The sequence below is a fragment of the Hakea prostrata genome, chromosome 11 (genome assembly GCF_041222555.1).
Source record: "Hakea prostrata isolate BN-2017 chromosome 11, UWA_Hpros_2, whole genome shotgun sequence".
NCBI classification, from domain to species: Eukaryota; Viridiplantae; Streptophyta; class Magnoliopsida; order Proteales; family Proteaceae; genus Hakea; species Hakea prostrata.
Genome location: NC_142610.1, coordinates 21,340,026 through 21,472,675, shown reverse-complemented (window position 1 = coordinate 21,472,675; position 132,650 = coordinate 21,340,026). Strand labels below are relative to the sequence as shown.

The following is a 132,650-nucleotide window of genomic DNA, read 5'->3' as shown; positions in this document are numbered from 1 at the left end:
TCGTATTGCTGGTCAATGTCAATGTGTCTCCGTCATGGTTGTCGTTTCTGCCCTGTGGCGTGTATTTCAGTCTATGTCCGCCTTTGTGGTGTGTCGCCTCTTATTTGTGATGGAGGATACGTATGGTCATATTTTTTATCCTTAAAATTATTGTTGTGGTTGTTACAACCATTATTCTAGAGGCTTATTGGGCTCAATCCATTCCTTAGTCAAGATGATCTTGTCTATTACATTTATGACATTTGGTCAATTGTCATTCTTAGATTCTAACAGAACCTTGTGTTTTCATGAATTTATCTTTTATATTTCTTTTATTTTCTTTACTGTATCTGTATTTCCTTTCAAATTTATGAATGAAGTTTTTCAACTTCATACCAAAAAAATTAAAAAAAAAAAAAAATTTGTTTTATTTCACTTAAGTTGGTTAAATGTGTACATGGTGGTTTGAATGAAAGAATTTAATGAAATTTACGTAATTTAATGGTGGGCACTACAAGCACCACCACGTCAAATGCACCACTGAAAAATGATCCCTCTTTTATGTTCAAAGTAGGCAGTTAATTGAGTTCGAATCCTCTATTTGTCACGGTATGTTCATCTTATACTTCTTCATTATACAATAAAAAGAGATTCATGTGGGCATCACTTGAGTTTCTATCTTTGATTCAATTTGTCAATATTCAAAGGTATGTATTATCCCTTATTGTGTAATGGAGAAATTTAAGAAGAACACGTATGTCTACCTTGTCGAGAGACATGGGTTGTGATCTTGAAACTCATATTACAATAGGTGGTTCACCAACCATTGCATTTAATAAAGATAATTTATCAGTGAAAGTGAGTATTGTGAGAATATTCACCTATTGGTGCTTCTACAACCATTCTCACTAGTCTTATCTGTTTGTGTAGGATTACATTACCTCCATAAAAAGGGATACTAATTAGGTGGAAAAAGTTCCTAACCATATGTCAATATGTCATGTGAAAGAATGGATGGATGCCCTAGAATCATCAAGAGGGGTCCACACATGCTTTTCCACTTAGAACAACTTAAATTCGAAACAAGAATACAAAAGATTGATGGAAAAGTGAATCTAAACTTTCAACTAATTACAAATTTCTACAAGAATAGCAAATATATAATGTTAAGAACTTTTAAATTCACGGTTGGCTCTTTCCCACTTTATTTTAGTTGAAAAAAATTTGGTCGGCAAGAGTGATTTGTGACACTTCACATGGACATTAGCAGTTGTTCAAAATTTCCAGCTGACAAAATATATGAATTTGTATGGTTTCATGATTTTAGTTTCCGATACGAGACAATATCCGCTAAAATACTAATTTTTTCTCGTATTAATTTTGAAGAGATTCTTACATGTACACCCTTAACTCTACCACGAAACTCCTGACACTCTCTTGATAATCAAAAAATTACAGATTAGTCCGAAAAAATACGGGATGAAAAAGATCTAATATCAGTCGTATCTAACTGAATTATTCCAACATATGTCGAAAGTGTGGAATTTTTTCAAAAAATCCCTCTTACAAGGACAAAAATGACCTTTCACTATTTATTGAGATTTGGGTTACATCACTCATCATACAAAGTACATTATCTCAATATTTTAATAACACTTTCTTTTGCTTCTAGTACTTTCAATTTTCAACAAAAATAATTACTATCGTGAAAAATATTGAATTGAACATCAGAGGATCTTAATCAGATCTACCTTTAGTATTCTCTTTATTCATGTCGTTGTCGTCGCACTTATAAGTGACTCTATGATATGATATAATTCTCTTTACGATAACATAAAAACAAATACAAGAAGAAACTTGTAATTTTTTTACAAATTAATCACATGATTAAACAGTGATTAAAAGCTTTATTACTACATGATGTATCGAGATGCATAACCATACAAAAAAAGAAATGTTACATCACTTTTCCACGTACAATATATAATAAAAAATATATTTTTTTTTTAATTGATATTTTCTCAGACTAACCTACGCACATCTTAATTTACTACATCTTTAAGGAGGTAACTATTACATATAACTTAAATTTAAGATAGAGCTTTGCGCTTTGCCTGGCTTCAAAGGTATTCGAACTCTGAAGATTTTGATGATTTTAATAAAAAAAAAAAAAAAAAGTAAGGTTTCTCTCAATGATTAATGAAAAAAATTTAGAATGGAAGCATGAAATAAGACTTTAATATGGGACCCGCCGCACTGTATCAGCTTGTGACTTGTGCAAGTCTCCTCCAAGTCTCCAGTAGAAAGTGAGCTTTTCTCGTGGGACCCATGCAGTGTATATTAGCCGTTCGATTCGTTTTGTTCTTATTTTTGTTTGCTTTTTCCGCGTTTTATAATTTTGATCTTTCATCAAAGACACGGAGGTTGGTGGAGTTGGCTGATCAGATCAGGATAATTTAACTTATCCGAATGTAAACTTTTCCCTTTTTTATTTTAGCAATGGAAGGTCAAGATGGAAAAATTCTTTAATGAACCTCAATTTTTGACCGTTAGATCACATACTCTTTCTACCAAAAAAAATAAACTCACAGATAACCATCCTGCTGGAATCCGCTGCACTGTATCAGCTTGGGACTTGCTGGAATAAAGGTGGGGCGTGAAAATTCTTGAAAAATGTGTAAATTTCTTACTTTTCCTTTAAATCCTAAAATGGTAGAGTGTTTGGTTGCTTGGGGTGGGAAAGTGGGAGAATCAAGGAACCTTGTCTGCTGATGTGGCAGTTCAACTTTTCCACCCCATGCTATTTTAAAACCCCACATATTTGGTGGGATTTTGTGGGAAAGTTGGGAAAAGTAAAAAGTAGGACCCACCCAATCACTTTTCCACAAAACCCTTTCCTTTCCTTTTCTTCTCCCTCACCCCACTACATGTAGGACCCACATGTTTTTTTTTCCCACCCCTTTTTTCCCACCCCACCTTTGCAAACAAACGCAGCCTGAAGTAGAGTTCTTGTTCTCTATAAATATTTATGTAAAGAAACGAAAATCAATAAATCTACCTTGCAATTAGAACTGAATAACGATAGTCGAGATCTGCCTCCGAATTCGTATTTGTATTTCTAATCAGATAATATCTAGACAGAGTAAAGTCTTCGACATTTTTTTCTCTCAAAATATAATTATATTTTGAAACCAGCAAGCGGTAATAATAAAAAATTATCCGATTAGAGTAAAATTAAACACTTTTCTTTAAAAAAAATGGCTAATAATCATATTCGAAAATCGATAATCAATCGAAAATTTTTAAAAAAAATGACAATAACAAATCAATAATCGGAATGCAGTAGCGGCGACCTAGCGCCCCCCACTACGAATGTTCGGACTTTTTATCGAGTGCGACCTATGCAAGCATTAGCCCTGTGCACTACCAGGGCAAGCACTGGCCCCGTCAGTAGAGCCCCACCGGAGGCCTAGTATAGTCCACAGAAGCCGGTAGCACTCATGCCCAGGCCAAAGAGCACACAACTGTCCAATGCAAGAAACAAAGGAGCAGAGAGGATTCGAACCTGGAACATAAGGTTTACCAAATCACTTGGGAGTGAGCTTGGGACCACTAGACCACCACCCCCTGTGGTTATCAGATTGTGGTTATCAGATCGGATTATTATCGGATATCTAACAAAGCAATAGATTCGAATTCGGATACCTTCTCTAAATTTCTATTGGCTGCAGATTTAGATTCGGATTCGACTAGCAGTTTTGCTAATTGGGTTCCGATTCAAAGACTTGTGTATCCAAACCAAATCCAAACCGCTACAAATCTACTAGCAATGAACTGGAGATTTTTTTTGTAATTGTCACCAAATCATTATCTAATGTTTCATTCTATGATGGGGTATTTGTACATATGAATATATTCTTTCTTGATTTGAAGTTCTATGCTCATCTCAACTGCATGCTCAAAGTAGTTTTTATACATGAATTAAATATAAAATCAAACTCTGATCTTTTTTACTAAGACGCGTTGGTCATTGTCAAGTTATTATCTGGTGAATCATTGTGATAGAGAATTCTTTTAACCACGAGATTGGGGATAAATTTCTTTACTCGTCATGCCTCTTATTGTTGAAAATCATGAAAATGCATGATTAGGTTAAAAATCCTTTTGAAAGCAAAATCTAATATAGCAACATTTTGTTCTATTGTTCCCTCCTTTTTTTTTTAGTAATTCAAAAGCATTCAACCAAAGAACAAACACCCAAGATACAAAGCTTTGATAACCAAGATGTGGACCTTGGCCAGTGAACTTTGCTCAGTACAGAGATAACCATCATTGCCAGAGAGTCAGCACAGCTATTAGTCTCCCTTGGAGAAAAAACAAACACACAATCTAAGAATTTAAAGACTAAAAAATTGATATCCTTAACCACATTGTGAATAAAGATAGGACCTCCACTATATTTACAACCCTCTTCATACATTTTTATAGCACAAATCTTATCAATCAATTAGGTGCAATTTTTTTAAGAAAATTTATAAATCTCATTCATTAGGTATTTCATTTGGATTTTTTTTTTTGGGTAGAGAAAACGAAAGATCTTATTAACTAAATCAAAAAATAAATCTCTTGCCCCATACAGAATTTGTATAACAGATAGGGAACAAATCCCACTGGTTTTAGATATCCTAAAATCTAAAGTTCCATTTGTTAAATTATTTTGTCTTGTCATATGTCCCTTGTTGTTTTCAAATATTATTTAAAGAAAAATCATTTAAGGATAATTAATTTGGACAGTTGAAGTAACAAGCAAGGAGAGAGCCTCTTACATGTGTGCCATACAACAAAAAATCTTTACCATGTTTAATTGCTAAAATAATTATCTTTTAAAAATAATTTAAAAAATAGCACACGTGGATGGCTCTCCATGTTTTTCGAGTAGTTTTAATTTTTTAAAAATATATTTTTTTAATGAAATATTCTGACAAATATTTATGTTTGATTTGCCTTGAAAACTTTCCCCTAAATCTATAATTAAAGGATGTAATGAGAAGATTATCCTCTACCTAATCTAGAATGAATTGTAACAAATTAATATTAAACATTAAAACTAGATGGAGTTTCACAGGTTTGGTTTTTAATCCTCTTCAAGAGAATATAATAATACGCAATTATATTAAATTAATAATTTTGATATTATGTGGCAAATATATATAGGTCTATTTGTCGAACTCTTTCAATTGTCAAGGTGTGCGAAAGCTGGTCTGAATGGACTTATTATTAATATTATTTTTAAAAATTAATAATTTTATTTATGATTATATTATTAAAACGAATTGTTGGAAAATATATTTTACATACTTGTTGAAGAGAAGGTTTACTTCATGCATGAACATTTCATTGCTACGTGGAGGGTTGAGCTGGTCAAACTAATTACTACACGGGTGCATGGTTTGCCATGCAGTGGATTTGTCACTTCTATTTGTCAACCTTAAAAAATAAAAAATAAAATTTGAATTAAAACTTTTGCCATTTCAAAGCTGAGATGGCTTTGTTCATGCATGGTTCTCCATTTTTAAGTTACGTGGAAGGTTTAGAAAAGCTTACTTAATTATTTTGACTAATTTTCAAAATTTTATAAATGCTACATGAGACATGCCTTTGGTTGATATTTATTTTGGTGTATAAATAGTGAAGTATTAAACACGTTAATTAAATTTTATTACTAATTAATGCAAAAATGTGACTGCAGGTATTTAAAGTTAGGTATGTTTGATTAAATTATTTTAAGTAAAGGATACATTGGATCAATAATACATGAGTGAAAGTTTTTCTTCACCTGTCATGTTATTTTTTATACGTTGCTTCTCTTTGTTATGAATCGAATACTTTAATAAGTTGGGCATGAATTGTTTCTAGACGACGGCTAAATAGATATAAACATGAGATGAATAGATATATTTTAAGTATATGTTTACATCTTTAACTAATCATGCTTAGAGTTAGATTAAAATATATTTCTTTTCAAGTGATTTATAGAATGTCTTATGCTTCTTTATAGGCTAGTATTGTATTAGGTACTTGAACAGTTCATCAAAGCTTTGAAACTGATGGAACAAATTGAATAAATCATTTAACTTATCTCATGCTCGATTGACCCAATTTAGTATTACTTCAAAGATAAGTTACTTATTTTTTTGCGGATGACACTATGATTTTATTCCTTGCATCCATTTTAAATGCTTCATAAATCAATGTTTCATTATAAGATTATGAACAAATCTCTGGCATCCACATTAGTACAAAAAAGTCTGTTGTTCTATTTAGTTTTAAAACTTCTCATGATCTCCGAAATGACCTAGTATCTACTATTGATATTAAATAAGTCAAACTTATTTTGGTCTCTCTTCTTCTATTGAAAAATCTAAAGTACAAATTTTTTCTTTCATTTTGGAGTGTCTAAATTTTAAATTATCAGGTTGGAAGGAAAAATTGCTATCCTAGGCCAAGGAGTTCGTAATTAAAGTAGTAGCATTTGTTCTCTATGTCTATGTTATTTCTTCTTTTCTAATACCCAATGATCTAAACAATCAGATGAACCAACAGATTAGCCGATTTTTGTGGAAAAATTATCAAAAAAGGGGTATTCATTAAGTCAAATGGAAAGTATTATATAATGATCAAAGAAATGGATGCCTGGGGTTTAAGGATGTACATTGTTTCAACAAAGTTTTTCGTACCAAACAATGTTGGAGACTCTTGACTAATTCAAATTCATTATGGGCCCAGATAATACATGCAAAATACATTAAGGACATTTATTTTTTTGAATTTCATGTCCCAGATAATTATTCTTTGGTGTTGGAGAAGTCTTATATTAAGGAGGGATGTACTTAGACAAAGTACTGCAAGGCAAGTGAAAATTTGTGCTAATATGAATATCTTTAAAGACCCTTGGATCCTCTCTCTACCTTTTCATTGCATTAGTAGTCCCTCTGGGACATAGCCTTACTTGTATTCAAGAGCTTATTGTTTGAAATACTTGTAGTTGGAAACCATCTTTACTTCATTCTCTATTTTCTTTAAATGAGATTCATACAATTTTAACTATTCATATATTGTCTTCTAATACTTTAGACTTTTGAATTTGGGACAAAACAAAAAATGGTAAGTTCCTTATTAAGTCTACATATCATCAATGTTTAGCCATTGTTCATCATCATCAGAGTGTTGGAAACAAATCTGGCAGATTCTTACTCTTCCTAAGATTAAATATTTTCTGTGACAATCCTTATATGAAGCTATTGCAATTGGGAGTTTTCTTTTCTAGAATGATATTTCACTTTCCCCACTTTGTCTTATTTGTGACCATTGTTTGGAGAACGTATGTCATGCTTTTTCTTTTGTCATCATGCAAAAGAGCGTTGGAAATTATCTCCCCTCCATATTAATTCATCTGACTTCCTAGGATCTAATTTATATGATTGAATGAAATTTACCAAAACAACATTCAATGGTTGTAATAATCTTACTTTGGTGAATCAGATGTGGAGTGCCCTAGTTTAGTATATATGGAATACTAAGAATGCAACTATTTTTTGAGGGGTGGATACTTCCATAATACATACATTTACTACTTTTTTCTATCTATGTGTTGATATACTACTTCACATCATGGAGTCTTAAAGAGCTTGTGGGGTCTCCATCCAAGGCCTAGCCATATCTTCTCTGAAGAACTTGCTCTCTTTCAAATTTTCATAGATGGTTATTGGGAAAGCACTACACACAAATGATAGAACTAGGTTGCATTATGTGGGATTACAATGTCAAGTTTGTGGTAGCTCAAAACAAAGTTGGACATAGTTCTTCAGCATCTTTAGTTGAACCTTTTTTTTTTTTGATAAAAAAAGAATAATAAAATTCATTGAATTACTTGAAAGCACTTACAAATATTAACTAAAGTTTAATTACAATCAATCATTAGATTAAATGTTGTTGTAGCTAACTTTTCAAACCAAAGTTGAAGCATTGGGGATGAGAAATTATCATACTTAATTGTCTATATTGTCTTAGCAACATTCATTAACATAGATATTTCACTTAGATGCCATATCTTTAGTTGAACTTGAAGTCATTAGAGATGACACTCTTCTGCTGTTGACTTACATAGTTACATATCCATTCGAATTATTTACCTATTATTAATGCCATCTATGGTCTCCAATCATTTTTAGATTGTATGTGTTGTAGTTTAGTTTTAGATATTTTGAATCTTTATTATCTCTTTAGTAGAGTCTCTTTTAGTTATATATTCTTAAGATTCGCAATGATTTTGCTGATTTTCTAACTAACGATGCTCGCAGGCTTTTCTTTAAATAGGTCTTGATGAGGAATTCCACCTTTGTTCATTTTGAATGCTTCTCATTTGTATAGCTCTTTTGACCTTAGCTATTTCATTTAATATACTGTTAATTTTATGTTTTGGCAAAAAAAAAAAAAAAAAAAAAAACCGTGAAAGGGAATATGCAACACTTTTCATGTCAAATTTCATATGTTTAATGAAGGGTATTAGTGGTAATAAAAAAAATAGAGGTAGGGTTAGATTTGACATTTTAGAGTACCATGGAGTCTCCAAGTGGATTTATCAAAAATAAATAAAAAAAATATAGAGTGTTGAAGTGGATGCCAACATACAAATTTGGGGAGAAGGAAATCTAATGCTATAAAATCCACTTGTTATTCTACCAAGAAAAAAATCCAGTTGTCAATATAGGAGTTGGAGTGTCAAATGTGGGACCTACCCATTTGTACAGATAAGATAATAATCTTAAATAATTTTTGTCTATTTTAATAAATTTTATTTTATTATTGTTATTATTTTTTGATAAAACATAAATTTAATCATAACTTAGTTATATGGAGGATCGCCAGGCTAGCGTTCCACTATTATTAAGTAATTTGTTAACTTAGAGAAAGGCATGGAATTAGTTTCAAAGCTGATTGCTTGCCTACCAGTCTACCACCACCTTCTTTCTTCTTATGGATCCCATCTGTGACACGTAGATGATGAAGTGATATATAAACTACTTTATAGATATGCTCTCCTAGATTCTCCAAGATTTACAATATTGGTAGTCAAAATCAATTGTTGACATATATGACTTCGGACCCTCTTTCCATCAACTACATTTTTTCTACCATACATTAAGATTCATAGGAGATCTTGTTACACTAGTGCCACTGACATAATAGTATCAGCGGCGAAATTGCTTCATGACCATCAAGCAAGATTTCGGTCTATCGGATCCGAAATCTCGGTCTAAGGTGTTTCACTTGACGGTCATGTGCATTTATTGAAGCAAGGTCCTATCTGTAGTGTCCGATGTTGGATGTTTGCTACCTAATCTTCATTAAATCACAGCCAGTCAAAAACACTAAGGCTGCATTTGTTTGTTAGAATAAAAGATGGGGTGAGAAAAAAAGTGGTCGAAAAATTCTTGAAAAAAATGTAGATTTCTTATTTTTCCTTTAAATCTGAAAATAATAGATTGTTTGGTTGCTTGGGGAGGGAAAGTGGGAGACAAGTTTCCTTGATGGCAGCCCAATTTTCTCACCCCATGCCATTTTAAAACCCCACATATTTGGTGGGATTTTGTGGAAAAATTAGAAAAAGTAAAAAGTGGGACCCACCCCTATCACTTTTCCACAAAATCCTTTCCTTTCATTTCCTTCTCTCTCACCCCACTATACATGGGACCCACATATTTTTTTTTCCCACCTATTTTTTTCAACCCCACCTTTGCAAACAAACGCAGCCTAAGTGCACATTTTAAAAATAAAAAATTGTTTTTTCTTCAAGACAAATCGAACTATGTTTTAAGCGGCTGACATTTAATGCAGACTGGTTGGCGACCATCCAACGTTAGGTACCATAAACATCACCTAGTCAGCATTACTAATCTAACAAAATCTCCTTAAAAAGTTTCACCTTTGATTCATTTTGTCAAAATTCAGATGTAGATCATTTTCTAATATGTGGTAGAGAAATAATAGAAAACGTCGTACTCGACATACATGAGTGTGCAATAAAATGTGATGTGACATTGATCTAACATTGTGTTTTGATGTCAGATCAAATTAGGAAATCTTAGCCCATGAGGCTGTCACTGTTCGAATAGATTGAAACAACTCTATATGCAAGTATATCACATTTGCAAACCCCAAAAGTGATATCAAATGTAGCACATTTTAAGAAAGCTTCTCCACCTAATGTCTTACAGAACTATGGTTACATAACTTCTAATACCTTTTCCATATCAACTTAAGAATCATAAATAAAAATTGGCGATGGTTTGCAAATTTCTATTATTGCCCAAACCAATCCTGGAAGCAAACACGCATTTTATGTGGTTCAAATGTAAACAACGTGGGTGGGGGTGGTTTGCCAATTATAGAATGTAACAGAAATCATATGGGCTGTGTTTGGCTCTTTCAGGGTTAAAGGAAACACTAACCCACTAATCCAATTGTTATTGTCTGATTCTTGAAGATTTCAGTTTTATGGGTAAAGACCATATGGTAATGGCAGAAATAACAATATCAGCAACACTAATTAACATAACCCATCTATACCGAGATATTCTCTCTTTACATTCCTGTTTTCCCAGTTGTGCTTTTTCTTTTATTGCCAGATGTGGTAACAGTGTAGCTGAGTAGCTGGCTCAGAAGGCCTCGTCTGTTTCAAGCAACATGTCTTGGCCACTTTCCACTTTCCGGCTTCTTGATCTGTGCGTGTCCGAGACTGGGTGTTTGACCTATGATGTTTGAAAGTTGACTTATGAAAGAAAAAAAAACCCATCTATGCCAAGTAGGGAGTGTAACTTCGGCTCCATCTATGCCGAGGGCTAGTTAAAGGTCAACTTGAACACAGCGCTACCGGAATCTACAACTCGTGGTGGTATTGGTCTTATTGGAACTTGGAAGAAATAACAAGGACATCATATTTGCAATCTCGGATGAAATGCTCATGTCTTCAAGCTTGATTGGTGAACTGAATGCGATCAAAGAAGGTCAGTCTCCTGTGTGCTTTGGAAGCTAGGTTTCATATAATCAAACAGTCTTGTGGCTATTTGAGCTCTTAATGATGGATATGTTGTTCTACTGGTCGCAGCTCTAGTGGTGGCTGACATATTGGCACTTGATGCTCCGCCAGTCATTGTCATGTTCTCTTATATTCTGCGCTCTACTAATATTGTAGCAAACTGTTTGGCCCTATGTGGCCTCTCTCTTGGTTACAGGTGTTGTTGGCATGTGAATTCCCCTTGGCTTCAAGATGTGCTTGTGCTTGAGCCAGGCTTTTGTTCTACAAGCCCAAATAGATCTGTGCTGGGCTTTTCAATCTTGAGTGCAAGTTAGCATTGGAAATTGTAGGCCTTGGGTTAGGTCTGGACTTTGCTATTGATGACTTTGGGCAACCCAAATCAGACCAAACCTGGAGTTCCCTTCTGAATTTTTCCTTGTTTTATTGCCTTTTTTATGTTTCTTGTACTCTTCCATCCACTCATTATGTTTGTTAATTTTTTCTTATCCAACTTATGAATGCATATAGGAAAACAAAAATGACAAATAGATTAGGCCAAACAGGGTCAATTGAGGTCCACCTTGGCCCGGCCCGGCCCAGCCCAATAAAGTTCAACCTAAACGTGAGTTGGGTTAGTCAATAGTGTTGGGCCTGGGTTGAAGTTCTCAAATTTTGAGTTGGACCAAGGTAGGGTAGGGGGGGGGGTTGATCTAAGGATCTCTAACTTCTGCTTCTTCTTTTTTTTGGTGGGGGTGGTAAACTAAGGATCTTAACCACTAAAATTTAAGTTTTCAAAAGAGAAATAATTATAAACTACATAATTGCTAAATGACACATCGATAATTGTGAAGTGTTGAATTTTTTTTTTTGTAAAGTGGATTAATAGGCACAAAAGTAGCATGGCTCAGGTATCAGTGATATAGTTGCATCTTGTCAATAGTGACACCATGTTGATAAAGTTTAAAGGGTTGGATTAATTAGTAGTGATTAATGTTTCATAATGTTTAGACTTCAAATCATTTTGAGGTTGGGAATATTGCCATACATTTAAATTATGTATAAAAATTACTTTAGGGCCTATTTGGTTACATGAATTCAGAGATTTCAAATCTCTGGATTCATGAATTTGAGAATTATATCTGTTTGGTTGTAAAAATCTCTAGATTCATGAAATCTAGAGATTCACATTTTTACACTAAAAACGTGAATCTGTAGATTTATGGGTAAGGGGTGAAATCTAGAGATTTCAAAAAAGCTATACATTTGCACATTCACAAAAATTATGTCGATTAAATAGTTTTTTAGGATGAATCCACAGATTTCATTCCACAATCAAACATCTAATTTTATAAATTATAACTTCATAGATTTGAAATCTCTAAATATTTGAAATCTCCAAACTCATGTAATCAAACAGGCCCTTAAGGTTGTAGTTTTTTTGGGTAAAAGAGAGAAGGGTTGTTAAGTTTCAAAATCATCGACACTGATTTGAGAAACACCCAAATCTCAGAGAGGGGCAACCACCCTCATAACCTCCATCTCCCTGAACGAGTCTCATGCTTTAAGGTTGTAGTTAAGGTGTATATAAGTTGGTCAGGTAAACCTCAAATCTAGTAAAAGGTATGAAGATATACATATTTACTTGTGTGGTATCCATATGTGATAATATAATTTAGAAACTCATTTATTGAGAAATATCTGGGGTAAATCTATCTGATACCATTGATAGTTACTGGTATTTATTAGTTTGTACTTCTACCATTACTGTACACCAAGGTCAATGGATGAGTTCTCATGTACTCTCGTTTTATCATTCCACCACATCTATTGTGTTTTTGAGATCATTCACGTGTGTTTAATACCATTAGTCACTAATAATTTTTTATTTATACTTGTTTCGGTATTGTATGGTAAAATCATGTTGTAGCTTAGTTCGACAAACACACTTTATAAAGGATTGTGTTCCCTTTATACTCTTTTTAATTCATGTTCATAAGGGACTCACTTCCGACAAGCAACACTTAGATGAAATATTATAATGACTCCAACTCAGCTGATTTGGGCTTGACTTGCCATAGATCTCGACTGTCCAATTTTAATAATTTTATTTTCACACTTTTGCGAAACAGACAGCCAAGATCGATCTCGGTCGAGACTCACCTGTGATATCGGGCATTAATTACCAAACACCCCAGCAAAATCCTCTAGATTTACAAAAAAAAAAAAAATAAAAAAAAAAAAAAAAAAGAGAGCTTGGCTGGATCTAGATTTTTTACCATAAAGTCGAAGTGACACCAAATTTGGCACGTAGCAATCTCTTTCACCATTTTTGGTTAATCGAACGGATACGATTGAGCCACGTTGCATTCACGTATACTACGGCAGAGCCGGAAAGCAGAATCTTTGAAAGTGGGACCCATTCCATATCACGAATGGAAGGACGTCTTTAATTATCCCCTCCTCGTCATCCGCCACGTGGCGTCCTCGAACGTTTGCGTAAAGGAGGCGCCATCACTTTCTCACATTCTGACAGAAAACGTAACTTATATACCGGAATATACTTTCCTTGCAACGGTTTTATTTCCAAAAGACCCAAAAGACTCGCAAAAACCATTTGCTAAATACTCGCTGTTTAGGAATTCCTCCTATTTCTCTCGCACATCGCACTCTCCGTTTTTCACTTCTCTTTCTCTGCTAGAATTCGAACTAGAACCTTCTTCTCTATCTCCAATGGCTACTGCTGTTCTGAATCCTCCCGAAGCTGAGAAGCTTTCCAAGCTTCAATCCGCACTTGCAGGCCTCAATCAGATCAGGTTCTTAGCTCTTTTTCAATCTTCATTTTCATTATCTGAATCAATCTGCTCTGGATTCAATGCATGATCATTGTTTAAAGTTCCGATTTGTTGTTTTTGGTCATCAATTGTGCTTAAGATCTTAGATCTGAGCTTTTATTTACTTTCGCTTTGTTACTGTTGGCAGTGAGAAGGAAAAGACTGGATTCATCAATCTTGTCGCTCGTTATCTAAGGTAGAGTAATTTGATTTGATTCGATTTGTTTGTATTTGTCATTTTCCTTTACTGATCCTTTTGGAATGAATTGTGCATTGAAGCGGCGAAGCTCAATATGTTGACTGGAACAAGATTCAGACTCCGACCGATGAAGTTGTTGTTCCATACGACACCCTAGCTCCTACACCTGATGGTAATGTTCTGGTTTTTTTTTTCTTTTCTTGATACATCTATTGGTTCCATAGATCTTTTGATAGGTTATAACTAGTCTTGTTTCCTGATTATTTATTTCATTTATTCGATAACTATCTCTGCTCATCAAGATCTGTATAACTGTATCAAGCAGATATCTCAGCAACGAAGAATCTCTTGGACAAACTTGTTGTATTGAAGCTCAATGGTGGTCTGGGGACGACTATGGGTTGTACTGGTCCCAAGTAATATATTCTGCCATCTTTTCGATTGTTGTTCATTTTGTCATGCTTATGTAGTTTACACTGTGTAGAAACTAGGTGCCATTACTGTAACTACCTCTATTGAAGAGGATTAAGCATAGCATATTTCAGCATTCCTCTGTTTCTGATGTGCCTAACATCATGGCAATTTTTTTCTGTTCTCATATGTTTTGCTTGCTGAGATCATGAATAGAAGAAATAAAAATACAGGAGCTATATAATGTTTATTTGGAAGTGGGACTCAGCTTGGCATCAATTTTGACGTTGACATAAATAAAATCCTAGATTTTGTACAATAATGCTCATTTTTTCAGTTTTTTGAAAAGAAATATCATGCAGGGAACTTGGTATTCCCCCCCTGGTTTCTTAGAGGCTTTTTGTCCTATGGCTATTATCTTGTTTTTCCTTAGCAGTTTCTCTTATACTTCTCCATTGTCTCTGTTCAAATGCATGATTACATATTGAACTTGGCAGAAGCATGAAAGTCTCATTTTTTTTCCTTAACTTATTCACTGTGTACTTATTTTGTGCATTTAGCAGGTATAAGCAGCTTTCTGGACAATGTTTAACATTAAAAACTCATTATTTCTTATTGAGTATTTCATTTATTTTAAAAGGAGATGAGTCTTGCTCAATGTTTCATGTAAAATATTGTGATAATTTCCATTTTCATTTAGTACTAAATGCAAGCAAATAGAATCAAATAAATTGAATAGAATGTTGGCATTGTTTAACTCTGTTGGATTGAGAACCATATTGCTGTATGATGGTTAAGCTTTCAAAAGTAGACATCCATCTTACTTCACTTTTAAATCTTATGTAGTTTTGACTCTTCTATCTTCTGCTTTATTACAGGTCTGTGATTGAAGTTCGTAATGGGTTGACATTTCTTGACTTAATTGTTATCCAAATTGAGGTCAGTTTGTGACAGTTTCATTCTAATCTCTACAGATTATGTGGTGGATTGCTCTTAACTTGCATTTTTTGATTTCTCGCAGTCACTAAATTCCAAATACGGGTGCAATGTTCCCCTGCTTCTAATGAACTCCTTCAACACACATGATGATACACTTAAGGCAAGCGTTCTTCTCCTACCAATTTTTTGCTTTGGACCTTCTATCTACATTCTACTTCAATCCTAATCACTGAAATTTCTCATTGCCAGATTGTTGAGAAATACTCAAAGTCAAGTGTTGAAATTCACACTTTTAATCAGGTCAGAACACCATCTTCCATTTTTTGTTTCAATTTTTTATTTGTTGAAATTTATTGTTCCCCCTAATTGAAATTTTTCTTTACTTTTCTAGACCAGCTATTTTGTTCACCATTTGTGATTCCCAGTTTCTGAAATTTTCATGACAACTCAGCATCATTACTTCTTCATCTACTGCCATCCATTCATTCCTTAGACATGCCATGTAGGTTGTCTAGATTTCCTATTTTGCTATTGGTTTCTCCTAATTTTTGGCAATATCCATTTCTTTAAATATTTGAACATACCAACCCAAGCCTTATATCATGTGTCCTATGTTTCACCAAACTTTTTTTATTTATTTTTTATTTCAAATAAACATTTGAAAAATGAAAAAATTTAAGTGAAAATATAGGTAGAAAAATATTAAGGGTAAAATAGAAAATTTAGACTGTCTTTGTTGCATGCATGTGGAATGAATGGATGAAGCGTATATCAAAGAATGTAAGAAGTTGAGTTGTTAAATGAAATCGCAATGGAAGTTCAGGACATCGGGGGATCTTAACAGTGAAAGAATAATCTGAACTGCATGATTTCTGAACCTGGGAAACAATTACCCCCCCCCCCCCTTCTATCTTTCTTTCCCCCCTTTATTGCCTCATGTTTGGTTGTAGACTCTTAATATCCATAAACTTTGACAGAGCCAATATCCTAGATTGGTTGTTGAAGATTTTTCGCCACTTCCATGCAAAGGACAAACTGGCAAGGATGGATGGTATGTGATTCTGGTGTTCATACTTCACTTTTACTGTTTGTTTTACCAAGCCTTTTTTCTCCCCTGAAATTCATGATTAATCTGCACTGTAAAAATAGTTGGTGGGACTGAGGTTTCTTTCTCACCACAAGGCCACCCTTTTTTTCCTGTTTTCCCCTTTCATGATTGATACTGAGTACACATCAGGATCAAAGTCAGTGTCTTTTTCTTTGTTGTAGAACTTTATATTGCTAATGATAATACAACTTATATTCATGAAGTGATCTATTTTAAATGTTTTTATTTTGCTTAATTGATACATTTTGTATGTCATGTATTTTTTTCCCCAATGATTTTAACCTAAACCAATATTTTCCTCAACATATGTTCAGACAGGCTGTGAGATCTAGGAGAGAAATAAGGTAGTCGTTTAGTAGATGAAAGAAAATAAAATATTTTAGTGAACAACTCATCTTCAGAAATATGAAAATGATGTATACTTGACCTCAAATAATAAATTGAATAACAGAAACTTTCCCCTAGCTGTCCATGGGACCTGTAGCATTCCACAATCTATCTCCTCCATGTAAGATGGCCATGCCCAATATAGTCTGATCTCTATCCTCCAAAATCTGTGAATTAACTTCGCTTACAACTTAGCAGGTGGATGTGGGCATATCTTGGTACCAATGGCTAACCTGGGTAGATATAAAAACTGGATCAATTGTTCCAAAATAAGGCCCAGCATTTGAAACCCAGTTGCCGGGCCTGCAGTGCATCAATAAGATCTCAGCAGTGAGATCTTGCTTTTATTTAGGTTTTATGGCCTACAGAAATGAGATTGATGTCAACACATAAAATACCATATCCTGATCGAGTTTCGATATCTCCATGAATTTTCCATGCTTGTTTCAATTATGTTTCATCTTGAATGAACCATGCCCGGTGAACTAAGTAATGAGTGCAAATCCTAGGGTTTTGTTCATCTATGCTGTAGACAACCAACCTAGGGTCCAAAATCGAAGTACCATCTCAATTTGAATTTGTAAAACCAGTATTTGTATTGTGTTTAGAAAACCAAAATAGTTAATGTCCAGCATCAGGAGCTATCTTGTCTGTAAGGTACCAAAACCCTTCCAGAAGAGTCTTGATGGGGGGAAAAAACATACCAACTTGCAAGATCTAGGCAGATGATTATGTGGCTGGGCAAAGCCAAGTTCTAAAACCTTGGTTTATATTCTTTGGTAAAGAACGGGAGAGATTCCCTTGGCTTTACAATTTATGAGGATATAGATGTACCTGCCGCTTCTGAGCAAATATAAAGAAATTTAATCTTATGTACTATTCTATTGGGATTTAACCATATATATGTTCAATTTTCTTCCTCTAGGTAGGCAAAATTTAACTGTTACCTAAGAGGTATGGGTGGGGTTGGATCTTCATGTCTGTTCTGGGGTAGTCTGCCAGTTTATACCATTTACAGTTGCCCACAATTTCTTGAGCAACTTATAGCTTATTTAGTTTTCATTCATGCAAAATTTTATCAAGCATACTTGGGAGACCTCTTTCCAGCTTTATAGAATATTTTGTGTTTTAGTGCTGGCTATACCTTTTTCTTTTCATATATTTAAGAACTGCATTGTTATGTTATCCCATTGCCTCATCCCTCCAATTTGAATGTGAAGGTATCCTCCTGGTCATGGCGATGTATTTTCCTCCTTGTTGAACAGTGGCAAGCTTGATGCATTATTGGCGAAGGTAAATCCTTGAATGTGTGATACATTTGTTTAGTGGGTAATACTTGTAACATCTTCTGGATTCTTATATTTTCTTATTCAAATCCTTGTCATATAGGGTAAGGAGTATGTCTTCATCGCCAACTCAGATAACTTGGGAGCTGTTGTTGACCTAAGTATCCTTGTTGGGTTGTTGTACTCTTCTTCTTGGATCAGTATTTCTGTATTTTGCTTTTTCTGCTGATGCTTTTTACTTCCATATTTTACTTTACCAGCACTGTAGAGTTTCTGACATTTAAGATACATGATTCGTGAACCTTTTTGATACTGGTACTTCTTGACTGGTTACTACAGAAATCTTAAATCATTTGGTTGAAAACAAAAATGAATACTGCATGGAGGTAAGTGTTCTCATGCACCTTTTTTCGGCATTTAAACCAATGTAATTTTCTAAAACTCCACGTTTCTGCAGGTCACTCCTAAAACCTTGGCAGATGTCAAAGGTGGTACCCTTATTTCCTATGAAGGGAGAGTTCAGGTACGCTGAGGAAGCATATGATACCGAAATAATCATGTCATCCAAATTTCGATATTCAGTAAACGCACCCTGTTATCTCCGCAAGTGGCTTACTTATAATCACTAATTCACTACACCAGAAAAAGAAACTGATTTCTTGTAGCGGTATAATTATATTCCTTTGGGTACAAATCGTTCTGAACATATATTTCTGAAAAGTAATATGATTTGGTTGGCCACGGTTTCTGAGGAGAAGCCTGGAGAATGATAAACCGGAGATTTTCTGCGAGCTACTGGGGCTTTAGATGATAATTCTTCTACCTAGAGATGGCATTTCATCTTCTCAATGGAGAAATAAGCAATAAAAATTTTAGGTTTAATTGAGTTTCAAATCCTGTTGGCAGATATAACCAAGTAGTTGTATGAGCTAAAGATTGGCTACCTATATTACTTATATACCATGTAAATAGTTTATTCATGAATAGAATGTATAGTCTTAATTATTAACAGTTTCATGCTCTGATAATGTTTGGAAAAATACTTGAAATTCAGGGTGTTTTAAATTTGAAATAACTTTTTTTTTTGGATGAATAAGTTGGATATAACTTATTTTAGTTGTTTTGGTCATATAGGACTTCTGAGACAATTATGTGCAGTTTAACATTACTAGTTCGTTACTTACATAAAGATTTCTAACCTTCTTATATTCTGTTATTGGATGTAGAATAACTGAACTGGGAGGGTAAAACCTCACAGTATGAGCAGTTGTACTGTGTGCATTGGAATTGTCTTTTCTACTCTCACTCCATGTTTCCTTTAGTCAGGGATTTAACAGTTCTTTCTAGAGTTTTGAGTTTTCCCTCATTTGTGAGAGAAACGTATCTTTTTTGGTCAGTCATCTTTAGACAATTAGAATGGCAAACTACTTTTTCAGGCCTTGGTTAGTTTAGTTGCTTAGCTCCTCAATTGATCAGTCAACTTTGTTATGTCATTTAATTATTCAAAAATAATAAGGAATAAAAAAGAAAAAACCTATCTTGCTTTCATAAATTGATTCATGTGCTTTATCTTGTAACCACTACCCTGTATTTGTACTTATTCTTCTATTATGCAATGCAGCTCCTGGAAATTGCTCAAGTTCCTGATGAGCATGTAAGTTACAAATTTCCTTTTATCTCTAATTCTTTGGCCAATTCTTTCTCTGATTACTATTCCAAGAGTTTGTATGGAAGAGAAAAAAGGATATCCACATAGTCCAAATCTTTGTCCAACTTCATGCTTGGGCTTTTTTCCCCCCCCCCCCCCTTCTTTTGGTTGAAATTTCTTGTTGGAACTTGAATGTGACATGTGATGTTAATCCCGTTTCATGCAGGTCAGTGAGTTCAAGTCTATTCAAAAGTTCAAGATTTTCAACACAAACAACTTGTAAGTGAACTAGTTGAGGTTGTTTGGTAGGGTGGGCGGTTAGTGTGTGTCAATAGGTGCTGGTCGATTGGCAGTCATGCACCAGTGTACTGTGGGATGTTTCCCATCTAATAGCTTAGTTAACTTTTTCTATTAGTTAATTGTCTTATCTTTTATTTAGATTGTTGTTTCTTCCTTTTGTAATTTGGTTAGCTGTAGGTTTAGAAAATTTTCTTTAGTGTTGTAAATAGACTTCCTCTCCTATCTCTTAGTAGAATTCTTACTCCGGGTGGGTTACCAGATAAATCTTAGTATTCTGGGGGCAATAGAAGAATATTTGTGCTTTGACGGATGGAGGTGGGTTTTCATGGTGCCACTTTGGTGTCCGGAAAAGTGCATCTATAGTTTGTTGATGTCTAGGTATATATTTATTGCAGGTGGGTGAATTTGAAGGCTATCAAAAGGCTAGTAGAAGCTGATGCAGTAAAAATGGAGATAATTCCAAACCCTAAGGTAGCCCATCAAAAGAGGCTTGTGGTAGATCTACCTTCTTTTTTTTCCCCCTCCCCATTAAGCGTTGAAATTACTGTTGTTCACAGGAAGTTGATGGTGTCAAAGTTCTTCAGCTGGAAACAGCAGCTGGTGCAGCAATTCGGGTATCCACCAGATGCACCAAACTTTTTTTTCTTTCTTCCTTCTTTTAATATGTTTACAGGTGGTAACTTCTGCAATGTCTTATTTAATGTTTGTGTTCTTTCTGTGAACTAGTTCTTCGATCATGCTATTGGAATCAATGTACCCCGATCTCGATTCCTTCCAGTGAAGGCAACATCTGATTTGCTTCTTGTCCAGGTTATCCTATGTTTCATTTCTGACATTATATTTAGGAGTCTATGTATACATTACTCCAGGATTGTTAACAGCATTTCCTCTGTGACTGCAGTCTGATCTCTATACCTTATCTGATGGCTTTGTTACCCGTAACAGCGCTAGAAGCAACCCTGCAAATCCCACTATTGAATTGGGGCCAGAGTTCAAGAAGGTAATATTTTTGTGGGGATTTTCTTCCATTACAATTATTTCCCCAGTATGAAATAGAAAATAGGATCTGCAAGGGTGCAGCCCCAGAAAAATTAAACTCACACATCCAGACACTCACCCCCAGGCATACACAAACCCACATGCACATGAACCATTAGTTTGAGACAGACATGCACCACTCCAACCTTGAAATCTTCCAGCTTATCTCAACAGGAACATTGTTCTAGTTGACCTCTTTTAGCTACCTATGTCCCTAGTCCAATTTAATCTCACACAGATGGTGTCCTCTTCATAAGATCAGCATGTGACTCATTTTACACTACTGCCCAATTCCATTTTTACACCAACAATGTGAATGTCCTTTTTAATTACATTACAAGCTACAGTGTGAATGGCTCTTTAATTACAAATCTTCTATATTATGCTTCCAGGTTGGCAACTTCCTAAGTCGCTTCAAAGCCATCCCTAGCATCATTGAGCTTGATAGTTTGAAGGTGGCTGGTGATGTCTGGTTTGGAGCTGATATAAAACTTAAGGTATGAGCAACATAAATATCTACTTCATAATAAAGTTTTCTTCTCTGTTTCTTACTTAAATGACCAGCTCTTAATCAATCATCCCTACATCTGCTGCATTCTCTTTGTTTTTAATGCATATCTCTTCATAGTTTATCATGGAAATTTACTATAAATGGAAGGGTTGTTGGGAGTTTACTATAAAATTTTAGTTATGTCATCTCGTCAAGTATAATCATTGGTTCACTTTTTACCCTTTGCTCATATATATCCCACCAGATGCCAAAAGTGCCTCCATCAAATTTACTTTTGGTTTCCAACCTCCTTACCAGAACAACTTGTCCTTGACTCACTGTTTTGCTTTTGTGAAGGGGACTGTGACCATTGCTGCAAAATCTGGAGAGCAACTGGAAATTCCTGATGGAGTTGTAATCCAGAACAAAGTAAGACCTTTAATTTCTGCAGCTTAACAAATTTGGTGTTTTTAACCCTTCCGTTTTTCCTTAAATTTTAAAGTGGTTTTTGGTTGGGAGGGTACAAGTACTCAATATTTTCATTCTAATTCCAGGTTATCAATGGTCCTGAAGACATCTGAGGTGAATAGCTTCTTATATTTGACATTTGTCGAGTGTACCTAACTAAATCATGAAAACAGTCAGGAATGCCTTGGTCTTTTTTTTTTTTTTCTACCTTATATAGGACAATTAAGTTGTCTAGTATTGAGGACCCATGATGAGTTTTAATGTTTTTTATTGTAATGGTTGCAACTTGCGAGAATTTTGGCCTCATAATCCCTTTCAGAATTCCACTATTCTATATCATGTGGGTGTGGCATGATTCATGTGGATTTCCCAGTTCGAAACCCAACACCCCCCTTGGTTTGATGATCCAGGCACTCTGATGTGGTCTCCATTAAAATTGATTTTGAGTTCTTGATTATGCTTTTGTACACCCCCCCTTGGTTTGATGATCCAGGCACTCTGACGTGGTCTCCATTAAAATTGATTCTGAATTCTTGATTATGCTTTTGTTATTTGAAAGTGAGATGTGTCAAGATTTGATCATGATGTTCCGTTTTCTTTTTTGGTCAAAATTCATGTTGTTTCATGATTTTGCTTGGATAGTGCATCTAATGTGGTGGTACTGCACACTACGTAAATTACATCAAATTTCAGCCATTCAAAACATGGTTTTCTTTTCGATATGACGATTTCCTCACACCTATTTAGTGGGGATGAAGTTGATCAGAGCAATTATCCATTAAAAAGTGATTGGAATCAAAACATAAAATGAACTATAAGGTTTAAAATATAAGATGTAGATCCAACCATGCATCCAACTACTCTAATAGCGACGTCATTTGTTCACATGGCACAATCAGAGTGGGTTTAGGGAAAACTTTTCTACTTCGAAACTTAAGAAGTTGATTGTTTGGTCCAACAGGGTGGGAAGGTGGATGGATAAAGCTGATGTGGTTTCTCACTTTTTTTCATTTCATTCTTTTTTTTATGGAACATTCCATTCTTTTTATGTCTCACCTATTTAGTGGGGACTTAGTGAGAAATTGAGAGATGTAATAAAAATGGGATTTACATGTGTAATTTTTTTCACAAAATGGATAATTCCTTCCTTGGGCATTCATAGAGAGATTTCCACAAAGTGAGTAGTCCCTTTCCTACTCATTGGGCATTCATAGAGAGATATTCTTCCAAGTAGCGTAGTCTAATACAATTAGAAATGCGGTAGAAATGTGGTTGTGAGGGTACAAGACTGTTCCTTTTAGCCTTTTACACCCCTCAATTCTCTTGTCGGTGTTTAGAGGTGGGTTTTCTTAAACACGTCGTGCATGAGTATGAGGGGAGCACAATCTTCTATTAAAACTCAAATAAATAAATGAATAAAATTGTGAAATTCACTTCGATTTGAAATAATTTTAATTTGATGGAAGTATTTAGGAGAGGATGTGTGTTCAAAACAAATTACAGCAATCAATACCTAATAAGTCATATATCTAGAGTTATTGCCATTTCTTTGTGGAGATATTTTTTTGATGAATAAAAAACATATAAATAAATATCCGGAGAAAAAAGAAAGAAAGTAGAAGGGAGATATTAACTTAAGACCTACTAGTCAATGCCGTATTCTGAACCAATACTATATTATACTATGATCCACTTGCTACATATCATAATATTGCTTACAAAATTTAATATGATGCACACAGAACAAGTGGTTGCATAAGCTAAGGCAGAGGATTGCAAAGGGAGTGAAATACACTCTTGATGCTACCATAAGAGTTCCCATTCATGTCAGACCAAGCTCTCCAGCCCATTGCATATATTTTTTCCCCTTTTCTTAAAGTGGTTTCTTATTATACTAAAAAAAAATACAATAATAAGATAAGAAATGAAGATGTTAAGATGGATGAATGGCATACTAGGAAGGATAAGATAAGAAATGATCATGTTAGAGTTGTTCTGGGAGTCGCTTCTATAAATAATAAAATATGAGAAAGGCGTTTGAGGAAGCATATCACGTTCAACGAAGGCCTTTAAATGCCTTTGTATGAAAAAAATAATATAATCCAAATTGAAGGAACTGGGAGAGCCAAGGGCAAACCTAAGATAACTTTAAGAGAAATTGTTGGAAATGATATGTATAGCTTTTAGCCTTGTATCTAACATGATCTCAAACAAAACTAATTGGAATGCAATAATCTATTAGTCGACCTCATTTAGATGGAAATAAAGGCTTATTATTGTTGTTGTTGACTTGTTGTACAATAATAACAAGAAGTGTTCTTCTAATTAAATGGGGTCAACTAAATTGTTTTTTGCCGTCCAATCAGTTTTATTTAGGTCAAACTAAGATAAAAAAAAAAAAAAACTTAAGTTATATATACCTTTTCTCATCAAATCTTAAGGTTATCTTATATTTATCTTTGGTTCTCTTAATTCAGGTTATCTTATATTTATCTTTGGTTCTCTTAATTTTTTCGATTTGGATTAAATCGTTCATTACATAAATACAAATATTTAACCAAGTGAATATAAAATTACATTCTTTAGAATATAATGTGAACAAGTGTTGGTTTATTTTGTTTGATCAGTTAGCTATCGGTTGTAATAGGGGTTTCTTCTTTTAGCCAATAAAATTTTATTCCACCAAAAAAAATTTGTGAAAAAATTTGTTGGCATTTCCAAATTCTTCTCTCTACTCGTTATTAATTATTGGAAACAAGTTTCTTTCGAATCTATAATCTAAATCAACTCTACGAACCACTAAAATTTCCTCAATTCACGGGTCGGCTTTTGAGTTTGACCAGTTCTTCGAGATGAATATCAATGGTGGCACACAACAATTCATGCATTATGCCTTCATACAGATTTGAAACAGATTTAAGTGCAAGATCGATATTCGAAACTGAATTTGGAATTAGCAAATATCATCATAAACACATGATAAACTGCTTAATTAGCAACAAAACAAGCATTACAGGTTGGTAAAGTTCACTAATACCTTGTTCTCCACAACATATTATTCTCAGGAACTGTTCTTATCAGAACCCCAACATGCCACGCACAACTAATCGACCAATGGTTGCAGCAGATGAAGAAATATTTCTACCACCAGCACCACCCTGTCCTTGATTTCTTGATGTGTTCTGGGTAGCCATTGTAGCTTGTACTACAGGACTAGTTGCACAATTCATATGGGCATCAAATCCACAAGCACCGCACCGGTAGATCCACTGGGTTGATCCATGATTGCTACATATATCACACTGAAATACTCTTGATGGGTAAGGAAAGAAGAAAGTGAGATTAAGAGTGTGAGGGTGAGCTTGGTGATTGATTGACATTGGCATGGAAGCACAAGGCATGTGTAAGCTGAGATTACAGGCTCTACAGTGGTAGCAGAAGCCATTTCCAGGTTCTCCACAAGCATTGCAATTGAAGAATCCATCTGGGTATAAAGCTAGAGAAGGGAGAAGACTGAGGGGGTGATTGGTATCAACTGGGTGGCTGATAAGCTGAGGCATCTGAGAACATGACATGTGAAGGATGAAGTTGCAGGTTTTGCAGGAGTAGATCAATCCTGAGGGTTGGAAATTGCATCCTGAACAAGGAGGAAGATTGAAAGCTGATGGTTGATCTGGGATATTGGAGAGCTCTAGTGGGTGAGGATGGCTGAAGTGTTGAATTATTGTTTCATAGTTCAACCTACCCATCTCTTGTTCTCTGGTCTCTTTCTCTACCTTGTTCTTATGAACAGAAGGTGATCAAGGATTTACTACTAAAAAGAAGAATGCTAACAACCAGGGAAGAAAAAACAGTATTTTAAATAACTTTACAATTTAGACAAAGCAAATTGCAGAGACCACCAATTCCTTGCCAAGAGAGACAGAGAGAGAAAATACCCAATCACCCAGATAAGCCCTTTATCTTCCATTTTTTTTTTTTTGGGCAAGAAGAACAAATGGATGGAGGATTATTGTTTCTGAATGTACAGATTGGAAAGAATCAAATTACCGTACACGGTAAAGACATGACCTTCTAACTAGGGAGTCAACTACGCAGCTTATCATTCTTTCTTTGGGGTTTACATAAAATTACAAGTACCAGAGTTGTATTTTTTTTAGTGCTTTATGGTGCTTATATTGTTGGTTTCATTGCTAACTATCTATCTTATTATCTGTTTTTCTTTTTCTAATTTTTTTTTATCCATTTGCTGGAATATTACTAGTATATGACTCCACAGTGATAAACAATAATCATAAACTAGGGTTGTACATCCACTTGACTCAATATTGTAATCTTATACTATATACGCCTGCCACTGACTTGTAGACGTTGACATTCATGTCCCTACTGGTGACTGTTCTTGATATGAGTTTGTTTGTTTGTTTTGTTTGTTTTGTTTGTTTTGTTTTTTGTTTTTTTGTTTTTTTTTTTGTTTGTTTTAATTGATTTATTTGATCTATCCATGTATTTAGGTTTCTGCATATTTAGTTGTTTTATTTCTGTATTAGATTGCACGCAGGGGACAACTGATGTATGCCTTCTTTTTAATTTTTTTTCTGAGAGGTCTCATACATCTGAAAAGTCTCCATAATCCTCTGGATTTCATTCATCTCTACACAAGAATTCCCTAATCTATCTCTGTTCCATTGCTTGATTTCTCCCTGAAAGAATTTGGGGTTAGTTTCAAAATCAATATAGTTCTCCTTGTCATCTTTGGCCCAAACGGGTTTTAAGGTATCCATAAAGCATAAACCTTGAAGCCCCCATCAACTCAAATCTGAAACAGAATATATGAAATTTGCTATATTTTTCTGCAATTTGTTTTAATAATAGATTTTCTTTGGTTGGCCTTCGTGAATTTTGGGTTTTCTAATTGGTTACATAATATAGTATCTAATTCCCAGGAGTGGTGACTCTGTACCAACCAAATTTTAAAGTATTGATGGGGCCAACAAAAAAGATGAAATAACCATGTAAGAAATATGGAAATCCACTTGTAACATCATTCAAGATCGTTCCTCCAAAAAATACATGAGCAGATGTTTCAGTAGAGAACATACATAGACACATCACCTCCAAGATTGAAAAACTGACAACACAGAACAGTGACAATACATTGTTACATGCATGTATACAGATGATAAAGAACAGTGATCATAAATTTGCTACATACATGTGTACATTCCAACACTTCATTTTCTCATCGACCGAAGCTCTTGAGTAGATGTATTCACTCGACTTAATCGTTTTTTCCTGTATCTCCAAGCTACTTGGATATGCATTGCAGCAATTGTCCTCCAATAAGGTGATTCATACCTATCAAGAGGAAAAGGCACTATTATGCTGACACTCAGATAAACAAAACATATACAGCAGCCTCATTGAAATTGAAGAAGGGAGGGTGGGGAACACAGGATTTTTCAATGCATAAGTTTTAAAACAATAAATGGCCCTATTATCATCAATAATGATGATTTCTTCTTTCTTCTCCTAAGACATGGCACCTCATTTTCGCTGCATAAGATGAATCAAGTTGCATTTACAAGCTCAAAGAGGGCCACAGTAAGTAATTTCCATATATGCCTGCTTGAAATCCATTTCAGCTTAGCCATACAAAGAAAGGTTTATGGAGCCAGTTTCTGCTGTATGCATATGTGACCAACAATGCAAATCACATTGGAAAGTGCATCAGCTGATGTCTTGATAGACAGGACATCCCATAGACAGCAATCATGGCATAGAAAATACAGATCAAAATACCAATTAACTAAAAATGTGTAATGGGAGTTTTCACCTCTGTTCCTATTATTAATGTAGTTACAATTGTAGCGATGCTGCAGCTTAATAACTATAGTGCCACTCAACTACTCATGGTGAAGTTCACCACATGTGGTGTTGTTAACTTTTAACAAGTGATCTTAACATTTGTCTTTTCTTTGTTATAGTTGTAATCAAGTAAATTGTATGAATCATTAATTATAATACACTGACTAGGCATATGGAGCTATCATTGCACAAAAAGTGAGGAAGGTTGCCCCTGTAATCTGTTCTTCTCTTCTTTTACCTTCATCTTTTTATATGCAGGTATTATACTAACCTCGTGATATATTGCTACATGATCTCTGAGCATTTTGAACAGTAACTCTGTTCCGGGAATACCTCTAGGACTCTTTTTTTGGGTGCACAGCTACCCATGCTGTATTCTTGCTATTAAACCCTAGTTGAAAGAACATGAAATTGATGAAACACTAGGATTTTGCATGCTGACTAATTGCTGCTGAGCACATGCACTTGTTGCTGGATTTATGTAAATGAAGTGGGCAAAGACATACCCCCTTCATCCACCGTCTTCATCCCCCCCCCCCCAACCCAAAAAAAAAAGAAGAAAAAGAAAGAAAACACTTGATTGAGTACTCTAAGACTGAACCCGATTGCATAATTTTTCATTCCATCTGTTGGTTGAATTCTATTGGGAGTTTTAGTTCATGTAATTTTCCTTTTCTTGTTACCAATGTAAGCGTATTTATGCAATTGTATTATTTCCACTTCATTATAAATAAGGGCTTGGGATCACACTGATCAACCTAAGCCATTCTACCAAAAGTCGATTAGGGAAGAACCCAAAAGGAAAGGAAAAAGAAAAAAGAAAAAAAGAAAAAAAAAAGGAAGAAGAAGACGAAGAGAGCGAGGAGAATTTGATTCTCTCGCTGCTCTTGCATCAACCACCACCAATGCCACTGCCACACCACCGTCGCACTAACCTGCACCACCATCGACTGCAAATTCCACTTGTGACTGCAATTATCCAAGCCATCCACCATTGACTTTGCTTACACCATTCTTCCTCTTCAGCCTTCTTCCATCGGCAACATACATTAAACCCCTTGGACTGCTTGAACCCATTGAACCATGGTTGATTTTGTATCTGTAATTTCTTTTTCAGAAGTCGATCTCTAGGTTCCTCTGTACCATGGCAAGAAAAAAAATTATATGCTTTAACCTATAAACCCTTTGAATCCCTAGATCTTTTGAGTGGTTAGGCTATTCAATTCTGCGACGTTTCAGTTGTTTAGAAAGGGTGAAGATTGGAGAAGGAGAACAACATAAAAGTTTTTTGCAAGCATGGCCACCACCGATGGTACTACTGCTCCCACTGGCTCCCAACATTATCCCACTCTTCCTCCTCTTTCAATCAGATTTGATGGAACAAAGTATTTGATTTGGACTCGATCTGCATATCTGACTATTGTTGGAACAGGACTTGTTGGACACACTACGAGCACCACTATCAAGCCTACCACTACAGGTGATTCTAAAGATAAATGGATCTCGAATGACTCTCTCATTATGTCAATCCTTTTGAATTCCATGAATCCAGATATTGCTCGTGGATACCTATTACTTGATACTACAACCCAAATTTGGAAGGCTACTACAGAAATATATGGACAGTTGGGGATGCACCTGTTTATGAGCTACGGAAGAAGCTTTATGAGAATACCCAAAAGGAATTGATTTGTGGCCCAGTATTATGCTGAGTTGCAATCTCTTTGGCACGAGTTGGATCATTATGGGCATTATCACGCCCACTAATCCAAATGATGTAACTACTTATAGGAAGCATGTTGATCAGATTCGGGTGTATGACTTCTTGGTTGGTTTAAATGTGGAGTATGATCAAATGATGGTACAAGTATTGAGTTGTTCTCCCTTTCCAACATTAGAACAGTCTTGTGCCCTTGTTCACTGTAAGGAAAGCTGTCAATTAGCCATGTTTCATGCTCCTATTGGAGAGAAATCAGCCCTATAGTCTGTTAACACCAAAACTGATTCAACTAAGGAGATTGTCAAGTGTGAGCATTGTCACAAACCATATCATACCGAGGCCAATTGTTAGAAACTCCATGGGAAGCCCACTGATTTTGAGAAGAGAAAGGCATAAAGAAGGGGAAAACTAAAGGCTAATCTTTCTAAGACTGTTCCTACAACACCCTCTACAGACATTGGTTTTCAAAGGAGGAATTAGCCACTCTGCAACGTATTATGCAGTCTTTTACTGTTGGTGCAGCCTCTATTACTGCTTTCTCCACTAGCCATACCAACTCCTACCTTGCTACTTCAAGTAAACCTTTTACAGGCTTCTATGTTTCTTCAATTTATACTCCTTGGACCATTGATACAGGAGCCACATATCATATGACAGGTTAATCGTCTTTTTCTTACATGATTCTCTAACTTTCAAAAAAGATAAAGTTCAAATTGCTGATGGCTCTTATTCTTCTGTTGCTAGAAAAGGGACCATTCAACATTCTCCATCTCTTTATTTATCTAAAGTTGTTGAGAAACACAATGTTGATAGAATGGCTTAATTGATCAATATGATCTTAAGCCCTCTATTTATAATAAAGTGGAAAGAACACTATTACATAAATACCCCTTACTTGGGTAACAAGAAAATAAAAAAATTCATGACCAAAAACTCTAATGGAGTTGGACTCCTAGTAGGACTCAACCAACTCTCCCCCTTAAGTTGAGGCATAGATGTTAGTCATGCCCAACTTGCCTACAATAGGAAGGAGATCTCCTTCTTTCAAATCCCAAGTGAAAAAAATCTGCCACTTGGTCTCCAGACCTCACAAAAGGCATGCAGATGAGCCCTTGTTCCAGCTTTCCTTTGACAAAAAACCTGTCAATTTCAATGTGCTTATTCAATCATGTTGTACAGGATTATTGGCAATACTAATGGCAGCCTTGTTGTCATAATATAACATCAGAGGGTTTGGAACTTGGACTCCAATATCTTCTAGCAAGCCTTTCAACCATAGTAGCTCACAAATTCCACGAACCATAGCTCTATATTCAGCTTCAGTACTGGATAAAGCTACCACATTTTGTATTTTTACTTATCCAAGTAATTAGATTACCTCCAACAAAGGTACAGTAACTTGAAATTGACTTCCTGTCTGGAGATCCAGCCCATGTCTGCATCAGTGTATGCTTCTACTCTTAGATTATTAGTGGGTGACAAAAGTATTCCTTTTCCAAGAGTTCCCTTCAAATATTGTAGTATTCTGGTAACAGCCTTCACATGAGCTAAATATGGATCATGCATTAATTGGCTTACTATCCCCACAACATAAGTGATGTCTGGTCTGATGTGGGACAAGTAAATAAGTTTCCCTACCAACCTTCGGTATCTTCCTTTGTCCACTAGTTCTCCCTCTTTTTCCTTAAGTTTAGCTCCAGCTACAATATGAGTATCAACTACTTTACACCCCAACATTCCCACTTCTGATAATAAATCTAGGACATACTTTCTTTGGGATAAGTATATACCCTTTTTTGATCGAGCCACCTCAATCCCTAAGAAGTACTATAACTTCCCTAGATCTTTAATCTCAAATTCTCTGCCAAGAAAGTCCTTTAACCTTTGACTTTCCTCACCATCATTTCCTTTGATGATAATGTCGTCCACATAAACAATGAGAAGTGTGATATTAGTACATGACTTCTTGATCAAACAGTGTATGATCAGCATTGCTTTGCTTGTACTCAATAGAAGTCATTGCCTTCAGGAGGCATCCAAACCAGCATCTAGGAGATTGTTTTAACCCATAAATTGATTTCTTCAACTGACAAACTTTCCTTGCAGTATTATCATTGGAGAAAATCCATGTGGGATTTTCATATAGATTTTTTCCTCTAACTCCCCATGTAAGAAGGCATTTTTTACGTCTAGTTGGTGCAAGTTCCAGTCTTTGTTCATAGCTACAAACAACAAAACTCTGATAGTGTTCAATTTCGCAACAGGGGCAAAAGTCTCCTGATAATCAATCCTATAGGTCTGGGTTTGCAACTAGTCTAGCCTATAACCTGTTAACTGATCCATCCCATTTTGTTTAATAACAAACACTCACTTGCAGCCCACGAGTTTTTTGAGGAAGTGTAACCAGCTCCCAAGTATCATTTTTCTTCATTGCCTGTATTTTGTCTACCATAGCTACCTTCCATCTCTTATCAGCATAGGCTTCCTGCCAACTTTTAGGAACAGATATAAATGATAGAGATGATATAAAAGTGTGGTAAGAATTAAACAAAGAGTCATAAAAAAACATATTTAGCTATGGGATGTTGAGTACAAGATCTGACTCATTTTCTAACAGCAATAGGAAGATCAAAAGAAGATACCTCAAGGGGAACAATAGAATTTGATTTTAGTGTAGGAGACTGAAGTGGTAACGTGTCACCTTTCTCCACCTACTTTGGCCGATTGTAATTCTTCCTTTGATAAGTCTGCACCTCCTTATTCTGGTCAATCTGGATTTGAAAGACCTCAATAATGTGCCTCACAGGAGTGGTCTCCCCCTAACCAGGTTATTCACATAGTTCAGAAAACGAGGGGCAAATTAGAGTCCTTAGGTATACTACTGGCCAAAGTCTCCCCCTAGTCAAGAAACTCTTCTTGAACTCTTAAGTTGTGTTGGTGTATTATAGGAAGGTCTAGAGTTGGAAAGAACACCTCTCCTCTAGGACTCTCCCCCTAGAGAGGTGTATATATATATATATAATTACAGATAGCTCCCTGAAAAATATAGAAAATTGCAGATAGACCAACCAACTAAAGTTTTACATGTTCCTTCCTTCTCCACTAATTTACCTTCTATCAATAGTCTTGCTCTTGCATACGACCTAAATTTTAAAGTGACATTTTTTGCATCCTACTGTGTCTTTTAGGATCTAGTAACAGGGAAGGAGATTGGAGGTGGTAAACTAGAAAATGGACTTAATATGCTAGAGCTCATTGGAGGATTTACTTTTGCTCTGGCTGCATCTTCTCATCAAGTCCATTCGGTAATGTCAAACCTTCATCAGTGGCATTGTAGTCTTGGTCACCCCCTTTAAGAACTATTAAGAAAGTATTTCCTAATTTAATTTCTTCTTGTAATAAGGAAAAAAAATCTTTTGTGAAGCTTACATTTTTGCGAAGTAGACTCGTGCTACTTACTTACCTTTTCTTCAGAATAGACAATATGTTCCTATTGTGTTAATTCATATTGATGTATGGGGGCCTTGCGGACATGTGTCCATAGATGCTTTGTTACTTTTATTAATTGTCACTCTCGTTCTACGTGGCTTTATCTTTTCTTTTCTTTTTAAAAAAAAAAAGGTTTTCCAATTTTTCGTGATTTTCATAATATGATTAAAACTCGATTCAATGCCGTTGTGAAGGTTATTCGTAGTGAGTCAACGACAATGGCACAGAGTATATATGGTGAATTTAGAGATATCTCTTTGACTTTGGCATAATACACCAAACCAGTTGTGTTGATACGATTGCCCGGAATAGTGTTGCCGAAAGGAAGAATCGACATCTATTAGAGATAGCTCGTTCTATTATGATTGCTATAAATGTCTTTGACCAATATTGGAGTGATGTCATACTCATTGCCTCTTACCTTATGAATGGGATGGCCAGTAGGATACTCAGTTTTAAATGTCCTAATGAGATTCTCTAAGGAGAATTTTCCTTTGTTATTACCCTAAAAGTTTTTGGTTGTGTGTTATACCAGAATCACAGCCCACAGAGTAAGCTGGCTCCCCACAGCCTACAATGCATATTTCTAGGGTATTTTGCTACTCAGAAGGGGTACAAATGTTATCATCCTCCTTCCAATAAACCATTGTATCCATAAATGTAATCTTTAATGAGTCGTACCCTTACTAGACACCTTTCCAGGGGAAGAGTCCTAGGAAGAGGTGTTCTTTCCAACTCTGGACCTTCCTATCACACATAGATTCCTACACGCCACCACAACATAACTTGGGATCTTAGGAAGAGTTTGACTAGCGTGAGACTTCGGCCAGTATATCGAAGGACTAATTCTCACCCTCCATTTTTAGAACCATGTGAAGAACCTAGTTAGGGGAGACCACTCTTGTAAGGCACACTATTGAGGTCTTTCAAAACAAGATTGACTAGAATAAGGAAGTGCAAACTTATCAAATGAAGAATTACAATCAACCAAAGCAGGTAAAGAAAGGTGACATGTAACCACTTCAGTCCCTTGCGCTAGAATCAAATTCTACTATTTCCCCTGAGGTACCTTCATCTGATTTTCCTATTGCTAATAGAAAAGGATTTTGTACTCAGCATCCCATAGCTAAATATGTTTCTTATGACTCTTTGTTTGACTCTTACCATGCTTTTATATCCTCTCTATCATTTGTTTATGTTTCTAAAAGTTGGCAGGAAGCATATGCTAATAAGAGATAGAAGGCAGCTATAGTAGAGGAAATGCAGGCAATGAAGAAAAATAACATTTGGGAGTTGACTACACTTCCTCAAAAAAAAAAACCCGTGGGTTGTAAATGTGTGTTTGTGGTTAAACAAAATATGGACGGATCAGTCAACAAGTTGAAGGCTAGACTAGTTGCAAAGGGGTTTACTCAGATCTATAGGATTGATTATCAAGAGACTTTTGCCCCTGTTGCAAAACTAAACATCGTAAAGTTCTGTTATCTGTGACTGTGAACAAAGACTGGAACTTACACCCAACTAGATGTAAAGGATGTCTTCTTATATGGGGAGTTGGAAGAGGAAGTCTATATAAAGATCCCAAATGATTTCTCTAATGAAAAAATTGCAAGGAAAGTTTGTCGGCTGAAGAGATCAATTTATGGGCTGAAACAATCTCCTAGATGTTGGGTTGGATATCTCCAAAAGGCAGTGACCTCTATTAGGACAAGCAAAGCAAGGCCGATCATATACTATTTGTCAAGAAGTCAGGTACCAATACCACACTTACTCATTGTTTATGTGGGCAATATTATCATTACAAGGAATGATGGTGAGGAAATACAAAGGTTGAAGGATTTTCTTAGCAAAGAGTCAAAGGTCCAGGGAAGTTTTAGTACTTCCTAGGAATGAGGTGGCTCGATCAAAGAAGGGTATATACCTATCCCCAAGGAATTATGTTTGAAATTTATTATCAAAAGTGGGAACGTTTGGGTGTAAAGCAATTGATACCCCTACTGAGGCTGGAACTAAACTTAAGGAGAAAGAGGGAGAATTAGTAGACAAATGAAGATATCAAAGGCTGGTATGGAAACTTATTTACTTATCCCAAACCAGGCCAGACATTGCTTATGTTATGAGAATAATAAGCCAATTCATACATGATCTACATTAAACTCATATGAAGGTTGTTACCACAATACTGCAGTACTTGAAGGAAACTCTTGGAAAAGGAATACTTTTGTCACTCACTGATAATCTAAGAGTAGAAGCTTACATTGATGTAGACTAGGCTGGGTCTCCTGACAGGAAGTCAATTTCAAGTTATTGTACCTTTGTTGAACGTAATCTAGTTACTTGCAGGAGTAAGAAACAAAATGTGCTAGCTTTATCCAATACATAAGCTGAATACAGAGATATGGTTCGTGAGTTTTTGAGCTACTATGGTTGAAAGGTCTGCTAGAAGAAATTGGAATTCAAGTTCCAAATGATGTTGTATTGTGACAACAAGGCTGCCATTAGTATTGCCAATAATCCTATGCAACATAACCGACCTAAGCACATTGAAATTGACAAACTTTTTGTTAGGGAAGTTGGAACAAGGGATGATCTGCATTCCCTTTGTCAGATTTGGAGACCAAGTGATAGATATTTTTACTAAAGGTTTGAAGGAAGGAGATTTCTTTCCTATTATAGGCAAGTAGGGCATGACTAACATCTATACCTCAACTTGAGGAGAAGAGTTGGTTGAGTTCTATTAGGAGTTTTAGTTCATGTAATTTTCTATTCTTGTTACCCAGGTAAGGGTATTTATGTAATTGTATTCTTTCCACTTCATTATAAATAAAGGGCTTAGGATCACACTGATCAACCTAAGCCATTCTGATAAGCCCCTGATATCAAGAGTCTATATTCGACAAGGAAAGCACTCCCAAGGAAACGATTGACAGTTTGAAGAGTGAAGAGAGTCCTGTCGTTTTCAGCAGAGTCCTAGTGCATTCAGGCGACTGGCAAATTTGAAGCATGAAGAGTCCTTCTGCGTTAAGGTTATTAGAATTAGATTTAGAGAGTCAAGAGTCATAATACATCTAGGTTAGAGTTACATTACAGTTAGGTTTCTTTTGAAGAGTCCTACTCGAAGTAGGCTGATTTTGTTAATTAATTCGATAGGAATGTAATTGCTATAAATAGGGGGGAGGATGAGTAGAAAGGATATAGAGAGAGAAGTTTATGTGAGAGCCATTGCTCTTGGGTAGCCGTAGGATTCACCTACTGCTAGTAGTGTGTTTTGTTTCTCGTTCAACTTTTATTCAAAGTCCGTTATTGCTATTATCTTCTTGAGTTATTCCACCTTGTTAAGTAGCCTCATTCAGGTACCTAACAAATTGGCATCAGAGCCATCGATTCTAGGGGAATGGTCAAGAGTCGAATGGAGCAGAGGGTAGAGGAATTGGAAAGTATCGTGAAAGAGATTCAAGGTCAAGTGGGACTCCTAGCACAAAACATAGAGAAAGGAGAAAAGGCCAATAATGAGTTCAGAGATGAATTAAGGTTCATGTTATCGCAAGGAAAATCAGCAGAGATGCATACCTTAATGCCGGAGGTGACTACAACCGATGGAGTTCCAGATTACAGCAAGCGTATGATCGAACCAGAGAAACCGAGAGACTTCCTTCCTAGACATCGTGAGATGCCAATCTTCACGGGGGAAGATCCGATGGGATGGATCGCACGAGCTGAAAGGTACTTTGATCTGTACAAACTCAGCGATGAAGAGAAACTCAGAACTGCAACCCTTTGTTTTGAAGGTGCAGCACTAGGATGGATACGCTTCCGAGAACTGCAGCAGCCATTGTCATCATGGAGAAACTTGAAAGAATCGATGATCTATCGATTTAACTCAGCACAGCTGAAGACTCCCCAAGAAGCATTGATTAATCACAAGCAAAGTGGAACGTTTGCAGCATATAGAGAAGGGTTTGAGAAATTAGCAGCAGCAGCCGGAGCGGTAGATGGAGAATGGTTGAAGGGGGTGTTTTTCGCTGGTTTAAATGAAGAAGTAAGGGCTGAAGTTCGATTATTTGGGCTCACCAATTTGGGCCAAATAATGGACCTGGCCCAAGCCGTGGAGGACAAAAATGGAGTGGGGAAAAATAAGAAACCTTTTTTGGCCCAGCCCACTCAATCAGCCCAAAATCTAACCTCACGTTTTATTAACTTTAGCCCACCCAACACCAATATTAAAGGAACCAATACGGTTCAGGGAACCGGAATGAACCAAAGCATTAACGGTTCGGTTCAGCCAAACCAAAGAAGTGAACCCGCGTCTTCCTCTTCACAATCTCGACCTGCAACTACAGCTGCGACGGGGAGCTCAGGACGCTCACGTTGGTTATCCCAGGAAGAAATCAAAGATAAAATGGACAAAGGGGTATGTTTCGGTGTGACGGCCCATACTCCAAAGGCCATCGATGCCCTCTCGAAGCAACTAAGGTTGCTGTTACTCCACGACGATAGTCCAGAAGTTGCAGCAGCGGAAGGAGTGATCAATGATGACGATATGGAGCCGGTGCTTGAGAGGGAACTCTCGCATACCTCTTTGGTGGGGATCGATTCACCACACACACTGAAACTAACGGGACAAATAAATGGCTATAAAGTCATCATTCTGATCGATTGTGGAGCAACGCACAATTTCGTCGCTCAAGAGTTGGTGGAGCCGTTGGGATTGGAAATCCAGAAAACAAAATTTCAGGTTGCTTTGGGCGATGGGACGATTAGCAAAGGTACGAGGATTTGTCGACAGATTCCGATTCAGCTGGGCGGCGAGGTCTTTGTGCAAAATTTTTACCCTTTCAATTTTGGTAGCATTGATATAATCTTGGGCGTAGAATGGCTGCAGACACTAGGGGAAGTACGCAGTAATTGGCGCTTGAGAACCATGAGCTTTGAGTGGCAGGGACGACCCGTGAAACTAAATGGGGATCCAACCTTGCTGAGATTAGAAACAACATTGAAGAGTGTGCTACAATCGGTTCAAGCAGGCAGTGATGGATACTGGCTACAACCTCAGCATCCCGTCGGAGACGATATAGAGGTACAAGAGAGTACAGCAGTGTCACATTTATTAACTGACTTTGCTCAATTATTTGCTGAACCAACTGAATTGCCGCCAAGAAGGAAGCAAGACCACCAGATACGGTTAGCCGAGAGGAGTAACCCACCTAATATTCGACCCTATCGTTACCCACATTCTCAAAAGAACGAGGTCGAAAGATTGGTACATGAAATGTTAACAGCAGGATTGGTACGACCTAGTTTGAGTCCTTACTCCGATCCAAGATTGTTGGTTCGAAAGAAGGATGGCGGATGGCATTTCAGCGTGGACTATCGTGCCCCTGAATAAACTCACGCTTCCGACAAGTTTCCCATTCCTGCAATTGACGAATTGTTGGATGAGCTAGGCGGAGCCACAGTGTTTACCAAGCTTGATCTGAGAGCAGGATACCACCAGATTAGAATGACGGAAGGTGATGAAGAAAAGACGGCTTTTCGTACACATAATGGGCATTACGAGTTCCTGGTGATGCCGTTTGGGCTCTCGAATGCTCCAACCACATTTCAATCACTAATGCATGAGGTATTTCGAGAACACTTGCGAAAATTTATTTTGGTGTTCTTTGACGATATTTTGGTGTATAGCAAGACCATGGAGGAACATGTGGCCCATTTGCGAACCACCTTTATACTTCTCACACAGCACCACCTCGTAGTCAACCGAAAAAAATGCATGTTTGGGGTTGCTACACTGGAGTATTTAGGACATATCATATCTAAAGACGGAGTCACGGCGGACCCACGGAAGATTAAGTGCATGGTGGAGTGGCCCCAACCTGCCAATCTTAAAGCCTTGCGAGGGTTTTTAGGATTAACCGGGTATTACCGCAGATTCGTCCGAAATTATGGTAAAATTGCCGCTCCACTCACAAACTTATTGAAGAAAGATGCATTTTAGTGGGGTAACGAGGCAACGACGGCGTTTAATGCCCTCAAGACAGCCATGACAACCGTTCCAGTATTGGTGACGCCAGATTTCACGAAAGAGATTTTGGTAGAGACTGATGCTTCAGGTTTTGGGCTGGGTGCGGTTTTGATGCAAGAGGGCCATCCCATTGCCTACTGGAGCCAAGTGTTGTCCCCTCGCGCACAAACCAAGTCTGTCTATGAGAAAGAACTAATGGCAATAGTACTTGCCATTCAAAAATGGCGTCATTACTTGATGGGGAGACATTTCAAAGTACGAACGGATCAGAAAAGTCTGAAATATTTGCTTTGAACAAGCACATTGTGGCTACTGATCAACAAAAGTGGGTCTTGAAACTTTTGGGATTTGATTTTGAGATATTGTATCGTCCGGGTAGCGAAAACAAAGCCGCCGATGCTCTCTCGCGAAGGTCGCAGGATGATAAGCAGCTTTATTCGATGACAACAGCAACTTGGCAGGAAAGTGAGGGACTAGATACAACGATACACGCCTCGGACCGTTACCAGAAGATCGTTCAAGCCTTGCTGAAGGGATCCCAGACTACCCCAGCTACCGGCTTCAAAAAGGGCACCTTACTCTATAAGAATCGGTTAGTCATCCCCGATGGGTCACCATTAATTCCCAAATTACTTTCAGAGTATCATTCTACCCCATTCGGTGGGCATTCAGGGTTTTTGAGGACTTACAGGCGATTAGCAGTTGTGGTATACTGGGTAGGAATAAAGGCTGCTGTCCTCGAATTTGTGGCTAGTTGTGATGCTTGTCAGCGTAGTAAATATCAAGCCATGAAACCCGCTGGACTCCTTCAACCACTACCAATTCCAGATCGCATTTGGGAAGACATTAGCATGGATTTTATTGGTGGGTTACCCAAGACTAAGAGTGGAGATACCGTGCTTGTTGTAGTTGACCGGCTATCCAAGTACGCGCATTTCATCGCTCTTTCACACCCTTATTCCGCCAAGGATGTGGCTATCTCGTTCAGCAAGGAGGTTATCCGCTTGCATGGGTTCCCTCGAACCATCGTCTCCGATCGAGATCGTGTCTTCCTTAGTAATTTTTGGATGGAGCTTTTCAAATTAGCGGGTACCAACCTCAAGTTCAGCAGTGCCTACCATCCTCAAACGGATGGTCAAACAGAGGTGGTAAATCGCAGCCTTGAAATTTACCTACGATGCTTTTGTGCTCGCCAACCGAAGGACTGGATTAATTGGTTACCGTGGGCCGAATATTGGTTCAATACGACGTTTCATTCAGCCACAAAAATGACTCCCTTTCAGGTTGTGTATGGACGAGACCCCCCCTCTCTTCTGTGTTGGGAGGATGGTCGATCTAAAGTGGATGAGGTTGATGTGTTCCTCCGAAAACGCAATCAGGTGTTGGAGGATCTCAAAACAAATCTGCGGGTGGCCCAAGATAGGATGTGCAATTCCGCGGATTCAAAGCGTAGGGAAGTGCATTATCAAGTGGGGGATGAAGTTTTTCTTAAGCTACAACCTTATCGCTTCCAGAAACTCGCCAAACGGCCCAATGAGAAACTCAGCCATCGCTACTATGGGCCGTACTAGATCATTGAGCCAGTGGGACCAGTCGCCTATCGTCTACGTTTACCTGATGATTCACGGATTCACCCGGTGTTTCACGTTTCACAGTTGAAGCAGGCACTGGGGCAGCACATTAAGCCGCAGCCGCTTCCAACTTGTTTGCAGGGAAATGGCGAGTTGCAGCTCACACCCGAAGCCTTGCTCAACATTCGTTTCTCTACTCAAGGGTTGCTGGAGGTTTTGATTCAATGGAAAGGACTGCCGCCTTGTGAAAATACTTGGGAATCTTATGCTGAAATACAGTCCCACTTTCCAGATTTTCACCTTGAGGACAAGGTGAAACTTTTGGAGGGGAGTATTGATAAGCCCCTGATATCAAGAGTCTATATTCGACAAGGAAAGCACTCCCAAGGAAACGATTGACAGTTTGAAGAGTGAAGAGAGTCCTGTCGTTTTCAGCAGAGTCCTAGTGCATTTAGGCGACTGGCAAATTTGAAGCATGAAGAGTCCTTCTGCGTTAAGGTTATTAGAATTAGATTTAGAGAGTCAAGAGTCATAATACATCTAGGTTAGAGTTACATTACAGTTAGGTTTCTTTTGAAGAGTCCTACTCGAAGTAGGCTGATTTTGTTAATTAATTCGATAGGAATGTAATTGCTATAAATAGGGGGGAGGATGAGTAGAAAGGATATAGAGAGAGAAGTTTATGTGAGAGCCATTGCTCTTGGGTAGCCGTAGGATTCACCTACTGCTAGTAGTGTGTTTTGTTTCTCGTTCAACTTTTATTCAAAGTCCGTTATTGCTATTATCTTCTTGAGTTATTCCACCTTGTTAAGTAGCCTCATTCAGGTACCTAACACATTCTACCGCAAACGACTTTCCCAACACCATCCAATGCTTCATTAATGTCCTTATTCAGTTTTGGTTCTCCATTATACATCTAAAAGCTTCATAGTTGAGCTCATCCAGCATTTTTGCATCATGAGCAACGCTTTTGAGCCTCTTCAGCCAGTATTTCACCACCACCCTCTCCACTCGTTAATTCTCTACATTCAACAGTAGACCTTAGATAGGAGGATCAAAGTAATCTAAAGCATTTCTAAACTCTCTGGGGAAAACCCATGCTACACGATTCCTTGAATAGAAAAAGAGAACAAACTTTTAGGTTTGGCTGTGCTATAAAGAGAATAATTAATTCCACAGGTATCATCTTCTCTACTATCAAAGATCAGCTATTGAGATTTGTTAGAAAAAACAAAGAAAAATACACAAGCACACAAGACAAAGAATTTAAGTGGTCACCCCAAGGCCATGTCCACGAGCGAGCAAATATGGTGTTTCATTATGAGGATGAAGATAATTGCAGCCTAGCCGATTTTTCTCTACCCACTCTCTACACCTCTCAACCTATGTTAAAAGACTATAAATAGTTACAAGAAAATGGACAATGACAGAAGTACCCCTGTACCCAAAAGGAATGTGCAAAATTAATATAGGAATTTCACCCATTGCAACAACTTCCTTGTGTGCACCGTTTATACATATAATCCAAAGTCAACACAACCTTTCCTATTGTGTTTAGGACCTCAAAATGAATCCAGGTTAATTTCATCACATGCATATCCAACCTTGACAAGAGTTGACTTTCTGAAATTTTATCTTGCCAAAATTATACTTTCTTTAATTTGTCGAAACACCTCAACACCTTCCATTTTTCAATGAACAATTCAAATTTGAATATTTGAATTCTTGTCATAAAGCAATTTTCACATGTGAAAAAATTAGTCTTCACCACAACAAGATTGAACTTGGGAAATTTTAATTTATTGGAAATGTGGAGGGAAAACTTAGACATACAGTTGGATAGAAGAGAAAGTCAATTGAAAACAACTAATAAGGATTCATGATACCCAGCATTAACACGGATAATTATAATGAAATTATTCTCTCTAATTATTCGGAAAAAGAATGTATTTAATCCTAGTACTTGCTCATTTGTTGTAGAATGTGGAACAGATCAATTGGCAAAAATGCTGGTTGAAGGGATTAGGCTGATTAATCTCAACTAGAACTAGATCAAATTTCTGATCTAATGATGACATTCCATCTGAATATGCCTGTTTCAATGGTTGATTAGGACTGGATGTAGTCAGGGATTAGGGAATAAAAATGGAGCAAATGTCATATTTAGGGTTAATGGAAAAGTGCAAATTTGGTGTAGCCCGATCAACTTCTTTAAAAAGGGAGGAACACTCAATCAAGGTATGTTTTGGAAATTGAAAATGGATGGAGGAGGTATTTTTTTTGGATGAATAAATAATATATATAATGCAAGAGAACCAAATATACAAAGGATGATCTTTTAAGAAGATGACCAAAAGGAAAGATTAAGACCCCAAGAGACAATAATAAGCTTGTTCCTTGGGGTATCATCAATCAGGGGGAGGGGAGAAGCAACAAGCCTAGAAGAAACATCAAAATGGATGGCATTCCAAATCATATCTTTCGAACGAGATTTGGAAGTCCATCTCCGAGATTCCGTTGCCACCAAAGATGGTGGACAGCAGCACTGAACACGAGCTTATCAACCCGATCACAAATGGAGGAGCCTGGAAAGTTTCTCAGAATCCAAGACCACTCACTAGCAAAACCAAAAGATTGCCTCGAACGGGACCAAATAAAAGAAAGGGCTTTTTTCCAAATAAAACTGGAAAAAGGGCAAGAAAAGAAAAGGTGCTCAATGTCCTCGGAACCATTCCAACATAGGGTGTAGTTTGGGTTAACGGGGATATGACAGCCAATAAAGAAGGATTGGGTGGGGAGGGCTTGGTTGAGAGATCTCCAAAGGATAAGGGAGTGCCGGGAAATGTGGTTTTTGAACCAAACCAGGGGGGCCAAGGGGGTTTGGGGTTATGGGCACAGAGAAAGTTCCAAGCAGAGGAGGTGGTAAAGGTCATGGAAGGGGAGGGAAGCCAAAAGGTCCAGTCCCGGGGGAATTGGAGATAGGGGAAGGGAATCCCAAACCTGTGTGAGAATGGGGTGGGGGGCAAGGGACCAGGAACCATCAAAGATGAAATTGGATAAAGGGGTGGTCTTGGGGATACGGGTATTATAAGCTGCACGGGGACCAAAAAGGGAAAAGAGAATGCCCATCGGATGAAGGAGGTATATGTGGATTTTGAAACTGTTTTTTAATCTATGGATTTTGTATCTGTTCACCCATCTCTTAAAATCATATGGATTTTGTAACTGTTTTTTAATTTAAATGTAATTTTATGATCTGAAATTTTAGTAACTAGAATGCGGGCACCTAACACCAATGGCATGAGGAGGAAATAGTAATTTTAGAAAATGTAGGGTTCAATCAGTAATTTTGCAATAGTCCAGTGGGTAACAGTAACCTTCTCTTTTTTTCTTTTTCTTTTCTTTTTTTTGTTTTTGGGTAGGTAAGTTTTGTATACAGAAAGCAAAGACATACAGAAGGCAGACCCCTTAAAGATAGGGGAAGGAGACTCCACAGAAGGAAGGGATTATTTCATAACCCCTAACAGGTATAACACCCATTTACACCATGTAAAACAGAAAGGAATCCATGTCCTTTTGGATCATGTCAATAAGCTGACTAGGCAATTCCTCAGGTGAACACACTAAATTCCCACTATCCACATTGACTCCGGCCATGAAGTCTGCTGATTCATTTTGTTCTCTACGCACATGCCTAAACTCCCAAGCATTTAGCTGGTAAGCCCTGTTGCTGATTTCCCACTTTATTCCTTGCACCTTCCATGATCGTTGGAGATTTCCATCCAAAATATCAACAGTCAGCTAAGAATCAGACCTAATGGGCACCTCCATTCATCCCTCCCAATTCAATGGTCCAGAGAATTGCTAGTAATTCCGTAGCTATTACTAATAACTCCTCTCCTTTTCCCTGCATAAGAAACTAAAGGTCTCCCATTAGCATCTCTTATCACCCCTCCATAGAAGCTGCTGCACCTACTAAAGCTCCATCAGTGTAATGCAACCATGTCTGGTGGTGGATTAAAGTAAGAACAGGTTATAGGCGTTCTCTTACTCCAGGCAATGTCAATATCACTTTTTCCGCTACATATTCTACCTTGGCATTTCTTTCTCCTATTAAGGTTGATGGCCTTAAACTTCATCCCAACAACTTCAAGATTCAAGAATATCGGCTACCACTTCATCATTGGTTCTTGTTGTGTCTCAAAAGATTCTGAAATTTTTCTCAGCCCATAGATGCTGAATGATTGCCCACAAAACAAGCTTCCCGATAAAACCAATCTTATCATTAGTCCCATGGTGATACCCTACCGTAGGGCAGCCTCTTGCACTCTTATCATTGATCTGCTTTCATTTGTTAGCCTACCAAATATGCATCTCCCAACTGAAAGTACTAAATGTACGTTAAAATAAAAGATGATTTCTGCTTTCTGCACCTGGCCAACAGGAGACACAATTTAGCTGTACCTGAATATTTTGGCTTGCTAAGGTTTCCCTCGTAGGAAGGGCATCCCTAAGGCATCTCCATGTAATAGACTGCCCAGGAATACTGTCAGAAAACCATACTACTGCCTACCAGCCCACCCTGTGAGGTTTCAGTTGGATTAACTCTCATGCTGATTTAGTGCTAAATTGACCTGTGGATGTTCAAGCACATTCTATTCTATTAAAAGTAAACAGAGGCTGCAGACACAAGTTCACAAGCCATTATTCTTTATTTCATCACATTTTCTATTTATCATGAACTCACTAAGCATATTGAGGTTGACAATCATCAATTGGTTGCAGAAAGTCAACATGGAAGTATGTTCACCAAGGCATTGTTTCATCCAATTTTTGTCGAGGTTGTTCCAACTTCCAAGTGAGCTGAGTGATGTTCGTGCTTCAGCTTGAGAACTAGGGTTGAAGTAGTAGTGATGGTGCTGTTTAATGTGGTGACGGTTAACTATTCACGGTGATGTTTGTCATCATGTGTGGTGTTGCTTTAAGTTTTTTAAGCTAAGTACTCTACCACAGGGCTTATAGTTTCTTTGTTTTAGTTGTAATCCACAATTACTCGGCTGAGTCACTACTTACATAATAAACAGCCTATGCTCATAATGCTATCTCTATGCCAACCATGAGCTAGATTTTCTCCAAGTTCTCTCTCCATTATATTTCTATCCACAAAGTACTGTTCTAACCTGCTTTCGTAACGTTACAAGTCTCTTCATATTCTTCTTTCCAATTTATCCTGATTTTGTATGATTTTTCGTATGTTTGGTTCAGATATTTTATCCTCTTGGGAATAACACCATAGAAGAAATTTCTGTCAAAATTGTCAAAATTTCAACCAAATGCCTACATTTTTAAAACCAAAATGAAATTCCAATTATTTCGGAGAAGTTATAGGTTTCGACCAAAATTTCGACCATTTCGGAGGTTTTGACCATATCGATAGAAATTTCGGCCATTCCAACTTGTTTTTCCTCAGTTTTTGTTGATTTATATCCTATTTTCACCTAATTTTCACGACTCCTTTGCCTTCAAGCACCTCTTTTGCTCATCTTTTGCCTCCAAACACCTCCTAAGCCACAACAACTACAAATGAAACTTCAGCAGCAATAGAATGTGAAGCATGAGCCATACCCAACAGTTCCAAACTTTCCATATAAGGCCCGAAAACTAGGGTCGAAATTTAAAAAAAAAATCATATGTTTCGAGTCTTTCGACCGAAATTTCGATCGAACCCTAAAAATTTCGGCATTTTCTTGGGTCAAAATTCTGGTTTCAACCGAAATTTGTTCATTGTTTGGAAACTCAAGGTCTTTGAATGATCCTTGTTAGAGTAGGTTCCCATAATTCAGAATTTAGTTCAATTTAGGTCATTCTATTGTTTCCAGCCATGTTTAGTAGTAGGTCCAAATAAAGGATGGTGTTAGGGAACAAAGCACTTTTTCACCTTTCCTTCCATTGTCTACTTCTTTTTCTCTAGCCTTCCATATAGTAAAATTAAAAATTCCATTGGATATTTTAGGGAACTATAAATTATGAGTTGCTCCATATGCTTATTAATTAAATTAGAAAAAAAAAAAAAAAAAAAGAAAAAAGAAAAGAAAAGAAGAAGAAAAAAAGGAAGAAAAAAAAAAGAAAGAAAGAAAGAAAGAAGAAGAAGACAAAAGTCTCTCTTTCCCCCCTGCTCCACTCCTAGAAATAGAGCCTACTGATGCCTTTTAGTTAATTCAGTTCATTAGCACCCTCAAACATCTGAAGATTGGACTCATTCACTTCTCTGTTGAAAGAGTCACCAATTCTTGAAATGAAAAACTGCCTTATGATTTTATTGTGAAGCAATTTTGAAGTCTACATAAAAGTAAGAAATTGCGTTAAAACAAGATAAGATTGGCATATTAATTACCTTATGGCTCGTTGAACACGCGGGTTCCGCAAAAATCTCGCAAAACAAGAAGTGACTTCTTCTAAATCAGCAGCTCGGAGGGAGAATGCTTCCACATTAGTTAAACACGTTACTGTCCTGTTGGATAGCAATCGCTGTCCAGTTATACTCAGCCTTCGCCCATCTGTAGAAAAACAAGTCTCAACATTAATACATACTCGTTACAACCTATTTGTTCTATAAACACCACACCAGTTAGATATTAATCACTTCAGTCAAGATTGCTAAAAAGGCTACAAGATAAGAAGACTTAACAATTAACAGTTAGGCAGTTGGTTATTGTCATCCAAAGATTTCATCTAAATTCCTCAGGGCTAATCTTCTTTCCTTTGGGATGGGAAGAAAAGCAGGGAATGGATCATAAAAATGTTGAGCAGGCTGATAATATGATTTGGTCAGAATGGAGTTTGGAACAGGGACACACATGATAATAGTCCACAATTGAAAATTGTCTGCAGCTTACATGGCATAAATAGAGATACCTCATGTAAGTATCCTTCTCTAGGAGAGAATGTAAAGGTAACTCTACTCCTGTGGCTGGTCCCTGTTGTCATAGAAAAGTAATATAACACCAACAACTCAGCCATATCCCAGCTTAATGGGATCAGCTACATGGATCCAAACAAAACAAGGTAAGGAAAACTGAGTTCTAAGTTTCTAGCCAAAAAGGAAAGGAAAAGATGGGAAAAGAGGGATGGGGAAAGAGATGAGAATGGGAAATGGGAAACTACATATGAAAGATGGAAGTAAATGGAAGAAAGAAAAAATAAGAGGAAAGAGGCACAACCCAGCACATCATCAAAACCTCAAGTGGATCCTTGCTCTCCAATAGGCTGTATCCAAGGTCATATTTAGTACAAGACCTAGACTATGCATGTCCTTCGTCACTACTTCACCTATGGTCACTTTAGGCCTGCCCTAGCTCATTCAGCTCCTTCATTAAAAATCATACCCCTCATTGGGATGTTCTGAGTGCCACTTTGAATATGACCTTACAAACTTGAACAATTCTTTGGAGCTTTGTCATTTGATTGGGGTGACGCCAAATTCAACTCTAAAACATTCATTCCACACTTTATTGTTCCTTGTTTTCCCACAAATCCATCTTAATATCCTTGTTATATCCTTACTTGCTTCCCCACACCTAAAAAATTAATAGGCCTAATGTCACAGACACACCTGTAACTTTCAAAATTCCAGAGACAACCCCTGATGATATGATTAATTGCTACTAGGTTTACTCCATTAGGTGTTAATAGTTAAGTATGTCGTCATCAGGTTAACACTTTCTAAATGGAAAACACTAACTTTACCAAAGGAACCTGTCTAAATCCCCAGATAACCTATATGAAGACTAAGTTGCAGCTTTGATAATCTTCAAGGAGAATTGACCACCTATATGGATGAATAAATACAAATGTAGCAAAATCATGATGTAAGTAGTATAAATGAATTGCCAAAATGGCATGTAGTACTCTGACTAGCACATCAATAAAAGATTGCAGAAACTGTTCTAGAAGGAATACAAAAAGCAAAGCTGAAACAGATGCTTCTGATGCTAACCTCACTAAATTCAGACTATAGCAAAAAGGTAGTCCAGTCCAGATTGTCAAAAAACAGAAAAGGTACCAGAAACCTAATCAGCCTCAGGTCTCATGAAAACAACTCTGTTTGATTAGGAAGAAGAAGAAAGCATGAACTCAAAGAGCACGGCTACATTACTACCTAAATACCCTCAAATATTGTAACTAATTGTTTTATATACCCTTTGACTCTTACGGTTCTCAGTAAACTTAATATACTTCTTTATCTTTATTACTATCTATTCATTTCCCTGTATTGTACCTAGACAAATAATTACTACAATAATTGCATTACTACAATTACTAATAACAATAACAAATACCAAATAGTTACATATTAAAATAATTAAAACATCTTTTTTGTAGGTTCAAATTCAATAACTAAGATACACCTAACGGCTAATATAAGTTGTTTTAGTTAAAAAGATGAAACTTTTCAAGTTTGGTTTGGATAATATGCAATGTAAAAAGTGAATTATATAATTCATTTTAGGTAATTGATATTTTGATCAAACACCAACATATATATATATAATCTTCCTTGACCCACTAGGATTTACTCGCAATCAAGGTCCGATCTTCATGATGTAGACCCATGGTCATGAGACAATGTGCAGGGTGACAAAGGGGACAAACCAGTGGTGGAGGTTGTAGACGATATGCTAAGTTTGTAAGGATCCTCCATGAAACCTGGGCAAACTGCAGATTAAGCTACTTCAGGACCTATGGAAGAGAGATATTTGTTTCGTCGGATTTGTGAGAAAAAAATCTCTATTACAGGGAATTATCTCTATTACAGGGAATTTTTCATCCACAGCACCCCTGAAAAACATACTGCTTTGATATCTCACGCTAGGATGCCTCAGAGGGGAGAAACAACAGAGACACGGAGGGGGGGGGACAAGCCATGAGGAAGATATGTAACTGGAACAGCAGAGACTGTAGTTTTGGGCTTTTTCAAGAGGAAAGACTGCGGGCTCTGTAGCAATTCTGGTAGAGGAAGTATCAGAGACAGCATAACTCTGACAATCTTCCAATGTAATCTTCAGAAAATTGCTAGCCAGAAACCCCTGCTAGGTCAATTGTGTGCTTATTCTGTATATCCTTAAAAGCTGGTTTCAGGGCTTCTAACACTGTAAAAACCCACTGGTTCTCTCGCTTCCCAGCTTCTTCAACGACTTAATACCTACTCCCTGCTTCGAAGCTCAGAGAGAGAGAGAGAGAGAGTATTGAAACGGAAATTTTAAGTTTTATGTAATACAGTTAACGGGGTAAAGTGGACATTTCAACTTGTAAGTTTATGGTGTTGAATGTCACAAGGGAGGTTGAAATTGTGAACATTTTTGGTGTGTTTGTGGCTTTAGGCCTAAAACAGGGGTGTCCCCGAAATCGACCCAAAGTAATGACATATACATACATTGTGGGCCTTGTGGCACCAATTTTAATGAACAGATTTGTTACCTTTGTTCATCGAAGAGTGCTCAAGGCACCATGTGAGTAGTTCTTCGCCACAAACATCCCCTTCAGACAACGGAACTCTATTACAATCTTCTCCAGTGCTAACCATTTTACCCCGTACAATAAAGACCATCTTCTCAACTGGTTCTCCAATGTTTAGAACATTGCTTCCTTGTATGTATATGTTTTGCCTTATTCTCTCACGGATGGAATCTAAGATTGGATCCTCTATTAGGGAAAAAATGCGGACCTGCCAATCAATTATTAAAGAAATTGTGAGATTAAATGCAAAACAAGGTAAATTATGGATCCAAATGTCAGATTAAAGGTTATGAGCTGCAATAGTGGCAAAAATATTTTAAATGAAAAAAAGATAAAACACAGCACCCAATGTAAATAAGGTAATGGTTGAAGCTACCATCCAATTCTAGTAACTGGTTTCAGGTAGGAGTATGTAATGGAGCAGAATCAATTTTAATTGGAATCGCTGTCGTTAAGAAATAATGTGCACCTTGGAATCCTGAATTAAAGGAAAGGAAATTGAAGGGCTTCTCCAGTTTCTTAAATGAGTGCTTACATGCATACATAGGAAGCTAAACTAATGTAGAAGTAATCATTGATTAAATTTCGGTCAAAAGCTGTTGAAATCTACAAGTTGTCTTGGTTTCGTGCAAAATCAAGATGAGTTATTTTTGTACTCTAAAACTTCCAGGTTTCAACTGGTTTTAATATGTTTTGACAACATTTTGGAAATTTTGATAGTTTCGATCGATTAATACAAAGTTTTGACCAATTTTAACTATCTTCAACCAACACAGTTTTGGTAGTTTGACAAGCTTCAACAAGCTTCAAAAGTTTCGACCAGTTTTGACCAGCCTATTACATGCCAAGTTCCTAACAGTCACTGGATTTGACCAAATTGGTTGATTAAAACCCTGGTCGGTATTGCAGTCTTTAACCTTAAGAAGTATTACACAAGTGATTCATATGTACAAGGCTGTATGTATTTGTATATTGGAATGACTGGTTATTGTTTACCAACACAGCCATAGATGTATGAGTATGATGATGTGAGGTGAACAAGAAAGTAATATTTTATAATTAAATGTAAACAGCGTGATAGACTGTATTTTTGCAGAAGAATATGGATGTGAGAGAAACATATTTTTCTTGTGGTATACCTCTATGGTGTGTATGGTAAATGTTATGGATGTGAAAGAAGCAGACTAGTTTTGTTGTATGAAGTAATATAGTGTCTTAAATTTTAATGATTCAGTTTATTTTTATGAAAGTGAAGGAATAGCATATATGCTGTTAATGCATTTGTATCATTAGTTGTACTATAAGCACTGCTATATACATGTATGAATTAATTGATAAATGATACAAAAGTGTCGTCAAATGAAAGTGTTAATGAATGTATGTTGGTAGAGAAATATAAGAGCAGAGCTGAATGAATGTTACAATGAAACATGTATTCACATTGTTATAAAAAATGTTAATCAAATGCATATTGGGTGGAGGATGAAAAGATATCTCCATAGATTAGAAATGAATGATGCCACGTAAATGACATAAAGTATGTGATGTTAATAAAGTAAAGAAAGTGAGACAATGTAAAAAGATGCCATGAGCAAGATAGAAAGTAATGGGAAGTCTCATATGTGGGGATGGTTCTAGTAGGGATCTCTCCTAGTCTCCTTTAGGTGGGAAGGTAATTAAGGAGTCTCCAAACACTCAAGTTGTGGCTAGGGATGTGACCTTTGAACTAAACAAGGGGATACCGAGGGAAAGCAGGGGAGTGGTGGTGTTAGGTCACAAGCTGATTGAGAACATAAGGGCTAGAGGTGGAGGGAGCTGGGTGATCTTTTCTGAAAGCTAGGGATTTGGGGAAAGGTAGGGGTAAGATTCCAAGACTTGGGTGAAGCAAGGGTAAGGGGCAGAGGGAAGGGATTCAGTAACCACAGGAAATGAAGCTTGAAAGCAAAGCAGATTTGGCGATATGTCATATGTGAGGAGTAGACAGTATGGATCCCTAGGAGGTTATAGAGTGGAGTGCGCGGTTGCCAGGTGTTAAGCCAGGAAGTGGATCTGTCTGCTACCTTAATCGAGGTAGCTGAGAGGACAAAGTGACAGATCAGAAGAACTTTGCACCAAATCCAAGAGGGATTCACATGGGGAGAAATGGACCAAACAGAGTCATTCTTAAGAAGTCAAAAAGATTGATATGAGGTCTTTCCAAAATCGAACCCCAGTGAAATGCTAGTACCTACCAAAGGAAATACAAACGCAAATGAAAGTTACAGGAAAAAAAAAAAAAAAAAAAAAAGATGCCAAATATCAGTTCCAAAAAAAGAAAGGAAGATTCAGAATGGTCTTTGGCCTATTCATATGGTAGAACAGCTCCTAGTACTTACTTTCTTGATAAATTTAAGAAGATGACGACGAATTTCTCTCTGGAGGTCCTCCGGAAGATCTTTCATTAGCACTTCTTCATCCACACCTCGTGTAACAGACCAATTGAACCTTTCTGATGCTCTTACTTTCCTACATTATATAGCAAGTTTCTTATTATCCAAATATCATTGTATTTCTTGTGAATAAAAGTAATTGTAAGACAGAGTATCCATATCTATAGACAGATTTAAAATTAAACAGTTTCACATTAGCTGAATGCCCCCAATCAAGTCAATTTCCAAAATAGGCTGGAGAGGAATTGCTTTTTGGTGCAGAGAAGGATTTGCATTGGAAAAGAAAAAAAAATAGAAAGATGGCATGTTGATGCAGAAATATAAACAAAATTCATATTCTTGCACAAGGAAATGAAGAACTCCACATTGGCCAACATGTAATATGTGAAAACTTCAGAATGATCTTAAAATGCTATCTTGCAGAATTTAACCTCTAAACCAAAGTATCATATGATTTCGAAGTTCTTCAAAAATAGCAGCTATTCATGGTATCAACTTATTTTTCTGACCTGCAGATATTTTGAGGAAGTAACTAACAGAAAGAAGAGAGAAGGAAAATAACTGAGCAAAGAACCTCCACAGAAGGGGGAAAACAAATGCCACTGATCCCAGACCCCTCCCCTCTACTGAAGCCTCTCAACCCCATAAAAGAACGGTAGAGCAGGCCTAAAGGACCTGATTACATAAACCACATGATCACATTGTGAGACAAAAACTTGCATTCCGTTTTGAAGTCAGTAAGTTACTGAACATCCTGCAATGAAAAACAATTATGATAAATTCCACTACCAGCTTTTGCATCTGAAAATCTTGCTTATGACAGATTCTCCAAACAACCTGAATGTCTCTTCCTACTTCCCAAATTTAAAGATAATACTTCCTGCTCTGCCAGTATTCTGCTATTTTTCTTGAGGTCAAATGTATATATGAATTGGACACTAAAGGGAGTGGACGGAGATGCATACCATGAAAGGTGGAGGCTGGACTAAATCTAAACTTTGAAACCTGCAAAATATTGTCGAAACCAGGGAATTTTTCAATTCCACCCATATTTCATCTCGGGTTTCCACGGAACCATGACAACTTGCAACTCTTGGTCAGTTTCAACTGAGATTTAGTTCTATCCCAAAGGGTGGCAACTGTACAAAATTCAACAGAAGAAAATTACAGATGAGATAAAATGGTTGTCCAGCCCTTCTTAATCCATGTTTACCGCAAAAACTGCCTTTTTGCAGCCTCTCTAAAAGATAACCCAGACACACTCCAATTATATATAGTTAGTCTTTCACTCCTTGGAATGACCTGCATCTCATACACAAACTGATGAAACAAGACACCAGGGGAAGGGTTTCACCTGCCTCTAATCCAGAAGGGAAAAAAGAAAAGGAAAGAAAAACATAATGGCCAGAACTACAAAATATAATATCACATGTTGATTTGTTTAGTAAATGACTCCTTTATGTGACACAGATTTTTCTCTCTGGGAAATTAGAGAGTGAATTATGATGAGAAAATATAATAACATGTAATATGAAAAGAGAACTAAAGAAAAGAAGCATAGAGTAAATGGTTTTACCTTCTTAATTCTTCGGGCAAGCGCCGATGCTTCATCCACTGCTCAACATCACGACGCCGAAGTTGCATATCTAATCGCCTGAAGGGATGCGTGAGTGGACAATGATAAACTGATAATCAGTGCAAGGATTTAAAAAGAAAATCTAAATCAGTAGAAAGCATCACAATTAACACATCCTCATTGTTTGAGTTTCATTCTTATGAGTTATGAATGAAACGAGGTTCCTCAGTGAATAAGGAAGGCTGCCTGTCATCAGTAGAGTTACTCTTTGGACATTTTTAATGGTAGAACGCTTATCCATGATATCCAATATTACATTACTTTTTCTTGCCAAGGTATGTGTCTGGTTATAAATTATGACTGTTAGAAGATAAGCAAAAAGGGAAATAGGAAAGATTTCAGGATTTAGCAACTGAACAAATCATTTTATGGGCTAAATCAGTCACAACGGGCATGGTTTAATCAATTTACTTCTGTTGTTACAGATTCTGGTTTGACCCGCTGTGAGAGTAATCACTAGTGTTTTTCCATCATTGTATTACAAAGAAGACATTTCTTGTGGATGTGGACGATATTTTGTCATCGCTAGAGATTACTCAGCCGGTATTGATGCATTGAACTTATTTGCAAAAACAGTTTCAGATCAACGACTTGGGAAGACTAAGGTATTTTCGGGTACAGAAATGGCTCAATCTAAGAAAGGGATCTTTCATATGTTGTCAAAGTTTGTGACAGCCAGGACTTCCAACTCCTATCGGCAATAGGAAGGGCAGTTTTTTCCTAGGTTCCTTTTTTTATTAAGTTTAAGGTTGATTCTTATTTTATTTCATTTATTTCTGCTGTCATTAAAACAGGGGCAGAAAATAACCTCTTATCATAAATAAAGTGTTATAAAACAGGGGCCTGCGACTAGAAAAATCATTTAATCGCAGGTGGCCCTTTCTTGGCTTGCAACAACTGCTGTGCTTTCTTATTATTCTCAGATATCTTTCTCCTACTTCTCTGCTCTTGATCTAATTAAAAGAACAGGGGTCATACCATATGTGATTGATTTAATGTTAGCAACAGGGATTTTCAGTTCTAAACTTTTGGATACCCCAGTGAATCTGAATATAAAACTTATGCCTAAAGATGGAGTTGCTCTTGAGTCTTGATGATCCAGAAAATGAGAAAAGTACTCAAGGCTTGTTAGAAAACTGAATTATTTGGCAATGACTCGACCTGACATTGCCTTTCCTGTAAGTGTTGCGAGTCAATTTCTGTCTAGTACCCCGATGACTCACTGAATGCAGTTACCCATATTGAGGCATCTTACGAGAGCCCCTGGTGGTAAACTCTTCTACGTAGATCATGGTCACAAAAAAGTTGAGGGATATTTAAAATGCTGATTGGGCTGGATCACCAATTAATAGAAGATCAATCACAGGCTACTGTACCTGCTTGGAGGAAACATTGTGTCCTGGAAGAGCAAGAAGCAGATAGCGCTTGCTCGATCCAGTGCAAAGTCAGAGTATTGAGCCGTAGCACTTGTTACTTTTGAGCTGATATGGATTAGGCAGTTTCTTAGGGACTTTGATCACAACTCACCTATGTTGAAATAAACGATTGTAGTAGAATGGCTTATTGATCCATGATCTCAAGCCCTCTATTTATAATTAAGTGGAAAGTAAACTATTACAAGGAATAGAAGTTTACATGAATGCAAACTCTAATTTAACTCCTATACAAACTCTTATTAGACTCCTAATAGAATCCAACACTCCCCCTCAAGTTGAGGCATAGATATTAGTCATGCCCAACTTGCCTACAATAGGAAGGAAATCTCTTTCTTTCAAACCCTTAGTGAAAACATTTGCTACTTGGTCTCCAGATCATACAAAAGGCATGCAGATAAGCCCTTGTTCCAACTTTCCTATGACAAAAAACCTGTCAATTTCAATGTGCTTAGTTTGATCATGTTGCACTGGATTATTAGCAATACTAATAGCATACTTGTTGTCACAATATAACATCATAGGGTTTGGAACTTGGACTCCAATATCTTGCAGCAAGCCTTTCAACCATAGTAGCTCACAAACTCCACGAACCATAGCTCTATATTCAGCTTCGGTACTAGATAAAGCTACCACATTCTGTTCTTACTTCTCCAAGTAACTAGATTACCTCCAACAAAGGTACAGTAACCTGAAATTGACTTCCTGTCTGGAGATCCAGCCCAGTCTGCATCAATGTATGCTTCTACTTTTAGATTATCGGTGGGTGATAGAAGTATTCCTTTTCCAGGAGTTCCCTTCAAATACTGTAGTATTCTGCTAACAGCCTTTATATGAGCTAAATATGGATCATGCATGAATTGGCTCACTATCCCTACAGCATAAGCGATGTCTGGCCTAGTGTGGGACAAGTAAATAAGCTTCCCTACCAGCCTTTGGTATCTTCCTTTGTCCACTGGTTCTCCCTCTTTTTCTTTAAGTTTAGCTCCAGCTTCAATAGGGGTATCAACTAGTTTACACACTCAACATTCCCACTTCTGATAATAGATCTAGGACATACTTTCTTTGGGATAGGAATATACCTTTATTTGATCGAGCCACCTCAATCCCAAAGAAATACTGTAACTTCCCTAAATCTTTAATTTCAAATTCTCTGCCAAGAAAGTCTTTCAACTTTTGAATTTCTTCACCATCATTCCCTATGATGACAATATCGTCTACATAAACAATGAGAAGTGTGATGTTAGTACCTGACTTCTTGACAAATAGTGTATGATCAGCATTGCTTTGCTTTTACCCAATAGAAGTCATTGCCTTCAGAAGGCGTCCAAACCAACATCTAGGAGACTGTTTTAACCCATATATTGACCTCTTCAACCGACAGACTTTCCCTGCAGTATTGTCATTGGAAAAACCATATGGGATTTCCATATAGACCTCTTCTGCTAACTCCCCATGTAAGAAGGCATTCTTTACGTCTAGTTGGTGCAAGTTCCAATGTTTGTTCACAGCTACTAACAACATAACTCTGACAGTATTTAGTTTCGCAACAGGGGCAAAGGTCTCCTGATAATCAATCCCATAGGTTTGGGTAAACCCCTTTGCAACTAGTCTAGCTTTCAACTTGTTGACTGATCCATCCATATTTTGTTTAACCACAAATACCCATTTGCAGCCCACTGGTTTTTTTTTCTAGAGGAAGTGTAATCAGCTCCCAAGTGTCAGTTTTCTTCATTGCCTACATTTCCTCTATCATAGCTTCCTTCCATCTCTTATCAGCATAGGCTTCCTGCCAACTTTTAGGAACAGATACAGATGACAGAGAGGATATAAAAGCACGGTAGGAGTCAGACAAAGAGTTATAAGAAACAAATTTAGCTATGGGATGTTGAGTACAAGATCTGACCCCTTTTCTAACAACAATAGGAAGATCGGAAGAAGATACCTCAATAGAATCTGATTACGGAGCGGGGAGACTGAAGTGGTAACGTATCACCTTTCTCCACCTGCTTTAGCCGGTTGTATTTCTTCCTCTGATAAGTCTGCACCTCCTTATTCTGGTCAATCTGGTTTTGAAAGACCCCAACAGTGTGTCTCACAGGAGTGGTTTCCCCCTGGCTAGGTTCTTCACATGGTTCAGAAATCGAAGGGGGAGGATTCGAGTCCTCAGGTATACTGGCCGAAGTCTCCCCCTGGTCAGGAAACTCTTCTGGGACTCTTAAGTTGTGTTGGTGTGTGATAGGAAGATCTAGAGTTGGAAAGAACACCTCTCCTCAAGGACCCTCCCCCTGGAGAGGTGTATAGTAAGGGCAAAACTTATGAAAAATTACATCCATGGATACAATGGTTTTCCTGGAAGGAGGATGATAACATTGTACCCTTTTTGAGTAGCAGAATACCCCAAAAATATGCAGCATAGGCTGCAGGGAGCTAGCTTACTCTGGTGGGCTGTGATTCTAGCATAACACACACATCCAAAAACCTTTGGGAGAATAACAAAAGAAGAGGCTCCCTGAAGAATCTCATTAGGACATTTAAAACCAAGTATCCTACTGGGCATCCTATTCATAAGGTAAGTAGCAGTGAGAATAGCGTCACTCCAATATTAGTCAGGGACATTCATAGAAATCATAATGGAACGGGCTATCTCTAAGAGATGCCGATTCTTCCTTTCGGCAACCCCATTTTATGCAGCCGTATCAACGCAACTGGTCTGATGTATTATGCCAGAATCAAAGAGATATCTTTGAAATTCACCATTAATATACTCTGTGCCATTGTTACTGCGAAGGATCTTTACAGTGGCATTGAACTGAGTTTTAATCATATTACGAAAGTCACGAAAACATCGAAAAACCTCATTTTTTTGTTTTAAAAGATAAATGCATATAGAACGAGAGTGACAATCAATAAAAGTAACAAAGTAACTATGCCCAATAATAGACACACGTCGGCAGGGACCCCACACATCAGTATGAATTAGCACAAAAGGAATAGGTTTTCTATTATGAAGAGAAGGTAAATAAGTAGAACGAGTCTGTTTTGAAAAAATGCAGGCTTCACACAAAAAATTATTTTCATTATAAGAAGAGACCAAATTAGGAAATATTTTCTTAAGAGTTCCTAGAGGGGGTGACCTAGCCTACGGTGCCACTGATGAAGGTCTGATATTACCGAATCGACCGAATTAGAAGATGTAGTCAAAGCAGACGTAGATTCTCCAATCGGCTCGAGCAAATAAAGTCCATTGTCTAGTTTACCACGTCCAATCTCCTTCCCCGTGACCAGATCCTGGAAGACACAGTAAGATGGGAAAAAAATCACTTTACAATTCATGTCATGTGTAAGACTATTGATAGAGAGCAAGTTAGTAGAGAAAAAGGGAACATGTAAAACCTTAGACAAAGAAAATGATGGAGAATGTTGAATGGTCCCTTTTTCAGCAATGGAAGAATAGGAGCCATCAGCAATTCGAACTTTATCATTTCCAGAGTTGGAGAATATTGTAAGAAAGAGGAGGATAAACCTGTCATATGATTTGTAGCTCCTGTATCAATGATCCAAGGAGTAGAAACTGAAGAAGCTTGAAAGCTTGTAAAGGTTTTACCTGAAGTAGCAAGGTAGGTGTTGGTATGGGTAGTAGAGGAAGTAGTGGTCAAGGCTATACCATCAATAGTTGTCATGTTGACAAAATTATCTGCAGTTCTTCAGTCTTCACCCTTTCGAAGTAACAGAAATGTCGCAGAATGCAATAGCCAAACAACCCAAACAGATCTACCTTTTTCTCCTTTTTTTTTCTTTTTTTTTTTCTTAACAGAATCGTAGATTAGAAGAAGAGAATGAAAAAAAAATAATAATATGATTTGGTCAAAGAGAACCAAAATATGGTCTAAATTTGGTTTGGGAATTTGAAAAAGAGAAAAATCCAGTTCGGCTAAAGGACTGGTCTGGTTTATTGAAGCGATGGGCTTAAAGGATTTCATCATCATCCCTGGCTTAAAACAGATCGCAAATCAAAGAGAGGCAGAGGTGATGGTGAAAGCAAATTATGGAAAACAACTCAGTCCCTGGAAGCTAGAAGCAGATCGATTCTTTCTCTTCCTTTCTTTTTCTTTTTCTTTTTCTTTGGTCGATGGCGGAAGCAGCGATGAGAGCAGCACTAGTAGCAGCGATGGTAGCAGCAGGGTTCTTGATGATAGCAACGGCTGTAGCAGCGGTGGTATCAGCAGGGTTCCTCTTCTCTTCTTCTTTCCTTTCCCTCCTTTTGGTTTTGGAGATCGATAAGTGAAGAAAATTTCTGAATTTGAGTTTCTGCGATAGTTGCAGAAAAAAACCTGCGATGGTTGTAGAAAAAATTCTGCAATTGTTGCAGAAGAAAGAACTCTACGACGGTATTACAGTTGCAGAAAATTCTTGCGATGGGTTTTAATGAAAAAAATTGAAGAATATCAATCGAATTTAGGCTCTGATGCCATGTTGAAATAAACGATTGTAGTAGAATGGCTTATTGATCCATGATCTCAAGCCCTCTATTTATAATTAAGTGGAAAGTAGTCTATTACAAGGAATAGAAGTTTACATGAATGCAAACTCTAATTTAACTCCTATACAAACTCTTATAGACTCCTATTAGAATAATAGAATCCAACAATGTGGTGTGATTATCAGGCTACTATTCACATAGCATCAAATCCTATTTTCACAAGCATACAGAACATATTAAAGCAGACTGTCACTTTGTTCATGAGAAGCTACAAGAAGTCTTGCTCCACCTGTCATGCTAGAACTGGAGAACAGTTGGCTGAATTATTTACAAGTCTTTGGGCACTAAAAGAATGAGTTATATTTGTAACAAGCTGGGAGTGTTTAATGTTTATTCTCCAGCTTAAGGGGGAATTTTAGAAGATAAGGCAAGGGCAAAAAGGGAATGCCCTTTTTTATGTAATCTCCTTTCCCCCAATTGGGTTTCAAGAGATTGCCTGTTCTATATTTTCCCTCTTTCTAATTTCTAATACGAAAATAAGTACAAAAAAATTTCCAGTTAACATGCGTCCACATATTTCTACAGCATAAAATATTCACAGACGTGGTACAAGGTAACAAAAAAATGAAGACAAGAAATTGGAAACTTGTTTTACCTCTTTCCAAGAGCTTGGAGAAAGTTCTGCATGTTTCCAATGAGTAAAGCAAACAGCAAGAGCCCAAGTCCGATGATGCCCATTGTGAAAAGAACTTCCCATACAAAGTAACTAGGAACTAGATTTCCAGCCAAAGTACTGATTTGCTATGCAAGTTTCACCACAAGGGAAACATCATAAAGCCTTTAAGAGCATGCACAATTACTTGATTGAAATGCTAACACAGACGCTAATTTTGAACAAAAAAAACAATGTAGAAGTCACCTAATCTAAGTATATGGAAAAGATATTTAGAGTGATTCAAATTTGTAGTCCACAACTCAAACAGTTCTTACAATTAAAAGAATCTGGTTTACATGGCACAGCATATATAAAAAAAGGTGAATATACCCTGTCAAGAAGAAAATGTTACACAATCTACCATTTCTTCCACTTCATGTGGAGTTTATAGGAGAGGAAATCCTTTTCCAAATTTGGTCTTGCAATTCAATGGAGTTCCAGTCTGTGTTAGATGCATAACTTCTTTTCCGAACAAACTCATCTTTTACTTCTGTTCTATTAAAGACCTTTTTACATGCAGTTTCACAATACTGTTCTTCATACTTGTGCAAAAAAGGCGATAAAAAGCAGGGAAAAATGCATTAAATAAGCAGTAATATATTGCCACAATCCCATTTTGTAATACAGATAATATTCATAAGGGTAGAATTGTCTCTAGGATATTTTATGTAATAATCCCACATCAGGACTTTCTCTTCTTTTTTTTTGACTGCCATATTATTATTACTATAAATAAAGGCCGCCTGTACCATTTAGTTACCTTCCCCCTCAGGCTCCATCACCTCCTCCTCCACGTGGAACCTTGTTCAATCCACCTCTCCCACAATCACTTGGCAACCCCTGGTTAGGTTAAGAAGCAACATCACCCGCCATGCCTTTAACTCTTGAAGAGCCTCTCTCATTGCCTCCCCACCCAATCCCTCCTTTCACACAAACACCACAATGTTAGTCCCAATTATATCCCTTGTTGGCAACCCCGAAGATGTAGAACATCTCATCTTCCTATGCCCTTCTCTTGCTCCTAGCAAAGCAAAAGCCATTATTACTATTTGGCCTCGCTCTAAGCGCTCTTTGGTTTTTCTCGGGATAGGTCCTAGTTCTTGAGACACTTAGCAGGTCCCACTATTTGTGATACGACAGGCAAGTTGGTGCTCAATGAGTTGATTTCTCACCTTTGGTGGGAGCAGAAAATGAGAAAAAGGACCTCCAAGTCTAGACTGGTGAACGTGATTGGGAAAGCCATTTGCTTTCATGTTTCTTCTAGGCTCCGTAGTCTCTCCCACCCCCCTAGTTGTGGATACCCCAAGGAATAGAACCATTGTTGTCTTCCAAGCTTTGGATTCCTCTCTCTCACCGCTTAACAGACTATGACTGCTTGGCCCCCTCTCTATCCCCTTGTACATTCTTATACCCTTTTGAGGCTTTTGGTTAATAACTAATTCATTCATAAAAATAAATAAATAAAGGTAGGTTGTGTCACTCTGCAGTCAGATTTTCTTAGACCATTCAACATGGTATCAAAGCCATAGTATTGAGCCACGACTTTGGAAATTTTCTAAAGAAGCCTAGAGCTCAGTTGGATTCTATTAGGAGTCTAATAAGAGTTTGTATAGGAGTTAAATTAGAGTTTGCATTCATGTAAACTTCTATTCCTTGTAATAGTCTATTTTCCACTTTATTATAAATAAAGGGCTTGAGATCATGGATCAAAAAGCCATTCTACTACAATCGTTTCTTTCAACATGGCAACAGAGCCTAAATTCGATTAGAATTTTTTTCTCTCTTTCAAACCCATCGAAACCATCGTTCTTCAGTTACTACGATTAGTTTTTTTTTTTCTTCTTGTTCTTCAGTGCACGATCTTTTCTGTTGCAAACTTCGAAGACCAAAAAAAAATATATAAAGAAGAAGAGAAGAACAATCACCGCTGCAACTAAGCTTCTTCTTCTTCATCTGCAACATCCCATCGCACCTAACAGAGATCTGCTTAATCCTTGCTTCCGCCATCGACCAAAGAAAAAAAAAAGAAGAGAAGAAGAATCTCGCTCCCTATTACCGCCGCTGCTGCTTCCTGTTGCCACAGCTGCTTCTAATGCTTCCAGTTTACTACGTTACTGCCGCTGCTTCCTGTGCAATCGACAGAAAAAGAGGAGTCGAAACAGCAGACAAAAACACTCTGCTACTACTGCATCTGCTTCCTGCGCCTACCAGTGAGTTTTCCTCTAATTTTTCTCGCAATTTCTGGTGTTTAAGTCTCAGTTTCGTTGCCAAAGTCCCTGTGATAGATCGAGATTGAATCGCTGTTGAGTTTATGTTTTGTGGTACTTTAACTTACCGTCAATCTATCGAATTAAAAGGAGGGGTTATTTTGAAAATTTGAATTCTCTCAATGACCTATTAGTAAATTAGCATAACTACAGGGACTTATGCGTAATTTGCAATTTTAGGGGCCTTATTATCATTTTCCAAAATTCCAGGGACTTATTTGTAATTTCCAATTTTATAGGGGCATATCTATAATTTTCCCCAAAAAAAGGGAGAAAAATTGTCTGAGTTGTTTGGCTATTGCATTCTGCGACGTTTACATACTTCAAAGGGTGAAGACTCAAGAATCTGAGATAATTTTGTCAACATGACAACTATTGATGATACTACTGCTCCCACTGGATCCGAATATTTTTCCACTTTTCATTCTCTTTCGGTAAGATTTGACGGCACAAATTACTTGATCTGGTCTCGATCTGCTTACCTGACTATTGCTGGAAGAGGACTAGTTGGATACATTACGGGCACTACTATCAAACCCACTACCGCAGGTGTTTTACAGGATAAATGGATATCAAACGACTCTCTTATTATGTCATTCCTTTTGAATTCCATGCATCCAAATATTGCCCGGGGTTACCTATTACTTGATACTGCAGCCAAATCTGGAAGGCTACTACTGAAACATATGGACAGTTGGGGAATGATGCACAGGTTTATGAGTTACGAAAGAAGCTTCATGAGACTACCCAAAAGGAACTAACTGTGGCCCACTATTATGCTGAGTTGCGATCTCTTTGGCAAGAGTTGGATCATTATGGGGATTATCACCCCACTAATCCAGATGATGTGGCAACATATAAGAAGTACATTTATAAGATTCGAGTATATGACTTCTTGGCAGGTTTGAACGTGGAGTACGATCAGATCAGAGTGCAAGTCTTAAGTCGTTCTCCCTTTCCTACACTAGAACAGTCTTATGCTCTTGTTCAGTGTGAGGAAAGTCGTCGATTAGTCATGCTTCATACTCCTATTATGGAGAAATCAGTTGTTAAGTGTGAGCACTGTCACAAACCATATCATACCAAGGAAAATTGTTGGAAACTGCATGGGAAGCCGGCTGATTTTGAGCAAAATCGAGCACAAAGACAGGGAAAACAAAAGGCTAATCTTTCTGATACGCTTTCCACCACACCCTCTCGCAAACGTTGGTTTTTCGAAGGAGGAGTTCGCTACTCACGACGTATTATGCAGTCTTCTCACGCCGGTACAGCCTCGACCATCGCTTCCTCTACTACCCCTACCAACTCCTACCTAGCTACTTCAGATCTGGGGAAGGAGATTGGTCGTGGTAAATGGACTTTATTTGCTCGAGCCGATTGGAGGATCTACTTCTGCTTTGACTACATCTTCTAATCCGGTCCATTCGGTAATATCAGACCTTCATCAGTGGCACCGTAGGCTCGGTCAACCTCCTTTCAAATTTTGTCATTTTCTCTAGATTTGTTTTCCTGATACTTTTATCTTACCATTACAATTTCTTCCTTTCCAAGTTTCCCCATTGGAATTTCCTTTGTTATTATCTTCCCACGTGTAACGCTACACGTGAGGGGGAGATTGAAGATGTCTACGATTCAAAGCCTTTCATGTAGACTTCCTTATGTAGAATTTGATCTTTGTTACCTTTGAAAGTTTGTCCCTTACCTTCGCAATCTTCCACTTTGGAGATCTAACATTGCTATAGAGCTATCTTTTTGACGTGCAGTAACTTGATCTCTGTTAACCCCGGAGATTTGCCCCTTAACTTGACATCTTCCCTTCGGAGATCTAACCTTGCAAAAGACTTGTCGTTTGACCTTTGCAGAACTTGATCTCTATTACCTTTGGAGATTGTCACTTATCTTGACAAATTTTCCCCTACCTTTGGACTTGTCCCTTGGCAAACTTTCCCTTTAAAGATCTAACATTGCTACAAATCAAAACTTTCACTTTGGCTGTTTTACCCTAGCTATTGTTACCCCAAAAATATATTTTCCCTCAGATTTGTGCAGAAATTTAGTCTTCTCAACATTTGAAGATTTTACTTTTTTACTTGGGCGTTCTTCCTTGGAGACATAAAGTTGCAGTAAAGATGAGGACAAAATCAAATGGAAGTCTATAAGGCAGACGTAATCTATAAGTTTGAAGATCAAATTGCAGATGTTTACCTGGACAGATGTTTTATACTTTTTTGGTCAAGTTAGACATGTGTGATATCCATGCCTCAACTTGAGGGGGAGTGTTGGATTCTATTAGGAGTGTAATAAGAGTTTGTATAGGAGTTAAATTAGAGTTTGCATTCATGTAAACTTCTATTCCTTGTAATAGTCTACTTTCCACTTTATTATAAATAAAGGGCTTGAGATCATGGATCAAAAAGCCATTCTACTACAATCGTTTCTTTCAACAAGCTCCTATCGCAACTTCTCTCCCTCTCTCTCTCTCTCTCTCTCTCTCTCTCTCTCTCTCTCTCTCTCTCTCTCTCTCTCTCCACCCCTTGTTCTAGACCCATCGCTAGCCAATCTGGTGGCCTAGGACACCGCCGCCACCATTGCAAGCCCCCGGGCCATCGCCTCCTCACTGCGAGGTCCCTAGGCCCTGCAATCTCCAACCCCGAACACCCTTTCACCTTCTACGAGGCAACTAGGGCATCACCCTGCGCCAATGATCCTCCTAAGCTCTCGCCACCCTACTGCCTCCTCTCTCACCACCACCGCTTGTAGAGTCTTTTTGGCCTTCGGCCTCCCTCCTATGGCTCCTTTTCCTTGGTGGTGAGCACTTTCTTCTACAAGCGCTTGTTATCCCATGCATGTTGTGATTTTTATTTTTTTATTTTTTTATTAGTTGTTTCCCTAATTACGTGCGATGACCTCTAATTCAATCACCTCTGACACTTCTAGTTCCTCCAGAATGATGGACACTCTAGTTTCTCAAGAACACAATTTCTCACCATTCCAGATGACCTCTATTAAACTCGATGGGACTATTACCTTTGACAGTCTCGCTCGGTTGCTCTTGCAGTGGTTGCTCGTGGACTAACAAGTCATCTTCATGGTACTTTTGTGAATCCCTCTACTAGGTTCGGCATAAAGACAAGAGGGAAATAAATGAATGCTTAGTTATGTTTTTTTTGTTTTTTTTTTTTTTTTTTTTTTTTTTTTAATTTTTTAACTCAATTAGTCGATTTTATTGAATCTAGTATCGCTGAAAGTTATCTTCTCCTTCCTGATGCTGCCACCATATGAAAAGTTTAAAGACACTTACTCAGATGTTGGGAACGATGATCAGTTCTTTGAGATCCGATGAAAATCCATCAATTACTATAGAGAGAGTTAACTCTTGCCCAGTAATACAATACTCAACATGGGTATTATGGGACATTAGACTTCTACTGTTGCTCACTCCAACTTGTGCTGCTGAAATTGTTGCTTGTCAAAAGTGGGAGGAAAACTCCGTGTCTATGATTTTTTGGTTGGTCTTGACACTAAGTATGCTTAGATACTGGCTCACATCAAGGAGAAGCTTGAGTCTAGACCGATTCATATTTCCTTTGTTTCATCTTACAACCAAAGGGCTGATGTGTTTACAAAGAGTCTAAGCACAGAAGTTTTTGACAATATTACTAGCAAGTTGGGCATGATAAATATCTATGCGCCAACTTGCGGGGGAGAATTGTAATACAGATAATATTCATAAGGGTAGAATTGTCTCTAGGATATAATCTGTAATGATCCCACATTCGAAGTTTCTCATTTTTGTCCGGCATACTATTATTATAAATAAAGGCTGCCTGTGTCACTCTGACACAAGTCAGAATTTCTCAAGCCATTAACACATTTCGGATCAGGAAACTGCCAGGGCAAGGTTCTAGATGTGAAGGTAGTGGGTCCAAATGCTACAGTCAATTGATTCGTTTGTCCTATATTCATAACAGAATCATTCTTATTTTAATTCATGAAACCATACAAGGAAGAAGAAGAAGAAAAAAATATCCAAATCTCTTAATACACGACTATCAAAGCAAAATGAGAGAAATGCCGGAACAGCATCTCTGGATTGAAATTTTGCTTGTACCTTGAATATTTATAAAGATCTGAGCAACTGTCTAAATTGTTTCCACAGCTTAAAATCATGGTAATGGTTCAACCAACAGACAACAGAAGGAAACATGCCAACAGCACAAAGAATTAAGAAATAATAATAATAATAATTACTCATATCAATTAATGAACAATCAGACATCTATCCTTGCAGTTCATTGGGCACAAATAGGTCAACCTTTCTATATGGTCACTGAACTAGAAAAACTATGTCCTATAATCTTCCAATCTCATACAGATGAAATGTATCAGAAGGTTATCCTCGAGTAATATGTGGTGTAGATAAATTATTGTTGAAGATAATTACCAAAAAACAACCTTAGTAACAAATGAGATAAACAGGACAACAAATCTAAAGTGAAATAAGATGAGTACCTGGAAACCCCAAAATACAGAGTACACATATCTCGTGATAATGCTTGGTATTGTAGTTAGAGAAACAGCTTGGCTGTAAATCCCATAACTGAAGGGGCCATTAGTAGTGTCAAAACAGGCAATCGCATCGGTATTGTTCACCCAACTACTCCATTCAGGATTGTTCATTAAATTTGCAATTTTCTCCCCATGTCCACAATCAATGAATTCATGGCAGGATGTCTGTAAAGAATTATTGCAGGCATCCTGAAGGCATTTGTTCACCCTCTGAAGAAAATGACGAAGTAAATTAGCAACATAATTAAATTACTATACATTGTCTATGTACAAGATACATGAAAATAACAAAAAGAATCTATTCAGATATAAATGCTAAAAGAAAAACACAAAGATCCCATCAAGAAAGAATGTTAAAACTTAAAACCAAACACACAAGGATTGCATTGAGACACAAATGCATAAACACAAACACAAGTTGTAATGTTCCATGACTCTACTGGGTTGATATGGACAGATAAATCAGTATGGCAGTGATTTAATTTAATTCCCTGCATATCCATATCAGGGTAATTTTCAATTAGTTGTCCATTGTTCCCACTGGAGGATTTCCTTAGGATTTTGGAAGGTGTGTCTCTTTAGGGAGCTTTGTGGGAGAGTAGATCTCTCTTTTATGTCCCCTGCCTGCAATATGCACTGGTTCTTCTGATGTGAACAAGGGTTCCCCCCTTGGCTGAAACCCTGGAGTGGGCCCCAAGGCCACTCCAAAGTGGCACACCTAGGGCTGGCCAAACACTTAAAGAGGGAGAATATGGACAATTTCAGCCCTAATTATCTGCTGGAATTTAATTTCAGAATTTCATTCTTAATTTTCGGAGTACTGTTTTGTTTAGAAGTCTTGGTTTAATTTGTGAGTTGAGTTCTTGAATCCTTAGGAGTCTTTCTTTAAAGTAGGACTCTTATAGATAAGTCTTTTATTTCAAGAGAGTTCCTTTAGTTTGTGTGGTTATTTTTTTTGGATGAATAAATAATTGTATTAAACCAACAACACGCTTACAACATAGCAGAAATAAAGCAAGATTAAAGAGCATTGAAAAAGCAATAAGAGCAGGACCCAAAGAAGATGGGGCGAACCAGGCCAATGAGACTAATTGTAAACCGGATATCCTAAGTTATAAAGGAAACCCCAGTTAAGTTGGCTTCTAAGTTTGAGTTGAGTCCAATTAGAGTCTCCCACTATGAGTTAAGTTCTTTCTTTTTTATGTAAGGCTATAAATAATCTAGTCTATAGTTGTAAACTGTAGTCTGCATTTAATAAAAATTGAGTATTGTTTGGGGGAAAAAGGTCATGGTTCTCTTTGGGAGGGCCACGGGGGATTGAAGAATCTTGATTCATGTTGAAGCAGCCCTCTTCAACAAATCGGCAAGCCTTCTCTTTCTACAGCAGTAGAACAAGTATCAACAACCCCATCCCCTTCCCCCCTCCTCCAGCCCCCACCGCAGTCCTCCCCACCCTTTCCCTTTCAATTGCACCAACCCCAGCCCAATCCCTCACCTCCCAAACCCATCACACAACCCCACCCCCCCCCGTTCCCCTGTTTGCGTAACCCAGAAACCCCCCTGCTGTCGCACCCTTGGCAGCACCCTCCCCTACCCCCTGCAACTCACATGAACCCATCCCCCGCTGCCCTTCTACCTTGCCGCATCCCCTTCCCCCTCTTTCCCCCATTTGGCAATCCTCCCAACCCCTCTCTGACTTGCCACACTGAAACAAGAAAATAAAAAGGGAAAGAAAAGAAGAGATCTTACCAAGAAGTATTCCTACCCTCAAAGATCAAGCTCATAGTAACCCAATACCTCCCCAAGATCAAACCCCTCTAGTTTCTTCAACCCTTGGGTGATTTTGGATATCTCAAAACCATCCCATAGGGATTTGATAAAACCCTAACGTTTTCCTGTCAACCCATGGGATCCAAATTTTTTCTCCTTGTCTTTCCAGTTTCCATACAATACATCTATATCAGAACAACCCATAACAATCTTAAGATCCTCCCACAACTTGTTTAGAGATCCACAAACATCCCATAGTATATTAGACTTATTTGTTGGAAGATTCAGGGCGAACCCTTGATTTTAGGGGATTCATTCAATAAACCCTAGCTCTAAAATCGGTGGTCAATGGAATGCTCTCTGCCAGTCAGCTATAAGCTTCTTAAAATGTCCAATTTGATTTGAAAATTGTAAGGCTTTTGAAGGGAGAGTATCACAGGTAGGAAGTGAGAAGAATAGAAGCCCTTTCGAAATTTTGATGGACCCATGTTTTTATTTATCAATGCCTTGTCTTGCCTAAGAAAGCATAGGACTTCAAACTTCCAAAAGAGAATCAAGTAGTAGGAATATGGGAACCACATGGCTGAAACTAGTGAAACTAGAAAGGAAACTTGAAATTCAAGACATAAAGATCTCAGAATACAACAGATATTTAGTGCGCTGCTCAAGCATTTAAGGTCATTTTAAAGGACAAGGAATTTTTATACAAAAGGAAATTTTTTTGACTTATTCTTGCCAATCCAACAGCACCCTTGAGTGGGAGAAAGTTTCTAGCATGAGTATTGCTGCAAAACAGAGTGGAAGTCCTCGGACCCAAATATCCCCAAACTCATTCATCATTGTCAATTACAGTTGGACTACATCAAGGATCAACTTTAAGCCCATATCTATTTGCACTTGTAATGGATGAATTAACCAAAGACATTCAAGATGAGGTCCCTTGGTGTACGTTTTTTGCTGATGATATTGTATTGATTGATGAGACTCGAGTGGGGATTAATACCAAATTAGAATCATGGAGAGCAGCTTTGGAATCAAAAGGCTTTAAACTAAGTAGAACGAAGACAGAATATCTAGTTTGTAACTTTAGTCATGATCGGGTAGATGATGAGGTGGCGATACTTGATGATAAGGAGATTCCTCAGAGTGAATGTTTTAGGTACCTAGGTTCAATCATAAGTAAAAGAGATGATTTAGAGGAAGTTGTTTCCCAAAGAATTAAAATAGGATGCATGAAGTGGAGAGGTGCGTCCGGGGTCTTGTGTGATCGGCGTATTCCATTAAAGCTTAAAGAAAAATTTTATAGGACCGTTGTTTGACCAGCTATAATGTACGGTGCAGAGTGTTGGGCTGTTAAAAAGAATCGTATAGATAAACTCAGTGTGGCAAAAATGAGGATGCTAAGATGGATGAGTGGCAAAACTAGGATGGATAAGATAAGGAATGATCATATTAGAGTTGGTTTGGGAGTAGCTCCCATAAGTGATAAGCTTCGAGAAAGTCGTTTGAGGCGGTACAGACACGTTCAACGAAAACCTATAAATGCCCCTGTATATGGAAGTGATATAATCCAAATTGAAGGAACTAGAAGAGCTAGGGGTAGACCTAAGATAACCTTAAGAGAAGTGGTGAGAAAGGATATGCATAGCTTAGGCCTAGTATCTAGCATGGCCTCAAACAGAACTGATTGGAAGGCAAGAATCCATGTAGCCGACCCCATTTAGTTGGGACAAGGCTTATTGTTGTTGTTGTTGTTGTCATTCATCATTGTCAAGAAAAGCCAGACATTCACCTTTAAGGCTTTACAACATCAAAATTTCATCATTCTTCATTAATCACAAAGGCATTAGTAAAAAAACAGGTCACTATCTGATCAAAACACCGAAACGAAACGAGCTCTTGAACTATGCACGTAACACATGATTTTGAGGGACAATAATTAGGGAAAATTTTCATTTTGTACTCCCAGGAGTTGAACAGTCGACCTCCCTGCTATTAAAGAAGGGCAACTTCAAGGAATACATCAACGGTGACTATTGGGTAAACAGCGTAATGCTGATCATACTCTGAATATGAAAGAAGACAATCTAACATATCACTATTCTGCTTTCACAGGGAGTGACAATGATGAATATGCTAAGGCTTATTTCGGGACTTTTTTTTTTTTTTTGGATGAATGAATAATATAATATAAAACAAAGGAATACAACAAAAGCCTCAAAAGGGGAGACTAGAAGGAGGAAGTGAGACCCCATGATACAACAATGAGCCTGTTCCTTGGAGTGTCATCTATCGGCGGATGGGGGATAGAAGAAACTCTAGCAGAAACATCAAAATACATGGCTTTCCAAATCATATCAATAGAACGGGATTTGGAGGTCCATCTTCTAAGGTTGCGCTCCCACCAAAGGTGATGAATAGAAGCACTGAAGACTAGCTTACCAATTCGGTCACATATGGAAGAACCTGAGAAATTCCTCAAAATCCAAAACCAATCCCTAACAAATCCAAAGGAGCGTCGCGAACAAGGCCAAATTGAGGCAAGGGCTTTTCTCCAAAGGGAATTGGAGAAAGGGCAAAGGAAAAAGAGGTGGTCAATGTCTTCATGGTCACACCAACAAAGGGTACAATTTGGGTTAGCAGGGATGTGACGGCTAATGAGGAAGGCTTGGGTGGGAAGGGCAAGCATAAGGGCTCTCCATAGGGTAAGTGAATGGCGGGGGATATGATCTTTGAACCAGACCAACGGGGGCCAGGGGGAGGGGAAGGGGCTCTGAGGAGGTTCCAGGCTGATGAGATGGTGAATTTTTTTGAGAGTAAACAGAATACCCATCGGATGCCACGGGTCAAGCCAAAAGGAGGTGGTGGAGCCAGTGGAAATGCAAGAAGAGATTGCCGTGAGCGCACACGGCCTAAGATGGAGCAGCTTTCTCCAGACCCAGGAAGGGTTGGAGGGAATGGGGACGGTCTAGAAAGAGTCGAAACGGAGGAGGTGGGAGTGGACCCAATGGACCCAAATGGAATCATGTTTAGTAACAATTTTCCATATGTGTTTGAGAAGAAAAACCAGATTGACGTCCAAGATACGGCAAATTCCCAGGCCTCCTTCAACTTTTGGGCGGCATATAGCCGACCAGCTAATGGGGTGAAGGAAGTGGGAGGCTTCTTGACCCTTCCAAAGGAAAGCACATAAAAGAGATACCATAGCATTAATGGTAGATTTAGGAAGGGAGAAGATACCACACCAATAAAGATGTGACAATTGGAGGACAGGCTTGATGAGCACAACTCGGCCAGCAAAGGAGAGAAGCTTGCCTTTCCAAAGTTGAAGCTTCTTTCGAATGTGGTCAAGCATGGGAGAACAGTGGTGGCGAGTGAGTCTACTAGGGATAAGGGGAAGACCCAAGTAAGACACTGGGAACGAACCATGCTTAAAACCGTGAGCTGAAGGAAAGAGGAGTGCAGCGAGTCAGGGATGCTGGAGAGGAAGACGGTAGATTTATCAAGATTAACTTTAAGACAGGAGAGAATCTCAAAATTAGAGAGGGCTGAGATGATGGAGGAAATGGATTGATGATCGGCTTTAGAGAAGATCATAAGATCATCGGCAAAAGCAAGGTGGGAGAGATTGAGAAATTTGCATTTGGGAATGGGGGAGATAAGATGTTGATCAGTGCTTAACTGGAGGAAACGACAGAGGACCTCAAGAGCTAGAGAGAAGAGGTAAGGGGAGAGAGGACAACCTTGACGGATACCGACTCTAGAAGGGAAATAACTAACTGGGGAACCATTTGTGATAATGGAGAAAAAGAGATACAGATCTCAATCCAGTGGATGAAGGGGGAAGGAAATCTCATAAGGGAGAGAACATCACTAATAAAATCCCAGCGGATAGAGTCAAAGGCTTTGTGGAGATCAACCTTCATGAGAGCTGCAGGAGAGTGGGAAGATCTATCGAAGCCTCGGACTATTTCCGCACAAAGGAGAATGTTATTTGCAATGCTTCTATCAGAGATAAAAGCTGATTGGTTGGAGCTAACCAGGAGGGGCATGACCTTCTTGAGCCTATTCGCAAGAATCTTGGAGATGAATTTATAGAGGAGATTATAGAGGGAGTTAGGCCGAAAGTCCGAGAGCGAAGAAGCACCTGGCCTTTTGAGGATGAGACAAAGGAAGGTTTGATTGATTGAGGAGAGTTGGGAAGGATTGAGGAAAAAGCTTCGAATGGCTTTCACCAGGTCGTCCTCAATAAGATCCCAAGAAGAAAGAAAGAAACCCATACTAAATCCATCAGGCCCTGGGGCGCGATTAGATTTATGGGAGCGGATAGCGAGGAGAATTTCCTCAGTTGAAGGGATGGCACAGAGGGATGGAGTAGAGGAGGGATCGAAAAATTTATTGAGGAGATTAGAGGGGGTGGGGGAACGGGGAGGGAGAAAAGGAGGGAAGAGGAGGTTGAAGAAGAAAGAGACAACTTCAGCTTTGATACTAAGGGGATCGGAGATCCAAGAGCCATTGCTAGAAAGAAGGATGGGAATAGAATTAAGATTATGGCGGGCTTTGAGGGACCTATGAAAATATGCCATGTTGGAGTCCCCAAGCTCAAGCCATTTTATCCGAGCTTTTTGGCGGAGAAAGCTTTCTTATGAGAGACAAGAGAAGAGAGTTCCTTAGAAAGTGATTCCTTAGAGTTCGCCAAAGAAGGGTTAAAGGGGTTATAGTGAACAATCTAGGAAAACTCAGATACTTTCTAGGGATAGGAATTGTTCATTCTGTTCAAGGTATCTGACTTTCTCAAAGCAAGTATATATTGTTAGAGTCTGGAATGTTGCCTCAAGTGAATGAGGATCGGTTCTTCCAGGATCTTATCAAAACCAACCTTAGCCTAAGGTTTAAAGTAGGGTTTCACAGTTTTAGGGTTAGGGTTTGGGAATCTAGGGCAGCAAGGAATTAGGATAGGGTTTGAGAATTTAGGGCAGCAAAGGAATTAGGATAGGGTTTGGGAATTTAGGGCAGCAAAGGAATTAGGGTTTAGGAATTTTCGGCAATAAAGGAATTAGGGCTTAGACTAGGGTTTGGTTGGTCTGATAGGGCTGAAATTGGGATGGAAGATCACTAGTTTGTTTTTTTTTTCTTTTCTTTTTTTTTTTTTTTTTTTGGGGGTGGGGGGGGAGGTTCTTAAAGTTTGGGACTGATCTAACGGTTAGATTGGCATAGCTCTCATCTTGAATTTTGGGTCCCTAGAAAAGTCTGAAAATCCAAAAAAAAAAGAAGGGTGGTACGAGAAAGGGAACGGAATTAAGTGCTGACTTGTTACTCACCTGAAACATAAGCCTTGTATGGGGGTGTGATGGAGATGGAAAGAAGTCGAGGCAACCTGTAAGCACTGTGGAAGGAGAATCCTTCAAAAGAAACCTAGATGTTTACTTGATCACATGGGTCCCTTACAGTTACCAATGGAGCTCTATCTTACATGCCCATGGCTTTATTTGTAGCGTTAATAAGGTCCTAGTGATTTGGACTTGAAGCTCACTCTCCTAGTTGTGCTCAACATACTAATCCAAATTCAAATAGACTCTTATAACTAAACTGATTCCTTATCATATCCCAGACTGACTCAAACATCACTTAAATTAAAATAAAACATAAAAGACTATTCTGCCCTCATAACTTGTTGGGCAGATTTACATGTTAGACAATTAATTAAAATAAAAACCTATTTTTTGTACCGGACCTAAACACTAGACTTATGGGCCCATAGAATAGGCCCAAAGCACACAAACATGTTAAAAAAGGCCCAACCGTCTTATCAATCAATCCTAGATTGATTTCAAAGGAAATAGACCAAATTTGTCCCGACCTGCATCAGTTTGCTCATGTATTACATCTCGGCTTATGTTGTACTTTCTGTTTCTGTCTTTTTACTTCTGACCTCCCTAGGGAGGTGGTTGTAATTTATGCAATACTTCAGCTAATAAATCTAGGCAATAATGCTACTCGCTCAAGCCTTGGTTTTCTGTTCCAAACAACTACTCGCTCTAGCCTATGATTTTCTCTTCCAAACAACTCATTATCCTCTTCCTCTTCTTCAACCTCTATAAAACTAGTTCCTCATTTGTTGTTGATCCTCCAACTTACATTCAATTTATTGTCAGAGCTGGCATGTTAGGGTGTGAGCCTAATGATACACCATTAGAATCTAATACTCATTTGAAGAGTAGGATGGAGAAGCAGTAGATATAGGTAAGCTATGAAAGATTTGCAGGACATCTCATTTATTTGTCTGTCACCGAGGCCCAGTACTGCATTTGTTGTAAATGCGGTCAGCCCATGCACGCTTGATCTTCATTTCATTCATTAGGATGCTGCATGTAGATCTTGAGGGTACTTAAAGGTTGAAATCCTCCTCCAAAGGAATACTGTTCTCTCCTCTAATCATTTATGGGTAGAGACATTTACTGATGCAGACTGAGCAGAAAATCCACATACATGGGTTCTACTTCAGGTTATTTACATTTCTTGGGTCTGTCTTGTGTGGGGTGCGGTTGGTTGCTGCCTGTGTGGCTGGTTGGGCTCCCTGGTTTGCCTCTGTGGCTCGGGTTTTCGCTTGTGTTTGTTCCTGGTGCCCTTTCTGCGTCGGCGGCTTGCTTCCCTGGCTGTTCCGCTTGGTTGTCGCTTCCCGTGGTTGCCGGCTTTGTTTTGTTCCCTTTGGTCGTGTGTTTTTCTGTTTCTCGTTGGTGTGTGGTTTGGTCTTTTTGCGTGGTTTTGCTCTTGCCCCTTGTGGGGGGTGTTGTTTCTCTGTGCTGCTTTCCTTTTTTTTGTTTTTCCCCTTCCTTTTGGCTTCTTTTCTGGGTTGTGTGTCTCTTTGTGGTGCAATGTGATGCTGGCTTTTTGGGCGGTTTTTTTTTTTTTGTGTGTTTTTCGGTCCGCCTCGGGGCTGGGGGTGCCCTTGCTTGCTCCTTGGGGGGTGGCTCTAGGTACTCTCATGGCTTTCTCTTCTGCGGGTTTGGGGTCCTCTTCTTGTGTGCCCCCGGTGTGTGCCTGCTGCTTCCGGTCCTTGGGCTGTTCCTCTCCCCTCCCTACTCCGGGCGTCGCGGCTGGAGGGCTTTTCTCCAGGGTTGGAGGGGCGGGGGTGGTCTGTCTTCATGGTCACACCAACGGGTACAATTTGGGTTGCGGGTGTGCGGCTATGAGGAGGCTTGGGTGGGAGGGCGCATGGGCTCTCCATGGGTGTGTGGCGGGGTATGATCTTTGACCCCCGGGGCGGGGGGGGGGAGGGGCTCGGGGGTTCGGGGCTGATGGTTTTTTTGAGAGTGTGTACCCATCGGATGCCACGGGTCAAGCCAAAGGAGGTGGTGGAGCCGTGGATGCGAAGAGTTGCCGTGGCGCCTAGATGGGCAGCTTTCCCGGACCGTGGGGGTTGGAGGGAATGGGGACGGTCTGAAGAGTTGGGAGTGGGGACCCAATGGACCCAAATGGAATCATGTTTAGTAACAATTTTCCATATGTGTTTGAGAGAAAACCAGATTGCGTCCAAGATCGGCATTCCGCCTCCTTCAACTTTGGGCGTCCTAATGGGTGAAGGAGGGAGGCTTCTTGACCCTTCCAAAGGAAAGCACATAAAAGAGATACCATAGCATTAATGGTAGATTTAGGAGGGAGAAGATACCACACCAATAAAGATGTGACAATTGGAGGACGCTTGATGAGCACAACTCGGCAAAGGAGAGAAGCTTGCCTTTCCAAGTTGAGCTTCTTTCGAATGTGGTCAGCTGGAGAACAGGGGGGTGAGTGTCACTAGGGATAAGGGGAAGACCCAGTAAGACACGGGAACGAACCATGCTTAAACCTCGGTGAAGGAAGAGGAGTGCGCGTGGATGCTGGGGGGAAGACGGGATTTATCAAGATTAACTTTAAGACGGAGAGAATCTCAAAATTAGAGAGGGCTGGATGATGGAGGAAATGGATTGATGATCGGCTTTAGAGAAGATCATAAGATCATCGGCAAAAGCAAGGTGGGAGAGATCGAGAAATTTGCATTTGGGAATGGGGGAGATAAGATGTTGATCGGTGCTCAACCGAGGAAACGACGGAGGACCTCAAGAGCTGAGAGAAGAGGTAAGGGGAGAGAGGACAACCTCGACGGATACCGACTCTAGAAGGAAATAACTAACTGGGAACCATTTGTGATAATGGAGGAAAAGAGATACGATCTCAATCCAGGGATGAAGGGGGAAGGAAATCTCATAGGGAGAGAACATCACTAATAAAATCCCAGCGGATAGAGTCAAAGGCTTTGTGGAGATCAACCTTCAGAGGCTGCGGAGAGTGGGAAGATCTATCGAAGCCTCGGACTATTTCCGCACAAAGGAGATGTTATTTGCAATGCTTCTATCGGAGATAAAAGCTGATTGGTTGGAGCTAACCGGAGGGGCATGACCTTCGAGCCTATTCGCAAGAATCTTGGAGATGAATTTATAGAGGAGATTATGAGGAGATGGCCAAGTCCGAGAGCAAGAAGCACTGCCCTTTGAGGATGAGACAAAGGAAGGTTTGATTGATTGAGGAGAGTTGGGAAGGATCGAGGAAAAAGCTTCGAATGGCTTTCACCGTCGTCCTCAATAAGATCCCAGAAGAAAGAAAGAAACCCATACTAAATCCATCGGCCCGGGGCGCGATTAGATTTATGGGAGCGGATAGCGAGGAGAATTTCCTCGCTGAAGGGATGGCACGGGGGGGGGGGGGGGGGGGGCGAAAGGGGTTTATTGAGGAGATTGGGGGGGGGGGACGGGGAGGGAGAAAAGGAGGGAAGAGGAGGTTGAAGAAGAAAGAGACAACTTCAGCTTGATACTAAGGGATCGGAGATCCAAGAGCCATTGCTAGAAAGAAGGATGGGAATAGAATTAAGATTATGGCGGCTTGAGGGACCTATGAAATATGCCATGTTGGAGTCCCCAAGCTCAGCCATTTTATCCGAGCTTTTTGGCGGAGAAAGCTTTCTAGAGAGACAAGAGAAGAGAGTTCCTTAGAAAGTGATTCCTTAGAGTTCGCCAAAGAAGGGTTAAAGGGGTTATAGTGAACAATCTAGGAAAACTCGGATACTTTCAGGATAGGAATTGTTCATTCGTTCAAGGTATCCACTTTCTCAAAGCAAGTATATATTGTTGAGTCCGAATGTTGCCTCAGTGAATGAGGATCGGTTCTTCCAGGATCTTATCAAAACCAACCTTAGCCTAAGGTTTAAAGTAGGGTTTCCAGCTTTAGGGTTAGGGTTTGGGAATCTAGGGCAGCAAGGAATTAGGATAGGGTTTGAGAATTTAGGGCAGCAAAGGAATTAGGATAGGGTTTGGGAATTTAGGGCGCAAAGGAATTAGGGTTTAGGAATTTTCGGCAATAAAGGAATTAGGGCTTAGACTAGGTTTGGTTGGTCCGATAGGGCTGAAATTGGGATGGAAGATCACTAGTTTGTTTTTTTTTCTTTTCTTTTCTTTTTTTTTTTTTTTTTTTTGGGGGGTGGGGGGGAGGTTCTAAAGTTTGGGCTGATCTAACGGTTAGATTGGCATAGCTCTCATCTTGAATTTTGGGTCCCTAGAAAAGTCTGAAAATCCAAAAAAAAAAGAAGGGTGGTACGAGAAAGGGAACGGAATTAAGTGCTGACTTGTTACTCACCTGAAACATAAGCCTTGTATGGGGGTGTGATGGAGATGGAAAGAAGTCGAGGCAACCTGTAAGCACTGTGGAAGGAGAATCCTTCAAAAAGAAACCTAGATGTTTACTTGATCACATGAAGGTCACTTACAGTTACCAATGAGAAGCTCTATCTTACATGCCCATGGCTTTATTTGTAGCGTTAATAAGAAGTCCTAGTGAATTTAGGACTTGAAGCTCACTCTCCTAGTTGTGCTCAACATACTAATCCAAATTCAAATAGAACTCTTATAACTAAACTGATTCCTTATCATATCCCAGACTGACTCAAACATCACTTAAATTAAAATAAAACATAAAAAAAGACTATTCTGCCCTCATAACTTAAGTTGGGCAGAATTTACATAGTTAGACAATTAATTAAAATAAAAACCTATTTTTTGTACCGGACCTAAACACTAGACTTATGGGCCCATAGAATAGGCCCAAAAGCACACAAACATGTTAAAAAAAGGCCCAACCGTCTTATCAATCAATCCTAGATTGATTTCAAAGGAAAATAGACCAAATTTGTCCCGACCTGCATCAGTTTGCTCATGTATTACATCTCGGCTTATGTTGTACTTTCTGTTTCTGTCTTTTTACTTCTGACCTCCCTAGGGAGGTGGTTGTAATTTATGCAATACTTCAGCTAATAAATCTAGGCAATAATGCTACTCGCTCAAGCCTATGGTTTTCTGTTCCAAACAACTACTCGCTCTAGCCTATGATTTTCTCTTCCAAACAACTCATTATCCTCTTCCTCTTCTTCAACCTCTATAAAACTAGTTCCTCATTTGTTGTTGATCCTCCAACTTACATTCAATTTATTGTCAGAAGCTGGCATGTTAGGGTGTGAGCCTAATGATACACCATTAGAATCTAATACTCATTTGAAGAGTAAGGATGGAGAAGCAGTAGATATAGGTAAGCTATGAAAGATTTGCAGGACATCTCATTTATTTGTCTGTCACACGAGGCCCAGTACTGCATTTGTTGTAAATGCGGTCAGCCCATGCACGCTTGATCTTCATTTCATTCATCAGGATGCTGCATATAAGATCATGAGGGTACTTAAAGAGTTGAAATCCTCCTCCAAAAGGAATACTGTTCTCTCCTCATAATCATTTATGGGTAGAGACATTTACTGATGCAGACTGAGCAGAAAATCCACATAACATGAGTTCTACTTCAGGTTATTATACATTTCTTGAAGGCAATCTAGTAACTTAGTGTAGGAAGAAGTAGACGGTTGGTTGCTGACCTAGTGTGGAAACTGAAATTAGGGCAATACCCATAGGATATATGAACCTCTGTGGCTCAAGGGACTTCTTCAAGACTAATGTGTTCATGTTAACCTGGATAAGCACCTTTACTGTAACAGCAAATCAGAGACGAGCATTGAACATAATCCACTGAAGCATGCTTAAACCAAGAACATTGAGATTGATCGACACTTCACCAAGTAGAAGTTAAGACCAAGAAGCCATTTGTATAATTGTATCCCTTTGAGTCAGTCAAGTGATAAATTTTCTGATATTCTCAGTAATGGAAATAGTAGTAAGAGTTTCGGATCTATTTTAGCAAGCTAGGAATATTTGACATCTTAGCACCAACTTGTGGGGGGGTGTTGTAATTCTACTGATAAGCATGCATTTACCATTATTTATTTGATTTAATTCCCCATACTTATTTAATTAAAGAGATCTAATTGAGTATTTTTGTGTATTTTTCAGGAATAAGGAGATTTTGGATATTAGAGATAATATGGAGTAAAGTTGGCAAATATATTAGATATTGGTGGATTTTAAATCATGGCATTCAATCTTGCTGCTCAAGAAATCATGAAAAGTGAGATCTTAGCCAAATTGGAAATAGGTGGAGGTCTAAGGAACAAAATTGGTAATAAATCTGAAAATCGGGTAAACAGACCTACCTTCAGTATTTTGGGCATATCTCTCTCGTATGAGCTTGGATTTCGATGATTCAAGATGCTATGAAACGATATTGAAAATATCTACAACTTTCCAGTTTTGAGTTTTTCCAAATTCCGAAAGAATAAAGATCAAATCGACAGGTAAAGAGAGGGGATTCATTGTGTGCGGGAGACATAAAAGAGAAGGCAACCACAGAGAAGAAGAAGACGGCGAATGCGGCTCTCATCTCTCATTGCTGAAGAAGAAGACCACATCTCTCTCTCTCCCTATGTTTCATTTTTATTTTTCTTATGAACTTTGTAATAATGAGTAGCTAGTTCCTTTTCTTTGGGATGTAGATGAACCATGCTTATTTCATTAAGTTGATTGTTCTATATCTTCTAGTTGATTGTGTTTGAGTTTGGCCAAAGATGTTCTATAGCTCAGCGAACTAAGCGTGCCAAGCTTCCGCGAAGGACGATAGTCTTGCGAAGATAGGGCATATCTAGTAAGACCATCCCTAATTTACTTTGAAGTGTAGAGTTATATCGATTAGGAAAAGCATTGGGGATTCGAAATCCCAAAGATCTTCACATATTCACAGTTAACGTTTTACATTAGTTAATAGATTTAGTTTAAATTTAGTTTTGTTAAATTCAATCTTAGTAACTTAGCCTTTTAGTTCCCCATAGTTCGACCCCGTACTTTCTGCTTGCTAGATTAGTATAGGATTTTATTTTTGATTGGTTAGCGACACGATCAAATTTTGCAAAGTAAATTAGGGATGGTCTTCCTAGATATGCCCTATCTTCGCAAGACTATCGTCCTTCACGGAAGCTTGGCACGCTTAGTTCGCTGAGTTATAGAACATCTTTGGCCAAACTCAAACACAATCAACTAGAAGATATAGAACAATCAACTTAATGAAATAAGCATGGTTCATCTACATCCCAAAGCAAAGGAACTAGCTACTCATTATTACAAAGTTCATAAGAAAAATAAAGATGAAACATAGGGAGGGAGAGAGAGAGAGAGAGATGTGGTCTTCTTCTTCAGCAATGAGAGAGATGAGAGCCGCATTCGCCGTCTCTCTCTCTCTCCCTCCCTATGTTTCATCTTTATTTTTCTTATGAACTTTGTAATAATGAGTAGCTAGTTCCTTTGCTTTGGGATGTAGATGAACCATGCTTATTTCATTAAGTTGATTGTTCTATATCTTCTAGTTGATTGTGTTTGAGTTTGGCCAAAGATGTTCTATAACTCAGCGAACTAAGCGTGCCAAGCTTCCGCGAAGGACGATAGTCTTGCGAAGATAGGGCATATCTAGGAAGACCATCCCTAATTTACTTTGAAGTGTAGAGTTATATCGATTAGGGAAAAGCATTGGGGATTCGAAATCCCAAAGATCTTCACATATTCACAGTTAACATTTTACATTAGTTAATAGATTTAGTTTAAATTTAGTTTTGTTAAATTCAATCTTAGTAACTTAGCCTTTTAGTTCCCCATAGTTCGACCCCGTACTTTCTGCTTGCACCAACTTGTGGGGGGGGGGTTGTAATTCTACCCTTGTACTGATTCTAAAAATGTTCCTCGTATTATCATAAATAAGAGGAAGTTGTGGTCAAATAGCACAAGCCATTTCCAGATCTCCACAATATAAAGATAATTCAGCAAAAAATCTACTGATGATAAATGTACCTCTACCCACCTGCAAACCCAGGAGGTACCAGCTTGATCCAACCACATGCCCAGCCAACATGAACATGAGAAGATTAATAACAAAGTTCCCCCATGCTGATTCAAATATGAAGCCTGTTGAGGAACGACCACCAAGCAAAGGCAGGAATCTGTAAAGTTTGGGTAAGTACTGCAGAAGAAGGGTTGCCCGCAGAAGATTCTTAGCAAAGTTCGCAGCTGATGATCCAACATATATGGGTAACACCACCAATATCATAATCTAGACAGGGAAAATAAGCAGAATAGCACAGACTCATCAGACACAGATAAGCAGAAACATACATCAATAAAGCCAAAAACCTGTAATATCAAGTATCAAGTATCAAGTATCAACAAACAAGGATTAGGAAGAGGAAGAATAAAAATAAATAAAAAAAAGAGAAGAAGAAAGAAGAAGAAGGAATGAAGGAAGATAGCATTTTAAATGGAGTTGGCAAGAATTTTCTACCATCAAACTGGCTCAAAACAAATAACAGTATTCAATCATTTCCTTCACATCAATATTTGGATGCTTTAGTAATTCTCCAATATCATACATTGTTTAATAAACTTTACAGTTACAGAAAACAACACCAAGGGTTTGAAGCTACAGAAAGTTGGAAACCACAACAACCCCAAAAAAATAAGAATCTGAGGTCCTAAAACCTTGTCTTATATGCCCATTTAAAAAGCTCTCCAACACCTAATTCAAATCAGAAAGATGAGACCATCCATAAACTTCCAACAATTATATAAAGGTTAAAAATCGGTATGATATAACCCACGCCCTATAATCCCACAATCCAAAGGTTTGGTGTCATACCTCCCACATTTCAGCTACATGGAGAAGGATTTCACAAAGACTGCTAGAATTGGCTCCCGGTGATTGCCACCTGTAAAATTTGCTTGTCTTCCTCAACCATACATTTACCCTAGTTGATTTTTCAAAACTTCAGCTAGAGGTCATTAAACGGTCCCCAAATTTTGATCATAGACAATGATATGAAAACCATGTTAACCAAATTTGGGCCCAAACCAAAAACTACCTTATGGGCCGGCAGTTATTGACAGTACTGTGATGTGATGCCATCTACAATGTTTTACCAAGTTCCCATGAATATTTTCATTTGAGTTGTAAAAATTCCAGTTTAGATGAATAGATGCAATGGTTAACATATACCCAATGTTTCCTTGACCTAGCAAATTTTATGAATCAAACAACCTGTAAGACAGGTTTATGGACAAAACCCACAGAAAAGAATAGACAGATATAAAGGATTTAAATAACTTGAGAACCAAAAATTGCATGTAGCCGGAAATCAGATTGAATGTGACAGCATATAGGATGTTAAAAGTAAGAGAAAATTAGTGTGACTTCAGTTCAGCAGATCTACCAAACTTTAGTTCTGGTAGAGATGTAGAGGGGATCTTTAGGGACATGATGAAATTATAGGCCGGAAAATGTGCAAAAGACTATGCAAATAGGGTTGTAGGCTTTGTAGCCATGGTCATGACTCTTGGCTTCAAGAGAAAGCAAGACAACAGCCTAGTGCAATACAATTTACTACCTGATTTTTACCAGGTTGTGGGATACTTCAAAAAATTCAACCTGAACCCGGTAGAACAGTCAATGAGAGTTCAATTACCTTTGGCTACAAATCAGGATTAATGACTGTTGAAGTATATGCAAGTTTGGGCTATTTTACTATTCATGTTACTGTTCACATGAACAATATTATGCTAGTGATGCTACTCTACTTTCTATTTCTAATGTAGGAGCCTTGCTACATAAGTTTTGGGAATTTCTAGAAAGCATAGTTTCTATTTTGGTGGTAGTTTCTATTTTCAGAACTTTCTATTTTAGGACTAGAAAGTTACTAAAGCTGTAATTTTTTGTTTCTTTTTTTTTCTAAAGGACAATTACTTGTCGCTCAAGTTGTATTAGATTCATTAGAAGCTATAAATAAAAAGGCTCTGTGATTCTAGACTCTTTAGCTAGAATCACAGACCTCTTCTACTGGTGCTTCATCTCTCTTCTCTTCTTCTTCTTCTCTCTTTTCTCTGTTCAAGTTCAGCTGTTGTTTTGATTATTTAAAGCTTGTTTTCTAACAATGACTACAGCAGTTTGATTTTAAATAAAATGTTTCATATCAAAATAGCATTTCCATGTAAAGGATGCAGTTCTCAAATCATGAATGCTCTTGCTTTTTTTAGAGAACAACTGCTGGAGAGGGTTTGTAAAAACCTGAGTGAGCAGGACTTGTTTTGCTTCTTATCAAGAAATATATTTTATCTTTCTTAAGAGGGGTAAGAGGGGAAAAGCGCTAACAGTGTGAAAGAAAAACTCCACCTGAGGTAGTGGTAATACTACAAATAGATCAAGCAAGAAATAACCACGAAGGTAATGGAGAGCAATTTTCTTTGGATGGACAACAAAATCTCCAGCACCCACCACTCTTGACTCTGGAGCAACATAAGCCAACCTAAACTGCAAAGACAACGGCATACATTGGATGAGGTTGGCACTCCACAACAATAATAACCACAGGTAGAGAACAAGAAAAAGTTGCTGAAATATTTTATTTGAGCAGAACATACATAATTATGACGGAATTTCAATTTAAAATTTTGAAACTGCAGACTAAATCTTGGCAAAAAGCATGAAGTCTGTAAGAACTAGAAAGTCAGATTTAACCATACAGCACCTGTAAAAACTAGAAAGTCAGATTTATACAGCATCAAACTACCTTGACAAGATCATAGCAGTTCCATTCTCAAAATAGATGATGTAATCATGGAAGCAGCATAACTAACATTTTATCAACGTCAATGAGTTGCACTGCTTATATGCTCACCTTGAACGCTACCCTAGGATGAAATGGAGCTCACCCTTCAATGTGTCTCTGTTCAGGACTGCTAACTATGGCTATAGCATCCTTATTATCACAAGAAAGCCACATAGGCCCCTCAGTATCAAACCCAACTCTTGGGCCAAACTTTTCAATCATACAAATTCAGACAAAATTGACGAGCCATGGCTCTAAATTCAGCCTCTACACTTGACCTACTCAAAATAGGATGGTCTTGATGCAACCAGGTTCCCATCCACTAATGCCATCCAGATGTAGACCTACTGCCAAAGATAGATCCTGCACAATCAATGTCAATGTAGTCTTTAATCCTCAAGTGGTTGTGTCTGGTGTATGGTAACCCTTTCCCAAATGTGGACTTCAAGTACATGAGAATGAGATTCAACGGCATATCCCTGTACCATCTAATTGCAGTTGACTACAGGGATCCATGCTCTCCAGTATGCTCGATTCAAACTTCTAAGTCACACAAAATATGAGACCAAAGCGATACATGTCTTCCCTCACCAATTCATCAACAGTTATGTTATGCCTGCCTCTGGCTTCTTTTAGTTCCTTCAGTATGAATCAAATCACTTGTCTGAACTGGCATATCCTAAGGCCTTTGAACCAAAGTTTAAAATCCTGTCTTGTCTCAGTGTCTTGACAAGGTCGAGACAGCCAAGATACCAAGATTTCACCAAAATTTCGGCAAAACATGTTACAATAGTGTAGCCTGTTTCGGTGGGTTTTAGGAGGTTTTCGGGTCTGGTTTTTTGTGTATAGCCTAATTTGATGCCAATAAACACAATGCCAATGTTGCTTTTTATTAGAATCTAATACAAAAAGGTGTTCCTGATTTGCACATGCACTGCTTTATGCAGATGAAAATGGAACATGTATTTTCACAAATGTAAACATGGATATACAAGAGAACAATGAAACGTTCATCAAAATGCAAGAACAAATATCTAGAAGTAGTCAAATCTCAATTACAATTCACAACCCCTTGAAATTCTTGAAGTTTCACCAAAATTTCACCGAGATGCCGAGATTTCGTTGAATTTTGTCAATCAACTAACAAAATTTTCATCTCAGCCCCGGTTTCGTCTAACCAAGGTCGAGACATGCAAAATTTTGCCTAATACATTGTTCATGACTGCACAGAGCATATTGAAGTTGAATGTCATTTTGTTCAAGAGAAGCTACAAGCCTACAACAAGGATTGATATATCCTAGCCATGTCCATATAAGGGAACAAGTAGTAGATCGATTCACCAAGGCATCGGGGAGCAAGTTGATTATATTCGTAACAAGCTGGGCATGAACGAAATGCATGCTCCAGCTTGAGGGGGAGTGTTAGAAGGGTATTTTGGGCAGACAAAGAGCTCATCAAGATTCTAGATGGAATTAGGGGCTGAAGTTTGAATTTGATAGGGATTTCTAATCCTATTTTCATTTGTAACTTGTTTTCCTGCTTTCCTATGCTGATTAGGCTTGTAATATGTTCCCATAAGTAACGCTAGAAGGCATTACAGGCTACGCAAGTTCCTATGAAGCTCCACAGCACATCATGGGCTCTTCTTCTCTGTTTTTCACTTCTGTCCTCCTAAGTCTGAGTGCTATTTACATAATCCATGAAGCAAACCCTACATTGTTGGGATAAAGGCTGAGTTTTTATGGGGTACAGAATAGAGAAGAAAGATAAAGAAGATAGGAGGAAGAAGGGGAAATCTTAGAAGAATTAGTCTTGAAGAAGAGGAAGAGGGACAAGAACACTCATAAGAAGAAGATAAGAGGAGGAGAGAGGGGGGCGGCTGCAAATGCACAAAGCTAAAGCTTCAATTCATATTTTTCTATTCCATCCTCAATAAGCTAATTACAACTTTACAAGTATTTAAATAATAAAAGAGACTTACTTCAATACAAAACAAACTATAGTAGGACTCTTGGTAATTTAAAACGAACTAAAAAACCATACAAGGACCCTTAGGAATTTAAAACTGACTCAAACTGATCTTGGATATCCACCCGATAAAAATCTAATTACAGAATTATCCCAATAAATAAATAACAAAATCCTAAATTATCTCTAAAACTCCCGCAAAACAGTTCCCATTTTATCTCCTTGCAAGATGGACTTTTGGTCCACCAAATTTGAATCTATCTCCATGCAAGCTGGACTAGGGACCCACCAAATATGAAAGTAATCATTTAAGTTACTGTTCACGGTACTGTAGCATGAACTGTAATATCTGGTTCTGCTGCATCAGTTTCTGTACCATTCATAGACAAGGTGATTTTGTACAAAAACTATAAATATTATAGTACATTATTCAAAAAACTACTCATGCAATGATAACGTAGTAGAGAATCTGCAAAGGATTCAACGCCAGACAAGTATGACTCTCCCAACTTTCATGAGATTTCTTCATAGACTGCTGGCAATTTCTGCCATCAATTCCAGAACAGTCCTTAATATTCCAGCCCCAATTCCATATCTGAAATCGTTATATCTAGCCATCTATACAACTCATTCATAAGGATGACATATTGAGGCACTCAGGAATGTTTCCTTATCGGCCAAATTGTATCATTGTGAAAGGTTAAGGTGTGCAGGCTAATATCATGCCATCAGTTGATAACTAGCCAGCTAGCCTTTTATGCATCAGTCTCTTTTTCTCAGGAGGAAAACTAACCCCCTTTTGAATTCCCATCCACAGTTCATTTAGATTTAAGCGGAAAGGATAACAAAGATATTGCATCAATTAAAAAAAGATTACGAAGCTAGTAAGATAGCTTACCTGAATAAGCATGTGTATGAAATAAATGAAATCCGTAACTGTTCTAAAAACAACAAGCGTTGTCGTCAAGGTAGAGTTAAGAACTATGCATTTATTATCCTGTTTTCAGAAAGAAAAACAAGTAAATGAAGAGCTCTCAATGTAATGGATGGGGGGGAAGGAAAAACAAAAAGGTGCAACATGATAATCAATGTGAAGAGAAAAGAGAAGAAAGAAGTCACATATAAACAGAAGAGAAACCTGATGATACAAATTAAACATGGGAGTTCTACTTTCATCAATCAAAACCGAAGCAATGCCAGCAAAAAAGATTCTATAAACCTACGATTAAAATTGAACAAGGCCAAAGAGCCTCTGCTATGCTATAAACTAAATCATAACATGGGGAAAAAAAAATAGATGGCAGAAATAAGTCACTCCAAAAATGGTTAAGGAATTCAAAAGCATACTCTATATAGCCGTGAGTCTAAGAGAAAGTCATCATGAGGGGACAAAGATTTCAACATTTGGTTACACCCAACAGATCTGGATTGAAAGGAATCACAGAATGTTCAGAATAAGACAAGAAATAAGGGTCAAGTAGTAGAAACCGATATTTAAGATGTTCTGACCAAGTGTAGAGTTCTAACCATATAAGGAGAGCAGAGGGTAAAGTCAGTGTACATAGCTGAAAAGTAGAACATACTTATTTGCTCAGAGCAATAGGGTTCCCCAGCTTGTTTTTTAATCAAACAACCCCACTAGCAGAATCAGTAGTAACCAATGGATGTTTAATCAGAGATCCCACTGGCAGGCTTTCTCTTTTTTCTTTTTCTTTTTTTTTTTCCTTTTTTTTCCCTTTTTTTTTTTTTTTTTTTTTTTTCCTTTTTTTCCTTTTGTTTGTTTGTTTGTTTGTGTGTGTGTGTGTGTGTGGCCTTCCGAAGCTCGTCTATGGATCTAGATTAGGTATTCCATCTATGGAAGTTTGGCTCCATCCAAGAGTGCAAAAGGTAGGCACCAAGAAGCTTCCTTGTCAGCAATTGAGGAGCTCCCAAATGTGGAAGTGAACCAACCACATTCAATGTTAAAAGGCTGCGGGCATCCAGATCAAGGCCAAATGGAGGCATAAGCGAGGAGCCAAATGGGTCCAAAGAAGAGGCAGGCATAGAAGAGGTGAGGGATGGTCTCCTCATCAGTGCAAAAGATGTAAGAGGGATTGACTTGGATGTCTCAACTGATAATGAGGGCTTGGGTGGGAAAGTAGTGGGTTCTCCAGACAATGAAGGCATGGCAGGGAACATGACCTTTGAACCAAGTAAGCATGGCCCAAGGAAAGGGGGGAGGGGGTGCGGATGTGATTCCAAGCAAAAGCAATGGAGAAGGGGGTGTTTCTGGAGGGAAGCTAGAGGAGCGGATCATGGGAGAGAGGAGAACAAGCCAAATGAAATCTAACTCCAAATTGAAGGGGGAAGGAGGGGTCCAAGATCCAAAACTAATGAAACAGGAGAGGTTGGAGAGTCTAGGAATCCCAGAAGAGTAGATTGCCCTAGCTCTGACCAAATGGTAAAGGATACTAAGGGAGTGCCATGGTTCGAGCCAAAAGAAGATGTTGGAGCCATCCGCTTTTCTAAAACTCTAAAAGGCATAGCAGAGAGGACCAGGTGGCAAAGGGAGATGAGTTTTAGCCAAATCCATGAGGAATTCTCAGAAGGAACCATTCTTGAGGAGATAAGAATAGACCCAGCTGACCCAAATGAAGCTGCCTTTGGGGGCGATTCTCCAAATGATATTGATGAGCCCAACAATATTAAAATCTCTAATTCTATGGAACTTTGGGTCTCTAGACATTCAGCCAACTAATTGGATGGAGGGACTTGGAAGCTTCTTTACCTTTCTAGAGAAAGCTATAGAAGAGGGATTCAATGGCAAGGATGATGGATTTTGGAAGGCAAAGATTCCACACTAGTAGATATAGGAGGATTGGAGGAGACCTGGAAAGGAACTTCAAACAATCAAACTAAAACAGGACTTGAGGCTAAGCCCAGATTCAATAAAAACGATTTTCTGATTGTAGAATTGGATGAGTTGTTTAGAAAAATTGATTTAATCAATAGATTCAACACAAGCCTACCAACATAGAAGAGAAGCTTACCTTTCCATAGTTGTAGCTTTTCCCAAAAAAAGGTCAAGCATGGGGTGCAACAATGGCCACAAAGACAAGCAGGGATGAGGGGGAGCCTGAGGTATTTGACAAGGAGGGAGCTAGGGAGGCTCTTGTTTGCTTATGCAGGGAATCAAGAGGAGCTGGCAGTTCTAGCAATGAAATTACAAGCAATCCATAAAGGCTGCAATACTGCATTGACAAAGGATCGTTGAAGGTTTACATCAGATTTGATTCCAAGCTGGCCATTGACACTATTAATGGGCAAGTACAAGGGCCTTGTACAAGGGATGGTCTCCTCATCAGTGCTAATTTGATCCATTAAAGGGAGTCTAGACACATGTGGAGAGAACAAAACCAACCAGCAGATCCCATGGCAGGGCTTAAGTTGAACTCTCAGTGCAGCTGCACTGAGAACCAGATGAGTTCCCCCTGACCTGGAAGACATTGTAAAGAAAGTTGCAAAGTCATGTCTTTTACAGGGTGTAACTGGGTTTTTGTTTCCTGTATGGAATACATGTTAGGAAGAAATGCATTCCTTAGTTGCAGTCTCCACCACCCCGACCCCCACCTTCCCTTATGTTGCAACGGGTGGGCGGGCGGGCGCCCTGGGGCAGGGGTGTTCTGTGCCTATTCTGTACACTTTCCCTGATCTAATACCAAGCTTACTTATCACAAAAATAAATAAATAACCTTTTGGTTATTTGAGTGATATGAGGTTCTGAATCCATGCATTGTTATTCACCAAATTGATAGCTCAGTAGTTATTTCTGTAACATAAATCCATCTAACCCCGTTGATCAATTCCATCAACCATTGCAGTCTATCTCCATTTTCTTCCCTATCTTTTCAAATCGAAACAAGTAAAAACAGAAAATTTGACTTCAAGGGAACCCAAACCTCCAGTTGCAAAACTTTTGGGCTACAGATGATCAATTTCATTGATTCTCAGCCTTAACTGAACAATGCAAATGGAATCAGACAATTCCACTTATAACTTGAACAATATCCAATGTCTATATACAAGAAAATAGGAACTCAAACTAACCTAACGAAACTAAAAACTATGTGGACTCTGAAAATTCTCAAATGACTTAACAGGAGAAAAGAGTGCAATTGTGCATGCACATGTGGAAGGTTTGGGGGTTCCAACTTACCAAAGCTTACCTTACAGCCCTACGCAGTCTGGTTCAACTTTACCCTTTGCTAGTTCAGTTTCCTTGCAAGATCTTAAATTTGGCCCTTGATTGGTTTCCAATTTCAAGGCAGTGCAGTTTCAGCTACATCTTCTTTCTCTATCTTCTCTTCTTGGAGCTGCTGTTTCAGCTACATCTTCTTTCTCTTCTTCTTCAGTTGCAACAGAAAGCAAAGCCGCTGCAGCTTCATTCTTTTCTTGGACAACCATCTTCTTCTTTATCTTGTATTCCCTTCTATATTCTTCTAAGTTCATTTTCAATTTTCTCTGTTTTAAACCCTATCCTTCATTGTCTGGCTAGTTTCCCCTCTTTCTCAAGTCAAGGCATCTTGATAGAAAACAATCAAACTTGGCGTTCACAAACCACCTAGGCACATAGGCATAGCCTACAGCTTGACAACTAAGGGAAGATCAAAATAAAATTGCATGCTTGATGGCAAATCAGGATGCTTGAACTAAGACGCAAGGACAATAGCTTTCTACGTTGGCATCATCATAAAGCAGTATCTTCAAGTATTGTGGGGAGTCTATTATAATGAAAGGTCACTAGAACTTTACAGGATGTCCTTGAGAAGGATATTGATAGTTTATCAAGTGTATCACGTTTGGGATTACTCTCTGCAAGTTCATACACTAATATAGTTGAAGTTATGAAGAAGAAAACTGACATGTATAAACGTTACAAAGCAATAAAATCATGTGAAAGCCTAAGAAAAGAGTAATACTCTTAAGTCTTTTAGTAATATGTCGAGACATCAAAGAATGCTTCCCAGAATGCAAGGCAATAGGATTATACCTCTTGAACAGTAAGCAAGAAGAAGAACAAAGGATCTACAAAAATTGCCACCAAGCATGCAATTACAAAAAAACTATTCCATTGTTGAACAAATTTAGCATGAGGATTCATGACGCCAGGAATGAGTGGCTGTAGAGAGTTAAAAATCTTCCTTGCCCAACCTTTCCCATAGAAAGCATCATGCAACTACAATGAAACACAGGTGAAAGAAAAATTGCATGAGCATGTGCAATGCATGTCAACATTCAAAATGATAAGAGAATATCAGTTAAGAAAAAAGCAATTACAAATAGGAAAAGAAGACTATAATAAAGCGCTCATTGTAAGCAACACCACCAGAATATAAAACTTCAACTCTTATGATCAGGTGCAGGATTCGCACAGGTGCAAAGTTCTTTTCAATTCTAAGCCTAAAACAAAATAAGAATCCAAAATAAAGGTTCCAAACACAACCAGATACTAGGGTTTTCAACTGTAGCCCCTGACAATAAATAAGATGAACGACTAAGGAAGAGAAAGGCTGGGAATAACCCAATCAGCATATTGATTTCCAAAAAGAAGAATTAAAATATGTTTCATGAGATATTTATAGACTGTTGAACTGTTGGATTCTATTAGGAGTCTAATAAGAGTTTGTATAGGAGTTAAATTAGAGTTTGCATTCATGTAAACTTCTATTCCTTGTAATAGTCTACTTTCCACTTAATTATAAATAGAGGGCTTGAGATCATGGATCAATAAGCCATTCTACTACAATCGTTTCTTTCAACATGGTATTAGAGCCTAAGTTCGATTGAAGAATTTTTTCCTTCTGCAAAACCCATCGCAGATTTTTTGCAGATTTTCTCTTTCTTCTGCTACCGTAAAACCCATCGCAGTTGCAGAATTTTCTGCAACCATCGCAGGAATTTTCTGCAACTATCGCAGACATTCAAATTCCTCTTTTTTTCTCTGCAACTATCACAGATATTCAAATTCAGAAATTTTCTGCACCAATCGATTCTTCAGTTTTGGATGGACAGAAATCTGCCACTGCAAGAACAAGAAAAAGGAGGGAAAGAAGAAGAGAAGAGGAACCCTGCTTATACCATCACCGCTACATCTCTTATCGAGCCAGAAGCCATCGAAATTCCCTCAATTTTTTTTCACCCATCGTTTTTTTCTGGCATACCATCACCGCTGCATCTGCACCCATCGCAAACCCTTGCAACCCACAGTTCTGTTTTTTCAATTCTTCAGTTCCACTGCACCCATCACAAACCCTCGCAACCCATCTCCTTTTTTTTTTTTTTTCACTGTTCTTCAGTACCCAATGCACTACAGTGGGTTCGATTAGGGAAGACCAGGAAGAAAAGGAAAGAAGAAGAGAAGAAAGAGAAGAAACACCATCGCTGCTGCTACTTGCTTCGTCTCTCCAGCTTTTGGGACTTCAAGAAGAAGAAGAGAAAACGAATCAGACTGAACCAGGTAAACAATAAATCTTGGTCGAACCATATTTTGGTTCTCTCCAACTTTAGACCATATTTTGGTTCTCTCTGAATTTAGACCAAACCAGACCATTGCATATTTGGCCAAACCATATTGTTATTTTGTTTCTTATAATCTGCTATTCTGAAGAAGAAAAGAAAAAAAAAAGGGAGAAAAATTTTGTCTTACATTGTTTGGCTATTGCATTCTGCGACGTTTTAGTTTTTCTCAAAAGGTGAAGACCGAAGAACTGCACACACTTTTTTCAACATGACCACTATCGATGGTACTACTACTCCCACTGGATCCGAATATTTTCCCACTCTTCATTCTCTTTCGGTAAGATTTGACGGCACAAATTATTTGATCTGGTCTCGATCTGCTTACCTGACTATTGCTGGAAGAAGATTAGTTGGATACATTACGGGCACCACTATCAAACCCACTACCGCAGGTGTTTTACAGGATAAATGGATATCAAATGACTCTTATTATGTCATTCCTTTTGAATTCCATGCATCCAAATATTGCCCGGGGTTACCTATTACTTGATACTGCAGCCCAAATCTGGAAGGCTACTACTGAAACATATGGACAATTGGGGAATGATGCACAGGTTTATGAGCTACGAAAGAAGCTTCATGAGACTACCCAAAAGGAACTAACTGTGGCCCACTATTATGCTAAGTTGCGATATCTTTGGCAAGAGTTGGATCATTATGGGGATTATCACCCCACTAATCCAGATGATGTGGCGACATATAAGAAGTACATTGATAAGATTCGAGTATATGACTTATTGGCAGGTTTGAACGTGGAGTACGATCAGATCAGAGTGCAAGTCTTAAGTTGTTCTCCCTTTCCTACACTAGAACAGTCTTATGCTCTTGTTCAGTGTGAGGAAAGTCGTCGATTAGTCATGCTTCATACTCCTATTATGGAGAAATCAGCTTTATAGTCTGTTCGCACTAAATCTGATCCGGCTAAGGAGATTGTCAAGTGTGAGCACTGTCACAAACCATATCATACCAAGAAAAATTGTTGGAAACTGCATGGGAAGCCTGCTGATTTTGAGCAAAAACGAGCACAAAGACAGGGAAAACCAAAGGCTAATCTTTCTGAGACAGTTTCCACCACACCCTCTACAGACGTTGGTTTTTCATAGGAGGAGTTCGCTACTCTACGACGTATTCTGCAGTCTTCTACTGCCAGTATAGCCTCGACCACTGCTTCCTCTACAACCCCTACCAATTCCTACCTTGCTACTTCCGGATCTAGTCACGGGGAAGGAGATTGGTCGTGGTAAATGGAATTTATTTGCTCGAGGCGATTGGAGGATCTACTTCTGCTTTGACTACATCTTCTAATCCGGTCCATTCGGTAATATCAAACCTTCATCAGTGGCACCGTAGGCTCGGTCATCCACCTTTCAAATTTTGTCATTTTCTCTAGATTTGTTTTTCATGATACTTTCATCTTACCATTACAATTTCTTCCTGTCCAAGTTTCCCCATTGGCTTGAATTTTGTCTTAAGCCATTATCTTACCTTGGTGGACCATGGACCATATTATTTAGGGATTTCCTTTATTCTTGTTTTCCCACGTGTAAAGCTACACGTGAGGGGGAGATTGAATCTCTATTACAATTCAATGCCTTTCATGTAGACTTCCTTATGTAGAATTTGATCTTTGTTACCTTTGCAAGTTTGTTCCTTACCTTCGCAATCTTCCACTTTGGAGATCTAACATTGCTATAGAGCTATCTTTTTGACTGTGCATAACTTGATCTCTGTTAACCCCCGAGATTTGCCCCTTAACTTGACATTTTCCCTTCGGAGATCTAACCTTGCAAAAGATTTGTCGTTTGACCTTTACAGAACTTGATCTCTATTACCTTTGGAGATTGTCACTTATCTTGACAAATTTTCCTCTACCTTTGGAGATTGTCCCCTTGGCAAACATTCCCTTTAAAGATCTAACATTGCTACAAATCAAAACTTTCACTTTGGCTATTTTACCCTAGCAATTGTTACCCCAAAAATATATTTTCCCTCAGATTTGCGCAGAAATTTAGTCTTCTCAACATTTGAAGATTTTACCTTTTTTCTTGGGCGTTCTTCCTTGGAGACATAAAGTTGCAGTAAAGATGAGGACAAAGCAAATGGAAGTCTATAAGGCAGACGTAATCTATAAGTTTGAAGATCAAATTGCAAATGTTTACTTGGACAGATGTTTTATACTTTTTTGGTCAAGTTGGCATGTGTGATATCCATGCCTCAACTTGAGGGGGAGTGTTGGATTCTATTAGGGTCTAATAAGAGTTTGTATAGGAGTTAAATTAGAGTTTGCATTCATGTGAACTTCTATTCCTTGTAATAGTCTACTTTCCACTTAATTATAAATAGAGGGCTTGAGATCATGGATCAATAAGCCATTCTACTACAATTGTTTCTTTCAACATGAACCTTAACTTGTCCTATTTTTAACCAAAAAGACAAACAAACCTCACTAAAATTCTAAAACTAATAAATAATGAAAATCCTGACACCACAACACCACTTGAATAACTTGATCTTAATTCTTAATGTTCCTGATACAAGTACAACTCAAGATCACAAGATCTTGGCCTCATTTGACAGTTTACCTAATAACTTTTCAATAAAACAAGTAAATTTGACTTCCAAATTAACTGTTACGGTTAAGAATGCCACATCTGAGGATAACGATATCTTGCCATGACTGGACACATACTAGACACCATATTTGTTCCCCTTGAACTCCATATCAACATTATATATAAGAAAGGCCTTTGTCATATTAGACAAGCCAGCTCACCCAACTTCGTATCAAATCCTAATACCTTGGATGCTTTCTCTTTTCAAATCCACCTCCAGTGGGATGACTTCTAAAGCAATCAAGGCATCAACTTCCCTCACCCACCAAGTATGGTAGGATGAACACGCCACGAGGTTTGTTGCACCACAGCTACCTCACTGACCACTGGTAATCCCACTGACCCAATTGACCATAGTGCTCAATTGCCCACCCACTGCCAGCACTATGACCTCTAATTTTTCTGTGGAACCCCACTACACACCGCCAAGGCCCATGTTGGCCCGGTGTCCTGCGACCAGGCTTCATCAGCCATCTCTGGTTCTCACCAGAGGTCCTCTGCCTCCACGAGGCCCCTATAGCACATAATCAAGATCCATACCATGACCCTCATTGCAAGTCATGGCCTCACAATGGCCCCTGCTGCTGCTTGTTGGCCTCACCTAGCCCTTGTTTTTTATGATTGGCCTTGCCAGACATGATGACACCTATCTACCCGTGATTGACCTTTACCAACCATTACTACCACTCACCACTTGATGTTGGACTCCCCCCGTCCCATTTAGGCCTTGCCACCTACTCACTTGTCTCACCTAGTCCCTCTCTCCTTAGCTCCACCAGTGACTACTTCATGACTCAGGAACCATTCCCTTGAAATCTTTTTTTCTTTCAAACACCAATAATCAGTCCCAAAGAAAGTATCCTTTCTTAGTTGTATTAAGCAACCTGTCCTATGGCAAAAAGCAACAACTGCATGGCAGAAGGACTCAACCAAACTTGTTGAAACCACCAAGACTTATCAATGTCACAAGAAACCAAGATGAGATAGTGGAGTTTGAAATATCCCTGGTTTCAACAGGTTTCAACAAGTTTTGATTCACAAGTTCTGACCTAGCTAGCTATATAAGTATCACTTGTCTCCATTGAAACTTGAAGAAACGTCACTAGAAACCAGAACAAGCAGTCTACACGTCACTTATCCCCACAGGCACTTTTTTACGCCAAACACGGTTTGATAATGTTTCCTTTAGTTGAGATAGTGAATACCCCTATTTGAATCCAATAAGGGCATACCCCTATTTGAATCCAATAGGGGTATACCCCTATTTGAGATTGTGAATACCCCTATTTGAATCCAATAAGGGCTCCCACACTGTGGGGTCTGGGGAAGGGACTTTCTAGGCAACCTTACCCCTGCTTTATTTTTGCAGAGAGGCTGATTCGAACACGCGACCTCCAGCGCAAAATGCTAGGTTCTTCTCAAACCTAAATGTGTAATAAATCTTAATAGTAGAACATTGCTAAATATTAGACGTATGGTAGAATATTCATTTGATGCCCAAAAAGAATTCATTCATAGCAATTCCAAAAGCATTCGGAATCTCGGATACCAAATTTCCACAGCTCCCCAGATTTCAAGGTATTCCAAAAATGATCTTTTGTTATTTTTTTGTGGATTTGGATGATTTCTGCAACACGAGTTCTTGTGTATTTTCTGTAATGCATGAACTAGTCCATTTGTGTCTTCAAGAAATGGTCTATGATTGGAAGCCATCTTTGTGTATTCCTTGAGCATTATAATACACTTCAAAAGCCCCTTATAGGTCCCTTCTTCTATTCCCTTTTTGTCTCTACTGCATTAGCTCTAAAACAGAACTTTCAATTCATTTGTGAGTGATGCTGCTATAAATTCAAATTGTGCTCATGTTTGGGGGTGGGATTGTGCAAGGAAGGTGAGCTCTTTTTATTGGGAGATTTACCTAGATTTTATACAGTTTAATTTTGGTATTATAATCTACGTCAATTGATTCTATGATTTTGTTTGGTTCAAGTCCAAGATGTTTCGAGAATTCAGAAATCATAAATGAAAATATTAAGCTTTCACGCATATGAGAAAAGTACATTAGAGAGACGAGCTGTAGCTTTTTTTTTTTTTTGGATGATTAAATAATTCATTACCAAAGAGAATAAAAGAAAATACAAGAGCACAAGGGACAGAGCCAGACAAAGCGAGAAAGAGGCCTCAACTAACAAGCAACCTAAGAGGCGATGAGCCTAGCAATTACCTAAGAGCAACAATTAAAGCAAACTAGTTATACAAGCATAACTAGTCCAAAGCCAAACTAAGAAATAAACTAAGCGACATCGAGCCAAGCAACTATTTAAGGGCAACAATAATAGCAAACTGGTTACACAGCACAACAGGCCCATAGCCATATAATCAAACTAGGAAATAACCATGGAAGTGGACCAAAGGGGCCCCAGCTAAACCGACGAGCTCTAGCTTTAACAACTCCATAACCTCAAGTTTTGAATATTTTGAGGCATTAGCAACTCACCATGGTGTTTCATACAAACTTCCCCCCCCCCCTCCTGTCTAATGGAATCACTTCCTCTATTAATTGGATTTGGAGCTTCCTCCTAATTGAATGATTCTGTCATGTTTTTTTTACGGGGACTAATTCCTTCAATTTTTTGAAAACTGAATATCCAATGGCAACCAGCTGATTCCATTCCTGGGATCAGACTTCTCTAAACAATGTCCCTCCAAAGTCTTTACATCCATTGAAAGTAAAGCTGCCCTGACCTCATGGTCTCGTATTAAAGAGAGTGTCTATCTCCAACTGAGTGCACTGGGTGAGTGAGCTTTGTGTGGCAAAGATGAGGATGTTAAGATAGATGTTCGGCAAAACTAGCATAAAGTAATGAATAGACATAATAGAGCTGACTAGGGAGTTGGCATGATCAGCGACAAGCACCAAGAATGTCATCTGAGGAGGTTTGGCCAGTTCCATAGAGGCCAATGGACTCCTCATGGACTTCGCATTAAAAAATGAGTAATCTGATTACTATTGGAGGAACTAAAAGAGCTCAGGTCAGGCCTAAAATGACCACAAGTAAGTTTTATTGAATTGTGTGCATAGTTTGAGACTTGTGCCAAGTATGACCTCAGATTGAGCCTATTGGTGGGCAAGGATCCACATGGTCAACACCATGTAGCAAAGATTTTCCTGATTTCTTAGGGTATCCCCTTTCCTCTTGATTTTACTTTCCATTTCTCGCTTTTCTTATCGCAATTTTTCAGTTTTATTCTTCATTTCTCTTACTTTCATTTTCTTTCTTGTGGATCTCTATTTTCTGTACATTAGCTTGAAAGGATCAATGTAGCCAACCCCATTTAGTTGGCATGAGGCTGAGTTGTTCCTGTTGTTGTAGATAAGTGAGCTTTGTCTGTATGTGCTTGAACTGGTATGCCTGTTTTCTCTGTTTGAAATCACCTTTTTAGCATTGCCTTTAATAGGGTAACCCATAGCAAGCATCATGAATTCTTTTTTTTTTTTGGATGAATAATTAATCAATTAAAGACAAGACAAATACAAAGAAAGATCCACAGGAAAAGGATCAAGGGGAAGGATGGATTTGGGAGTTGAGGCCCCAGGCAACAACAATGAGCCTGTTCCTTGGGGAGTCAACAACCGGGGGGGAGGGAAAAGCAGAAATTTTAGAGGATACATCAAAATAAATAGCATTCCAAATAGCATCAATGGATCGGGATTTAGAAGTCCAGCGCCGAAGGTTTCGCTCCCACCACAGATGGTGGACTGAGGCCCCAAAAACAAGCCTGCCTATTCGGTCACAAATAGAGGTACCTGAGAAGTTACTCAAAACCCAAGACCAGTCCCTAATGAACCCAAATGATCGACGACAGCGGGGCCAAATGAAGTTAAGGGCTTTTCTCCAAAGAGCACTGGAGAAAGGGCAAGAGAAAAACAAGTGTTCGATGTCCTCAGGGCTATTCCAGCAAAGAATGCAATTTAGGTTCACAAGGATGTGGCGGGTAGCAAGGAATGACTGGGTTGGTAAGGCAGTGTTTAGGGCTCTCCAAAGGGTAAGAGAGTGGCGAGGGATATGACCTTTGAACCAAACCAATGGGGGCCAAAGAGGGGGAGGGGAGGGAGAACGAAACAAATTCCAAGCGGACTGAGTGGTGAATATTTTGGAAGAAGAGGGGATCCAAGTAACTCTATCGTGGGGAAAGGAAAGGATAGGGGGGAGAGAGTTCCAAACTTGCGTGAGACAATGGTGAGGGGGAAGGACCCAGGAACCACTAGAGATAAAATGTGAGAGGCGGGTATTTTTGGGAATGCGAGTCTCATATACCGTACGGGGAGAAAAGAGATTGAGAAGGATACCCATCGGATGCCAAGGATCAAGCCAGAAAGAAGTAGAGGAACCAGAGGAGATTTGGATGGTGATGGCAGGGAGAGCATGAGGTCTGAGGAGAAGCAATTTCCTCCATGACCAGGAAGGATTTGGAGGAATAGGGACAGTCCAGAAAGAGTCAGATTTGAGAAGATAAGATTGAACCCATTTAACCCAGATAGAGTCATGGTTTGTGACAATTTTCCAAATGAGTTTGAGCATCGCAGCAGAATTGACATCTTGGATTCTACGGATTCCAAGACCCCCTTCAGATTTGGGTCTACAAATGTTGGCCCAGCTGATGGGGCGAAGGAAACGCACAGATTCCTGGCCTTTCCATAGGAAAGCACAGAAGAGAGATTCCATTGCAGACGAGATGGCTTTGGGGATCGGGAAAATGCCACACCAATAAAGGTAGGAAGATTGGAGCACAGATCGAATGAGTTCAACCCTGCCGGCAAACGAGAGTAGTCGGCTTTTCCAGAGTTGGAGGCATTTACGGATATGATCCAACATGGGCAAGCAATGATGGCGGGAGAGCCTACCCGGGATAAGAGGGAGACCAAGGTAAGTCACAGGGAAGGAGCCAGCCTTAAACCCCGAAAGATTAAGGAGATTTGACCGCAGAGGCTCAGTCACACCTGAAAGGAAGAGGGAAGATTTATTGAGGTTGACCTTGAGGCCGGAGATCGATTCAAAGAAGGAGAGAGCGGAGATGATGGAAGATATGGAAGAATGGTCAGCTTTAGCGAAGATCATGAGATCATCAGCAAAAGCAAGATGGGTGAGATTGATAGCTTTACACTTTGGGATGGGAGAAATTAGAAGTTGATCGGTCTTGGCTTGGAGAATACGGGAAAGCACCTCTAGAGCCAAAGAGAAAAGGAAAGGAGAAAGGGGGCAACCTTGCCGAATTCCAACCCGAGAGGGAAAGAATCCTGCCGGCGAGCCATTGGTTAAAACAGAGAATCTTGGAGTAGAGATACAGACCTCAATCCAATGGATGAAGGAAGGAGGGAATCCCATAGCGGAGAGAACATCACTGATAAAGTCCCAGCGGATCGAATCAAACGCTTTGTGGAGGTCAACTTTGAGGAGGGCCGCAGGGGAATGAGAGGATCTTTCGAAACCCCTAACAACCTCGGCACAAAGGAGAATATTATCCGCGATACTTCGACCAGAGATAAAAGCTGATTGGTTGGGACTAACCAGGGTTGGCATGATCTTCTTGAGCCTATTCGCTAGGATTTTGGCTATGAATTTGTAGAGAAGATTACAAAGGGAGATGGGGCGAAAATCAGAAACAGAAGAGGCTCCAGCTTTTTTGGGGATAAGACAGAGGAAAGTTTGGTTGATGGAAGAGAGCTGAGAGGGATTGAGAAAGAAACTGCGAACAGCTCGAATAAGGTCGGCCTCAATGAGGTCCCAGGCACAAGAGAAGAATCCCATACTAAATCCATCAGGGCCTGGGGCACGGTTTGATTTGTGGGAACGGATGGCCAGAGAAATCTCATCATGGGAAGGAATTGAGAAAAGAGAGGGAAGAGAGAGGGGATCAACAAATTTATTGATAAGACCAGGGGGAGAGGAGGGCGAAGCGGGAGAGAAGAAGGAGCGAGAAGATTAGAGAAATAAGACACAACCTCGGCTTTGATTCCCGAGGGGTCAAAGATCCAAGAACCATTACTAGAAAGAAGGGCTGGAATGGAGTTGTAATTATTTCGGGCTTTAAGAGAGCGATGGAAGAAAGCAGAATTAGAGTCTCCAAGTTGGAGCCAATTAATTCTAGCCTTTTGCCGGAGGAAACTTTCTTCAAGGGAAGCAAGAGACGATAATTCAGAGGAGAGAGCCCTCTCATTCTCCGCTAGCAGAGGATTGAGAGGGTCCAACTGGAGAAGGGATTGAGTACTAAGGAGATTTGAACGGCAAGAAGAAACCCTAGAGGAGATATCTCCGAAAGTAGAGGAGTTCCATCTACGGAGCGCCTCCTTAGTGTTCCTAAGGCGACGGGCAAAAGCTATTAGGGGGAGAGAGTGACAGTGGACAGGCTTCTCCCAGGCTTCCTTTACAGTGGGGAGAAAGGACTGGTTAGAGGTCCACATATCAAAGAATTTGAAAGGTTTAGGACCAAAAGAGGAGAAGGGGAGAAGGCGGACAAGGCATGGAGAGTGATCAGAAAGGCAAGCTGGAGGGAAAGAGGCATGGGAGTCCGGGAATGATGAGAGCCAGTGATGGTTAACAAGAAAGCGATCAAGTTTAGATGCAATTCTATGTTCACCAATACGCCGATTGTGCCAAGAGAGAGAATGGCCCGACCAACGAAGATCAGTGAGACTAGAGTCATCAATACAAGAATTGAAATCATCTATCGCAACCGGATTAGGGGGGCGGCCACCCACCCTCTCATGGGAAAATCGAACAATATTAAAATCACCTCCAATACCCCAGGGAAGGTTCCCATAGGAGGAGGACAAGGAACGAATAGAGTCCCACAGAGGAGCACGGTCATCCGCCCGGTTAAACCCATAGACAATGGTGAGGAAGAAGGAAGAGATAACATTAGAAGGAGAGATGGAGAGATGCATGAATTGGGGGGAGGAATCGATGAGGGAAATCGAAAAGGAAGAAGGATCCCAGAGAATCCAAATCCTCCCATTAGAGCAATGAGAGTAATTAGAAAGGAAAGACCAAGACGGGGCCAAGAATTGGGCAATCCGATGGGCATTTTCAGCTTGGACATGAGTCTCAAGGATGGCACAAAAAGCGGCTTTGGATTCCAAAATGAATTTTTTGATTTCACTCTACTTAGCAACAGCATTAAGACCACGAACATTCCACACAATAAACTCAAACATAATAATAAACAGGGGGGGGGGAGCTATCAACTAAAATTGGGGTCAATGGAATCTAAAAAGTGGGGCGAGCAAGGAGAATTAGTCTCACGCAAGGTGGAATCCCAAGGGGAAGGGGTTTCGAAAATATTTGGGTCAATGGAGGATGTCAAATTTGGAGTAGAGGGCTCGGTTGAAGGGGAGAGGTTCTGAGAAGAGGGAGGTGAGTTTTGAAGGTGAGAGGCTGCAAGAGAGGGTTTCGGTTGGGCCATATTGCATAAAGAACCAAATGGGTTTGCATCTTTATAATTAGAAAGCACTGAGGACATCGTGGGCTTAATGATATGTGGGGAAGTGGGTAAGTTATTAGCTATTAGAGAACAGATGGGCCGAGGCCCACTAGATTTAATAGGCCCAAGAGAGGAAGAAAAAGATTTCACAAAGGGTCTTGGCCCAAGAGAGGGAGGCGGAAGACTAAGGGATAAGGATCGGTGGCGATGGGAGTGGCTAAGCATGGTGGGTCCCAGCTGAAGGCGTGAGGGAGTCGGTAAAAGGGGAATGGAGGTAGCGTAATGAGGAAGGTTTGGAGAAACTAAAGGGTCTGCAACAGTCGACCTAACATCATTCGGGAAAGGGAAGGGCAAAGCGGCTACTGGGAGAGATTCAAATACCTCTACTGACCTTATAGGGGCTCTGGCAGCATCAGCGGCATCGACGGCAGGAGCAGGAAACCCAGGAACGAAAGCTTCTTCATCCGCAGAGTGACTGACAGAAGTTGCAGGCTTTCTTGAGAGGTCGACATCAGAGGGGTTGACGGAATCAGAGTCAGGATCCAGAAAATCTGGAGCAGCAGCAGCAGCTTTATTCTTTCTTCTTCTTCTTCTACGGTACGATTTGGTTACCGGAGGAGAAATTCCGGCAGCACGCAGCGGGCAATCAGCGGCAACAGCGGCAACATCGGCAACAGAAGTGGTCGAAATATTTTCAGCAGTTGTAAAAGGAGTTGTATTTGCAGCGGACAATGGAACCGAGATTATTTCTAGAGCATCGATTGTCTTCATCTTTAGGAGAGCTTCAACAGAAAATCTTGGGTCATCCGAGGGCAAAGAGCTTGGAGGATCACTTGAACCAGCAGCAGCAGAGGCAGGGGCTATTTGCTTTGCATGATGGAGAGCAGCGAATGAGCAACCTGATGATTCATGACCAAACGACGAGCAAAGATCACAACGAAAGGGTATCCAGTCGTAAGCAATTATCTGATTGTACTTAAGACCAAGATCATCAGCAATAGTTACACTAGAAGGCAAATCTTTTGAGGCAGAGAATTCAACACAGAGTCTCGCATAGGACAGGCGATTCATATTCAACGTTTTTGCATCAGTACGAAGGGGCTTTCCAAGGGCAGATCCGATTCTACTAAGGCAATCGGAGTTCCAAAATTCAAGTGGGAGACCAGGTAGGTTGATCCAAAGAGGAAGGGAGCCAAAATCGACCCTGCTGAGGGGAAGAGAAGGGGTCCAGGGTTTTAGGAGTATAGGGGATTTTCCCACAAACCAAGGAGACCCTTCAAGGGCACGAGAACGGCAGTCAGGAGAGGCAAATTTGAACAGGAAAACACCAGAATCAATAAGATGGATATCCAGAAGACCTTGAGCTTTCCATTGTTTGGTAAGGGAAGTTTTAAGAATACCAAAGGAGGGAGGGGGACCAAGGAATTGACCAAGGACTGCTGAGGTCCATCGCTGGATACCAACAGCAGTAGAGGCAGAAGGGCAGTGAGCTAAAGGGATGGGATCGCTGGAGGTGGAAGGAATGTAGGTGAGGTCAAGGTCAGAATTGGTAGGGTGATGATGGTGGAGAGAAAAAAGGGAGCTCCAGGGTTTAACGGAGGAAGAGTCAGCGGGAGGGTTAGGGGGAGAGGGAGGGCGAGAGAGATTATCAGCAGGGGGGTCATTGGGAAAAACAGGGGAAGCCATGGAAGATATCCAAGGACAGAGAGGTAACAAGGTGGTCAGGTCATCGGAAACAGCAGGTCATCGGAAAAAACAGGTCATCGGAGGTAGGTGCTGCTAACTTGTTCTCTCCAGGTACCCATAAGCTTCATTGACCTCCTTGGAAGGTTACATTGCTTTGTGCATTCTATTCTTATGTATAGTTTCTAAGATGGTGAGTAAATGGAATATTGTTTGGTTCTATTGTCTGTGTTGAGCATCATGAATTCTTCTTCTTCTTTTCTTTTCTTTTTTCCTCTAATTAAATCCCTACTATTTCACAGCATTCTACTTTGTGGAGGTACATTTGCCCTTTTCTTTTTTCTGAAAAACTCACTTGCCAAACCAAACCACGCCCCCCCCCCCCCTTTCAACTTAATTGATCCGAAGGAATACTAACTGTTTAACCAAGTACAGAATATCAGGCTGCTACTTCAGAAGCTCATGAATTTAATTCTTAATACTCATTCACCTTTATCAAATTGAGGAATATCTATAGACCAAACTGCTCTTATAAATTACATCCTGTTAGGTTGGCAAGAGGTGAGGTTGGGAACTACATTTTAGGTTGCAGGACAGTTTTGTTACTTTAACAAAGTCCATCTGCACATTCTGTAAATGCCAGACTTACTTTAGGCTGTAGGACAGGTGTCTTCAATATAAACAATTCATACAAACGATTTCTAATCACAGTTCAAGTTTCAACCAAGATGGCCCATAATTTTGGTTAAATCTAAGCTTCTGGGAGACCAAGACAAAACCATGGGTTAATTTTAAAAGTCCTTGGTTGCAACAAATTTTGACAATATTCTGAAATTTACAGTAGCTTCAACCAATATTTCAAAATTTCCAGCAGTTTCCACCAATAAATGCCAACTTATGACCAATTTTAACCAATTTCTACCAACCCAATTTCAGCAGCTTTGACAAGTTTCAGTAAGCTTCAGCCAGTTTCGACCAGCCCATCACATCCCGAGCTTTGAAATCAAGATCTTGATTCGTGCTTTTAATTGCCTCAACGAGCAATAGCAAAGTACAAAAGATGCAGGGACGAATGTATAAGACTTAAGGACATAAGAGAGGATGGGGGAAAAAATACTGGAAAAGAGTTCTTCAAATGTCCAAGGAACTGTCACTTTTTCATGTGCTGACCAACTAAAGTTACATAGTTGTGAAGTATGACAAAAAATGGTTCAAACTTCAAACAATGGGCAATGTAAATACCTCTCCTAAGCATTGAGCGTGATCTTTTGACTATATAATTTATGTATGACAATCATGTTTAGTTGTCCCACAGGTTGACAACCTTGCTGTGGTATCTGTATGAATAAATGAGGCAAGTCCTATCTCTTCTATAAAGCATACACCACATTTGTTGCCAAGTTCGGAAACTTCAACATAATGTAACCAGAAGCTCCCCCCCCCCCCGTCAAGAGAAAGGAAACGACTGCTGCCCAACACCTTGTGGCCCCACAGGAAGCCCGAACCACATGGAGGTAGTTTGGTCATTTAACCCCCCCCCCTTCTCTTGAGTTCCAATTGGTCTGGTTAGACACAGCATAATTTTAGGCATCCAAATCTACTTTTACTTCGTTACTGAGTCCTTGTTTGTCAAGTTATGACAGAGTCCCAGTCCACGAAGGAGTACTCAAGTTGGAATCCAATTTCAAATTAGATTGCTACTTAAGTTAAGGGTTTCTTTTAGTTCTGCAATTCTTATTTATTTAGGAGTCATTACAACAGAATTCTTTCTTTAATTTGTTTCCTAATTGAGTCCTAGTGTGAGTATGAGTTCTATTCCAAATAGAATTCCTTGTTTGCTGAGTCCTATCAGGAAACGAAGCCATTCACAGGTAAACAACATGGTTGATTGATTAATAAAATTTGGGATTTAGGATGCCAAGAGAGGAGTCGTCGGTTTTCCCTATGAGAGAAGACTCACAGGTGTGTGTGTGTGTGTGTGTGTGATTGAATTTCTGCAGATTTGAAGTTCTTTAAATCCCCATTGCCATCTTCAACTAAGTACAGGCATGCCCCACCCCTGCATTACCTTCTCCCCTCGTCTTTCTCTCACTCGCAAGCCTCCGCACCCCCCCCCCCCAAAAAAAAATTCCCCAAACCCTAATCTCTTCAATCCCAGCCCTCTTCCCTATCGCAAACCCCTCCACCTCTCCTCCAGGCTCCAACCCCTGCGGCAGCATTCCCCACCCCTCCCTACCCTATTCCATCCATCTCTATCTATTCCCCAGACCCTCTCTTTTCTATTTCTTCTTCCTCTTCTTCTTCTTCTTCTTCTTGTTCTTCTTTTCCCTTTGGTGCAGCAAAGGAATTTCCGGAATTCTATTTCCCAAACCCTACCTATCCCCTTTAGAAACCTAAATCCCCTCCCTCTCCCCTACCTTCAACCCTAATTACAGCCCCCTCCCTTCTCCCAAAACCCTAGTAAAACCTAACTTCAGCTTCTTCATTCAAACCCTAGAAACTATAACCTTACCTTCATTCTTAACTTCAAAACCCTAAACTTGAGATCTCAATTCAGAATTTTAAATTACAGTCGGCTTTAGGCTTGAATGCCATTAAACCCCAACCTCTAAGCCATACCCCAATCATATTAGCCCTAGCAACCCTCCATCAGCCCCTACACCATAACCGCAGGGTATTACAACCTAAATTTACTGCTGATTCACATGACTGATCCTGAAGACTGGCCGTCGCTTGAGTGTTACATCACAACATCTACAATACCTTCCCTTTCACATATCAAAGGAAATCTGAAATGTGCACTTAACAAGTGTCAAGAATCATGTGAAAGCATTGAGAGATGTTCTTAACGCAATGAACAAATTAGACTTAAAACTACAGTGAAGATTTATGCCATTTATATATTAAACAACATACTACAGAGTACAGGCGACCATGTTTCAGGTTTCTGAACACGATTTGTTCTTAAAAGCATATGATTTTATTTTCATTTTCTATTTACGAGAATTGGTTTGATGGCCTCTGGTATTGTTCATTCAATTGTGACTAATTTTAGTGTGCCATACATCATAAGTGTGTCAATCACATATTAGTATAAAGTAACGGTATTTCTATAATAGTTGATTGTTATGGTAAAATTTGTTCCAGAATCGGCTTTACTAAATGGATCAGATGATTTTTTTTTTTTAATGCAAACAGCTTTGGAACAGTAAAAATGTTTTCCCAATGCAGAAGCGGAAAAATGATAAACAGAAAAGCGACGTTTTTTTGACTGAAGTATTACCAAATACAGCCTTAATGTAAGGTTTTTCATCCTATTGTGTGCAAGTTGGGCATGTGTGATATTTACTCACCAACCTCAGGGGGGGGAGTCTTGTAATAGGGAATTAGAGTAAAATTTCCTACGGGCTATTTCTGTATTTCTGCCCTCTTCTACCAAGTCATATTTATACATACATATATAACTTTCTTAATTCAGCAAGATAAGAAAGAGGGACTCAGAAATGCCATCTGCAACTATGTTCCTTGTGATTATATCACCTCGAAGGAAATTTAAATAATTTTCATATTAATCAGATGCCTGTGAAGAATTGGGTGTTTCTCCTTTAACGCCATTAGCTGAGCAATTGAAAAAAGTTTGGCTGCCAGGGCATATACCTAGTTTGAGTCCTGAGGTTAGCCAGCCGGCGACTTTACACAAGAAAAAAAACACCAAGGTTTTGAATCAATTCCAATCTCAATCCTCCCAAGACCCCATATTGATGGCCCACCACTTGGTAATGGTCCTTTATTTCATACAAACAAAGCTACACTATAGTGGGCTTAACTAAGACTTTTATGCGAAGGTCAAGTAAGAGAGTCCAAACAAAGCAAGTAAAAAAAAAAAATTAGTTAACTCTGACACCTCAGCCACACAGAAGAATTCAAAGTGAAGAAACCATAGTAGATCCTGACAGCAGACTACTTACAGAAAGCTAACTATAAATAACTGATCTATTGAAGTAGTCATTATATGCTAATTTGTAAATTCAAATGACTGCAATTGACATGTGTGTGTGTGTGTGTGTGTGTGTGTGTGTGTGTGTGTGTGTGTGTGTATGTGTGTATGTGTGTGTATATATATATATATATATATAGTAGAAAATCACCTTGGGATAAAATGTGTGTGTGTGTGTGTGTGTATATATATATACACACACACACACACATAGAGTAGAAAATCACCTTGGGATAAAATGGACCTGAATCTTCTGATTTCTTTTTCTCTTCAATTTTGAAATTATAGTATGATAGGCAAGTTGTGCAGTAAGGATCATTGCATGCACCCAATGGCCCAGAATTTAATAAATGCCCAGCATCTCTGGTGAAGTCAGTCTTTGAGAAGTCTTTTTCTTCCATCCCATTAGAAGGGGGCCAAGGGGCTAATCTGTCTTCCACTGGAGAAGGCGATGTCTGACCCACTGTCCCATCCATAGGCTGAGTAAAATTCCCAGGCCCCCTCCTAATATACAATGGACCACTCATTTGTATGGAGGAAGTTCCTCCACTGCTCCTCAAAGGGCCAGTATGACTTACAAGGTTCATTTCACTTACATGTGACTCCATTGAGTTCGACATTGTTGCACTTCGCTTCATGCCTTTAAACCTTCGAAATCCACTATCTAAAGGCTTAAAATTAGCATCTTGTACGGGTATTTCATCTTTGATTCCACCATCCATTCCTCACAGGTGAACTGCATGAAAATGTTTATTAACAATCCAGTGAGAATTGACTGCGTAAATGGATGACCAAGATAAAATATAAGCCTTTGCTGAGATGACTGATTTTGATGATAAATAGAAATAAAAAAAGCAAACAAATTAAATATCATGAGCACTAACTATGCTAGAACCAAGATGATCTATCTACAGCAAATTGAACATGATGTTTCAGAATAGAGTTATTCAGGTATACCATCAGACATAGAACAAAATTCCGTCAAAACTTGCGAAATTTCATCTGAAATTTTCCATTTTGGAAACCTCAAAACGAAAAACTAGGGGACCGAAAAAAATCCCAAGTTTCGATCAAAACAGTCGAAATTTCATTGAAACTTGTCAAAACCTCGAAACCTGGTTCAACCCAGTTGGCCCAACTGGTTTATGAGAAAACAAATTTTCAAATTTCGTGGGAAACATGGGAAATTTCGTGGAAACCTGGGACTTTTTCCTGCAAGTTTCGTAACTTTCCCAATTTTCCAATTTTTTTGTTTCTTTCATGTTTCCCCAAATACCACGACAAATACCCCCTCCATCACGACTTCCCTATCCAAATTGTATATTCCCTCAGATTTGTTATCTTAGGCATTTTGATGACCAGACTTATAAACAGTTGTCGATTACCTTGACAACAATAGGCATAAAATGTCATGGGATGTCTATATTCATTGGTTGGAGGAGAGGATGTTACAGGCATAGTACTACTCAGCTCACAAGATGGATCCACTTTTGGCACTAAGTTGTACTTTCCTTCTATTGTTAGTTACTTTGCACTTGATGTTTTGAAGTTAGAAATTATATATTGAATGTTATGTACTTTAAGTAGTTAAGTTTATAGTGTACTTCTCGAACAACTCTACATTGAATGACATATCTACATTGACATATTTAGCAAAATACAACCAATGTGTTCTTTATACATTAATTAGCTTAAATGCAGAGTCCCACCCTAAAATACTCCCTAAAACCTATCGAAACTTGCACGAAAAAGTCTTAAGTTTCCTTCGAAATTTCTCAGTTTTCCACCAAGGTTTCCCATTTTCACCTGGTTGAAACTTGAGTTTGCCTCGAATTTCTTTCTATGCCATCAGCTAACAATCAATCAACATAAGCATGTCAGACAGATCCCAAGCTTTATATGTCCACAGTACAAATCTTAAAATAAATAAATAAAAGAATACTTCCTTCTATTTATTGTCGATACAATACTATAAAAATGAGATAAGGATTTATCAGGCAATCCCAACACAGCCCACTCAGGCTCATTTAGTTAAACTAGTTAATTAGAGGCTTTAGAACAATGCTTGGCTTAAATTAATTAAACTTAAGAAAAAGCAAATCTAGCTTGGTCCAAAGTTTCTGCATTTAGTTTTCTAAAAGCTCCACAGCATTTACAAATCTCTAATTTCCAACCAAAATATGTGTTTCTCATATAGTCCTGGATTCCCAATGCAGAAGTCTTTAGCAAATTCTGTCAACACCATAATTCAAACTTTCATGGCCTTTTTGTTTCATTTCTAGATGTGGTTGTGCACTACCATCCATCTGCACCAAAAGACATAGTAAACAACATTTTGGGTACAATAAAGTCCAGACCATTTTAGATACAAGCTTCTAGTAGCTGCTAATTTCTTTTCTATTCTACTCAGTTCAGGGATGAGACAGGGGCCAACTACATTTTCTCAACAGAGCACAGCTTTGGATACCACCCGGGGGGTGACATTATGGCATGCATTAACAAAGAGCTTCTTTTTATTTTTTTCATTTTTTTTTTCTTTGGTGGAAGCATGTAGGTGAAGTGTTCAAGTTCAGGAAACAGAAGTAAGGCTGCACATATTTGAACCTCCCCAGACCCAGCTAAACGAGGTAGCCATGTACACTGGTCACAGCCTTTTTTCAGTATTCAAGTAATTAAATTATACAAACAATACTTTAGTTCAGTTCAACCAGTGAGTTTTATTTAATACTAGTCAAAAACTGTCACCCACTGGCAATAACAAACCTACAGATATCAATAGGCTATAATAAAACAGGGTGGCCCCAATTCAACAGAAAATGGAACAGCTAGAGATGATAAGACAAATGATAGAAACTACAGATATCTCATAATTAAAAAATGATAAACCCCACCCAGCAGACACTAAGTATCTCTTCATGGCTTGTGGTGGATCAAGTCAAACAGACCATAAATGTAGTTTCTTCAAAAATACTTGTCTAAGATCATAATTCAGACTGTACAAAAGTACAATTCAGCTTCTTTAGTGATTTGTCAGATTGGATTTAGAACTATAAACATTGGATTTTTATAGTAAAATTTCCTCCTTTTTACCCTCTGAACAGACATATTTGTTAGAGATAAAGTAACTAAACTCTTTTCATCAAGTTCCCATAAAACAGTGTGAGTATACGCCGACTAGAAACCAGAGGTTAAGGCATTGAATTGCCAAACTTGTCAATAAATCCATGCATGGGAATATGATATTCATGAATTCTATTATGAATGAAAAGCAACAGATCCGTCTACTTGTGAATGTACTGGACCAATTCCATGTCCAAAGACCACCAGTTCGCTACAACAACAGCAAACACCCATAACTTTAGCCCTACTATACAGGGTCTCGACTACATGGCTCTGAAAGAGATTATGACAGTAATAGCAATAAGAAAGGTAACGGAAGAAAATAAGTAAGGAAGATGTCCAAGCAAGGATATCCTCTTACAGGCTGTCAGTTACATGGGTCATTGTCCTCCAAACAACCATATACGCATTCATGCATGTCCGACCCCTACCACATGCATATCCTTTCTTACCACTTCTCCAATTGTCATATCAGATTTACACCTGCCTCATTTAGATCTCTCAAACTGAATCTGGTCATTCTTCCTTACTTGACACAGAGCTGGAACCAGAATTAGTAGGAAGAGAAGGAGGAGAATTTGATCCCAGCTTGAAGAAAGACATCACAATTATGGAGCTCTCTAGGGACTCTATCATGGTCCTTTTCTAGGTCAATTAAGATCACATGCAGGTCCCTATTGTAAGTCTGAAAATTTCCATAAGCCTCCTTAGAAGGTAAATTGCTTATGTCACAGATCTCCCTAGCATAAAACCAAGTTGGTTCTCCGGTGTGATAGTTCCTCTTCATAGGTGAGTTTCAATGACCTTTTTTCCGGTAGTTTCATGGCATACCTCATTAGTTGTATGCCTCTGGATATCACCTCTATATTTACAGATCGGAACTATGGTGCTTCTCCTCCAATCATCAAGCATTTTCCTTGTATTCAAAATCTTGTAAAACAACTTGGTTAGCCAAGATAAACCCCATATGCCTAGGCTTTTCCACACTTTAATTGGGATCTCATCTGATCTTGGTATTTTACTTACCTTCATCTTTCGTAGAGCCTCTTTAACTATAATCTTGACAATTTGTTGAATGTCCAGGATAGGTGTTGGCTTCAATACTATTCCTCTCCATTTCCAAGTCCTAACTATCAAGCATGGGAGCTCCACCTAGTAGACTATAGCATTCACCCCGCCTCTTCATAATGTCCTTATCCACATTAATACTCTACCATCCTCACTCATAATGCATCTAACATGATCCAAACCTCTGCTCTTCCTTTTTGTTACCTTAGCAGTCCAATAGTCGCATTTTCCCCTTCCTCTATATAAATTTTTCAAAAAGGTCATCATAATTCTCCACTATTATTCCCACACAGATTTTTGAGCTCCTTTTCTAGATGCGTGATATCTCACTTTACCTCTGCCTCATTAGCCTCTTGCCTGGTTTTAAATGATCTTTACTAATCTTGAAGGCTGCTTGGACTTCGTCATCCCACCACCAAGTCTCTCTGGGGCTAGACACACACCCTTTGACATCCTTAGGACTTCTTCAGCAATGTTCTTGGTATAGGTCATCATCTCAATATTCGTCTAACTATAATCTCCCTCCAAAGTCCACTTTCTCTGTAGTGTCACTTGAGTGGTAAATGATTCTAAAGAACCCCTTTTAGTCACCCCATCTCATCTTGGGGCAAAGTATCTAGCCTTCTTTTGTTTCCTAGTACTAAGGTACACATCGAGGACAACTAGTCAATGTTATGGTTAAGCTCTCTCCAAGTATGACCTTACAATCCTTATAAATGACTGATAGTTCAATCTGTTCTATGGGATGCAACTAGGAGAAAGCAACATATCTTGGAGACAATCATCATAACTTCCAAATTCAAACTATGTTTCTATTTAAAATTTTCATTCATCATATACTGCCTATTAATGCAAAGAGTTTTACAGGTATTATCTTACAATCACAGAAAATTACATCGGTGGATGCCCAAAAACAGAAATTTTAAACAGAAATGTAATACAATAAATTTTGAAAACAATAAACAACTTAATTATATGGATTTTATCCACCAACAAAAAAATAAAAGATTTTATTTTAGCCACAAATAAATAATTGAATAAAAATATTATCACTCCATAGATGACACTAACCCTATGGTGCTTGGATTCATTCCTCGATGAAAATTGTGCCAAATAAAACACATTAACAAGTTCACAACTTCAGATAAATTTTCAAGGAAATGATCTCCCGTTCCAAAAATGGTGTGCTTATAAAACGGGACCTTATCCTTGTAGAGTAGAAGACAAAGCCCCCAAAAAAAATAAAGAAGAGAAAACCCAAACCAATGCTTAATGCACAACAACAACTAATAATGAAATTTACAGTGACACCCACAAGTTGTCTGAAATTTAACAGCAGATATACCTCTTTCTAACTGAACGTTGTCCTGTGTCCGATCAATACAGTTTCACAGCTGAGTAGACAGTATCGTAGAGCAGACTATTCGAGTATTTTCATAAGGGAAGACAAAGAGGAGATGGACAAGAAGGTTAACCGATCTATCGGAAAGACTCCACAAACGAAAGTTTGAATGAGAAAACGCAACATGTCGAGATCATTATAAACTCCCAAACGAAAAGCCAAAGATATGAAATTTAAAATTCTTATTTATTTCCCAGCTAACTCTGATAGGTTGTTTACAGGGTAGGTAGAACTGTGAGAAAAGACGGTTCTTCCATGGCTCTCCGCTTTGGACTTCAAAGTTTGGAGTGACTCGGGCATTGAACACTTGAACCTGACTTCTTCTCACTATCTCTTCTGCGTTATTTCTTTTATTCCCTTTCCGCGAAAAATCTCTTCTGGGTCATCTCTGCGCAGGCGTTCATTGACTCGACTTCGGTTTTTTTGGTCCTCAAACGGTCATTTGATCCAGTGACGTTGAGCTGCATGACATTTTGGAGTTCAGCGACATGATTTCACTAATTTTGGACATAAATTGCAGTCGGGCTGTATAGGACCTGCACTATCCTGAGGTGTGCCAACCATTGGATGATCTAGTGTCTATGATCCTCTCAGATTTTTCAACTACTCAATATGGGTAGAGTCCATTTTGGTTCATTTATAATTCATTTTGCCGTGTTCAAATGGGATCCACACCCGCCCCCTGTAATCATGGTCGTCCATTTTAAATAACATTCAACTGGGGAAATATGTTTACAGCCGGGTTCAAATGTGGGCTCATTGAATAAATGTAAAGGAAACATAATGGATCTTTTATAATTCAGTTTTCCTTCTTTTTTACAAAAAAACAAAAGTATAAACTAAAATTAAATGTTCTGCCCTTCCCATGGATCTTCCTCTCTTAATGTCGTTTCTGCTATCAACCTAGTATTCTTAAGAACCTCTTGTTAATTAATTGTGAACATTTCTAAGCCTTCTATAATGGGTATTAAATACATTAGATCTTGAATAGCTTCAAAAGGCTAGGGTTTTTTTGGTTTTGGTATAAACTCTTTAATCTGCTCCAACTGCTCCCCGTTTGTTATACTGCCTTCAAGCCGCAGGTTGTGACTTGCCGCCAATCTCAATATCAAAACTAATCCTTTGGCTATCGTTGACACCAAATTGTATTCCCTGTATTTTCCACTCCAACAGTTGATGACTCTTCCATAGTGAGTTACACTCCAACGTTATCCTATTTCATTGGTTGAATCTTTGGCCATCCCTACACAAAATAACATTGTGTATCTATTTTTGGGATAAGTCAATGCTACTTACATAAAAAGAGATGCAACGAGTGGTTGGAAATTTAGCCCCACCATGTGGCGACCATCCAACAGCCACAAGATGATTGTGCACATCACATGATTGAAGCTATTCCTTGCCTTCTCTGAAAGCTGAACTTTATAATGAATTTTCAGGTTTTACATTGCTATTTGCATTACACCAAAGAGCATGAACTTGGATTATTCTTTTTTCCCTTCACCACAAAAATCACTTAGGATTATTAAAAATATGAAAGAAAAAAAAAATATAGAAATAGGGAAGGGCATGCATTAGGTAGGTGGGATACAATTGGTTTACCCAAATAATGGGATACATAGCAGAATTATAAAAGAAAATCTTTGGGAGCAAAGTAATACTTAGGAAGGCAATGTTTAGTTGATCCAAGCGTCAAACATAAAAGTCCTCGATTTACACCAGGCCTTGAGAAATAAATAAATATGATTAAGGACAACTGTTTTTATTAAAACATGTTCATTGTGTGAAAATTATATAATTTACATTATTTTGACATTCTTGAATTGGTGGATGACTATTTTATTTAATTACAAATAAGCTAAGTAAAATCTGGGATGGCAATGTTTGATCTAGCGTCAAACATAAAAGTCCTTGACTTGCACCGGGCCTTGCGGAATAAACCTTTTTTTACGATAAATGACAACTTTATTTATTGAAACGTGTCTATTGCATGAAAATTATATAGTTTATAGTTTATATAATTTTGACATTCTTGAATTGGTGGATGACAAATATTATTGTTTTATTTCAGTCAAGGATGACCCAATTGTCTTATCTTGAGAAAACTTTTATCATATATTCTCGAATTTCCTCTTACGAAAAAAAACAATTAATATATTTTGACAATAAATTATTTTTAAATGATACGTACATCACCAAACTTAATGCGTACAATCCATGACAAACTTATAAGTTCTCAAAATATAAATTTAAACTCCAAGTAAAGTGATAGAGTAAACCAAGTATAAACTCAACATATTGTCTAGAAATTGTCAAAGTAAACTTCATTGGTAGGATTCTAATAAATTTGAAGATAGAAAAAAAAAATATATTCAAAGTCAACCACAAAATTTATTACATAGTTTCGTAGGAAAACAAAAGTAACTCATAATCAATTGCTTATTATAAAATCTAGAGCAAATTGCACTAGCATCCAAAATGGAGGCCTTAAACAACGACACCCCACTTTGTGTTTAAAAAGCATAGAGACCCAAAAATTAGATTTTCATTTGATATATTTATCAAATTTGTCACTGAAAACCTTTCAAAAATTATTTATTTTATGAATATTTTTTTAAAATAAACAGTAATTTAACTGTTTTCAATGATTAATTTGACAAATATATCAAATAAAAATTCAATTTTGGGGTTTTTGTACTTTCTAAATACAAAGTGGGGTGTCAATGCTTTAAGGCCTCCATTTTAGGGTGCTAGTACTATTTATTCTAAAATCTATAACAAAACTTTCACCATTTTAATCGCCTCCCGTATTCTTTTTCAAATATGACTATTACTGCAATTTGTATATTATCGATCCGGTTCAAATCTTAGTAGGTCACCAATGTCGATTTTCCTCTCTTCACTCCATGCCCAACCCCTTGCTTCTTCCATTTTTTTTTTCCAAGATAGTACCCAATTTGCTTGCTCAAAAATAAAAAGTCTAAAGGATGAATAAAAAAGTACCCAATTGACATTACTCAATTGTGACTCTTATAATTGATTCTATGTGATTGAATCCTAAGATATCATGTACCTCATCATGTATATGACCTACACCCATGAAAAGGCTTTGGGATTGGAATTAACTTTAGTTGTTACCTCTATTTGCAATCAATGAAATGGTTACCTGGCTGATCAATCCTCTATGAGGTTCATAAAATATGTGCATAGGGTTTTGCATTTTTAAGATATCCCTCTATATTTCATTTCATTCAGTGGGTTACCTATTTATTACCAAAAAAAAAAAAAAAGGTTACGTTTTATTTTTATTTTTATTTATCAACTGGTTACCTATTAATACATAGGTAGGAATAAAAAATTATCAAAAAAGGGTTAAAATAATGGTTTTTTACTTGTGAGTCTCCTTAGTGAATCATTATTTTTATTTTTATTTATCAACTGATTACCTATTAATACATAGGTAGGAATAAAAAATTATCAAAAAAGGGTTAAAATAATGGTTTTTTACTTGTGAGTCTCCTTAGTGAATCATTACACGGGTCCTAAACAGACTAACAACGCTAGTCACCGTCAAGTATATTTAAATTTTAAATGTAAAGGGACCAAAATGCCCCTTAGGTTATTTCATGTTAAAGAAATGGATAAATGATCACAGTATTTGAGCTGGAACTTCTAGGCGCGTTACTTTTAGGCGTAATTCGCCCTCACACTTAAGTGCTAAGTGCTAAGTGTCTCATTATTATAAGTTAGAGTTAATAGGTGGTACCTATTAATTAACCTGGATTTCGACACCTCGGTTTCCAATGTGGGACTATATAATAATACACTTTCCTAAAATAAATAAAGGAAAGTTTTTCGCACTTACAAATACAATAAAATGAAACATATTTTATTATATTAAAAATAATACAACATTTCATACATTGTGTTTACATATATATATATATATATATATATATATATATATATATATATTTATTTATTTATATTTAACCATATAATTAACATTTAATGATCAATTATCTATTTTTGAAACTATATATTTGATATGGAGAGTTTATGATCTGACCGGGTTCATACCTGGTCCGACCCTCGACCCCGGTAGAGACGGAGAAAAACCGAATCGCTCCCGAGCGAACCCCGAGGGGGGAAGATGGCTTGTCGAAGAAGAAAGATTATTCCCGCTGCAAGCATGCCCTAATCTTACTTATGGATTAAGGTAATCACCCCGATGACAACAAACTCAAACCGCCTCGTGCGGATAATCATCATCAAAGGGATAACTATCGCATAACCTAACGGTTATCTCAGGAGTCCTCTACTAGCCCAAACTAGTAGAAGTCTATCGCTCAATGGATCTTATTGATAAGATCCAACGACTACCCGAAGAAGGTTCGAGTGCATCCAACGAAGGAGATTTGAAGGTACACTCTATATAAACCTCACTACCATACAAGGTGAGAGACGGATCAATCGATCAAAAAGAATACTATCTGAGACTCAGGTTCAGATACATACTGATAGATCCAAACTATCAGCGTCCCGCTATCTAGATCACATTTCCCGTTTCTTCATTCATTAGCTCGTGCTTCTAGCGAGCGCCGTTTGTGATTAAGTTCATCAATCGACTTAGCCTTCGGGGGGTGGGGACTCCCGACCCAACGGTTGGGCCACATCCGACGCTTTCGTTTGCAGGACATCACGTGGAGATCCAAGGGCTGAGCAGATTTTGGACGCATCAATATTAATGCAATGTATTAAATAATCTGAGAGGCATTTCTGTCCATTTACGTTTGAAATTTGAAAATACTTAATGGAGGTTAACAGTGTTAGTCTACTTGAGACCTACATGTAATATATTGTATTAAAGAGACTCAACATTAGTTTATGATCCACTAAAGAGACCCACATATAAAAAACTATCACCACTTCCATGCAGATCTAGAACATATGCCTCTCCTACCAAAACAAAAGAAAAAAAAGAACATATGCGTCCAACCGAGTCTGAATCATCTCTCTGTTCACTCGATGGTCCTTAACAGTTTTACAATCACAAAAATACAGGGGGCCACAAGATTAAGTGATTTGAGATTTTTTTTTTAAATATCTTTTTTTTAAATATATTTTTTTTTTACTTGTAGGTCCATCTGTATTTTGTGGTTATAAAGTCATTATGGAGCACAAAGTGCTTCATGGAGAGAGGAGATGATCTTGATTATCTTAAGTTTGAAATCACATAAGGTAGTGGGACCCACAATTATTAATCTGCTGGACACTATGGGACCCACGCTCATGTGAATGAGGTGGATGCATGTGGAATCTTGCCTGGCCCACAGCTTGGGGCGAAATTGGAAGCGGATTTAAGTGTCAGTCGTCAGCAAAGAAACCAGATGTCACTCCTGCCGATGTCGAGCGCTTATTCTCTGTATCTTCGTCCAACCACTCTCTCACTCTCCACTAGATCGCTTACCCAAAGGCAAAGAATCCCCAATCTGCAGACGAAGTTCTTCTGCTCTTCTTCAATGGAAGGCCAAGGTTCCAATGCGAACTTCGGGTTTCTGGTGAAGAAACCTTACAGTCCTCCTTCATGGGCGTCCAATCTCGACCCTATCCCTTCTCACGTCATCTCCCTTGGACATGTAAGGTTTTATATTTCCGTGAATCGATTATGATCTATTCTCAGATTAATTTCAATTGCATTTTTAGTTTCGTCTTCCGTATATATTTTATACACTTAATGGTGAAGAAATATATTAGTGGGTGAATCATCAGAAAGATTGTGTTTTTAAGTTCAAGATTGTTGAAAAACGCGGACCAGACATTGAAGATTATGTGTCCCATTTGAAGACGCCAACAAATCAGGGATCATGCTAATGTTAGAAGACTTGTCTATTACAAGGAGAATCAAGCTCTAATTTGGAATTGCTTTAGTATATACAGTAAAAATGGGTTTTTTTTTTTTTGGTTGAGTTATGGTAGTGACTCCGACTTGAAGTACTATTGTGGATTTGATTTGGATTGCATGAGTAATACTCCAATACTGAAAGCACAATTTTAAGATATTCATCAGGATACCTATTTTAGAGCTTTTAAAGTTCAAATTATGTAAACATTCTTCATCTTTGTACAATTGAATTGGGTTGGTTGGATTTTAAAAAAAAAGGAATTTTAAATTTTATAAAATGAAAAAGCATTTCCAAATTGCGTTGAATGATTAACTTTCTAATTCATGTTTTATTCGTATTCATGCTAATGACATTTTATCTCCTCTTCAGCTTCCAACTCCAATCCACAAATGGAATCTTCCAAATTTGCCAAGGAACACAGAAGTGTGGCTGAAGGTATGGGCTAGTTTATTTGAATTTGAAGTTTCCAGTTCCTATCCTGTAGCCAAAAGGATGCTTCCTTTTTATTCTATTATTAGCCTAATATTCGTCAAAATATGTTGGAATCTAAGACATATGTTTATGTACGAGGACTTTTTGGGATTGACTTACCTGATGAATGAAATTATTTGTATTGATGGATTCAAATCCATATCATTACATTATATTCTACAATGACTACTCATGTGAATGCCACAGTTCTTCTATTCCAATTACTCAGTATGATATCTATACTTTGATGTAGTTATCTAAGGGCTTTGATGGTTGATCCTACCTGACCTGGCAACATGTGTTGCCATATGTTTTTCACAGACCATCCATTTGTTTCCGCCCAGAATCTCTCTTAAATATTCTCCTGTTATTGACATTATTTTGATTTACACTGACAGAAAGATCTGGATTTATATAGCGCGATGACCTTTCAGGAATGCAATTGAGTGGCAACAAAGTCAGGAAACTGGAATTCTTGATGGCAGATGCCGTTCAACAAGGAGCAGATTGCATTATAACAATAGGAGGCATCCAAAGCAACCACTGCCGTGCAACAGCTGTAGCTGCAAAATACTTGAATCTTGATTGCTATCTTATACTGAGAACTTCAAAGGTTCTCCTTTTTCCCTTTCTCAGTTTTTCTTGCCGTCCATATGAGTATCACTGTGTTTCTTCTTGATTCCTTAATTATTTGATTACTAGAATTTGTCTCTCAATGCAGCATCTGTTGGATGAAGATCCTGGATTGGTGGGAAACCTTTTGGTAGAGCGCTTAGTGGGAGCGAATATTGAACTTGTCTCAAAGGAAGAATATGCTGAAACTGGGAGCACGGTTTGTCCTTTTGCATTGTCTTTTGCTCCAACTCTGATATTTCGCTGGGTTTAAATATTCAACTTGGATACTTGTGTAAGGAATAATGTACAATATTGTGTCTTTTTTATTTTGAGATTCTGTGTGGGTTGCTGGAAGCTGGTTTTGCCGCATTTTCCTTTTACAGTAGGTGTGGTCTTCTTGTGGCTCTAGCGTTGCATTAGATTTTCCTGGTCTTGCTCTTTGTTTCTTTGGAGGTTTTTTGGAGTCCTCTCCACGATTGTATGTCTTTTATGCTTTAACTTCCTGATAAATTCAGTGTTTGATAAAATAAAGGGGATGACAACCCTCAACAATATGATATGATTTGTGCACTTGTGCCCTTGACAACCTTTGTTGTTTTGATAGGATTTCATATCGTGTTGACAATTGTGCTGTTTACTTTTGAATATGATGGCTTTGACCCTTCCAATGACAGACAAGTCCCACTAGCAGTCTAGCAATTTGTTTAAAGAAATTATTAACTGTACGAGATCATACCCAGTAGACAATTTGTATTTAGCACTACATTGTGATGGAACTGCAGAGATATTGATTTTCTACCTATTGTTTGTTTAATGTAGTTCTGCAGGGCTTAAAAATCATTATTCTGCTAAATCGTCTTCAAGAGGGGGTGATATGTGGATACCATTTCTTCTGCTATGACGTGGTTCTCTTGTTTTTCTGGAAATAGATTTTACAGTTCTGGGCTGAGATTCTTCATTTTTTTGTGTGGTTTTATCATTTTATGGTGGTTTGATAATATGTTGCATGTGGTCATCCATCTGGAATGCCTAGGAGTTGAGCCAGTATGTGAATTGGCTACAAGCCTGAAATTACACTGTTTCAATAATCTCAGGTGCTAACCATTACCACTGTTAGTTACTGAATTTGGTTTTTAGCATCTTGCTCAATTGAGTTTTATTTGGTGGATAGGTTATTTACAAGCTTAAGAGTGAGTTTTTGTTATTCTCAAACTCAGTTTGGTCTTTATTTTGAATGCCAGATTCAGTACCATGAATATGATTTTTATTTAATTACCCCATTGCAATTGAAGTTTTGACAATCGCCCATTTATTTCAGATCTCTCAGTTCTAGTTCTTCGCATCATTCTATGGTCTTCAGCTACACATGTGAGATTAATATCAGATTACATGTCCCACTGTTTCCTTTATAAGCTTGCTTAAAGAACTAAATGAAAATAAAATAAAACTTAAGAAGCATGACTCAATCTGGGATACTTTCATATTCATGTCATACTGAAATCCACACCATATTGAAATGAATATGATACATTTGTTTCCAAAACCATACTTTCTCTCATGATTAATTACATGAGGAATCCAAAGTATTAATTCTGTCACTGTTGTACCAAAGTTATGGGCAAGGTGAATTTCATGTCTGGAATTTAATATCAAAGAATAGGGATTTGTAGATAACAACCTGACATAACAATATTAATCCTTTCCTTGTGGTATGTGGACACAGATTTCTTTCCTTGAAGACTAATACCGAACTCAAGTCTGTGCTTAATATTCAATGAAATGAAGCTAAACATTAAGAAGGCGTACTTTATAAACTTCAAGAAGATGGCAATTCCATTTTATCCGTGCTGGCAAACAAGCTTGGCTTGAGTGGAAGAACTCCAACAGATGTTGCTTTATCTCTCCTCAAAAAGGGATTCATCCGTTTGATGGATTGCCTCGAATTTCCTTCTGATATCTGAATGAGGGTTCTAGAAGCTTTGAAAGGTTTATAAAATGTTATGCCTTTCTTTTCCTTTCAACTTCACAGCTCAAGTGAGGGCCATGAAAGTCGTGATAAATACAAATAAAAAAAAAGTAAAAAAGAAAAAAGAAAAAAAGAAGTAGAAGAAGAAGCAAGGACAATCCTCAAGAGTTGTATTCTGTAAGTTTTGTGAGTCTAAGTTTGTCGAAGTGTCTCTGGCTTAGTTAAGCTTGGCTGTTTATAGCCCTTCAGCCTTGAAGGAGTGGGCAACTTCTCACCTCTTTCATAGTCAATATTGCTGTTCCCTTGGTATGAACTTCTCATCAGTATAAGGGGGTATCGACAACCCTTATTTCCTTTTATTATATGAATGCATTCCTTCTTCTTGGGAATGTACTTAAAACTACAAGTAGATATGTGTGTTGTAGTGCACTAACTGTCCATGTTTCTTGGGTCTGCTATGTGTTCAGTGAGGCCAGGGGTTCTTTTACATTGAAAATCGTATGGTTACAAATGGAGACGGCTCTTATATACTCTGTGTTAGACTTTAACTGGAGGCAGAACCATGTGGTTTGCATTGATTTGTGTAATTTGCGCCCCTTGATTTGAGAATGCAAATTTATCTCACATGTACCTCAATGGATGCTTGGATTTAAAATTGAAATGCCTATATTATTAAGTGTGCTTTATCTGAGTTGGTTAATCTGTACCTAATTAATATCATAAGGTAGTGTCACTATTTGGTTTGTTTAGCCAGGCCCTAGAATTTATAGTCATTAGAAGGAGACATAACCCAGTGCACGAAGTAGATAATGATGTAAATTTTGTAATCATTAAATAACTGTTAATCAAGCACTGGATGAACAGTTTTAATTCTTGTGTCCTTGAGAGGCATATTGATCATAAATTGATTTGGCTGGTATTTGGGCTTTCAATTCTTTCATTCTTTTGGCAGCTCCCTCTTGAGCTATTTCATGTGTTTTCAGCTTTATGGGGTGTTAGAACTGCAGAAGGCCTACTTTGTACAGTTAATACATCTTGTGTATATCATTCAATTATCCCAAATTATATGTATACCGTTTTGGCATAACTAGGCTGCTTGGAGATTTCTGGTTTTCTGATGTTTATCCTATCCCAGGTGCTAACAAATGTGCTAAAGGAGAGGTTATCAAAAGAAGGGAGAAGGCCATATGTCATACCTGTTGGTGGATCAAACACTCTAGGAACCTGGTAAGATAAGTAAAGATATGTCCAATCCTTTTTCGTGTGTGGTTGGTGTGCATGTGCATTTCTCTTTTTTTCTTTTTGTGCTTTTTTTTTTTTTTTTGGGGGGGGGGGGGGTGCATTGTTGTTGATTTCACCTTTTGGACCTTTCTTTCCCCTTTGTGAATGATTCATTTGGATTTCTTTATGTTTGCTCTTATTACATGCATTTTATCTTACTCTCTGTTATATTAATAAACACTATGCCATATTGAATGATGTTTTTATGTTGCATACATTGGTTTCCAGTGATTTACACCTTGAACCAATTTGTACCAGGTGTCTTCTATCTAAAACATAGTTTAAGATATCACAACATGCTGCTGAAATTTTGTGATATTTCAATTTCTACATTTTTTTTTCAATGGTGATACCAAAAGGAGAAGGATCCTTGTGTCACCACAATGACTTTTGGTCATCCCAAAATATGCTTTTATTTTTAATAAAATAGTCCATCACCAAATTAGAGAAATAAAAAGGATCCCAAAGAAGGGGGAGGAGAATAAGCAATGCAACTCACAAGACCCTGACTTACAAGGGGAGGCAAGGGACTGCGTAAAAGATGGGGCTCAAACCTGACGTGTTGGATGAAGCTCATACACTGAGTAACAACAAGAATTTCATGCAATAGATGTGTCTACCTTGTTGCATTCTCCCGCAAAGGGTAAATCCTTCTTCTGAGGCTAGTATATTACTAGAAGACCTTTCCAAATCATGGAGGAGAAGGGGCAGACCAGAAAGAGGTTGTCCATGTCTTCATAGGCATTCAAACAGAGAAGTTAAAAAGGAGAGACTGGAATATGCCTCTGTGAAAGCAAGGTTTGAGTAGCGAGGTGGCAAGAGAAGACTCTCCGAAGTGTGAAACTGTGGTGTTGATAGGCTGCTGTTAGGACCAGAATGTTGAAGGTGTAAGGAATAGGGAGTTGTACGGTATCAAAATAACAATGTGGGGGGACAAGGACAAGTGGCAAGGGCTCATTCGGGAGAAGCCGCATTTCATGTTGACACTTTTGTCTCCAAAGTTTCCAGAGCTTAAAAGGGAGAAGTAACAGTGTTTAACATGAGCCATAACTGTTCCACGGTTATTGACAATAGGTTTTAATTTGTTCCTGAAACACTAGATGCCCATCATGTTTTATAATTAGTGGATTGCGTAATCTATAAATTACTAATTCAATCGTTTTCTCTCTTTCCAGGGGTTATATTGAAGCAGTCAGGGAGATACAACAGCAAATTCAGACTGGACCTGGCAAAACAGGATTTGATGACATTGTAGTAGCTTGTGGCAGGTTTTGCTTGACCCTTTTCTCCTTTTGTTGGGTGAACAACTCTCCCACTTAATTTCTAATGTTATGACTTGGGGCTAATTTCTCAGTGTACTCCACAATTTCCACATAATTTCTAATTTTTATGTCTAATGGTTGAGAAGTTATATCAAAACTCCGACGTGATGCCATGATAACTATGCATGGGATGATGCCGAGGCTTGCATTTCATCTCCTCAGAGCAGATAATCTATTGTTCTAAAACATGGGTTTCACTTTTCCCATCTTTATTATTAAAATTTTATATCTGAAGTTTTTTCGGATATTTCCTAGGTATAATTTAATTGTTACTGTGTGAGATTTTGAATTTGAATGGAAAAGATGAAGAAATAAGAGAAGTTAATTCATCTAGGATTAGTGCATTTTGATCTAGCATGAAACTTAATTTCATATATTGGAAAAATGTTAACCTGATTGTCTTAGTGCTTTTCTCCATTTTAAAATTGGTTGACAGATCTCTTGAGATGGCCCTGGAATGTGTCTGACTTCCATCATATCCTCCTTGTTAATTCCTTAAGCTCTCTACATACTGTGAATGGCACTGGATTTATTTTCATCTGCAACTTATTTATGTTTTGCATATGTTTCTGTTAATTGTGGAGTGTGTACTTCATATAGTCATGCATAAAATTGGAGATTATATTATTCTCTGAATTTCATTTTAAGTCCTCTTATGTTTCTGTTTTGCTATTTTTAGTGGGGGGACCATTGCTGGTCTATCATTGGCAACATGGCTGAGTGAATTAACCACAAAAGTATGGTATTTTTTTTCCTTCCATTCTTTAGATGTGAATTGGCTCCCTAATAAATATTCACTAATTAGTTAGCATGACTAACTCACCGTAGGTTCATGCATTCTCTGTTTGCGATGACCCGGATTACTTCTATGACTTTGTTCAAGGCCTACTGGATGGACTTAAAGCAGGTGTCAGTGCACGTGATATAGTCAGCATTCAAAATGTGAGTTACTTTTGATAATCATGTTCATCTTAGTATGTTATTTTCTTGCATGCTAGAATTGCATGAAATTCACTGTAGTACTCTTAACTATCTACTTTAGAAGGCAAAGAGTTTTTCTTTGAGGAAAAGGTACTGTTTTAGTTAATTAGTTTTTAAATCATCCTCTCTCAATGGCCACTAAGGGAAATTATGCCCTTTGTTATTGTTCATAAGTCATAATACAGTTGGATACTCTTGTGCTGAAGCTTACCTTATGCCTACCATATCTCTTTGGAAGAGAGAACTAGGGTTTTTGAGCAGCCTCACTAATATGTTCTCATTAGGCTGATATTTCATGCGTTTTGAATTTATAGCTACTATATGAGAATTATAATGGGGATGGTTTTCCATTTGTTCACTGTTTAAGTGAGTTGATATCCACCCTCTTGGTAAAAGTGAAGTCTGGTCTTCAAATTTCCAGGATTGCTGGCAGACTTGGCGGATGCTCTGATCCCATGATTCTTTTTAAGATTTTTAGTTTGCCTTGTTCCAGTCTAACAGAGGAAAGGGGATCAGTAGCACTGTAGCAGACTCATCCATCGCCATTAGGCATCTCCTAAGAGTCCAGGGGGCCTAGGCAGCTCCCACCTTAGTGTTGTCACATTTATTTATGAGGGGCCAACCAAAGTCTCTACCCATCATGCTTTTAGAATCTAAAAAACTTACTTGACATTATTCTGTTTAAATATTTCCTTGTGCATTAATTTCAGTGTTCCATATATCATTCTCCTTTTTAAGCATGTGTTTCCCATGGTTAAGAGAATGGGTTTGCTGATCGTAATCTTCTCTTGAAGAATTCTGAGTGTCTAATGAGTCTATCTTGTGAAAAGAAAAGCCTTTAGGCACTGGGCCAGTGATGGTTTGGCTTTCCTTTGCTTTTGTTCCTGTAATGTACAACATCAAGTAATATGTTAACTTGTCCCAGGCCAAAGGGCTGGGCTATGCCATGAACACCACTGAGGAGCTCAAATTTGTTAAAGAAGTTGCTGCTGCTACGGGCATAGTTCTTGACCCAGTGTACAGGTATGTTGAAATTCCATTTTCCATTCTTTACTACCTTTATTCTTACCATTTAGTGGTGGTGAGTTGAGCTAGATTTTCTTTGAGTCGTGGAAGCATCCATTACAGCTTACGACTCATCCACCAGTGCCCAATTTTTAGCATTGTCTGGTGTCTCATTGTTAGGGATCCATTGCTAGTTGATAGAGAATGAATCCAAGTGGGTTAAAGCCGAAAGTATTTGTGATTATATGTTACTATTCTTGTTTGAGTATTCACTCAACACATGCCCATACCACTGGAATGTTGTCCTATGCTTGAATTAAATACTTCTGTTCTTTTTGCATCATGAGGTCATTCAAAGGTTGAATATTGAAAAGGACTAATAGCTAAGCTGAGTCATAACAATAGAGGGCAAACTGTATTTGAACATGAAGGTGTAATCCCATATTCCTATATAGCCTTATGCTTAATGTATCAACTGTATTTGAAGTTTTCTGTATTGTAACAACTTATAATGGAGATTGGAGAGGTAGCTTCCGACCTACCATTAAAATTACCTTAATCTTTTTCTTGTTACCCATTTTTTTCCCGATAGAATCTTGTTATCCATTTTTAATGCATGCTGTGGTCAGCTTATTGAAGTTGTTAATTCTGAGTTTTCAAATTTTATGAAATATGATATGGGTTCTTACTTATATATTACACCTTAAGGCACCATTCAGTAGTCAGCACCTTTTCGTAGCTTTCTTTATTTTTGGTTCCCCCAATATCATTTACCCAAAGATTTAGATTGAATTGCATGATTCAACAATCTTGTGACATCTAAAACTTCGCTACAAAATTTGTTCTCATGTCATGAATATTTACTCTGTATGAATGAGAAGTTGTTTTCTGATGTCACATTACTCTTTGACAATTGGCTATACTGTTTTTAGTGGGAAGGCTGCCCATGCAATGCTGAAGGACATGGCTGCAAACCCAGTGAAGTGGGAAGGAAGGAAGGTTCTTTTTGTACATACCGGAGGGCTCCTTGGACTCTATGACAAAGTTGATCAGGTGAAATCAATGGCAGGAAATTGGCGGAGAATGGAAATACATGAATCTGTTCCCAAAAAGGATGGCATTGGAAAAATGTTTTAAAGCAGGAACATGGAATGCTTTTCGCATCTGTCGATCCTTAAAGTGATGAACTGAAGCCATGATTGAACCTCTTTAAGTTTCAGGCTATTGTCATTATCTAAACATCTAAAATCTTTTTGCTTTGATTATCATTTATGGGTGTTTATATGTCGTGTGCATATAATAAAGTACATCCAGACACTCCATTGTTGGCCTCTGTTGGGCAACCTTGTTCTGCTTTTGAATCTCTGTATATCTGAAACTACTGCTTGTATCAGCTCTTTCCTCTGAATAAATTTGTTTTTGATCAGAAGAAAACAATAAGTCTGTTGCCTGAATTATGTGGATTGTTCATCGGCTCAAGCCTCCACTTGGCATAGGCGTTAAATGATTTCATTTCATCTGTAACCTTTACCAGATCAACCGATCATCTTGGATTCGAGTGGCAGTGGCCAATGCTTCAGGACTGGAATCACCAGCCTGTATCAAGAAGGTTATAGGAAATAAAGCTTACATATGATTGGGCTATACACACAAAGATACGATAATAAGCAATTTTACCTTGAATTTCCTTGCATGCCTTGGGAAGAGAATTAACTTGGCCTTGAAGGTCTAATTTGCTTACATATGTTGCTTTTTGATAATTTGAATCTTCTGCACGGGCCTAACCCCTCTCGTGAGGATGGGAGGGAGTCGGGATCATCTCCCCGTTGGGTGAGAGTGCTCCCGGGGATCGCCGGAATACTTCGTATCAAAAGATACTCGGTATATCAATATCGATTCGATCCGAGCTGTTGGAATTGGAATAAGTTCGGCAACGGATCACGAATCTTGGCGATCTTCTCTATCTAATGAATGGAAAGTCCGCTTTGAAGTCGTCCGCCCTGCACCCACCCCCAAGTATATGCTTCAACAGGAATCAAACAAGGGTAGATTGATACAATAGAAACCTATGGTAAAATGCCCGCCCGTAACCCAGCAAATACTAGGGTTGCTGTTTCCATTATTATATAATTTCAAGAGAGACTACAATGGATCTACGATAAGATCGTTTATTTACAACGGAATGGTATACAAAGTCAACAGATCTCAACCAATGCAATAGTATTTATTTACACACTTTTGTATGCTTCCCAACCACAAAAACAGTGGAGTCCACATATGAAAAACACTTTTTAGATATAATTAAATTTTTTTTTTAAAACTTATGGGCCCCACAATGTTTTTGGAGTTGAGTCTGTTTCTAAGGAGACTAAAGCCTAAAGGGTGGCACTTGGTGCAATTGGGGATTGCAGTTATAATCTGAGGTAAGGCATTGAAACACTTGTTCACGAAAAATTGTTAGGAAAAGATTTGTAAGATAAATTGTCCTTCAAACTTTCCTTGTGTGAAAGCATTCAGCATTGGTTCCTCCTTTTAGGAGATCAATTTAACAGCAAGCAAGGTGTATTGGATGAGAAGATGGAAGTTGCCTGTTTTTTATTTTTTAAAACGAATCAAAACCCTCATGACTAACAAATTTTGACAGAGTAGTCCAGATCTTAGAAGGCAGAAATCAGGGGCCATGGAAGGCTCAAATCATCAAAGCAAAACTCTTGCTGCGAGCCTCTTCAGAGAGATGTTTTCGACTCCTTTGCAGATGACCCTGCAGATGACATTAAAGCACTCTTCGGAGATCAACTGGCAGTAAAGCCTTCTTCTGTTCAAGCTACTATTAATTTCGTTTTGCAGCATTAACGGTCTGTAGAAACAACCATACTTCTACTCTGTTTCTGTGGTTTTTAGTGCTACTGATCCTGGCGATGTACAAATTTTGAATGATTTTAAACAAGGTTGGTCAATCAAGAGCTTCTTAAATGGCCTACCTGTGGAAAACTGGTAACAAAGTCACAGATTCAGGTTGCAAATTTGGATTTGAAAGGAACTCTACCTTCAAATTTCAACCAACTCAAAATGCTGTCCAATTTGGGGCTTCACTAGAACCCGTTCAGTGGGGCTTTGCCACCTTTCAGAAGCTCTATCTTCAGGTTAATTCAGAATCATAATCACTTAACGCATGACTCTGAATAAAATTTCATTTCATTTAAAAGAAAACAAACTGTACTCACAACTTAACAAACTGAAAAACAAAAACAAAAACTGAAACTATTGAAATCGAAATTTAAAAAGCTCCAAAACCACGTTACTGTTGTTAGGTGGTTCTGCTTTGTTAGTGCTGCAGGGGAGCAACCTCGGCTGTAATAATAAATAAAAAAATGTAGAAAAAAGGGGAATACCGGCAACAAAATACACTGAAGTAGTAGAAAAAAATGGGATTACCAGCAACAAACAACATCAGA

General features: G+C 38.4%; 3 protein-coding genes across 3 annotated transcripts; 2 read left to right on the top strand and 1 right to left on the bottom strand.

Annotated features, from left to right (window-relative positions):
* The first annotated feature begins 13,630 nt into the window (after nt 1–13,630).
* Nucleotides 13,631–22,487, top strand: LOC149000831 (UTP--glucose-1-phosphate uridylyltransferase). The gene is made up of 21 exons (XM_089139403.1): nt 13,631–13,869; nt 14,036–14,083; nt 14,167–14,258; nt 14,412–14,502; nt 15,376–15,436; nt 15,519–15,596; nt 15,686–15,736; nt 16,414–16,487; nt 18,152–18,224; nt 18,321–18,378; nt 18,557–18,603; nt 18,675–18,740; nt 19,839–19,871; nt 20,092–20,144; nt 20,561–20,636; nt 20,723–20,779; nt 20,892–20,975; nt 21,067–21,165; nt 21,596–21,700; nt 22,051–22,122; nt 22,248–22,487. Exons 1-21 carry the CDS (start codon nt 13,787–13,789, stop codon nt 22,272–22,274), a joined length of 1,428 nt encoding a protein of 475 aa, XP_088995529.1. The 5' UTR covers nt 13,631–13,786; the 3' UTR covers nt 22,275–22,487.
* Nucleotides 22,488–27,054: 4,567 nt separating this feature from the next.
* LOC149000830 (putative cyclic nucleotide-gated ion channel 20, chloroplastic) lies at nt 27,055–116,241 on the bottom strand. The gene is made up of 13 exons (XM_089139402.1): nt 115,592–116,241; nt 110,286–110,794; nt 92,756–92,941; nt 88,625–88,723; nt 85,322–85,459; nt 82,964–83,212; nt 67,823–68,089; nt 60,984–61,129; nt 54,353–54,430; nt 52,723–52,852; nt 50,309–50,555; nt 47,226–47,388; nt 27,055–27,519 (listed from the first exon to the last, which is right to left on the bottom strand). The coding sequence occupies exons 2-13, from the start codon at nt 110,778–110,780 to the stop codon at nt 27,396–27,398; spliced, it is 2,322 nt and encodes a 773-aa protein (XP_088995528.1). The 5' UTR covers nt 110,781–110,794; nt 115,592–116,241; the 3' UTR covers nt 27,055–27,395.
* A 4,779-nt stretch (nt 116,242–121,020) lies between these two features.
* Nucleotides 121,021–130,661, top strand: D-CDES (D-cysteine desulfhydrase). Its single transcript, XM_089140057.1, has 10 exons — nt 121,021–121,287; nt 121,924–121,989; nt 122,444–122,638; nt 122,747–122,857; nt 125,742–125,833; nt 127,063–127,155; nt 127,889–127,946; nt 128,038–128,151; nt 129,116–129,213; nt 130,128–130,661. The coding sequence occupies exons 1-10, from the start codon at nt 121,039–121,041 to the stop codon at nt 130,330–130,332; spliced, it is 1,281 nt and encodes a 426-aa protein (XP_088996183.1). The 5' UTR covers nt 121,021–121,038; the 3' UTR covers nt 130,333–130,661.
* Nucleotides 130,662–132,650: the final 1,989 nt, after the last annotated feature.

Excerpts from the sequence above, each read along its gene's own strand:
- LOC149000831 (XM_089139403.1), top strand. The coding sequence starts at position 13,787 with ATGGCTACTGCTGTTCTGAATCCTCCCGAAGCTGAGAAGCTTTCCAAG. Across the intron at positions 14,084-14,166 it reads CTTGTCGCTCGTTATCTAAG|CGGCGAAGCTCAATATGTTG; the intron begins GTAGAGTAATTT and ends TGTGCATTGAAG. Across the intron at positions 18,741-19,838 it reads CCTATGAAGGGAGAGTTCAG|CTCCTGGAAATTGCTCAAGT; the intron begins GTACGCTGAGGA and ends TATGCAATGCAG.
- LOC149000830 (XM_089139402.1), bottom strand. The coding sequence starts at position 110,780 with ATGGATGGTGGAATCAAAGATGAAATACCCGTACAAGATGCTAATTTT. Across the intron at positions 61,130-67,822 it reads CTGTATTTTGGGGTTTCCAG|CAAATCAGTACTTTGGCTGG; the intron begins GTACTCATCTTA and ends AAACTTGCATAG. Across the intron at positions 50,556-52,722 it reads TTCTTAAATTTATCAAGAAA|GTCCGCATTTTTTCCCTAAT; the intron begins GTAAGTACTAGG and ends ATTGATTGGCAG.
- D-CDES (XM_089140057.1), top strand. The coding sequence starts at position 121,039 with ATGTCACTCCTGCCGATGTCGAGCGCTTATTCTCTGTATCTTCGTCCA. Across the intron at positions 122,858-125,741 it reads ATGCTGAAACTGGGAGCACG|GTGCTAACAAATGTGCTAAA; the intron begins GTTTGTCCTTTT and ends ATCCTATCCCAG. Across the intron at positions 125,834-127,062 it reads TCAAACACTCTAGGAACCTG|GGGTTATATTGAAGCAGTCA; the intron begins GTAAGATAAGTA and ends CTCTCTTTCCAG.